We start from the raw sequence: 132,759 nt of genomic DNA, 5'->3' as shown, positions 1-132,759 counted from the left end.
GTCACAAATATTAGTGCTAGGTCCACACTGTTTCGTACTTTAAGTTTATTTTTAATTTAAAGACTAGTGCAGAATTATTTTGCAGACAAATATTTTAATCGGTGTATGCATTTTAAATTAAACTTTTTACACAACAGTTCTTGGCTAGTTCAGCTAGTTATTGATACCAAACTTAATACTATTTTAAATTTATTGTGAACGAAAAAACGAGAAAAAAAACAGTAAATTACGAAATTGTCTGTTGGTGCTTATACTCGTTTATGGAGCAACACATCGCTCCGCGGCGACGAGCGGCTCCCCGGGGAGCCTACATGAAGACAGCGCAAAAGTAAGATGATAAAGTAAATGCATTGAACTCCAGAGTGTGTCGGAGTTCCATTCCGTACATTAAGCCAATCCATTCCATGAAGACTGTCGAAGTGTATGACAGAATGTTTTCTACAAATGGATGCTTTTAATTCTCGTAAAATCATTTTAACGTTTGATATTGTCAAGGCTTTTATACATTTTCGCACTGAGAGAATATAATTATACAATACGTTACTCGTAACTTAAGTAACTAAAGAAGATAAGTTGATGCCAAATTATTAAGATAATTGAAGTTAGTCATCCCTTAGTTGTCCCTAGTCTTAAATCCGTTCGTTGTGTACTTAAGGTTTTTCCTTGTGTCTTGAATATTTTGTAAAAAGCACTATGTGTTTTATCTGCACCTACTCCAGTAGAATTGAAAGAGAAAAAATGTTATATTTCATTCTTTTATAATCCCCAAAATTGTTTGAAATCTCAAGAATTAAGCTATTCTAAAAATAGGCGAAATACTAATTAAGTAAACTCTGTCCTATCTGCTCGTAATTCGATATGAGAGTACTGCATAAAGTACTGTAGGCTTCGATCGTAAACACTGACACTAGCAGACAGTAGCAGACATGTTGGGGACACGGCCATCTGTCAAATGCTGCTGCCGCCACACAACGTCACATAGCACCCGGGCACCTCGTACGTCGGTGCGTCATGACTTACTGCGTCATGACTTATCAGTGTCATCCCTTATCTACGTCATACGCCAGCCTCACCCGCTTCCAGCACGCCGCAACGCCGTTTGTCTCGAACATGCAAATTTTCTCCCTACCTAAATAATTAGCTCCGTGTATTCTCATAGAGGGCGCCACCGCTCTTAAAGTAAACATCGGCTCCGCGTAAAAATTCATTTAAAATTCGAAAAGTTATCAAAAATTTAAAAAAACAAGTGTATTAGTGTCGAACAAGATTTGATACCGCATCACATATAAAAAGTTTATAAATTCCTATCAAAATAACAAAAAAATATTGAAGATACAGTGAGGAAGCAAAGTGCAACTTTTAAATAGAATAACTGTTTTGAACTACTAAAAACCAGTGTAATATACGATTTCTGCCATTGAAGAAGAATACTGTTATATTTCTCAAGAAAAAAAGTGAAGTGATAAAAAGTTCTTTTTAAAGTGCACAACATAACAAATTTGCACAATCATTCTCACCGTTTGAAATTCAAATTTAATATGCAAAAGCGCCATCTATTGAAACCTTCTAAAACTACTTGAACGTCTAACGTATTGATTAAACTGTCTTTTAGAGAGTTCCTAAATCTCATCAACAGAGGGCGCATATAAATTGAAATATAAAATGGAAGAAATTAAAAATATGCTACGCTCACTACAGGAAGAAATTAAACAACAAAAAGAGGAAATGTTAAAAATAAAAGAAGACATTAAATGCACTATAAATAACAATATAAACGAAAAATTTAAAATATTAGAAACAAAAAACGAAAAAATTGAAACAAAATTGGAAGACCAAAAAATAAAGATAGATAATTTCGAAAAGTTTTCTAGAAGAAAAAATATAGTGATATTCGGAGTCGAAGAAGGCGAAAAAAACTACCAAGAACTGGAAGAAAAAGTTTCACAATTTATAAACAACATGTTAAATATTGGTTGCGAAAAAAATACTATAGAATTTGTACGAAGATTAGGAAGAAAAAATGATAGAAATAGACCGATTTTAGTATCGCTATTGACTATGGGGCTTAAAATAAAAATAATGCAATCCAAAAGTATATTAAACGGAACACCGTTTTATATAAAAGAAGATTATCCCAAGGAAGTATTAGACAAACGCAGGGAACTCCAATCAGAATTAAAGAAAGCAAGAGAGCAAGGAATAAAAGCTATTTTAAAGTACGATAAGTTAATTATACTCAATGAAAAAGAAGATCAACAAAACAAAAGCAAAAAAAGGAATTTGTCGGAATCGCCAGAGACTAACACAAAAGAAAAATTGAAACAAAAACAACCCGCAAAAATTAACAAAACAAACAAAATAGACCATTTCATTATGAAAAAACCGGCAACTACTTCTCCGCAAGCTCATTGCTCTAAATTTACTACACAGTAGCAACCAAGGCCCTCCTCTCACGATCTCCCATCACGGTTGGTCACCGCGGGAGATCTAGACCGCAACCCTCCATTACGCCGAAAATTGTACATATGTACATACAATGTAAGATCTTTACGTTCACCTGAAAGAATGATACTTCTCAAACATTCCCTAGAGAAAATTAAACATGATATAATAGGGCTAGCAGAAGTAAGAAGACGTGGCAATAACATTTTAGAAGACGACACCCATATATTCTGTCACACTGGTGAGACAAATGGCCTATACGGTGTTGGTTTTCTGATAAAAAAAGAACACAAAAACAACGTGGAAAGTTATAGGGGAATATCCGAAAGAGTATGTCTGTTAAATATGAAATTCGATGCAACAAAATTTTCCATTATTCAGGCCTACGCACCAACAACAGATGCGTCAGAAGAAGAAATGAATGAATTCTATGAACAACTAGAAAAAGCTCGAAACCTTTCGAGCGAAAAAATTATATTATTAGGAGATCTGAATGCAAAGATAGGTAAGCGAAAAAAAGGAGAAGAAATAATCATGGGCCCAACCTGTTATGGAAAAAGAAACCAAAGGGGCGACAAACTAATCGAATACGCGTCTTTCCATAACCTAACTATAATAAATACAATATTCCATAAAAAAATAAAAAACCTATGGACATGGATCTCTCCAAGTAAACAACATAAAAATCAAATCGACTATATATTAAGCAATAGACCTAAACTCTTTACCAATATAGAAATCTTAAATAACACCGTATTTCCAAGCGATCATAGACTTTTAAGAGGAACAATTACTCTAGAGAAACAAAAGAAAAGCAGAAAAACCTACAGTACAATACCAATAAACCTCTCGTTCGAACCAAACCAAAAAACCTACCTGTCCGCGTTGAAAGCAAAATTAAATACTACAGACTGGAAAAATATAGATAACGTAGAAAACTATTATAAAAAAATTGAAACAGCAATAACTGAAAGTCTTAATTCAATAAATACCAAAAGAGAAAAGAAAAAAATAATATCAGAAAAGACTATGAATCTTATAAATAAACGCATAACTCTACAACACAAACCTTATAAGACCAAGACAGAGAAAAAAGAACTCTCATCTCTCTATAAAACTATAGACAAACAACTCAAAAAAGATTATGAAAACCATAGAATGGAAATTATTGAAAAGCATTTAGTAAATTCTGGAAACCAAAGAAAAGCGTACAAACAACTGCAGACTGAAAAAGCCTGGATACCAACATTAAAAGGACAAAAAAGTTCGGCAAACCAGACAAGGAAAGACTTACTAAACATTGCTACAGATTTCTACAAGACACTATACGAAAAAAAACAAAACACCTACGAACAAAGAAAATATAAAGAAACCAAAGAAAGTAGGGAACAAACTATAGAAACACCCTTTAGTATCGAAGAAATAAACGAAAAAATAAAAAAACTGAAAAACGAAAAAAGCCCAGGTCCAGACAATATACCTAACGAGGCCATAAAGCTAGGGCGACACTTACTCGTTGTTCCTCTTACAAATTTATTTAACAAAGTATTGGAAACGCAAGAAATCCCTAAGAATTGGGCAAGATCACAAATAATTGTATTGTACAAAAAAGGTGATCCATCGGATATAAACAACTACCGACCTATCAGCTTGCTCCCAACAATATACAAATTATTTGCAATGTGTTTGGAAAAAAGGCTGCAACCAATAATAGAGAAGTGCCAACCTGCAGAACAAGCAGGCTTCCGACAAGGATACTCAACCATCGACCATATCCATACATTAGAACAAATTATAGAAAAATATTGCGAATTTAATGAGCCACTATATGTTGCATACGTAGACTACACAAAAGCCTTCGACTCAATTTCACACGAAAGTATTTGGGAATCTCTAGAACAACAAAACGTACCGAACATATACATTAATATTATAAAAGATATCTATAGAAAAAGTACAAGTAGAGTAAAGCTCGATCGCTTAGGTTCAGAATTCAAGATAAGCAAAGGTGTGAAACAAGGAGACCCGCTATCACCAAGACTTTTTATAGCAGTCTTACAAAATATAATGAAAGATTTGAAATGGGATACAAAAGGAATAAACATAGATGGAAACTACTTAAGCAACCTGAGATTCGCGGACGATATAATAATTTTTGCAAGAACATCACAAACAATAGAAGAAATGCTGAAAGAATTGAGTTTCGCTAGTGAAAACATCGGCTTACATCTAAACACCTCTAAAACAAAAATATCTACTAACAGCATAAAGAACCCCATAATAATAAACCAAACACCTATTGAATACGTAGAAGATTACGTTTACCTCGGGAAACAAATTTCACTAAAGAATACTAGGCACAAAGATGAAATCGATCGGCGAATTAATTTGACTTGGAGAAAATTTTGGGCGCATAAAGAAATTTTAAAATCCAAACTACCACTAGGACTAAAGAAAAAAGTAATGGACTCGAATATACTTCCATGCCTATTATATGGCTCCCAAACTTGGCTATTTAATCGATATACGATTTCCAAAATACGATCTTGCCAAAGAGCGATGGAGAGAAGCATCTTAGGCATTAAACTTATAGATAAACAAAACAGTCAATCTATCAGACAAAAAACAAAAATAATTGACGCAGTACACCAAGCGCAGCGCCTTAAGTGGAAATGGGCGGGACACGTGATGCGTGCAAAAGACAATAGATGGACAAAGCAAGCAACCCTATGGTCTGGCCCGGTAAAAGGCGTGAGAACGAGAGGACGACCCAAAGCCCGATGGTCAGACGACATAATAAAAGTAGCAGGAAAATCCTGGTGGAAAACGGCAATAGATAGGGAAAAATGGAGAAAAATGGAGGAGGCCTATACCCAACAGGGGTCATGACTGTTTCTTTAATTTAACTTGTTAATTTTAATTTAAACAAATAATGTATGAAACTATCATGAAATAAAGGCTTATTATTATTATTATTATTATTCTCATAGCCTGAAGCAAATCATTTATATTTTGAATTTGCCATCACTATGATTTATAAAACTTGTACTATGGCAAATGTCTATTTTTAAATTATATAAACTAATTTGCATTTATTTAGTTGAATATTTAATCAATATACATATAACGTACCTTCTTCTAATTTGATGTCACCGTCTTCAATCTCGTCCTTTTCATCGCAAACCGCCTCTTTAGCTTCTGCGCCTTCTGAATTTTCTTCATTGGTAACCATCTCCTCATTCTCGTTTCCCTCCTCGTTCCATTCCTCGTCTTCAGCTGTTAATAAAAAAGAATATTCAATGTAATATAATAATATTTAGGCATAAAAAGCATTCAGTTTTTTTTTCAATACAAATAGAACAACATATTATAGAAGTTTTGTTTTAATATTATTATATTTATTTCGTAGATTACTTTAAAGGTAAATATAAATATAAAAAAGGAATAGAGCATTAAACAATGATAAAATTGCGAATAATCCTACATACTTATTTGTAAAAAGTATCCGATTTCGTCCGTAACCCGAGAGCACGGTTATGGTCCAGCTATAAGAAGGGATTTCTTTAAGTGTTCGTGTCACCACGTTCCACAATAACGGACAATTGAGTGCAAGTTGAAAACAGCCAAATCCCGCCCTGTCCACCGTTATGATAATTTTATTGATACAATATTTTCGAATTTGAAAATGTGCGGATACTACAGGTTTAATATTTCTAACATTTTGAAACGAAACACTTTGTGATACCCTGACTCTACTAAACCATAAGCTAACAAAAAAAAATAAAGTTTCATAGTCTTAGTTGATATTTTCACAACTCTGTTATCTTGTAACAGATTCTGCTTTTCGTCAAAGGTAAAGTGCACCAAAACATTTTTAAGCTAAACACCCTAAGGACATTGAAAGAAATAAATTTATTCCAGATCCAGTGAAACCGAAGTTAAACTATTCTCAGCATACACATAGGCTACTTTTTATCCCTGGGAGAGGCGATGCCCTGGGGATAAAGCAAAAATCTATTTATACTTCTTACATATATATATTATATGTACAATATATAAGTAGTTTAGTGTACAAAGTCACTGACGATCTCATACCCCTAAACCGATACAAATTTATTTAAAATAGATAAACGAATCTGTTATCTCCGTTAGGTTAGTTTCACGAAGAAAATGGGTGGTATTATTTTAATTAATATAGACATAAGGTACCTTTAACTTTGTATACACTGTGTATCCTTGAAGACCGACCGATTTATAAGTTATAGGCACCACAAAATACACGATTTTGGCCACGCATCTACAATTGCGGATAGATATCGGATAGAACACGGATAGACATAGACAGCGGTCTCTTCGCCATTTCGGCGAATTTTGGGGGCCGCTTCCTTTTTTGCCATTTAATAAAATAAAAAAAAATTAATACAAGCATCGTATAATTTTAGTAAAGAACAAAATTATTTAACAGCCATGAATCATGACAAAATGTGATACTATTTTAATTGGAAGAAAAGTACAACAGTGTAATGATTTTTTAATTAAACGGTATATAATTTGGTATAATTTACAAAAAAAACTATTAAACACAAGTAGAAGGTTAATATTAAGCTGACATAGAGCATGTAGTACAAACATATTTAAATAATGTTGAGTAAATTAAAACAAAATGAAAGCTAATTAGGATAATGCAGGGCTGATGGCGCAGACATGGAAGGCGCGAGTTAGGTGCGCGCCCGTTGGGACATGAAATCACTGACTTGATACACGCTGTATACACGCTAGCTTATTGTGGACACGCATACGTACAAAGCTTAACACGTTTAGAGACACACTTGCCATGCGACTTCACTTAAGTATGTTATATCACAGTGGCATTGAATCTGTTAACTGTTTTAAGATTTATGTTGTTCGTATTGTTCGTTTTACTATAAACTAATTAAAAAGCCTTTACACGTGTACCGGTTTTTAAATTTACGAAAAGTGGCATCTTTAAATTGATAATTTTGATTACAAAAAAAGTCTAATAAAATTTACGTTTACTTTACGTCTCTTAAAGTTTATTTTATTTATGAAAAGATACACACGATAGAACAAAGGTAATGTCCTCATTATGAACGTTGGGCGACATAATTAGGTAGGGCGCGGACGCGGGTGGCGTGATTGCGCCCCGGCAACGTGCAAGCCGCGCCCTGCACCCCGCACCCCGCACCCCGTCCATCTTGCAGCACCCTGCAGTGTCACAACGCAATCCAATCGAATTTAAAGAGATTGTTTATTGTCCATCAAGTCATATCTCAGCTTACATTGACATGGGTTACAGTGTTACAATTATTTTAAAAAACTAACTTAAGTAATCAAAATAATAAAAACAATGAAAAATTACAAAATCCTTGACCTTTGGGCTTATTAGCTTTGGTAACTTGAATGCACTTGAATATTTTATTGTTTCGTTTCGTATATTTGACGATATACAGAAAAATGTCTTGATACAAAATTACTTACTTATAGAAACGTGGTTATATAACTTGAAATAGAGTTGCTACAAGTCGTTAAGGCGGTATTATGTTAGGATACGACTTATCCCGCTGGCAGCAGTTTACATATAAGTATAACTTTGATTAAGGGATATGTGGATACGAGCACAAAGGAATAATATCATTCCTCGTCACCTCTACGGTCTCGTTTCGCTTAAATGGACACGCAAGTCTTGGGACAGTAATTTTAATGTATTCCGAGGCGTTAGTGGACGTTCCCGAGGGAGCGGGCTCGCCAGCCGGCATCCCTGCGGTGACCGCTTTCAGGACAGACTCGTGCAAGCCGCATGATCGTTTGTCAATGATATAGGTGTACGAACTTTCGAAAGCAATGAACTTTAAAAATAGTCTTTAATGTCTGGTCTACGTGGGTATTGATTAATGCTAATCAGTATCTTTAGTTTTGACAAAGCTTCAAGTTCAAGACTTCATTTTGTTCTAATCTTAAAGCAAATAGAGAAAAGTATTTTTCGAATCATAACATATCCGACCAAAACCAGTAAGTACTTAATAGTTAACTGAATTGAGTAAATTATTTAAATGCCTATAATTAAACAATTAAATATAGAACGTGTCTGTTATTATCCTGAGAGACAGCGGCGGGGCGCGGAGGGGCCCGGCGGTGTGGTGCGGTGCGGTACGGCAGGGCCGTTCCCTCGGGAGCGGGCGGCTGCTTGGGCCAGGTCCCGCGGGACGCGGCGGCGGGCGAGGACTTCACTTCCACAGGGACCACCCCCCCACTACCCACCACCTGGGCCCGACGGGAGCGGGGAGGCCACCGTGTTATTTTTAAACAATATCTATTAAATGTTACCCGCAGTATTAGCTTTTGTATCGAATACTACTAAAAACATTTAAATAGCCATGAGAAGCTACTGAAGCGGTATATAAATATAAGTTTGTTTACAGCCTGCGTAAGGTCATAAGATCAGAACTAGGTTTCAATTGTTGTGATAAACTAACTTCTACTCCTTAATCTATCCCTTTAAGTTAGAACTAGAGTCGCTTTCATTCGTATCAATAACAATGAGCGGGGACATGAATTAGCCTTCCACGTAACCACTTGATTGAGTAGGTTGTAGTAGAAGTAACTACTAGTACGAGTATGGTATAGAGATAGAATGGAACCTCTAAAGAGTGAGTGAGAGAAACCATGCCTCTATTGGTAAGGTAGAGAAAGAAGAGTATTTTATTACTTTTTGATTTAAATTTTAAAAGCTGAGGATTAAACTTAGTCAGACATTGTGGTGTACGCAGCTCACCTGATGTGTTCAGTGGCGCGGTGCTCTGTTGCCTCTAATGTTTACCGCTTTTTTGCGAAAACACGTGAGTGATTTATGGCAGCCCACAGGGAATGCGAATAAAAAATAATGCTACGCCGGGTAAGCGGATTGCATTAACAATTTTTGTTTACTTCTTACCGCCAATATTGAAAAGATTTTCATTTTACAATAGTGTGAAATATTATGCTGTAATTAGTTTCAAACACAGACAATTATATAAAGGTAACTCATAAGTATGCAAAAAGGGCATATTGTGAAAATGTGAATGAAATTATTTTTCAAAAATTAAAATAAGTACTTCAAGATATAACATGATGAGCTTTAAGGTTATTATAATAATAATAGTTACTTTCTTTAGGTCAAATTTATAGGATTTCTCTCACTGCTTTCTGGATTCGTACTGGAATTTTGTCATGTCACAAATAAATAATACATCAAGTGAAATAAGATCCTATGCATCAATACACATGACAGTGATTAGTACGCAGGCTGCGTCCAGTTCGTAGATGAGAGGTCAACGTCAACATAAAACTGTTATGATATGGCTTTAGCGTATTTCCCAAAGGCGCGGGGCGCGGGGGACGCAGGCGCGGGGCGGGGGTGCGCGCCGCCCTGGGGAAATTTCCCGGCGACTCTCTGCGGGGCCTCTACAAGTTTTATGGACGCGCAGCACCTCGCTCCCCTCCCGCCCTCCCCAGCTGTCTCTCCTCCCCTCGCCCCGCACACCCACCAACTTCTTATCGTCTCACGTAACAACTCAGCCCGTCAGGATCTGCCGAATAATATAATTACCTGCCCGTCCATTGTTCATTGATTTAACCCTTAACGTTCACCCTCGCCTGTCACAAGCCTCTATTCAGTTATTTACAACTGAAACATAACAATATAAGCACATAAGGAATACATCAAAAAGACTAACGCGTCATAATAACAGACGGACACGTTAAGTGAAAAAGTTGATAAATAAAGCCAGCACGAATTGACCCTTTTCAAAGAGCTTACGAATGTCCGTGCGGAGCTTAAATGTTGCGTGAAATATTTGTGAAAAATTAAGATAATATTAGGCGTTTTGTGCTCCGCTGCCTTTAGACTCACTCGCTCGTATAACCTTCACGTGAAATATGGTTTAAACCGCATTAAGTTTAATTATTCTCGGGCGTCAAGTGTAAGGTAAAAACAATTCAAGACACGGCAATTTGTTTTTATAGTCTGCTTGGGACGGCAGGGGATTAACATTTTCATTGTATGTGAAATTTTAATTCGCCAACATGAGGGATGGCGGCTTAAATTGACGTGTTATCGGGCCCCTGTGAGCGGAAGCTCACGGCTCGCACTCGGATCTACCAATTCCTGAAAATTTATTGTGAAATTACCTAAATCAAAGAAGAGAAAAAGCAACTGATAACTTATCTTTTGTTGAAGAGCCCGATCGCGATTGTTAGATCATTCGATTATAGTAAGGCAAAACATTTAAACTTACATATTTAACAAAGGGGAAGGTGCTCAGACGCAATTTTCACACTAATATAAATTGATATAACCTAAAAATAATTGTCTATTCTTTGATTTACCTTTTAATAAAATATAATAGTTTTTATTGAACTTTGCTGTTTTATTTAAGATCTCAAAAAGTTTTTTATTTGATATATTGCAGCACAGGGTTTACTAAACACTACAAACAGGTATCCGGTTTTATCATGTTGTGTACCTTTGCCATAGACTCAACGAACACGAACGAACACTAGGCATATTATATTGAACTTCTAATATTATTAGAAAAGACTCAGTCCACTTATACAGACCGAAAGAAATATCTTTTATTGCTTAACGTAATGTGATACGACTACAAGTAATATCTGGGAATATCCCACTAGCGTCCATGGCCCCGTAGCACATAGATTTGCTAGGTTGGTAGTGCGCGAGGTAGCAAGGCATTAGGTACCCGCGAGTACCCTGAGACTCATAGAGCCTCTCCCCGCGGGACGCATTACGGAAGTACTCGGAAGTGCGGGATCGATACCTTAAGTTAACAACATTACATCGCACCCGTTCAGCCGTAGTCATCTGGCTAACTGTACCCATTGAATAAATATTAAAGCTCTATGATATACTCATTAAACTTAATCGTATTATAGTCAAATATTTCGTTACCAAAAATTAATGAATGAACAAAAAAGGTGTATGTCTATTTATTTAGGTAAGTAATTATTGAATTTGCGCTAGATGACATACTTAAGATGTAGAATTTATTTACCTAGCGAAGACTATGCAAAGTCGTACCACGAATTTGTTAAGCCGTGGTACAACTTTTCTTCATGTAGCATGAATTACGAAGTTACTAATTACCGATTTAATTTAAAGTTTTCGAAATAAATGTCCATTATGTCAGTCAGATTGGAAGGGGTGTTGATTAAACAGAGAGCAGTCTAACAGGGGTCCACTTTATTCTAAACCGTAAAAGCGTTTGCTGTCTAAAACTAGTGGTTTGAAACAAATGAGTTAGGCTAAACATTGGTGGACATTAGGCCGGCTTAGGCGGGCATTGGCACTGACGGAGCGCTGATATTATGCAGCCGCGGCCGCAGCAGGCCGGCAGCCGGGCGGCCGTCGCAGCGCGTCCATCACGCACGACGTGGCTCGCGCGCCCACGTCCCGCCATTAATTACACAGTATGGCTAAAACTGCGACGCTATTGCACACGTGATCCATACGTACACATGGGTACATAGCTTAATCGTTGTCGTACAATCGTTGACCGATTTTACAGTGTGAGGTGTCATTTTGATTAAGTCGAGCTATTTGGATTTGTGAATGATTTTTACAATAATATGATGTAATGATATTATAGATACATACATTCCTGTAATATATTTCAGATGTAACAAAGAGCTACAAATACTCCTTGTTAACGATAAACCCTTCATCAGTTAAAAAAAATTGATATAATGAGTATTTTTCCAAGCGTAAAAAATAACATATACCTAATTATCATTATAGAAAATGTACAAAGATATTTATCATATATAGAATAACGACAAGTGGGTACTTACACAGATTGAAAACAATTGAAAAGTTGCCAATTTTTTTTATGCAAGAGAAGGGTAAAGAAAGAAAAGAAAGGAAATTCTATCTTTCGATACTCTCCGGACAGAACGTAGAAATATTGCAATATAATATTTTTACTTCAAAATTACCTACAACCGTCCCATACGTGCAACTGTGGCCAACCGCTTACTAAACTTATATGAGAAGACTTCTTAAGAAATAATTCTGTACCCTCTCATTTCTGAACGTTTAGTGTCTCAAACACAAGAATTGTGTCTGTATGAGTTACTAATTTAAGTTATTATCTTATATTTACCTACTTTAAATTTAACTTGTATGTGCCTATAAATAAGTAAAAATATAAAGTGCTTAATAGTTATAGTACGCTTGTTGATTTTTCTTAATTATCAAATTAACGCAAATTTAGAAAAAGGAAAGGACATCTATAAAATCCTTTAAATTAGATATTGTTAATTATCTTTACGATGTTAGTAAACAGTAAGTTACGACTCTGCACTCTAAACTACTACACTAACGACTAAAAAACAAAATTAAATGACTTACAAAAAAAAATCATTTAAATTCATTTGTAAAGTTAAGAAATCCTATTTAATAATAATTGCAACAAGACAATCTTTACAGCTTTTGTTTGTACTTAAATATTTATTTAAAACTTCACAAATATCCAACCCATCAAATTTCACCACCATTCCATCACATCACAATCATTCTCGAATCTTATTAGAATCTAATATTACCAATTCGATATTTTATAAAAGTAAATAAATCCTGCTAATCAAAACATTGGCAGTAAACGATAACTCACGTTTCAGAGATCTTGGCTTTGCTTGTTTTCTTCGTGACATGCTTCCGTATAGTACACTTAAGCATCCAAGCACATTATAATTTTCGAATTGTTTACATCACGTTTGTCACAACACAAAACATTTATGAAGTAGCGCGTAAGTTATCGTAAAAGTCGTATGGCGGGAAACTTGTAAGGCGCGGGATAGGAGGGCGGTCGGTGAGCGCACCCCGCGCTTACTGAGCTTCCTGGCGCCCAACAAGTGGCACCAAACAATATTGTAACCGCGCAAACTCCTGCGTAAGATCGTGATGCCGCCAATTCACTTCTTGCAAGCTGCCTGCTAAACTGAGTTACACTGACAATAAAACAATTATTAAAAAATGTATTTTTTTTACTAATAAATGTTGTTTTGTTTTCAGCTTTTAAGTTTGTCACTATCATTTGTTATGTTGTGCGTTTTACAATTTCGGCCGTCATAATATTTGACATCCTCTAAGAACGAAATATTCTTGTGATTCCTTAAGTTACATGTTTTCTTTTTTTGTGTTTTATTTCTGTGGACAAGCAAGATGATTTAATAAACAATAACTATTTTTACCCGACTAACTCCCCTTGAGTCTTTCTTGTATCTATGAGTAAGTCTGTTTTTAATGTAACTATGTGGGTCTGAATGCAAGTTCCATTGTAACCGCTTGTAGCCTAAAGGACTGAACCGCTTTTGACGAGTTTTTCGTTTCGTATTCCACAGTCGTCAGTCGAGGTTTTCGGTTTTTTAGCTAACAAATATTAGTGTTATTTAAATGGGTTGTATGAGGATCACAAACGTTATAAAGGAGTCAAAAGTAAGAAGTATGTGTTTATAAATATATTCATAATATAAATATTTGAATTATATATTATTATATATTTATTATATATTTATGAAATGCGAAGATGCATTGTCAATATAAATGGATTAGTCGCAAACTTAAGTCAAGTTGCGTATAGTTCAGTCGGAAAGCAAGGATGCACCAGCGACTAACGCCAGCGTTTATTTTACTGCGAGCACGCGACTATTCATTGCGTTTTGATCGCGCCGCATTCGCATTTTTTCCACTTAGCGTTTCGCCGTTTTTTCCCAACAAATTATTATAAATTATTTAAAATAACGCAATTCCAACACAAACAATTTTATTATCTTATAATTTATACTTAATTTTAAAAATAATTATTTAGGAACCTTCCCTGAAATTAAACTAATAACGAAACGTAATTTACGTAATCTGTTTACAAACTTCAAAATCATATGACAAATTCAAGGTCACTCACATCTTGTTTGTCAAGTCAGTAAAATGTCATATGTTTAGCCATAAACTTCAAATTTTGCCATTGAACTTTAAATTATATTTTAATGAATCTAGTCTAAATTTTCAATTGAATAATGTAAAGTTGCTCTTTACTTAAATTAAAAAGATTTTACTGTTTGAAATTTAATCATGGAATTACCATTCGAAGTAAGTTGACTGATTTAATCGTAAATTAGTAATCATAAGGTTTCTTTGTCTGCCTTTTATATCATTTTTTCACGTGATTAATATCTTTCTGATAGTAGCTATGCTCTCGAAAATGAAAACATTTGACCTTTATTTCTCTTTCTTAGAATTGTTTGTCTTTTGCTTGTAAACTAAAATGTCTTGAACTTTAGATTAGCAAGTAAATAAATATTACTATTGCAAATAGTGTATCATTTTGCTACAAATTTAATTCTACATACTGCATATACTAATACACTTGAATTCAAGTTGGAAAATAAATTTTCTTAATTTAAAATAATTTTTATTTTATTACTTGAGGCCTACCACATAGTCTTAAGATAGTCATATATATTTACAATTTTATATGTTGCAGGTATTAGTTTACATTTTTAAATATCTACCAAAGTCAGACAGAAAATATGCAAGTGAGACATGTCACTCCTGGTATTTAGCCGCTAATGCTTATTGCTTCTTAAAGAATAAAGTAGTTGTTTTATACAAATCTATAGACAGTGATGAGAACACATCTAATCTGAGCATCTTTGAGAATTCAGCCACTGTTTATACCAACTACTTATTCAATGAAGTGGAAATATCAAGTAAATTAAATGGTTTCTGGGAGAGGACTGGAGAAAACATTAAAAGCTTGACTTTTAAAAATTGTGACATGTGTGAAAAGGTGTTTGTGAACATCCTACACGAATGTCCGAATTTGGAATCATTGAATATTGAAAGTTGCAAAGATCTTTTCATGTCAGGCCGTCTATTAGAAGGAAAAACCGATGGCCTGTTGGTAAATAATCTAGAAAATTTGAAGTCATTAAGCCTCTCAGGCAACCAGTACCTCACGGATGCACTATTTAGCCGTTTTGTGAAAGCTGCTCCAGCTCTTGAACATTTAAACTTATCTGGTTGCTCGCTGCAATTTCATTTGGGACTAGTGAAAAAATTTTATCCCAGTGGAACTAACATTTTTGAGAATCCATCAGAGAGTGTGTTAACATTTTATTTTGTATTGCAATTTATAGTTTCTCATGCTCAAAGTATAAAAACTCTGCAGTTCTCAAGTACTCTTATAGATGGTGCTGCTTTAAAATCATTATCGGAAGCTGTTAACCTTGAATTAAATACGTTGGAAGTCCATTCTTGTGATCAACTAACTAATACGGGTATACTGGCTCTAACTACACATCAGATTATGTTAAAAGAGCTAGACATAGGTTTATGCACTAGAGTAACTGACCAATCTTTAGTTCACATTTGTAACAATTTAATTAATCTAGAAAATTTGAATATTCAAAGATGCAGAGCTGTTACTGACTTAGGTATATCGGAACTACACAAATTAAAAAAATTGAAGATATTAAATATTTCACAGTGTGAATTGATTACAAAAGAAGGACTTAAAAATGGTATTTGTGCTGAAGAGAATTCAGTTTTAGAAGAATTGGATATACACTCATTAAACTTAGATCAAACCGGGGTCATAATGATATCAGAGAAGTTGCCAAATTTACGCTCATTGGACTTAAGTTACTGTTTCAATGCTGTAACGGACACATCTATACAGGTTGTATTTAAAAATCAAGTTTTCTTACACACCTTGAAAATCAGTCATTGCGACAAAGTGTCTGATGCTGGTTTAACTGGGATGGGGAAGTTACAACAAGATGGTGATGATGATTCACCTATAATGTCCAACTGTGATGAAGCTCCCACACATCAGAAAATACATTTAGGCTCAAGAGCTGAAGAAGAGATCGTTCGAGATGCGAATAGAAAAAGAAATGTTATGAGAATGTGTGAAAATATACTAACAATGGACTCATTTACAGGTTATTCTTTGGCACGATTGAAACATCTTAGAGAATTGGATATGAGCGGTTGTAATAGAATGACTGATGTTAGTTTGAGATATGCATTTTCCTTCAAGGAGCTAGTAAATCTTAACTTTAGTAGATGCCAACAAATAACTCATGAAGGTGTAGGACACTTGGTAAGAAACTGCCCGAGCATTGAATATTTCAATTTAACTGATTGCTATAACTTAAAGGATGATGCAGTTACGGAAATCGTAAAAGGATTACGAAGATTACACACTCTTGAATTACGGGTAAGTCAATTTAGTATCTCGACTATACTTAAAAAAACAATTTGTCACTTGTGAGACCTTGAATTAAAAATATGCAAATCATTTACTGAAAATATGTGTATGTAAAGTATTTTTACTTCATTCATCTTAATGATGGCCTTCAAGTGAAACATACCTACTATCTGTGTCTCAATACACTGATAATATACATCATAGGTCAGTTTTATCTGAAATCGGAATCTTTATGAAATAAAACAAGTGTTAATTATGTGTTATCAATTTTCAGGGTTGCAACCAACTGACTGATAGATCATTAGAGGCTATTAGATCACATTGTGAGAAGCTGAAGTTCCTGGATGTGCAAGGCTGCAGATACATGTCTCCGGAGCTGGCCTGTGCTATTGGAGCTCTGCCCACACTGCACACCGTGCTGATGACTAAACCGGGGCCGTATATAACAGAATCCGTTAAGAATAGGTCACCTGCACCAACATTTCTACCATCATTGATGAGGAAGCTGCGCTTACATTGAATCGCTTGTATATCATACAATCCAGTGAATAAGTCTAACTCGGGTGAAGTCACAATGCAGTGTAAATGTGTATGGAAACCATGAGTAATACGAGTATTTTAGCAATATTTTGTTAATGTTTTATCATTTATAAAATACTAGCAGTTACCCGCGACTTCGTCCACGCGAATTTATATAATCTAAAAATTTATATAGCCCAAATCACCTGGAGATGTGTTTTCAGAGCCTATTCAATGTAAAGAAACAATCAAATCTTTCCTCTTCATAATATTAGTACAGGTTATGTAAATAAAAGAAAATTCAATCCTTAATTTTTGATAGGTCTAGTGGCTATCTAACAAGGGCATTACAAAAAAACAAATAGAAATTAGTGTTTTGTTAAATACTAACACATAGTAGGTGAATTTTAGTCATCCTTATATATCCTCATAGATTGAGTATATTTCAGTGTAAAATAGCAATAATGTACTACTACTAACCAGGAATAAGGAATTTTGTTTTGTTGTGTAATGTAAAATATGTTTGTGTTATTAACTGTGCGATTCTTTTCAGACCCTCTAAGGTCAGGCAAGCTATTTATGTATTAAATTGTGATCAAAATATTTTGCTTGGAATATTTATCAGTGAGCAAAAGCGATAACTTTAAGATAAAAAAATTATGTATTTGTTGTGTTACTTTTATTTTTAATGTTAACATTTTTTTTATTTGCGCTATAAAAAGATTATTTACTAATATTTACAATGATTTTGTTGCATTCGCTTTTTAAAATTATAATTTACTTAATGTTGTGGTAAGCAGTACTAATAATGCTCGTAACTTTGTAACGGTCATAATTTCCTTTATGAGTTATGCTGTGTTATGTATAATTGTGATATTTTAATAAACTGTGATAACAGTATATGTGGAGTGATAAATCATAGTACAATTAAAAATATTTTGTACTAACAAGACTTTTTATTGAGATTTACGAATAAAAGCCAAGCGCCTGTTGCGTAAAAATAGCAAACTTAATTACTATACAAAATAGACTCTTAGTTTGCTGTTGCTATTTTTTTTCTTTTTGAAATCGAACTTAAAGTAATAATCGAAATTCAAGATGAATTTATAAAAAGACAAACCGATGACTTGCAAGGTTCAAAACTCAAGCGGACCATTTTCGGTCCGTCATTTCTTTAAATATTTACCCGTCACTTGTTAGCTCTCGACCAATGAGATTGAAGGTCAACTAAATAAGGCAAACAGCCAAATAGAACAAGGTGATTAAAGAAGTTGGATATATTGCAATAATGTCAGGTATAAATATTGGAAAGAAAATAAAAACAAATGTGTATACAATCTTTTATTACATTAAAAATAACTTATAGGTATTTTCTTTACATAGTAAGTTATAAGCTAACTTAAAAACAACAACTTTGTTCGTAATTCATAAAAAATGTTATAATACAATGAAGTCTAAGATTATGTGGTACTTAAAATAAAACGATATAAAAGCACAGATTTTATTAATTTCTACACTTCGCAGGGTAATTGAAAAAACAGTCATTAGAAATGACTAGCGCCAAAAACTTAGCCAGTAATTTGCATTTACCAAATTCTATACAAATTTCCATAGCATTTGTAACGATAATTATCTTTCCAAAGATTTACAATAACATTTAAAAAGAGTAACGTTACTCGTATAACAATAACAACGGAAAAATCGAAACAATTTTTTAACATCGTATAAAATTATATACATGCAATATTTAATTTATTTACATTAAAATTGTACAAGTATTCATCGCATCAATTTCATGTGTTGAATATAAATTGGACATATTTTATACTATACGGTACAAAGTGTAACATTTTTTTTGTCAGACAGTGTACAAAATCGTGTTGGTAAATGATACATTATACGATAATATTACTCATATGTCAGTCTGTATAATAATTATAGCGAACAAAATATTAAATATTTTTCATGTAAAAATTTGTACATATCAACAATTCATACAGTATTACTACTGTGAGATTTTTAACGTGAAAAAAAAACTAGATAAGAGCTTCACTTCCGCGCAAATAAGCTAAAAATTTGAATATGAATTTCTTCGCTTTAGAGCGGTACAAATTTGTAAATCATTTAATCCAACTACATTCAGTCCAACGTATAACGTGGGCGCCTTCAAGAGTAGAGTGAATAGGCACTTACTAAGGTAGCGCATTTAGCAGATATATTGGCGGCTCTCAACTTAGCGCGAATCGCTGAAAATACAATTTCAGATGTAGCCAAGATACTGGAAAAGAATTATACCATCTTTCGACCACACTACTTATCAGGTGTTAGGTCAATTTAAAAAAATCTATGGATTCCTGCACGCTAATGGGGATGGGTAACATTATCATTCTCGGTATTAACGGATAGAACTAGATTTTAATCTAGTCTAGTTGTAAATAATGTTTTCCAAGTTTCGGGCTAATTACCTATTTCCTTATTCACTCTTTCATGATTGAAACAATAATCACAATGAAAAGGCAAAGGCCCACGCCACGCTATTACCTTATACTATCTCAAAACCCTGTCACACTCATAAGCACACCATTTAATGACCTCAGGCATAATGATTGTTAAAAATAAACATGTAAACGGACATAAATGTGCAAATGTGACATCTTAAGTGATATCACCGTAAATTAAAACTGTCATAACACCTGCACAAAATATATTATGTCATCCTTTTGAAAAAACAAGGATAACATGTAAACTTTTAAATAAATCATCATAAATCATACTTTAATTATTGACATGTCAATGTCTTCATTTAGAAAGCCATTTATGTGTAACTATTTAATATAAGATTAATAATAAAAATGCTCTGCGGCGTTACCATCACATAAAACATATGATATTTCAAAATTATTGAATCATAAGATAACGTTTTCACTGATGCACATAAAGATTCTTCTCTTCAGTGGAAAAGCACCTTAATAATTGAGAATAATTGATACCTCCTTATAGTAAATCTTTACACTTATAAATACAAATGTATACAAAAAGAAATAAATAACATATATATGTATGTACATAATAATTCGCGTTTTTAGACTATTGAAGTCTCGGTACAAAAATAATTTTATTCATTATTTTATATTATTAAAACAAAAATATTTATTTTCTTTCAATGTGCAACTAATTAAAGAAATCATTAACGAAAAGATTAAAAGAAATTACTCATATAATAGTACCAGATATTCCTTAATATACTGTTCGTAAGAAACGGGATTCTTACCACGATTAGGCTGTAGACCAGTGTTTCCCAAAGTGGGCGATAACGTCCCCTTGGAGGCGTTTGAAACCTAGGAGAGGGCGATAAGAGGCCCAAAAAATGGGGGGCATTGAAATTAATTAAAGCAATGAAATTGTGGTTAAGTTTTAGGGCTGAATAAAAATTAGGGGCGCTCTGAAATATAATTGATTTCCAAAGGGGGCGGTGAAATAAGTTTGACAATCACTGCTGTACAGTATATTAGTAAAAACCACGAAAGTTTGAAGTTATATACCAGATATTCTTTGTTTTGCTGTTTTGCTGAGAAAGTAAACAACTTATAAAATCCCGCAATTATATTAGCAGTTTTTTTACTCTCATATTGTTCATAAGGCACCAGGAATAGCTAGCTATATATTATATGTGTATATTATATTTAATCTTCTAGCCTGCTATGATATCGTTTATGAGATAAACTATATGCGGATTGTCTGACTAACTGTGGGTTTCTAAGACCAAAATCTCTGTATAAAACATATCATCATACCTGTCATTATCTTTGACAACGCAGAGATAAGTTCTAAACGGAAATTTAGGACGCAAAAACCCAAGGTAAAAATAGTTTATTGAATTGATATGAATATATATTGTCCTGTTATAAGGTGAAAATTTTTACATTACAAATAAAATTCATTTACCGTTTCCACTGCGGTAAAATGCATAAATATTTTTTTTTTACCTTTTCACCAAAGAAGATAGGTTATGAATTATAACCACAATCCATGGTTAGAAAACAAAACAACTTGTTCCGTTTTATCAAGTAATAATAGAATTTAAACTTTAAGCTACTACAATCTTTCTAATCGTATAAACTTAAAAAGGTGTAAACTATTTGCGTTAATCGACAATTTATTTATTAATAAGTTTCAAAATTACTATCCATACTTTTAGTAATCCCCTTCTAATCCTACCTTCGATAGTTTAAATATACGTATTAAAAAAAAATTGTACAATTTTGTACAGTCAGCTTCATAAATATAGTGGCAGTCAAGATATCCAAATATATAGGAACACCTAAAGTGATCAAATATATAAGTACAACCAAAGTCATCAAATTAATTGAAGCATCCACTATGCTCAAAAAGATCGAAGCGTTCACATCGTCATATATATGAGTACATTCAAAGTGCCCATAATTATAGTAACAGACAGAGCGTCAATAGTAACGAAGCACCGAAAGTATGCAAAAATATCGTAACATTAGACAAAATTGAACTCTATCTCTATTCACTTAAGATACACTTTGAAATATACTACTTCTGTTAAATTCATTTGACATTTTATAATCAAAACATTTTTTTGCTATTTACTACAAGTTTACGTCCCGCATGACAGATACTAGATAGATAAGCAATATCAAATTTTAATTTGTCACCATATATGCCAGTTTGGCCTTACGGCTTAACTGTTCGCTGTCATACGCAGTTTTGGCGATTCGAATCCCAAACTTTTTTTTACATTTTTTAAGGTTTTTAATTTTATTATCAAAGCGTTATATAAAATTGAACTTTATCGCAACAATTATTGGTTACAATAGTAGTCGAATACGACATCTTTAAAAATTAAGGAACCACAATATTCCTTGTCCCTTTTTTTAACCGAGTCGTCATTAGCATGTTTTTTTATTGTTCAAGTTTGTTATTGTAAGTTTCGTCATTTAATTCCGCGCGGACTATGTCACTGGCGACATCGAATACGTGTAATAAATCTATGCTTGGAAAATTCTACTGTAACCGGACTGAAGATACCTAACAGTAAGAGAAAAATATTTTGATACAAATTGTCAATTAATTTAACACAATTTGTATACTTTCAAAGTGTATTTCAAGGATATGGATATACGAGTAGAATTCAATTTCAATGACCGCAATGACAAGTGAAAACACTCTCCGCCCACTCGCTTTATTCCGAGATGGCCGAACCTAATCGTTATTAATTTTATATAAATATTTAATACCCCAAAAATAAAAATTTAAAATTGTTTTTGTTAAGTAAAAAACATATTCTAAGAACATTACCAGATTTTTCCTTTTCATTAAAAAAAAACAAGCTCTATATGTGATTGATAATATTGAAAAATAAAAACCTTGTAAGCCTGGGATTCGAACCATTAAACTTACGTACTGCGGCGAAAATAGTAAAACACTGAAACTAGCACATATTGTGACAGAGTTAAATTTGATATTACTTACTAGCTTTTACCCGCGACTTCGTCCGCGCGGAATAAAAAAAATGCTCACAATATAAAAAGTTCCTATGTCCGTCTCCTAGTTCTAAGCTATCTCCCCATCAATTTTCAGCTAAATCAGTTTGACCGATCTTGAGTTATAAACAGTGTAACTAACACGACTTTCTTTTATATATATATAGATTAGGTATCTGTCATGTATCGTCAATTTATAAATTTTAAACTTTATAATAATAAGAAGAAAAATGTTGGGTTGTCCGATAAGTTCGTGCCCATTTTTAAGGGAAGTTTTAAAGGCCCTTAAGTTTTGGAATACGTCTTTTAAATTATATTTGTTCGATTTTATTGCAAAACGTCTTATGTATTTCGGCAAAAATTAAGTGAATCAGTTTTTATAAAACTGATAGAAAAGAACGAATCGTGTCCTACCATTTGTCAAAATATGGCTGAAGTTATCCTCGTTTAGTATGTACTAGCTTTTACCCGCGACTCCGTCCGCGCGGAATAAAAAATAGAAAACGGGGTAAAAATTATCCTATGTCCGTTTCCTCGTTCTAAGCTACCTGCCCACCAATTTTCAGTCAAATCGATTCAGCCGTTCTTGAGTTATAAATAGTGTAACTAACACGACTTTCTTTTATATATATATATATATATATATATATATATATATATATATATATATATATATATATATATATATATATATATATATATATATAGATGTGTTATCTAAACATGTCATATGTTTTCAATAATTTTAATATATTCGGGTCTATTCTAAGCTACCTATTAAAAATCGGAACGAACTTATTAGACAACCTATTATGTTGATACAAAGCGTCAAATGAATTTAACAGAAGTAGTATATTTCAAAGTGTATCTTAAGTGAATAGAGATAGAGTTCAATTTTGTCTAATGTTACGATATTTTTGCATACTTTCGGTGCTTCGTTACTATTGACGCTCTGTCTGTTACTATAATTATGGGCACTTTGAATGTACTCATATATATGACGACGTGAACGCTTCGATCTTTTTGAGCAGAGTGGATGCTTCAATTAATTTGATAACTTTGGTTGTACGTATATAATTGATCACTTTAGGTATTCCTATATATTTGGATATCTTGACTGCAACTATATTTATGAAGCTGACTGTACCAGCAAAACGATATGCGGAATTGCGGTTTAACTGTTGCAAACATGATAAAATGCCTCGTGATAATATTACCATGTTACCTCCTTATATTCTAAAACCAAACACTAAAAAATCAAAGTTTCATAAATATTTCATATAAAAAGTTATAAAGATGCCTTTAGAGCTTTAGCCGACGAAAAAAGTTATATTTTTTAAAATATAACTGTTTTCATTGGATGGGGTTTATAATGCACAATAACAAGATATTCCGTGTAAGAAGAGTTATCCGCCTACACAACTCTACCTTTATACAACAAGCACAGAAGCTTTATAATGTATGTTAGACACCTTTAATTGTTTCAAGTTGTTAATTTTTATATTCACTACGCAAATGCCATCTGACATCACTATATCGTACACAAACTAATAGATTAAATCATAATAACGAGTAAATCAGTTAATATATGTTCATTTTGGTTTATATTAAGTTTGATATTAAATTGCATTTTATATAATATTATATACAAAATTATAAAACAACACGTAACACACATCTTAGATAAAAAAAAACTTCACTTTAAATTCACTTATTGATATTGTTTAAAGTCACTTGGGCTTTTTCCTGCGGTGTTTTTTGGCGATTCCTCAGGGTCTCGGAGTATGTTGTATGTCAACCCGCGGTGTGTTGAGTGTGGAGCTGCTGGGGCTCGGCGCCATCGACAGTGGAGCCTCCTGAGAGCTATCACCCTCCAACTCGGGAAGATTTATATCTTCAAGATACGGAATATTCCCTGTATACGAGATAAGCTGATACCCTTCAGCTGAAAGTTTCCCAAAAATTAGTGCATCATATTAAAAAAAAATATGAGGTCGACTGTCCTGGCGATATATAAAAATATTAGATTTTTTATGTGTAAGCAACTTACAAACAGCCGCACACATTTATCCAAAGCAAAATATATCTAATACCAAAAAAAGGTTACAACATAATTTTGAATACAAATACATAAAAATTATTTCAGTAATAATGTTTACATAAAATATCCAATTAAGCTTGAGATTTGATGCAATTGATATTGTAAATAAAAAATGACAACTAAATCGCTTTTGCAATCATAACATCGACCAGTCTGAAGAAAAGAGTTACATAAATTCAGAGATGCCATAAGATATGTAATTTCATCGGATTGGTCGATATGTTACCCGTTGTCATTGAAAGATAAAGTTGGCCAAAATTCCATCAACCACCACTTGATATTGTAGTTCGCATAGAAAAGCGGGCTAAGTGCTAAGCTTCAAATCATCAGCTTACCCTAATTAAATCCCTTACCTTAGTTAAAAACCATGGGATCTTAATTAGATATTTAAGCCAAATGTAAGTTTAAAGCCAATTCGAACCTTTAAATTTATATAGTTACTATTATTAACGAATAATTTTCTTTAATAATAATAAAAACGTGCATCATGCATTTTCATTTATAAAATAATTATAAACTTAAATATCTTTCAATAATAAAACAAATTACAATAAGTACCCATTACATACAAATTTAATTACTAAGCATTATTGCTTCTACTTTAATGTTATTTATGTAGCTTTCTAATTAGTGACAATTATTACTAGATGTTACCAACATTATTAATTGTAATTACTAGAATTTAAGGCAAGAAATAGGTCAAAACTTACCATTTGTTTTGTCGTACAATAAAAAAGTGCAAAATTCATCCATAGACAATGTCTATAGGCAAAAGCATTTCATAGTCTCGATTATTTTCCATAGACAAATATATACTGTAACTATACGAATATTGTTGATAAGAACTCAAAATATGTTAAGAGATTAGGAACTGATATTTATCAAGTATATAAAAGAAAGCCACATAAAAAAAACATATAATACAAAAATAGGCAAATATATCAATTACATGCAAAATAACAAATTTAAAAATAAACTAAAAAACTACGCTAATATAATCAAACTAAATACGTCTATATAGAAACAACCGGATTAAAATAAGATGAGTACCATCGTCCTCAGAACACTGGCTCTGGGAGTGATTCTCTTCCCCGCTCACATTTGATATATCACCTTTCTTCTTTGCTTCATTTCATAAAAAATATATTTTACAGGATTAGTAATGTTAAAACACCGTATTACAGTACTATTGTATATAATACAAATATGGTTAATTGACTCTTCTAATAAAAAGTTATATCTATTACAAGATCTCATAAAAGATAACTCTTTCCATCGGAGGAATCAAAATAATATATATATTTTTTACAAAATCCGCTTAATTTTTAAATTAATGTATAATTTATATAGAATAGTAGATATATCTAATGCAGAAATATATGAATATAGTATATATACTTAAATAATGAGTCTACTCCAGTTTTGTTGCCCAACGAAAATTCATATAATAATCTTAACTTTCAAATAATATATTACTGAGGTTGTATTGAAAATATAACGACTTAAAATTACTACCTCTGGTCTAACCGCGATCGATTACAAGGTAGAACCTAACATACTATGCGTGCACAATAACATAGTGAGTAACATAGAACATTCTTAAATTATTTTGTATATTTATATTATCATGAACAAGCTGTGGTCATAGAACTAAGGTTACATGTTATCATGCACTTATAGTATCAAATTTATATTGTTATCAACAAAACTAACTTATTTAATTATTAATTTTTATATTAAAAATAATGTTAAAAATATCCCAGCATTGTTAAATATGGATAGTATGTGGAGAAATGACTAAGTCATTCAACCCATAAATTAAACAATCCATAATGAAACAATAGTCGATGTGTGCTTGCAATGAGGTTGCAGGTCTATGCAGGCGTCTTATCACCGCCACTGATCAGCCAATCATAATCAATCATCGGATACTGTTTTGTTGTATCTACAATTAATATAAACGTATAATATCACTTTCATAACACTATAAGATGTCTATAATTCTCTTATTAATTACCCATAACTAACCTGTACCCAAAAATCCATGATATACCTTTGACCAAATTTAAAAACTAATATATTTATAAAATAATGTTATACTAAGAGTGCATAAAACCTTTTTACATGGAACCTTTTAATTAGAGAAATATTTTTCTAACTCACCATTATTGTTGCTCTTTGTCCTGTCCTCGCTCGGATTAAACGACAGCCCATAGAAAGGATCTTCGGAACCGAACAACTGGAAATATTATTAAAACTATAGTTTATACTCAATTGTGAATAAATTTTAAATCTTCTACAAGCAAATGAACATAAATGTATTGTATGTACGCACCCCATCTATTTGATAATTTGCTTATTTAATACGATTGGTGCAGAAATCCTTATTTCGTAAAAAATCTAATAATAAATGGCCGATAAAATATTCTATCATATAAATATTTAAAGGTTTTTTTTACACAGTAAATATTTTTTTTACTTCAAGTGCATGTTTTTAATACATTATGTGTGATATGCACAAATAGTTCACGTTAAAATATTTCTATTATTATATTAATATATTTATTATACTATTGAATTTATTTCAAGAAATTACATAGTCATTCATGGTGTGCTGATGGAATGGAATGACGAGAGACTTCGCAGGTTCTACGCCCGCATCAGCATTCTATGGACAATACAAGTTATAATGTAACATACTTTTTAATAATTATAATAAACTTCTAACAGAAAACAGTATCAATATTATGTCTAAATCATATCAAAGGCATACGAATCGAAAACGAGATTAGAGAAATTGAATGAATTCGTTATCAACGTTAATTATTATAATATAAACGAAACGCCGGCATTACGTGGCCGAGTCGCCGCGGCGGCGGCGGCATAAAATGTGACAGTAAAAGCACAAGGCCTCACACGAGCGCCCAGCACGTTGAATGCAACGTGACCTGGCGCAGTGCTGCCAACCTCACGGCGCCGAACGCCCGTGTCGCTACGCGGCAGCCGCGCTAGTGTGCGTCAACAAAGGCTTACACACACTGACGCGTACATCGATTCGAATTTAGGGCGCGAAATACTTACCATATGTTTTATTCAAGTTACACAACAATATTGATTAAATTAAAAAAGATATATATGTTGCTAAAATAATTGATAAAGTTTTACATATTTAAATAAAGATTAGCATTTTACTTACCCCTAATAGAGTGTTTGTATCCAAGGAATAGCTGTCACTTCGTAGTAGTTCTCTTAAAGAATCCAAGTCAGTTTGCATTGTATCCAGATGGTCATCTATGTCGTTCCTGGAATTAATGTGATTATTATTATGTAATCTGTGTGATTGTAATATATAAAAAATAGAGTATGTTATATTATGTAAATGTAATTACAGTTTTTGCCTTTGTTTTAGGAATCGTTGTATTTTTTAAATAAGTTAAAATGTATATATATATTTTGTATTATGTAAAATGAAAAGTTCAGAATAATAACCAGTAATATCATATACCTACATACATAAACAATATATACGTATACATATATAAATGAAATTAAAGCATTAATGTAATATTGGTAACATCATATTGAGAATTTTCCCAAATAAATATTAATAATGAAAGTAATTAAGGGGTTTAGTGTGGGAGAAACTTTGTCTGCTAGACTATAATAGTGAAAAGAGCAATTATAAGCCCATAAATAAGGTTATTCATATTTGCTTTTGTAGCAACAATTTGCATTATTTGACATTTATATCACATACTTGTTTGAATTGGATCCAAAGTGGGAAGAAAATTCATCTTGATTTTTGGCGATGTTATCTCTTCTATACCTGAATATTGAAATTACACATAAATATTGAAATAAATAGGAATAAATGCTTGGATTGGATTTTTTTAATTGGTAAAATAAATCTGCACATTTTTGATATGTGTAATATGGGTTAGCAATAATTTTTTGTTCATAAATAAAATTGTGTAAAAATGTCTAGTTAACAATAAATACTTACACGGACTGGAACCTATTCACATTTGTATTATTGTTCACCGTAGCAAGAGTCATGTTGTTCCAATCAAAGTAATCCTGTAATTCAGTCTTTATGTCAGCCAAGTTCAATTCAGTAGCTTCATTATTCTTTGATTTCTTCGCTTTCTTTGATGGCTTTGAATTTTCCAACGTTTTTTCAACTTTAATATTTACTCCACCGAGCATTTCATCTTTGGACATTGTAACCGCTGGTTCGGTTTGCACCGTATCTTGGACTATGTTCCTTATAGTAAAATCATCAGTATTTGTCACTCCCGCATCACTTACTGAGTCATCGCTTGCAAAAATTTCAGCAGGCAGTTTGAAGTCTGCTGAATTACTTATTGTGTTGTAATTACTAGAGGAGAGAAGATGTTTACCACTTGACATTATATCTTTATTTTTGGATCCTTTTTCCTTTTGCTTAGAGGTACCAGGTGTTGTCATGGTAACAATGTTAATTGGTTGTTCAAGAGTATTCTGTGGGATTGGAGACGTGGGCGAAGGTGTCATAGGCGATGGTGATGGTATCATAGGTGATGGTGATGTAACAACGGGTCCAGGATTTGTCACTACTTTTGTTGGTCTCACACTCTTTTTGCGATTAGCAGGATATGTCAGCTTCCAATCTAAAAGCAAAAATAATGGTTGATAATCAGCTATGGTTACAACCAAAGAAATTTAAAATTTTCTTTAGATGCTAAATGTAACATGACTTTATTTTATAAGATCACAAATAATGTAGTAAACACTACATTTATAACTAGATTTTATAAATTCCATGGATAAAAGCTATCACTAATCAGTTTAATTCTTAAATTAATTAAATTAATATACAATAGTATTACCTGTTTCCCCTTCATCGCCGTCTGCCATAGTAACATGATACTGTATAGCAGTTGAGGGGTCAGCAGAGTTATGACCCACAAACATTTCAGGATTTGAAGTTATATCAACCGTCACAAAGTTGGTCGGGTCTAAAGAATCCTGTGAGGCATCATTATGTAATACATCATCATGCGCTAATTCATGTATTGTCGGTCCATCTTCCTATAATTTAAATTAGAATATAGAGATTAATTGTTAGAATACAATCTATTTACAATTAAAGCAAAGTGTAATAACACACCAAGTTATCTTCATTGATATCTTCTAAAGGAACATCTTTGTCTAGTTTAATATTTTTAGCTCTACTGGAGTAAGGGCCATCACTTGTAGAGACATGTGCTGCATTATTGATCATCAATTGGAAAGGCCTCTTCACACCAACATTGTTTCCATTAGCATTTGGTGCCCTAGTTGGTTGGACTAATGACATTAGGAATTGTATAAGCTAAAATGATTTTAAAACATTAATATCATAATATTTCATTAGTAAAATATTATTTATTATTAATTGACTAACATTATTAACAATTTGTTGTTGCTTGATATGCTTTTGCCTAAGAATTGCGACCTCTCTCCAAAGTGCTTCATTCTCTTGCTTCATTGCACTGAATTTAGCATCAAGACTTTCTTGTTTCCCTTTCATTTGTTTCACATCTGCCAATACCTTATTCATAAGCTCCGGCTTGAGCAGAATTTTTTCACCACTTTCATTACTAGCAACAATGGATTTTGGATTTGCAATTTTCCTTTTTATATGTTCCAACAAATATGCATGACCTCTCATGAAACATGGATGAGAAAATTCTATGTCATCTTTTTCATATCTTAATCCACCATTTTCAACAGATGTTATCTTATGAAAGCCATACATATTTAACTGCCTTATAAAGCTGGCCATATTGTTGTGCTTGTAATATAATGGCAGTAGTTCTCTAGCAAAATCAGCTTGATTTTTGATAACAAAAGTTTTTCCACCCTTAAAAAAATTATATTTTACAATGTTGATTAATTTTACAGTGTTATGATGATACATGTAACTTTGTGTTTACATTACAACTATTCACTACCTCTGTATCAATAGTTAACCCTTCACTTTGAAGCAAGACATAAGATAGTCTTTGCATTAACTACTACTTTGCTTAAAAAGAAAGTTAAATGTTATTGTAATTTTATGTATAGAATGTAGAAATGTATATTCTCTTAATCCAGATTACTTTAATTTAATAGCAAAATAGATGATTTTTTTAAAGTGTCTGAATTGCTTCGCCTTAACTAATGTTCGCCCGACGAACTGCGTGGTAGAAAACGTGACATGTAACTATTTATTTATCAAGTTTCGCAGCAGACAATCAGCTGCGTCTTAAATATGCATATAATTTTTAGGTTGTGTTATGGTTATTTTCCATTGAAAATGTTCATTGCATCACCTTTCATCATATGTGTTATTTGATAGTAATATTAAATAACACTGTAAAAGTAAACTTAAACACTTACAGGGCTCCATGAAATCAAATTATTCGTTTCTGAATCATTAACCAATTTCCATAATTTCCCCAAGAATGCAGGGACACTAGCCCCTATTTCTACCACAGAACGCATTTTTTTATATTTTATAAGTATAAACACTATTTATGCAAAGAAATTTGTGCAGAGCGATATTTTTTTATGAAATACCAATGTAACCACGAATCGCCATTTAATCACTACACATATACAACTGTATAGGTATAGTTATAGAGATATGACAGTACACACAGATCGAATAACAACTGTAGACTTAGACCACGTTTCCACAAACCGACAAGCCGCAGCCTTTGCATTTTATATGTCGCGGCAGTTGTAAAACTGTGAGTATCATCTGTTGAAGTACTCATACAAAAGCATATTGCCATCTATCTTATTTCTTATAAAACAATAACAATCTTTGTTTTGTTAAAACAATTAAATCTTTGTTTTGTACGCCTCTCAGCAATAGAAATTAAATTACAGAAGTTGGAGCGACAAGAGCCGCGCTAATTAAATTAAGCAGGCACTCACGCATAATAAGAAAAACTCGAGCAAAAACTACAAAAGCATTCTAAGAAACAAGCTCTAATGAACCCCGTAAGTCTTTACCACACGGGCAAATAGCCACGCGAGCTCTACGTTTCTTTTGAGCAGTCTTAGTAGTGGGTCTGCTCTACACTGGAAATAGTGGTCGCGCGCGGTTAGGCGGCTGGTGGTTTGTGGAAAATGCCCTTACAACTTGACAAACGTAGAGTACCAACCAAAAATTATTTGCATTTCGAAATTACTGCGTTCCTTTCATATTGAAACATTCAATAATTTTAAATTGGGTTTCAAAAACATTAACAATGAAAATTAAAAATATTAAAAATAACAAAAAACAATCAAATTAGTAAGTTAAAATTCTTAAAATTTAATGTAACTTTTTTTTCTAATTCCTTAAAAATCAAACCAAATAAAATGCGTGTAAAGAAAATCGACCAGTTGTCAAAAAAGATGAAGGGTGTTGTGTTGTTCAAAGTCTAAAGCCGCATTCACATTTGCCTGACGTGTCGTGTCGTGATGCTTTCTGTCGTGATGGCTACTGTTCACATCTATGTGACGCGTTATGACGCATTTTTAATCAGTTCCGTTATAGCTCTCGGAGAGTTTACACATTCGCAATGTTTTTTCATGAATCATACGATTCGGATTCAGATTATGAAGAAGATATGCAGTTATTGGCACTGGCAACACTTCTAATAAAACAAAAAAAGAGAAGAAGATATTGGATACATCCAGTAAATACAAAAAGATAGTTTAGTTTTAATAGATTGATCCTTATATTGTTTACATTTTGTATCATAAATCGCTTTATATTGTCGTACGTACTCGATCAGCTCGTCGTCCATACCTTCTGACGCATCACAACACGACACGTGCGCGTGCACACTAGTCCGACCCGCTGTGTCGTGTCGCTGCGCCGTCCCCCGCACCTCACCCAACTGACGCGGACCGGGATCGCTACTGACGCGACACGACACAAGCCATCACGACACACTGCGTCAGAGAAGTGTGCACGCAACCATATTAATTGTATGAGACCGATACCTTTCTGACGCATCACGACACAACACGTCAGGCAAATGTGAACGCGGCTTAAGTTGTTAAGCCGCAATTTCACTTTCAATTTATTCATTTAATCACAATCCTAGCAGTCTTCGATCGTTTGGGTCGTGTTTATTATAGAAACGACCGAGAAAAAAATATTGAAGCCCTATTATTTGAACAGTAAACGCCAATATAAATCGAAGATGGAGGTAAGACTTATATTTCATGTCAAACTATAAAAAATGCAGTTAAAAAACTAACTAAGGACTTTTTACAGATTGAAATATTGACCACTGTGGGGTCAAAGTCTCTCGGTAAAATAACATTAAATGACGACGCCACTATACAAAATGTAAAAGAAAAAATTTATCAAAACCTTAAAAAATCCCTTTACCCTGAAAGGCAAGCAATCAAACCGGAAGCGAAAGGAAAGTCACTGAAGGATGAAACTACTCTAAAATCTCTGAATATCCAAGATGGTTCTAAGCTATATGTCGCAGACCTTGGGCCACAAATATCTTATAAAAATGTATTTTTAGCTGAATATGCTGGTCCATTGTTTGTATATCTTTGGGTTTATCAAAGGCCATGGATCTTGTATGGGGAACAAACATCATCACCAGGAACTGTTGCTAAGTATGTATTCTTTAATACAATTATCTCTTAATTGATAAATATAGTGGTTTCCTAGTTAAGGTTAAACTTTACCATAATGGTGATCTACATAATTATACTTTTTTTTAATTATTCATCAGGTTTTAAAATATTTGTTATTTCAGTATAGCAGCTGTATGCTGGACTTTCCACTATGCTAAAAGACTGTTGGAGACAGTTTTTGTCCACCGTTTCTCACATGGCACTATGCCCATTCGTAACTTATTCAAGAACTGCACATATTACTGGCTGTTTGCTCTATACATCGCCTACCATGTGAATCATCCACTCTTCACTGCACCATGCAATGTTTGTGTGTATGTGGGTCTTGCAGGATTTGTTGTAAGTACCATTTTTATATTTAACACAGTATTAAATATGTGCTATAAAAATTAATAAATATAAATAATTATAGTACATAACTTGAATAGAAGATGAACACCAGTATTGTATATAAAGCAGTAATATCAAATAAATACATATTTTATTAATTTTCATGATGCTTTTTTTATTCAGCTATATTTCTATTCCGTAACTAGCATAATTTTATGCCATGTTTAATTTAATGTCAATAAAGTTTAAAAAAATTGTGTAATATAATAAAATTATATTGTGTCTTGAATAAACAATTTAAAAGTTGTTTCAAGTATCAATCTGGTTAACATAGTAATTAGCATTGAATTGCATATGAATAATTCCAGTTTATTTACTTATAACCTTACACCTTTCACCGCTTGTAATTTTTATTCTTGTTGTTTTCAAAACTCGTTTAATTTTTTAGCAGTTTTATACTAAAACATGTTTTTTACTAAAATGTTTTGTAGTTTTAATTTAATTCTTATGATGAAGAAAAACTACAATCATCAATCAATTCATCTACATTGAGCTAGCATAGTTGTCTAAAACCTAGGCATCCCTAACTTAAGCTTGAGCCTCTTTTTAAGGATTTGTAAAATCTGACAAGTATTTTTTCTTTTTGCAGTTATGTGAACTGGGCAATCTGAGCATTCATTTGCTGCTAAAGAATCTCCGTCCTCCTGGTACCAAAGTGAGACGTATCCCTATGCCTGATGGAAATCCGTTCTCACTGCTTTTGAATTACGTCTCCTGTCCTAATTATACATATGAGTTTGGCTCTTGGGTATTTTTCACCGTTTTGACCAAATGTGCACCAGGTAAATATTGTATTTATTTTTATTTATCTTGTTTGTTACAAAACTACGTAAGTATATATAAATGTATAATTTGAATATTTTCAAAAATGAACTGAAATTTAAATTAAATGAATGTGTAACTTAGTTTTAATAAAATTCAAAGGCTATTAAATTCAACCTTGGTGACTTTTATAAGTTTTTAAATAATATTCAAGTCACGTTTGTAAATATGTACACATTATATTTAAAGGTTATTATTGAAATGAAAGGAAACATTGCACTATTTATAATAAGTTGGCAGGTGTTGTTTTACTGCTGTTATTTTCATTTTTATTATGACTACAATATTTAAAACGTAATATTCTGTTTTAATACTGAAGTTAACTCAGAAATTGAAACTAGAAAAAAATTAAGGTAGTTAGGTCTCTAAATGGCTGTCTTAATTTGGTAATCATTATATAATTATTATGTGAAGCGATATCATTGTATTTCTATTTAAGGCAATTACACAAATGGAAAAACGAATTTCATATTTGACATGGTTTAAATTTAATCTTACTAATATTATAAATGCGAATGTTTAGATGGATGGATGTTTGTTTGAAGGATCTCCGAAATGGCTCAACAGATCTCTATGTAATTTAGCACATATGTAAAACATAGTCTGGAAGAACACATAGGCTACTTATTGATTTGTTTTTAATTCCGCGCTGACGGAGTCGCTGGCGACAGCTAGTTCAATAATAAAATCTTTTTCGATTATAAATTATGCTAGTATTTCGACCAATGAAGAACCACTAGTAACAAATAAATAATTTGCAGCAGCCCTAGCTATTTATGTTCACTGATAAATGTGTTGTTGTTGATAATAATTAATGTTTTTTCCAGTGGGTATATTTGCTGCAGTTGGAATGTACCAGATGTCAGTTTGGGCTATCAATAAACACCGCAACTACAAGAAAGAGTTCCCTGACTATCCCAAGAGCCGTAAAGCTATCCTCCCTTTCATTCTCTAAACATATTCTTTAAATTAAATTGACGTAGTATATTGTAACGCGATAACTTAATGCAAATAAAATGAGAAAAATTGAAATTTTCAATTAGCTTTTTAATGAATGAGCAGCTTTATGTTAAAAGATATTGTATGTTCCCATTTTTAAGTAATTAATGCTTTAAATTCTTATTGATATGAACTGTTTAGGTGACGGCTACTAATCAAAAGTGGGTCTCCGGGTCTGTCTCTCTTTTGTCATGCAAAGGACAAATAAGTTGGGATAATAATATATTTTAATTTCCTTTGTAATTTTAATAATCATTCTATTGAAGCATTTATTAAAATTATTATTTTCTATTATTTCGTTCTTTCATTTTATACATTTGATATTAATATTTATCTAGTGTATATACATTTTTATATATTTTAATTTAATTCAAATTACAAGACAGAAATTTATTTATTGGATAGATTTTTAGACAAGCAAATTGTTTTGAAAAAAAAATTAGTCATGAAAATTCATTTTTTTATTTAAGACAGATAATTATAATTTATTTATGATGAAGATAAAAATAGTTTACAAAATAGAAATAAGTGATGAATGCAATCACTGGTTGAACTCTGATGTATTGCCACTGTACTCTTCAGGGCACTGGAACTTTGCAAGCAAGCGATCGTTTTCTTCTTTTAATGCTACAATGATTTCTTCTCTTTCCTGAAAACCGAGAAGTGGAAAACATTTGTTGCAAAGAACCTGAAGGCATACAGACTATGTTTGCAAACTTAATACGTAATAACAATGGTGGCTCGTGGGTTATAGAACTGGTGGTACTCTCCTTACTTGTTGACCAAATATACTTGGTATTAAAAATTCAGTTAGTCATAATTTCATACACATTATTAATATTTTGTGTTGATTTTTAATATTGATGATTCAGCGCACGAGAGCACTTAAGGCGAGCCGTCACTGTGTAGCAAGATACTTATATGTTATACCACAGACTTACATCTATCTTCTGTTTAAATTTCTCGTCCAGTTTCTCCCGATCCTCTGTAACCTGCTTTAGCTTAGCGCGCGCGGCGGCGGGCGGGATGTATCGCGCCGAGAGGCCCAGGATCGATTCCATTTGGAAACAACGGGTACGCGTTGACTTCAGCTCCGTACGTAAATTGTTGATCTCGGTCAACAGAGTGCAGTTTTCCTACACAATAAACAATCAGAATGCTAATTGATATCGTGTAATACTTTCAATACTATTTTTTTTTTAAGTAAAGTAAGCAATGAGCTATAAACCAGCGAAAAAGTTGTCACAAGGCATGTTAAAATGGGTACAAAATGTACTTTGTTTCACACTATAGCAATAACCCCCTTTTAAGTCCCTTTGCGACATATAACATTTAACAGCTAATTGACAGTCAAATTCGTGTTTTTAATGAAAAGAAAGAACAGAAGAGTTACAAAAGATTTACATCCATAATTTTGGTGATGTCACTCTTCGATCCCCCGAGTGACTTGGCGAGGTTGGCTTTGAGCGAGGCGATCTGCTTCTCGAGGTGGTCACGCTGCCGGTTGAACTCTCTGACAGCTTCGTCCTCAGCCGCGCGACCTCGGATAAAGTCCTCATCCTCTACGTACTTATGGAATAGTGCCTAGAATTGAATCCGATAAAATATTGATCAAAGAACCGAACAAAACCGTTTGTTTGAATTTAATTTTCATAGCTTTACATACTCGTACACATCTCTCAACATAATAATACTTCCACTGTAAACAATTTCAGTATCTAGGTACTTATCATTGTAATGTAGTTGGTAGAATGTCGATGATTATAGAGCTGTAGGTAAAATAACGATATTCCTCTTAATTACCATATTATTAATCATATCTCTACATCGTAATTACCTTAACGCTCGACTTTAGTTTTGTCGGATCTTGCAGGTTCGCCGACATGTTGTGAAGGTCGATTTTAATTTTCTTCAACGTATTCTTAAACGTCATATTTCTGTTTGCTTCAGCTAAATAATCCTTTTTTGCGGACGCCAATTTTTCGTTTAATTGATTGATATTAAGCTCTATAATTTTAAAAGTAGGAAAAATAAATAAATAATACCTACATATTAGTTAAATACGGCAAATATTTTAGGTGTTTTTAACATGCCTTAATCTCAATAGATTTTTTATTAGTGTATCTTGTCTATTTGTGTGTTTACTAAGAAAAAATCTAAGGGTAATTTGTAAAATGTTATCATGGTGTTCAATAATAATAAGTAGTTCAAAGGTTTGGAGCTGCTCAAATTCTAAACGTTCTGGATTCCATACAGGATCAATTCTAGAATAATCATTTTTATATGCAAACTGGGCCGATCAAAACCGCACTTCGGGCGTCAATAATAATAAGTAGTTCAAAGGTTTGGAGCTGCTCAAATTCTAAACGATCTGGATTCCATACAGGATCAAGTCTAGAATAATCATTTTTATATGCAAACTGGGCCGATCAAAACCGCACTTCGGGCGTCAGGGCGATTAGATAAAAAAAAACTGTGATTGTAGAAGTGACAATAATGGTTAACCAATCTTATAACGACACAATAAACATCAATACATATACCAAAAGAATATATTCGGGTTAAATATTTTCTACAACGAAACAAACAAAATTATTACAAACTTTAACAAAGTACTTCAACTATGACAGTGTACTAATAAGTGTGTAGATTGATGCTTATCTAATGGAAAATAATTAGCACTACATGTGAGGTGCTCATGACCAGTACGCAAGTTAACAACACCTTGTGAATGTTAACACTACTCTATATCATATACATCTACAATCGTAAAGACAATCGTGAAAAAAATTACAACTGTGTAACAAATTTTTCCAATGATTACCGCGGCGAGCTTTTTGCTTTAGCAAATTTTCGAGCGACACTTCCAACTCGAGTATGCGCATTTTTCTCTCTTTAATTTCGCGATCTAATGGCTCAATCTGTATTAGACAACAATAATAAAGATTAATTTTCGTTTAGAGTTTTTTTTTAATGATTACCGTCGGCTGCTTTTTCCGCGAGTAGAAAACTAGAAGAACTGTAACCAGCTGTAACTTTTTTATTTCACTAATAAAAGTCTAAGTACCGTCTAAAAATAACAAGCTTAATACATATATCGCTGTGCCACCGTACCGAGGTCATGCTTAATGTTTAACAATTTCAATTCTTCATTCTCCATATCGTCTATTTGCAGTTTCAACTCTTGTATAGTCTTCTGTTTAGGCTCAATCTATTTATATAATTATAAACTTTAAATATTGTTGGGGACTGTCATAATATAACTAACGATTGTTTGTCTGTCTGACAAGAAGTTAATGTTTATTTTCAGATTGCAGTAACATTCAGCAGTCCTATCGAACTACGAGGAAACACTTTGAGAACCTTGACTAAGAAGAAATTTGAGAAGCGTTTTCTTTGTTGAATTTAAAATGCTGTTGCTAGTAACTCACATAGTATGAATGATAGAAATGCACGATATAAAGTTTATATTAAATGTAAATAAAAGTAAATGTCAATTACCTGGTTCTTAAGTTCAGTTATTTTGAAGTTTAAAACAAATTTATACTTCTCCAATTCTTGTTTCTTTCTCTTCAATTCATATATTCTTTTCTCCTTGTCCTGAATTGTGCCATCTCTTTCACAAATTTCTTTCTTTAAATCAGCCACTTCGCGCTCCAATGTCGAAATAACTTTTTGGAACTGTTTATGTTCAGCTTTAATACAAAATACATTTGTAAATACACAGGGAACCGATTTGCCATAGATATATCAGATAAACTATACCTTTAAGTTGTGAGACTTGATGTTTAAATTCTTCAATTTCTTTATTGGCCGCAATCAACTTTTTCTTCATCAAACCAGTTTCCCCTTTAAGCCTCACATTAGCATCTTTCTCCTCCTTCAATTGAACTTCGTAAGCTGTTCTTATTTCAATGATCTCACGGTCTGCGTCTTCTTCTATTGAAGTTTTTATTGTCTCGTGTTCTTTAGTTGCCATATCAGCTTGTTCTTGAAGCTAAAATGCATTTTATTTGTGTCACTTTGTACTTTTAAAATACAAAAATCACACAAGACGCTCAAAATATACATATTCTAATGCTTCCAATACACATGTATCGTAAATTGAAGAAGCGTTTAATTCGCCGTGGTGTGGGCTCCGCCGCACCCCGAAATCTGAAATTTATACTTGTATCAAAGGATAAACCGTTTTTTACCTCCTGGAAAACAAGTTCTTTTTCTTCAAGTTTCGCCTCATACATTTCATTGAGTTCTCGTAGCGCTTCTCGTTTACTTTCCGCTAGTTTCTCTATACGGGATTCATACTCTTTTCTCATTCGAGCAGTCTTATCTTCCAGACTCTGAAATATACGCATTGTTTATTTAGATACAAAATTCTACATTACATGGTTGTATTAGCTACGAGTATTGTTTTCACCTGATATCTGTCGTATTCACTGATCAATCTGACATTAAAGTCTGCTTCTAATGTCTGCAGAGTCCTCTCGTGACCTGAACGTAGTTTTGCTATATCTTGTTGTATCATTCCTATTTCGTGTGTATGCTCATTCTCCATTGTCTATAAAAACATGAATATATTGTTATTTAACTAAAGTAGTTTATTTTACTAAACATTTCATTATTAAGAACTGAAAAGGTAGAATTTCTTACTTCATTCTTTTCTTTCAGTTCTTCGATAGCGGCGCAGTAACCTTCGTGAACCTCTTTCAGTTTTTCAGCTTGCGTTGCTTCAGCCTGCCGGAGCTGGTATGTGTGTTCAGTTTCAAGTTCACTCATTCTAGTGCTCAGTAACTGAAAATAAAAATCAGTATTTTAATTGGATGTTTAAATTTAATCATTTCATTGTTTCGAAAAAGCTTCTGCTTACATTAATGCTGTTAATTTTTTCTTGCAAATCTTTTTTACTTATCAATATCTCTTTGGAATACGCAAAGTCTTTATCTAAAGCGATGGCTCTACCATCCGCGTTGGTAAGACGCCACAAACAGATGGATGCGTCTTCTGCGACAGATATGAGCGTTTGATCATCGTAGGCCAGAGCGATGCTGGTAACCTTCTTGTTGTGCATGTGAAACTCATTATAGATGGCTTTATCGAGGAGGGGCAGCTGCACCGCCGTCACGCCGCCTTCTCCTCCAGTGATGAAGAGCATCATGTCGGAACGTGAGAGAATTATCGTGTCCAAAGGGCAACCGATCAATCCTAAACTTCTTCTTATTGTATTCGACCCTATTTCTTTGATTTCGCCGTCAGTACCTATCCCGTACGTAGTTTTTCCATTGCTGAAACAAGTAAAGTTACTCAGCATCTTTCTTCTTTTAACCCATTGGATTAGTAAAAATTAAAATAACCTTCTTTCATTGTTGAATTTCATGTAAATAATTTGTCTATTTCAAAATTATAAATATACGGGGTGACTTTAAATATAAGCAAAACCAAACCTGTTAACCGCGCAAGCGCTAAATTGATTCGTTTTAAGGATAACTTCTCCGATTCGTTGTCCAGTAGACATACTCCATTCGTAGACCGCGCCTTCAGTACCACACGATACTAGAGTGAGATCATTTGCAGACCAGGCGAGACAAGTTATCTACAAATAGTTACGATATCAAAACACTTCACACGATGACATTGATTTCGTGACTCAATTGTTACTGATTGCCTATCAAGTCATCTACAAAAACAATTCAATTCGTTTACTTACAAGACCGTTGTGTCCCTTAAGATTGAAAACATTCTGAAACGACACAGAGGAGAAGACCTGTATAACTTGTCCATTCACCGCACCAAAAAGATGTCCGTTTGTGCTAAATTTCGCTTGCTTGCAATTCCGTATTGGAAACTCGCGCATCACTTCGAAGTCGTCGATCAGTACAACCATATAGCGTAATTTATCCGAAAACCCAACTATGGCAAATAAACCTTGAATACAATAAATAGACAATTAAAAGATAATTCAGAATGTGACAAAGATTAAAAATATTCAAATTATTTCTTACCGGTGGGATGAAGCGAGACACAATGAATCTCTTCCTGGTACAATTTAATCAGCTCAACATCATCCGTCATGTAGTTCCAGATACGGATACTCTTGTCCTCTTCACCTGATGTCATAAAGATCGGCTTCCATGCGCACATCGACAGAGAATTGATACGGCCGTAATGCATCGCTGGACCGAGTTCCGTAAACGGTATTTCTGGATTCTAAAATTTTAGGTACACGGTATAATTTGTTAAAAGGGTTAGAGTATAACTTTAGGGAATGAAAATGTTCGTATGGTATTCGATTTCATAGCATTTTTGTAACCTGCAGCATGTGTTGTCCAAACAGCTTGACGCTGTACAGTTGTTTCCGTAGCGTGGTAATAAGAAGAGTCTCTTGGTTAGGATCAATCGTAACGTGCTGAATGGCGTCCAACGGTGACCACATGGGGTACTCTCTCGTATGTCTGAAAAGTTATAATAGTCATAGGCATCTTGACCAGAAAAAAATTATTACTTTGATAACATTTCTACTTTAACATACTTGTATGATTTCTTAGAAATCCTGAAGACATTTCGTTTTCTATAGTGATGTATCGTTTCCTTCTCAAACATATGGACGTAACCGGGACCACAAGAGAATGCAAACCCTGTGCAATAAACAGGATTTTATTTAACTTTATTTAATAGCCTTTTAAGTAGATATTAAGTTGTAAAAGCATATTTTATTGACTTCAAAATAACTCTTACACCGTATTTGTATTTTGTATTTGTGTTAGAAAAAGAAAGCAACTCTTCGAAAGAAAGCATAATGAAGGCGTAATTATAGTCCATGGAAGTGGATTTGACGGAGGAGAGGACGCATAGGAAGAGGATATATACTCTTTCTGTGTGCTCCTGTGTTGATTAAAAGTAGGCAACGCATCTGCATTTGCGAATGTCTATGGGCAGCGCTCGCTTCGCCGTTTAAGCGGACTCAGATGACCGCTTGCTGGTTTGCCATCTTATGATATAAAAAAATCTCCATTGTCCATTTCTATGAAGATGCCTTTACCTTTTGGAAAATTAATAAAACAGGTAACTGGGTAAGTTTCTGTGTCTGCGAATACTTGGTCACTGGTGGTATCTGGCTTACTAGCTGTACTAGTCTTATCACTTTCTTCAGTTCTGTAATTACAAAAAAAGTAGTAGTTACTGAGGACTTGTTTAGTCGATTACTATTTTCTTGAATGCAGACGTCCGATTATAAAATGAGTATATTCAGCTCATTTCTTTTAATACAATTCTGTGAGTCTAAATACTTTATTCTACTTAATGTAAATTGTACTCACTCTTGTTCCACCTTCTTGATGGACATCTCCATGACCTCGAGAGCACGGAAGACGCAGTTCTGTCGCAGCTCGCCGTTCTCCACCAGCATGATCATGCCGCTGTCCGTGCCGAACATGATGCGGTCCGGATTCAGCCACATGCAACTCGTTATGTTGATCTACCGATATACGTAAACGGTTTAGAGTTGAAGTGAAATTAATCTCCAGTCATTATCGTCTACTCTGTAAAAGGGTTTATGTACGACAATTAATTAAGGTAATACTTATGCTTTAAGGTAGGTGACGCTATTATACGAATAAGTGTGGCCGTTAGAACAATATTTAGATAAGTATAATTTTAAATTAGGAAGGTAAATATTAAAATTCGATTTTACTAACATTTTCAGCTTTACACCATCCCCATTGCCGCCACACCGTTTCAGCCACGTTCATGATACGAAATGTGTACGGCCCGGTTATTACGACAAGTGTTGCATCAGAAGGATTACATTGTACCTAAGCAAAAATTATCCTTAAATTAAAAAGCATTAGAGCTATTGCTTAGACGCAGATACAATAGAAATTAGATCAACAAAACGATGAAATTTAAATTCGATCTTTCAAGGCTAATGCTACTGTTGCATTTGCATAGCTCATTAACTGATAAACAATTATTACTGACAAGCAGTATATAACTGATAAGCAGTGTAATCAAATATGTAAATAAATTTATTTCAATTAAAAGTATGCGCTTTCTCTGCGAAAAACGAGTATAAATTATTAAACTTAATACAGTAATTTTGTTTGCTTATTTTCGAATGAAATCGCAAACTTATATCATACAATGAAGCTGTTATCAGATAAAAACAAGGAAGTATAAGATAAACGCAAATGAAATGGAATAAAATGATTACACTTTCGACAATTCCTTGTCCGCTTGGGTTTTGCGCTTTAGCGTGACTTTCGACTTTTCCTTTATCCCAGTTATAATAGTACAAGTACCAGTCCGGCTCGCCAGTTATCGCGACCAGATATTTAGAATCATACGTGAACTGAACGCACGCAAACTCTCTAGCAGTCGAGTTCTCGAACGGTACAGTTAATATCTTGCGCCTTTTGTAGGTGGTCAAGTCGTAAATTGTTATAATAGGCTTTTGACCTTCCTCGGCTATTTCATTTAGTGCGAGCCATCGTCTGAAATTTATAAGCTAATTTGATAAATTTTCATTAAAAAGCTTGTGTAGCCATATCTTATTTCTTACTAATATTATAAATGCAAATGTTTAGATAGATGAATGGATGGATGTTTGTTTGAAGGAATCTCCGTAACAGCTCAACGGATCTTGATGAATTTTGGCACATCTGTGCCAAAATTATAAAAATTAATTAAAAATATATCTATAGAACATAATCTGGAAGAACAAATAAGCTACTTGTTAAGTTTTTTAATGCCTTGCGGACAGATTCGTGGGCACCAGCTAGTAGTTAATATTCGCAATATGTTAAGGCGTCAAAATTCACCCAGGTACTAGTTTTGCTCATGTTCTTATGAGTCAGTTCAAATCTTATTACCTTACGAATTATAAAATTGTTCATGTTCACCTGTTTGGAGCAAGGACCATTGATTTTATAGGTTTATGTTTATCTTGGAGTCTAATGAACTTCTGTTTCTTCTGTAGATGATTATGAATTACTATAACTCCTCCTGCCGGATAAATGATCTCCGAATCACTTAGGTAATGAACATTGTACCTGAAAATAAAATAAATATTTTACACATCATTTACTCTGCTCATGTGACATACGGAAAAAAGGTTTTTTTTAGAAATTTTTTCTGGTACCACTGTTATTGAACTTTAATTTGTGAACCGTTCCGTCTTATGACAAAGGCTTATAACTAGAAGTTTCTGTGTTCCTTCTCGTTAAGTTTTTGTGGCAAAGATTTTGATCAATAAGGTAGAGATTTCTAAAATATTTAAATTACAAAAACTTACTGAATATCAGTCCGGAGTCCGTAAAAAATACGAGCCGCAATAATTGGCGGTGTATTGATCGCCATCTCTCCTCCTTATCAATTCTAGATTTGTAAAATATTAATAAAAACTTAATATAAACTACTATCTAAGGTTCTATTACGTTCATTTTAATGAAATATCTAAAACCTTTTATTAATCTTTAAGATCGATGTGTACGTTTTAGAAAACATCAAAATAGTTGCTATGGAAACTCGATGTGTCAAGTTATGAAGAAATCTTAAGAAAAAAGGTTAAACGGCAATTTTTGTAACTTATTTTTTTGTATTTCTTTTAAAAATAACGACACAAAACTAACAAGTGGAGAAATTATAGTGTAACAATGGTATAGCTATTCTATTTCACTGTAAGAGACTAACCTCTAAAGGTACAGCGAGGTTAGAAGCTTCTCTCAAATTGAAAAAGAAAATAATTTGTAACTAGATAAAGAAGAGAACTAGAAAAAATTGTAAGTATCCAACAAAATGCGCATTGTTAGAGTTAAATTCAGCATTTAGTGTGTCTGGTTGCGATTGGCGCTCAATGTCATTCGTCGCTGCGCATCCTCTTTGTAATGTCCGAGGTAAGTCGTCGCTTCCTTCATAATCCAGCGCATGCGCATGACAGCTAACAATACCGTACATGCATACGTACACGATATCGTGATATTGCGACTTAAAACAATGAAAATATTTACACAGTTTACAAGTTTTATCTTTTAAAATAATTGTTGACCATTATATGTGAACGTAAGCGTAATTTAATGTTTTTTGCACTTTGATCCTAGGTTCAGGTGTAATCGCTGAACAAGCAACTTATTACGATCGGTACTAGTTATTTACACTCTGAGAATAAGCAAAATATACGCAAAAGCTTACGTCACCGATGTGATAAAAATAATGTAAAACAAAAGAGAAAGTAGGTTCGGAATAAGAAACAGTAAACAAAATGAAGAGAAACTAGACCGATTTAATTCTTACGCAAAATCTAGACTTTACTAATTAAACGAATCTAATTGATTCATAAATGCGAAAAATTTCTTAGAACATTAGTCTCGCCTTAAAAGCAAAAATATTATCTTTTATTCGTGTAGTAGCTTTATTTAAATATGGCTATTCTGGAAATTATAGTTTTTGTTTTCTGACATTTTACTGCTTTATTTTTTTCTGACGGTAAAACCTACAAACACACAGATCGTCCATCATTAACAACATTTAAAATTCTTATCGAACTCTTTTTGAGTGTTCTGAAACGTGCAGGAGGCGCCTCGGGTTGATATACGGACGGTCACCTTGGCAGATAGTTTTTTTTTCATCGTCATTCTTTATTTTGGTTTTTTTACGTACGTTTCTGACTACTTGGTCAATGCTTATTATAGTGATATGTTATTTTTGTAACAGAATTTTATAAGATTAAAAGAAAACAAAAACCGTGTGACACATCAATACATTTTTAACAGTTACAATTAAGGTAAAAGTTGCTGCTATTTTGAAACCCCGACAACATAAATATTATTGCTTCTGGCTATGATTATAAATAGAGGTAACAATACTAAGAAGATACTATTGAACATTCATTAGTTCATGTCCTAACAATTGTCCCAGTCAGCGAGCCGCACACAGCCGAGCAATTGGTGCTTCACAAGCCTCTTCCCAGGCGGTTATACACCTCTGACCGAGACTTCAAGAAAGCGAAATAATCTTGAGAAGTTTTGCCTCGTTAAGAATTCAAATAAAGAGGTGAATGACCATACGGTTTAGTTATTCCTTTGTTTATTACGTCTTGTAATAATGTATCTCCGTAGTCTTAACCCAATAGGCTACAGGCACTTGATATGTCTAGATGTGTTTTTGGTTTCCAATAATCTTCCTGGCACTAAATGTTTTGATTTTTTTATAACTTTTTTGATATTTTCCGTCACAATGTACTACAATCCATAATTGCTTCGGCTAAAAGACAATAAACATTAAGCATATTGCGCACCAAATGAGGTAAGAGACGTAATTTATTACAATTATAATCCACTTTAAAACAAGTCTTTGTGATATTTTTAAATATTGCCTTTTCAGACATTACAAGAAAAATAAAATGTAAAAGTACAATGACTAAGTGTTTGGTGTAACACTCTGCAGTGGGCAGTCAGCCAATCACGTTCATCTAACTCGAAGGAAAAAAATCGACCCAAATTAATGTGTTACGGTACAGGCGCAGGTCACCGGATCGATATCAAACACTACACGTCGATAACACAAACTAAATTAGACTCTATTTCTTATTAAATGCTTACACTAACAATAGCAATGTATCTACTTTATTATATAGTGAAATAGCTGTGCCCGTGACTTCGTCCGCCTGAAATACTATCTTCTGTTAGCATTTTTAATTACTTGGGCTAATTGTTTTACTTAAACTTATAAAATATTAGAGCGAAATATATTATACAACTAACAAAACATTCACAAAAACATTACATATTCCCATACAAACTGCACACTTGAGAGGAAACATTTTACAAACTTTGAATGTCATATTAATTTATTTCAAATTAACCTGTTACAAAATAAATTTCAAGCTTCTAACTGTAAAAATGACTATACTTCAATACAAATTTCCACCCCCACTTTGCAACTCTGTTTTCGCGTTAAAAAGTATGTCCTTTCTCAGGCTCTAGACTATCTGCGTACCAAATTTCATTTAAATCGATTCAGTAGTTTTGGTGTGAAAGCGAAACAGACAAACAAACAGTTTTACTTTCGCATTTTTAATATTAGTAGGACCGACAGTTCGTATTGTGATTGTAGTTACGTTTTAAAATAGAGCGCGTCAACAATGCAACGGTAACGAGCTTTTTATTGTGCGATCATGGATCAATAAAAGACTTTTATAATCCCAGACGACATAATCTACGAGAGTAGCATACGTCACTAAATACTTCCTTCGTTACGGGAAACGTATTTTATAACAAGGTCGAATAAATGTTTAATAAAATCTCATTCGTCTTCTCAGTCCCCACGATTCATCTTATAACTCGGAAAATCAATAACAAAGTAAACAATTACGTAATACGAGCTGAAAAATATCATAGTCTCCTATTAACTAAGCATTTCAAGTCGCACCTTGAAATGTTTTATTAAGTTTACATGGCCTTCGCCTTTCGGTGGGTGACACGTAATGTGTACTTTGTCGCCTGACGTTATGTACATATTAAACAACTGACGTACGATATTGCATTAACATTTTCTTTTTGGTCATTTTCTTTAATCAAAACAAAATGAATAGAAAGGTTAGCAATGTTAAGGCAATTAGTTTTACCGATAATAAGGTCATTCGGTACATTATGATTGCAGCAGTCATTATAAACTCGTCGACGCGCAACGGAATGATTATGGCAATAAAACTTCTGCCGGTGCAGTGCACATTTGCTCAAGATGCACCAGTGCAAGCGATCGCTTGCGCTCACGCTGACGCGGTAGCGGGTAGAGGCAGTGCCGCGGGGCGATTGAAGCCGCCTCCAGTTCGCCAGCCCGCCACCACGGCACGCCACGCTAGTATGCCGCGCGTCGCCACGCCGAGCGCTCAGACGCTAAATCGACTTCTAATAAAACAAACAGACCTATTATCTCGCCGCGATAACGACACTATATCAGTTCTGATAATTTACCAGAGTGATAACAGATAAAAAACGAAGTGGACGACGCCTGTTTCGCTGTGCCCCTGTTATGTAAAATTTTTACAATCGGAAAATCTTCGGAGTCGCAGCTATGACGACGATGGCGGGACCTCGGAAGACAGTCTCAATTTATGACTATCCTGAGCACCTGAACCCCTTTCGGGAGGAGGATAACCATAACAAGATACGTTTCTGGACGATTGGACGTAAACTCAGTCGATCGAACAGCATCACATTTAAGGACATAAGAAATTCTTGGTAAGTTTACCTCTTGTGCGTTATACTTTAGTTCTTTTGTTACACCAGTATGATTGGCTGTATTGTTTTGATACGATGTATAATGTTATCATTTTCGCAAGTCGAACGGCGATCCGGGAACAAACCCTGCACATTCTGCGGTCTCGCGCCGACCGCACGTCATAAAGATCAGTGAAGGCGTTCATTGATGTAGTATTCTTTGTTTATTGTACAATGTTAATACAGGGACCTCAAATAAATAGAAAAGATCGTAATGTCCGGCTATTAATAGTCAATGTTCAGTAGCCCATGCGTCATTCGACTATCTCAAATGCTGTTTAATTGCATACTGCGAGCTAGTGATTGGTTGTGCATGATAGAAATATTTCCTCCATTAAAGCATAGATAATTAGCCTAACTGTAATATGTAACATAAGCATCATTCTCCATACAATACCTATTAAAGAGTACACTCTGTATTCGATATTTTCTCGCGACATAAACCAATTGTTTTTATTATTTTCACGGAATGAATACTAAAAAATAATATTACGAAATAAAAAAGGGACTGCATTAAAACAATAATGTACGAATCAGGTATTTTTTTAAAAACAATGAGATTAATAAATGTATGTAAATAAATAAACACTCACGCGGATGACTCGGCTTGAGGGAAGCGTTTTGTTCCATTTGGCACCTGTCAGGCAAAGGCAGGGCGCCTTCATATAAAAGTACGTACAACATATAAAAAGCAGGTACTTAGATAAGTTAAGGATAACACCTATTCGCAGTTCTGTATTTTTTTTCTTTTTTTCCTTGTATGCCTTCTGACAAAATTACACATTAAAGCGTCCAAGTCAAAGCAAGGTCTAATGAATGAGAGTGTTTTGATATTTTACTTAATGTTTTGAAATTTTAAAAAGTTAACAGTTTTATTTAGCACTTAATACTTTCTTCTTTATACTATAATTTTGCTGTTAATTTAGCGGTGACGCCATGTTTACCGTCTTCCGCTGCAAGTGAGATAATTGTATAAATATTTATTTAATCCATCCAATTTACTTTATACAATATCATTTAACTTGTGAAGATTAATCGTGAGCTACCTTGTGTCAATTAGTTCCCCCTATTCCGGTATTTATGAATCAAAAATGGTCAAATTGGTCTTAGACACTTTTGGGACATAACAATGTCTGAGAGTGGTAAAAGGTGCTTCTAATGTCATATTTATACAAGGAAGTAAGACCTTGACTTTTTTCCACGTACATACTTTATTTTAAGTACTCATTTTCCAAACATTTTTCACAAATAAACGTGTTAACGTATATTTGGATAATTTTGAATTCAGGTTTTGAATACTAATGATTGTTTCGTCACATTCGATAAATAGGTTAATGACCTCAAGTAGTTTACAAAGTTATCAAGTACATACAATTACAATGCATCCTTATATTTTATTTCACTGGTTCCTTAAATTTTAGCATTAATGTAAAATAATCCTATAAAATTAATATATAATATTAACATATAATTTATATAACATATAATTATATTAACATATAATATAATAATCCCTATAAAATATCAAAAGAGCAAACTTTATGTACTCCAGCAAAACCTTATTACTTCATTTCTATCTTGAAGTACTAAAGAATTTTTTCTTTAGTTATTTTCTTGATAAAAATACTTAAGTATATTACTGGTATATTATTAGTACTTTATTACTAACTCCCTCTTTATTTTAAAAGGTAAATAGAACCAAGGAGTATATTCTAGTAAACTAGAATAGAACTCGATAGTTCGATATCGATTTTTTGATAAAAAGGTGGCATAATATCTAAAAGATTCATTTCATCCAAAAGATTTTTACGAAAAATTCCTATAACAATACGTTATTTTATAAAGGCATTGTTAACACGATGACTTCGCATGTGATTAAAGTACATAAGACGTGATACAATTCATTGTGACAATGTTATTGCGTATGAAGGTACCCGCCGTACAACATGTGTGGAGTCAAACATTTAATTGCTGAGATGCAAAGATCACAGTGAATCATAAAATCGCATGCAAAACTTGATTATATCTATACTTAGTGTTTATCTTTATACCTACATTTTTTATGGCACAGTTTCAAGCGAATTGTATGTAGCATTGCATGTGGCTTTATTGACCAAGACCTTTTTTGACTCAAGTTTTCAAACTAAGGCAATTTAAACTCGATTATACAAATATCCTTGGATAAAATCAGATAAATAATTTTATCACCTCATTAAGTTTTCACTTAATTAATATGACACTTTTATTCAATTTTTAATTTAATTTCAGCAATTAACTGTATCACACATACCTAATTTTCATTTTGTTTTGGCAAATAATTGTGAAATAATAATGAAACCTTGCCTAAAGGGACACCTTTTAATGATATATTTTAGTTTTTATGTATTATATTTGTTATGTTTTAACATAATGAAACATTGCTTTGTGATATTTATAGCAATACATTATAGTGAATAGAAAATGTTGCATTTCGACGAGTTAACACAATTTTGTAGCGATTTCTAAGTCCGCGTTGTTCATGTAAATTGTCCAGTAACACGATACAACTACCACGTCGGTTGACTATACGACACAGACTTTACACTCCATTTTGCCCAATCGGTAGATTTATAGTCGAACTTCGTCGTAGACATATACGATCGACCGCAGTATTCGAACCTACCCTAAGTCAGGGGTGAATAGACCATAGCTAACCATGCTGGCCCTTTGTGTGCTAGTTGACTTTACATATCTTTTAATTTCTTCACAAATATGTGATTTTCTCGTAGATCGTCTGTTTAGATGTATAACCATACAGTGACTTTTTACCTCTGGAGTAACAATACAGTTATTGTGGTACGGATTGATTTAATCAGAAATTTTAATCACGGTTTTCAATGTGCAAATGCAATGTTTAAAATATTACGTATTTGACACAACTGTTCTTCCACTAGTCTATGTAGTCTTATCAAAATTCTGTGCGGAATTCTTTCGTCTTGTCGCATGGAATGAGTGAGCGTCAATTTATTTATAGAGTTGAAGTCAGTTCCACTGGCCGTAAACAAAGTAATGACGTACGCGTATGCATAGTAGGTAATTGCTGGAATTCTGGTTTACTATTTAAATTAAAAACATATAAAATAGTCTGAATATGTCATGATCGAACTAAAACAGGATAATCGTGAACTGTTGCGCTACATGCTGCGTACTAATAATGATTTGTTTCCTCTATAGATTGCTTTTGTTTAATGTACATCACTTTCTTTCTGTGGGTTTCCACTATCGAAACACTAACATACACTCATGTGTTAAAAACATGTTGTCAACTTTAATTAATAACAAGTATCACAGCTGAGATTAATAAAATATTAATATAAACTATTGTGACTATTATTTTTTTAAATATAATATGTAAAAGTCATCACTCTTGTTTCGGGGTTTACACAACAATTTTATAATTCAAAATTAATAAAAGTATACTTAAAAAACTTCTACATAACGTGGTAATAGAGTTAAATAGTAGTTAATAATTAAATATTACGCTATTAAGGTAACGAGACCAAACTACGTGGACCTACTTTTCTTGTGCAAACAACGGATTCACTCGTAACATGATATCGAACATAATGTTCACACCACATTTATAAATACGTCAGATCACATTAAAAATTTGTACATATCTTTTACAAAGTAATTCTGATACGATGAACTTATAACTATAATCAACTCACTCAGAGTCTCTACCTAGTGCTATGTTTGTGTGTAGCAGACTAGGACATGATTAACACTTCTGCAATCCGCCTAACCAGCTGTAGCCAATCTAGGCTGTCACATGTCCCTGCTAACCAATATTGCGTCAATTGACAACCGAATGTCACAATCGAGTATTGCGTCATTACAATAGATTGTATATTTCGTTCGCTTATGATAATGTAACACAATGTTCTAGTTGTCGCCCACGACTCCGTCCGCACGGAATTAAAAAAACTTAATTAGTAGCCTATGTGTTCTTCCAGACTATGCTCTACATCTATACAAAATTGATCGAGATCCGTTGAGCCGTTCTGCAGATACCTTCTAACAAACACCTATCCATCCATCCAAACATTCGCATTAATTACTTTTAATATTTTCTTTGATTAAGACTCGTCCTGTATATTAAGTCCAGTGCATCATGTTCTTCATAGACCAAACATTTCATTGTCACTATGTCCTTTAAACTTGATCTTATTATTTTTTATTAAACGGGTTTTTTTTAAACTTACTTCTCACCCTTACTAATAATATAAATGCGAATGTTTGAATGGATGGATGTTTGTTAGAATGTATCTTCAAAATGGATGCATGGATCTGAATTAAATTTGGTATTTAGAACTCTGTCTCAAAGAACACATATTAAGCTACTTTCCATTTTTTTTAATTCCGCGCGGACAAAATCGCAGGCAAAAGCTAGTTAAGAATAAAACGTAGCTATAATTAAAACTAAAACGCCTTATTGTATTTCGCTAACTGTAATAATATTTATCTAAACTACTCTAATTATTTTCCTTTTTATTATAAATCCTAAATGTCTCTACTACGCACAGTTCAGAAACATAACTCTAATCCTTTTTCCTCTCGCTCGCTCAGGCAAATAATAAAATAGCTTGGCTCTAGTGAAAAAATTCACATGACTTTTATCTTGGAACCTTATCGTTTTTATCACGTTAATTGAGTCATTACGCTGATATATTAGTTTACTGAAACTTTACTGTAGGAATTGTTTATTTTTCTGACCAATGAAAAGTATTAGTAGCGTATTCGAAAATGCTGTATTTACTAGATAAATGCAGATATTGCAAAAAAGATGTTGTAGTCAAATACCTATGATACAGTCATACATTGACCTACTTGAACACACTACTCGAGAATTTAGCACAGCATGCGATTAGATATTGTATTACTACATGTTTTGTATAAGGTTATTTTTTTGCTATGAAAAAATATGAAATTAAATGTTAGTAACGTCTCACTTCTCTCAAATATTTTGTTTAAATTCTTGAAACAAATATATACTTGAAATTATTAAAGTAGTAAAACAAAAGAAAGAACTGGATGCATACTGATGTATCCTAGTTCCAGTTCACCAGGTCAGTGGAACAGGTGAACTGGAAATAGAAAATCATGTCTAATTCACTGGATTCAGTGGAATCAATAGATCAGATTCACGACATTGGTAGAGTTCTAATCTATCTAATAAAATCTCTAATCTCAAAATCAACATGTAATTTTTTTTCATTAAACATATTGTGGGTTTTGTCCGTACAACGTATAATAACCTTTTTCCTTTAAATATAAAAAAATGTTTCTTTTTTTTAATCCGGACAGCAGTATTTGCAGCCAGTCTGAGTAACACGCCACCAGTACGATATTATCGGCGAATCGTCAGGTGAATGTCCTGTTCGCCTCGCCGCTTAATGTTATTAAAGAATCGACTTCAGTGCAGGCACCTAAGCTTATTTTGATTAACCGATGGCCTTCTTATTCAAAGCTCTATAAGTTTAAAAAACAGCTGCTTATTTCCTACGTTTACTTCGTACCAGGTTTAAAATTACTGTAAATTCACAAATACGGTTTACAAAAGTTACTTACTGCCAACTCAAAGTTAAGCGGTGTTTTAGAGAAACCTCCCTTACTATTAGTCAGCGATAGAATAAACGTTTTAGACTTCAAATTTAAAAATATCCCTATGACACTTGTTATATTATACTTTATGAATTCATTGAACAATTTTTTCCTTCAATTAATCTTGATTGAATTACAGTTTACATATAAAATGCGCAATAACCTTCACACTGGTACATGGTATACTTTTACAATTTATTGCAGTCAATTAGGCGGAGTGCAAATGTAACGAGATACTACCGCCAACTCAGCTCCAGCATCCTACATGCAAAGTCATCATTGATCGTGCTGTACTACTTCCTACAATACCCATTTGTTTTGTTAACCGTACGTTTTCACTATACTGTACAAAACATACTATGATATATTTTCTGAAAGGAACAGACAAAACAATGTTTCTGTACAAACCAAACACTAATCTGAGACTTGGAAATAAATAATTGACGTTCAAGCGCCACGGCGACCGTCACGTCAGTCGATAACGATAGCTATCAACGTTACTTTTGCTACATAGGATGGCTAGGTTCATGAATGTTATACATAGGTATAGTGGTAGGAATTTGCTTATGTACATTATAAAAAAATATATAAAATGTAAACGCAGTTTTATTTTAGTGATTATATTAATTTAAACTTTTGAAACATGATTAATGCTTTATGCGTCAAAAATCTATGAAACGTGACGTAATATTCGCTTCTGCATATTTTCGACTTAAATAGCCGATGATGAAAACAATGGGCGAGTGGAGACCGTTCTATCATAAAACGCCTCGGGTCTGTCAGGTGTATAAATTAAATACATTACTACTGATACTAATTTACAAACGCTGCACAATAGACGATATTTCAAAACATTTGAGAATACTAAATGCAATGTTCATAACCTAGAAACTCGATACCTTGATTGAAGCCCTTTGTTTTTAAAGTTTACCTATTTAAATAACACGGATTACACACGTGATCAATTTAGATTACATTAAATTTTATTTATTTTGTAGTCATATTACTTTTGAAAATGAACAAATATTAAAAACAACTAAAGATAAAATAGTATCACGGTTACCTACAAACATTCTCAAATATAGGTATAGGGTAGATTTGCAGATAAATGGGTAACAAAAAAGCGGTTTGTCGAATTTTAGGATGAAGTTAAAGTCAAAATTTCAGATATGTGGAATGAAATCATCTCTAATTAGAATTTAACAAATTGAAACAGAACTACAGTACTAGTATAACTATATAAATAGCATATCCTTAATGAAATCTGTTCAGCACATCTGTTCTAATCTCGCCCACATATTAAACAGTAAATATTTTATATCTTTTCGTACGACCTAATATAAATATTATGCTCACCTGATAATAACGACTTGGACAAGGTCAATATCGCCGTAAGTTTGTACAAGCTATCGGTACGCTGATAAACCCGTTTAAAAAGCCTTTTCATCCTAACATAATGTCTACAGATATGAAAAAATAATTTCAGTCTCATAAATATAAGTAAATATATGCACAAATATAATGATATTATATTTAGAAATACATGTACATATATAACTATACTCTAAATTTTAATATACTAGGATTATTGTTTACTTATGTTCTATAGTATCAGTTTAGGTTGAAAAAAAATAATAAATAAAATTTGTGTAATAAAAAGCAGACATAGTTCAAGACCAAATTTTACTAATTTTACACTTCTACTCGGTGACGGAAAATCTCGAATCGTTTTTATCTTGTTTTTTTTTTTAAATCTATACTTATATTATGCCAAATCTTTGTTTAAATCTATGACATCATAAAAGATAAGCTATATAAAATGAATGAGCTCACAGAAAGAATGTGAACTAAATGTGGGTCATGTACATAGACGCCATGATTGTTTAGTTAGACCTGCATTAGTGTGTTCATTATCACCACCTGAGCACACAACGAAGGTCGCGACCTCTTTTGAGAAGATCCTTAAACTACTCCACTTGAAACTATAACTGTAAAAATAATGGAAAATACAAAACAAATATTAACATAACAGTCTCTGAAACTAATTATTATCGTCCATTTTGCAAATGAAAATGCTTTTCGGTTTTTATATAGTGTAAGGTGGCAAACTAGCAAGCGGTTACCTGATAATGCTAACTGTAAAAAATTTTAAGAAAAAAAAAATAGCCGACTTCAAAAAAAAACAATCTCGAACAAAATGCACTCAAAAGTATCCTAAAAAAACCAATTTCAAACAAAATGCACTCAAAAGTAACCTAAAAAAACCAATTTCAAACAAAATGCACTCAAAAGTAACATAAAAAAAAATTCAAACAAAATGCACTAAAAAGAAACAAAATAATGTCATGAAAACTCTCTAAACTCTAGTAGTTAGTAGTAGGGGCTCAGTTTTCCGCAACTCCACGACAAGCGCGTATTTTGCGTGTCTCTAAACTCTTAAGAAAGTTCTCTTCTTCCTTGTAACATGTCTATCATCATCATCATCATCAGCTCACTATACGTCCCCACCGAGGGGCTCGGAGCCTACCCCAAGTTAGAGGTGACTAGGCCATAGTCAACCACGCTGGCCAAGTGCGGGTTGGTTGATTTCACACATATCATTGAATTTCTTCTCAGATATGTGCAGGTTGCATCACGATGTTTTCCTTCACCGTAAGAACGTCGGAAGTAAATAGGTGACATTTTATATTTGAGATGTATTAAACATACTTACGTTTATGTCCCTACTTAGGCCGAAACCGACTCCAAAATAACAATAATTATACAATATAGACATGTTACAAGAAAGAAGAGAACTTAGTTTAGAGACACGCAAAATACGCGCTTGTCGTGGAGTTGCGGAAAACTGAGCCCCTACTACTAACTACTAGAGTTTAGAGAGTTTTCATGACATTATTTTGTTTCTTTTTAGTGCATTTTGTTTGAAATTGGTTTTTTAGCCGACTTCAAAAAGAAGGAGGTTATCAATTCGACTGTATTTTTTTTTTTTTTTTTTTTTATGTGTGTTACCGCGAAACTCGGCCCCTGGTGGTCCGATTTTGATAAAAATTATTTTAATCGAAAGGAAGTGCTTGCAGGTGGGTCCCATTTTTTTTTTTTTTTAAATAACTAGAAGACTAGTAGATTTTGAATATAGCTTCAAAATTTGTTGCGGAAATTAGGGACATTTTTGCTTTCAGCGCTTACGTAGGCTACACTATAGGACCTACATAGAAATGATGTATGGCGAATCGTAGCTCTTTAAATGTGCTAAATAAAAGTCCGCGATAGCATATATCTATCTTTTATAGTTTTCTCACAATAACCATTTTTTTCTTTAGAAACATTAATTAAATTCATGCCCTATTTCCGACGCTATTATTCAAGTTCAGTATTAACCCTTATGTAAATAAATATGTTCATTATCAAGATAATTTAATGTAGATTATATTTGCAATTGAAACTATATCATTCTGTCTAATAGTTTAGGAGATATCGTAAGAATAAATTTACGCGGAAACGAAAAAGGCTACATCGCGTTACAATGAATAGCACAAATTTGCTTTCTGGGCTTACGTAGGTCAAACTATATGACCTACATTAAAATGATGTATCGAGTAATTATAGATCCTTAAATTTGCTAAATAAAAGTCTCAGGTGGCATATATCTATCATCTATGGATGTCTCACAAAAACCATGTTATTTTGAACAAACTTCGATTAAATTGCACACGAAAAACAGCGTCGTAAGCTTACGGCGCTATTATATTATATTCGATATGAATCCTTATCCAAATAAATATGTTTGATGGCTAGAGTATTAAATGCAGATTACATTAGCCTTTAAACTATGTAATTCTGATCAATAGTTTGGAAGATATTAAATTATTACAAACTACGCGCATCCGAAAAATGCTACTGCGGCGCGCGGCTGGACAAAATTAAAGGCACGCTACGATGTATTAGTTCGTTAATTTTCAATTTGTATACCGATTTTGATAATTATTTCATTGTTTAAAGGATAAGTGGTTATCTGGTGTATTCTAAATTAGTTTTTGAATTGAAGTACACACATATTAAATAGGAAAGTCCTTTTCTTTATTTGTCTTATTTATGTTCTTATACGTATTAAGGAAATTTGTAATTAAACTTCAAATTCACTAAAAATTGAGAAATAAAACAAACATTTTAAGAAAAAAAAATAGCCGACTTCAAAACAAAAAAAACTATCTCAAACAAAATGCGCTCAAAAGTAACTTAAAAAAAACAATTTCAAACAAAATGCACTCAAAAGTAACGTAAAAAAACAATCTCAAACAAAATACACTAAAAAGAAACAAAATAATGTCATGAAAACTTCTTTCTTTCTTTCTTCTCTCTTTCAAAAACCCTCTAAACTCTAAAGAAAGTTCTCTTCTTTCTTGTAACATGTCTATATTGTATAATTATTGTTATTTTGGAGTCGGTTTCGGCCTAAGTAGGGACATAAACGTAAGTATGTCTAATACATCTCAAATATAAAATGTCACCTATTTACTTCGGCCGACACCGACTGCGAAATAACAATAATTATACAATATAGACATGTTACAAGAAAGAAGAGAACTTTCTTTAGAGTTTAGAGGGTTTTTGAAAGAGAGAAGAAAGAAAGAAAGAAGTTTTCATGACATTATTTTGTTTCTTTTTAGTGTATTTTGTTTGAGATTGTTTTTTTATTTAGGTTACTTTTGAGTGCATTTTGTTTGAAATTGGTTTTTTTAGGTTACTTTTGAGTGCATTTTGTTTGAGATTGTTTTTTTTTGAAGTCGGCTATTTTTTTTTTCTTAAAATTTTTGTTTTATTTCACAATTTTTAGTGAATTTTAAGTTCAATTCCAAATTTACTTAATACATATAAAGACATAAATAAGACAAATAAAGAAAAGGACGTTCCTATTTGATATGTGTGTACTTCAATTCAAAAACTAATTTAGAATGCAGCAGATAACCACTTATCCTTTAAACAATGAAATAATTATCAAAATCGGTATACAAATTGAAAATTACCGAACTAATACATCGTAGCGTGCCTTTAATTTTGTCCAGCCGCGCGCCGCACTAGCATTTTTCGAATGCGCGTAGTTTTTAACTATTTAATATCTCCCAAACTATTGATCAGAATTACATAGTTTAAAGGTTAATGTAATCTGCATTTAATACTCTAGCCATCAAACATATTTATTTGGATAAGGATTCATATCGAATATAATATAATAGCGCCGTAAGCTTACGACGCTGTTTTTCGTGTGCATTTTAATCGAGGTTTGTTCACAATAACATGGTTTTTGTGAGACATCCATAGATGATAGATATATGCCACCGAAGACTTTTATTTAGCAAATTTAAGGATCTATAATTACTCCATACATCATTTTTATGTAAGTCATATAGTTTGACCTACGTAAGCCCAGAAAGCAAAATTGTGCTTTTCGTGTAGCATTTTTCGTTTCCGCGTAATTTTATTCTTACGATATCTCCTAAACTATTAGACAGAATGATATAGTTTCAATTGCAAATATAATCTACATTAAATTCTCTTGGTAATGAACATGTTTATTTACATAAGGGTTAATACTGAACTCGAATAATAGCGTCGGAAATAGGGCATGAATTTACTTAATTGATGTTTCTGAAGAAAAAAATGGTTATTGTGAGAAAACTATAAAAGATAGATATGCTATCGCGGACTTTTATTTAGCACATTTAAATAGCTACTACAATTCGCCATACATCATTTTTATGTAGGTCTTATAGTTTAGCCTACGTAAGCGCTGAAAGCAAAAATGTCCCTAATTTTCGCAACAAATTTTGAAGCTATATTCAAAATCTACTAGTCTTCTAGTTATTTAAAAAAAAAACAAAAAAATGGGACCCACCTGCAAGCACTTCCTTTCGATTAAAATATTTTTCATCGAAATCGGACCACCAGGGGCGGAGTTTCGCGGTAACACACATAAAAAAAAAAAAATACAGTCGAATTGATAACCTCCTTCTTTTTGAAGTCGGCTAAAAATAACGCATTTACAATATGATAAAATCTTTTTGGACAGAAGAGAGGATGTAATGTCGTCCGTCACAGCCTTTCCAACTTTCCTTTATTAGAATATGGTTAAAAAATATCCCAAAATAACAACTAATCAAAAATCGTAACTTTCAATTGCTAATATTGAACAAGATATGATTGAACGTTCACCCTTTATGTAATGTAATTGTACCAAAATTAGAGGCATTGTATTCAAGCAAGTAAGTCACCCGAATGAACCGGTTCCCATGACGTACGGGAAGGATAAGATGAAGGATTTCCTTCTATAAATCCGCTGCAACATTTTTGATAATTCGGTCTTATTGGTCACAAAATGTACGAATATACTGATATATTTTAAGATTTAATAAAATTTTAAATTTGTGCTACCTGTTTTGCAAGGTAATAAAACCTTTACTCCAGAAAAACTCTTACAGAACACTTTTGATAGAATACAATGGAAGTTTTTTGTATAAAGCACGTAATAATTAAATAACGTAGTAATTAAATATTTGCATTGCTGTTGCACTTTTTATTTACCTTTATTTATTTAGGGTCTAGTTTCCTACGAAACGCTTGGAATCGTTCCAAACGTTGGATTAAATAATCAGTCATCAATGAAAACTTGCACGTATTGCTGTAATGTTGCTATTAATATCTAAATACATTTGATCCTGTATTAAAAGCAGATTTAGTAAAACTCTAAACAGGTATATATTGTCAACCGTAGTGAAGGACTCACGTATAATAGGGTTTGAGTGTTAACTTGTTGTCCTTTATTTGCCAAACATAATAAGTTTATTGAATTAACAATGTTCTATGAAACTAATATGCATCAAAGTTATTAAGCTTTATTATTTTGCTTAGCGCGTTTCTCGCTATAAAATTAACACAATTTAGAATGTATGTCAAGCGCAATAGCATCACACGGTTCAAGATCAGGTCAAATGTTGACTTATCCTAAGACCTAGACAATAAAATTATATCTGAGCGCTCAGATTGTAGCAACGCACACTAACGCAACTCGCATTCAAGACTTTTGACCCCTATCATTACTGCAGCTATCGGAATGTTTGTTTAATGTAACTATTATTTTTTATACAATTAAGACAACATGAGGGTAAATAGAACGTTCTCTTTATGTCATTGATTACGTACAAAGTACAAATAATAATTTTGAAACCGACATGATTATTTTTGGTGGTCAGTTCTTAGTCGTCTTTTTATTATTAAAATTAAAATAGGTCTATAAAATTTTATCTCTTTTTAGATGTTTGAACAAGTTTGACTTTACTGAACAGTATTTTACACTGATTACTATGTACAAATTCCTTGCATTTACATTTTCTTCACTTCGGAGAATTGTCAGTTTCCAACTTTATTAGGTTGTAAAAAACCTAGCGTTAACTAAAATAAACATATCAAATAAATAAAGTGACTAAATAAATAAATACACTTGAACACAATCACGAGTGTGTTCCGCCAAAACAAATGGTAGACATATCAAAATGTTTTTGTGCTTTCAACAATTTATACCTTACTGTAACAAAAACAACTACGCATAACATCGTAAAGTCGTCACTTCACTTGTATCGTTTGCGCTCTCTCAGATGGAATAAGACATGTGAACATCAACTCTGAAGCGATTCAAAAGTTCAGGTCGCACAGATTTAACCGTTGAGTTGCGGGTCAAAAATTAAACTTGCAGCTCACGGTTCATCGCAATGAACCATAACTCTATGAGCCGACGAACCACAAGCTGCCTACTGACTCGCAGTTCCCAACTCTAAACGCAAATCATAACTCTGTGTAGGTGAGAATATGAGCTCCGAGCCATTGATCTACTTCACACATGTGAACCGTGAGCTGATCTGCAGGTCATCAATTTTAGTTGAGTTACCCATAACTAAATGGAATCAAGTGCACTTTCATTAATTCAGTAGCGCCCACTAACATCCTCTACCGACCGAAACATTTAAACGATTTTTATATACGGAAACGATGATGCAAGGAATTTATTTTAAACATAATAATGACGTAGTGTATTTTAATAATAAAATTATACCAACAGTTTATGGAAAACAACCGGAAAACATTAATCTTTATTAAATAATATTCTAACTTTATGGACTGTTTAGAAACAATTTAACAAGCCAAGTGTGCTTTTCTCTGTCGCTTATATTTATAAATAATTCAATATATTTTGTTACTTCATTATTAATTTATCAAATTGATTAAAAATTTAATTTCTATTTCCAGGTCATTAAGATCGTTTATGAAGAAAGGAAAAAAAGAAAAAGCAGAAACCAAGTCGAGTCAGCAGAATGGAGAGAGCAGTCCTATTGTCTTCAGGCGGGCTTTGCAATGTAAATAAAAACAATTTTCGTCTTTTATAAAAATCCCATCATAAGTTTCTGCTATGTCTTAGAATATAAGGAATTTATTTTAGAATTTACTCAAGTCTGAAATCCACACACACAGTTTATACCTAATTAATCCTTATAATAATGCCTGGTTTAGGTGATGCCAGTACAGTAGGATAGTAGCGCTGGCTTGGACCGTATGGGCTCACTGGCGTAGCGTCAGTTAGTGTTTGCATTATGATAGTTGTATGGTAGCGCTGATTTTGAGCGCTACTGTACACACTAGCATAATGGTCACCAGGCATACATAAGTGTAGTTTCAAATCGTTTTAATTTTTTCCTTTGTATATTTAAAGAAAAAAATAGGGCGTTGTTAGAGACTTACACTTGTTACTTTTTAATATAGAAAAAGGGCGATTTTCAGATTTAAAATAGGTATCAACTTTTACTTCAGTTATGTAGAAAAAATATACCACCTACAGCTAAGTATTGTCATTGTTTTACATTCATAATGAATAATGTATTGAATTTAAGATAAACCGATGATGCGAGATGAGACAAAAAAAGTAAAGTATCTCAGTAAGTATTATTCCACATTTTTGGGTTATCACTTGATATATTATATAAATTTAATATATTTTATGGTCAAGAATCGAACTTTCCAGTCTGCAGTTTATGTCGATACTGTGAATAAATAAATCGATTGGGCGGCACAGTTTCTGAAGGAAGGTCATATGAAGAACGACTATTAGAAATTATTGAGAGTCATGGTAGAAACAAACACGAAAATCAATACCGAATACTTGGATTTGACTTAAATAATATAATAATAATCTAGAGATTCTATACCATTAGAAGACTCTAGCCTTAAACTAGAATCTTCCAATGAAAACGTACCTATTGTCTACCTGAATTATGAATCACATTTTTGATCTACCAAAAAACAAACTAATTTTGTTAGTGAATTTAATGTTATCAAGGATTTAAATATTAATATTTATTAATGTATGGCTATGACAACCATAATCCGGTAATACTTCTTTTTAACCCTAAGTCAGTAATCAACAATATGGTTTCGTTGTAATTAGATTCGTCAGCGTCAACGGGCAGTGGCACGGGCGTTCGCAGCACGGTGGGCTCTCCGGAGCGCGCGGACCGGTACGTCTATGGAGGCTCGGTGACGCCACTACCGCGATCCCGCTTCCAGGAGCGCCTACGCAGCCCTAGCCAGCACGAGGTCAACTCCATCAGGTACACATTTCTCTTTAATGATTGGAAATGCGACTACTACCGTACGCTGTGTGTAGTTGCTTTTATTGCATTTTATTTCATCTATTGGGTAAGGTATTTAATGATTCATCGGAATCTGCATATTAAGATTAAAAACTTTTTTTCCTTCAAATAACCGAAAGATTGTATACGTTCAATAATGTTGAGGCTTTAAAAAAATGCAAGAATAGTTTTCGTCTTACCCTGAGACTTGTGAGATCTGATTTAATTTTTGTTTGAATTATTAGTACAACGCCGCGCATGGCCCGCAGCGACATAACGGGTTCGCGGCTGAGCGTGGAGAGCACCAACCCCTTCGACGAGTGCCCCGTACCGCCGGTACGCGCCTCACGACGCAAGAAAAAGCGCGCGCCCCTGCCCCCGCCAACTGCTGCCATTTCTCCTGACGTTACGGTAGTTATAAAAATCTTGTTATTATTCTTTGAGCCTTTTGTTTTCTATCTACAGTTTGATTGGTGTTATATTTTAATTCATGAATTTAACAAGCTATCAATTATTGGAACTGGAATTTTAACTGAGATTGTTTCATGTTACAGGTGGAACAAACAGAGTTGAGAATAACTGAAACAGACGACCAAAAAGAACAAAATAAAAGTGTCGATGACGAGATAGAAAATGTCAATTTGAATATTGAACTCAAAATAGTCGAAGATGAAGATGTTCAGAACACAAGTATGGAGACGAGTCCTACCACAGTCGAAGATATATCAACAACGACGGTTTCAGAAAAACTTGATGATACAGAAAACAAAATCGAAGATACAAACGAACAAGTGAACGGCAAAGATGATGAAATAATCAAAGTAAAAAGTGCCGATTCTGAAGATGATATATTGAACAAGGTGTCATTTCCCAAAATTGATATAAATAAGTATAGAAGAAACTCAAGTGTTAACGAAGATGATATCAGATTGCGACGAGGTAACCTAGAAGACTTCCATTCGTTATCCAATAAACGGAGCAAAAGTTTAACGAATGCTCTCGATGGATCGTACGTGTCTTATGATATAAATTTAAATGAAGACAAAAGTAACATCGATTTGAACAGCAATGAGGAACCTCAGAAAGTTGTGTGCAAACTTTACGAAGATCCTAGAAAGCATAGCATCGATAAATCTATTTCTAGTACAGAAAATGAGTTTATGGAAATCGATAAAGCCACAAGAGAACTTGAAAGAGAAATCAGTAAACTAAATTCGGCTTTACACGAGGACGATATAACTTTGCACGGAGCGCGTCTGTCAGTCTCGGATATAAGAAGGAAATTTGATAAACCTGATGTTTCGTCACCAAATCCAATACCAAAGCCACGAAGGAGTCACAATGGCGACACACAATCAACTGCTAATGGAAATATTCAAACGTAAGAACTGAGCTGAATTACTTTTAAATTTAAAATTACATTAAGTAATTATAAAATTTTTATAAATGATTTTACATTTATAATTTTATATGATTGGATCTCAGGCATATTTATGAATGCAATATTGTACATTTTATATCTGCTCTTACAAATAATAATTTTTGTCCAAATTCAATATTAATTAAACAATACTTTTCAATTAATCTATGGCAACACTATATCATTAAATTAGTTACCATATTATTTAATTGTTGTATTACAACTGAAACATTAAGAAACCTAGAAATAATAAAGTTTTTATTTGTCATAATACAAATTTTAATAATACTTGTCAGAGTTTTTATTTAATATTTTGTTTTTGTACATGAGGATTTATTTACATAGCATATATTTAAGAATATAATTTTTTTTTTTATTAAAATCATGTGATATTGCCCAAAATTATTTATTTAAAAGAACATTTTTTAGTTACATATTAATTAAGTCAATGTTTGGCATTATTTATTAGTGATAAATACTTTATATAATGTACAAGATTCCTAATAATTTATAAGAGTTATATTTATATCGGGATTGCTATTTTTTGTTATTGATATGCCTGTTGTTTAATAAATATTTATTCTTCACCATTTTTTTATTTAATGTTCCTAATTTCATAATGTTACGCAAATAAATAAAACTAGAAATATATTCCAATTTTTTAATAATAGATATTATGGTACACTTACCATAAACAAAATAGAAATTCTTATACTAAAAAATACAAATATATATGATTTATTACACATTTAATATTAAAGTTAAAAAACAATTACTTGTAGTTCACTTGTTGCATCTTGAATATCTTCTATAAATTAGCAACTCGTCCCTTCTTGTACTTAATAAATCTCGGTAAATTAGAAGTAGCAGTGGATACGAGAACTTTATATTCTTTAGGAAGTTTTCTTTGTTGTCTTGCCTAGAAAGATAAATAAAAACAATATAACATATTTTATATACATAGCCAATATTGAAAATAACAAAGTCAAGATAAAAATGTTACATATCTATCATCTAGGCCGGGGATCCCCAAACTATTTTGGACCAGTGACCCCTTTTCAAAAATGAACTGTTACCTCAGACCCCCATGGTCAAATTACCTACTTTTAAGATCAATTAATATAATTTTTCATTCTGACATAGGTCAATAGAAGAAGACAGAGTGAAACTTAGCAATGCTTTAAGTTAGATATCGACCACTTTGGGAATCCCTGATCTAGGCATAAAAATAAAAACATATAAAATTAAAAATCAATGTAAACTCACCTTATTCTTTAGTATAGGAGCTAGTATAGACAACTTTTCAACCAATTTAACTTTAGCTGCTAATTCATCGGTCTCATCTTCAGAATAAAGGTCTACTAATGTGTCAATAGCTTCAGCCAACACCCACACTTCATTTTCTTTATGAGCCTGCTCAAGTATGAAGTCGGTAATGGCACATATCACATTTGAACTTGTTTCATTCAACTTGTTCACAAGTAACAATGCCAAGATTCCAATCATACGTATAAGATTTGATCTAATCTCTGGAACTTGACAATCCCTGATACCTGTTATCATCATCTAAAAGGAAATCAAAAAATTACTACCAATGTTTATCAAACCTAAAAAAAAGATAGTCCAAGATATTGATGGGTCCTACGTATAAGGGCCAAAGTAACAAATTCATGATTTTTACTTTTTTATGTTAAAAGCTACATCTTAGTCTAGTTAACAACATGCACTAAACACCAATACACGTTTACAGCTGTAAACGTGTTTTTTGCTAAAGTAAAAGGAACTATGCGACCTATTTTCATATACGGTTGAAACTTTGAGAGCCACTCCTGTAAAGTTGTCAATTTGCACATTAGCCCTTATTCGTAGGAGCCATCAATATATGTCTCTAATACCTCATAATTCATACACTTGATGGATTTGAAAAATCATAAATAAGCATAAGTTCTAATTTAAGGGACACAAATTAAAAAAAAACCTTTCAAGTGGTACTAATTAAAAAGTGAGTGTAAATAGTGTAAGGCATTGGGAATAGCCTATGACTAGCGAATTGACAACCTAACAATCATAAAATGAGTAAATGACATTTTATTTATGCAAAACAAAATAAATAGAGCAAGTTAAATGAAACTTTTTATAAATAACAAACATTTTACCTCAATGTCTGATAAAGACAAGTCTCTAAACAGATCACATTCTCCGGATTTGCCATTTTCCCTGAACTTTATTTTATCCAAGGCAGCTCTCATTACAGCGGTTGCAGATTCCAGTATGTACAGGTTCTCTGAGCTCTCCTTGAACACCAGCTTACCAACATCTATCCATATCTTGTAAATACCGTTAACACCACCCAAGTTGTCAACAGGCAGGCTGGACAACATGTTGTTAACACACAACAGTGCTCGTGTTTGTAATGTATGCAGTCTGAAAACGAATTATTTAGTAAAAAAAAACATACTTTGGGGTAAAACTTTAGCATTGTAATCTATATATATAAAAGAAAGTTGTGTTAGTTACACTATTTATAACTCAAGAACGGCTGAATCGATTTGACTGAAAATTGGTGGGCAGGTAGCTTAGAACCAGGAAACGGACATAGGATAATTTTTACTCCGTTTTCTTTTTTTTTTTTTATTCCGCGCGGACGGAGTCGCGGGTTAAAGCTAGTACCTTATAAATACTTTTACATATTTATAAGTGGTCAGTCAGGTAAAGTACCGTTTAAAATCTATGAACAGTTCACAACAGAAATCTTACATACCCAAAAGACATAATTACAAGAGTAAAAGAAAAAAAATCAGTAAATAGGATTCGTTGACATTTCAATAGGGAACTTACTTTTTATGAAGTAATTTTGATCCTTCATATTCCTTTAGTATTAACATAACGTTTTCCGCAGGTAGCTGTGTTCTTGCCCAAACTTTCTCAAATATATTCAATGAGATTAATGCTTCTAGAATCTCTGGTGGCAGCTTATCTTCTGCAAGAACTACTCCTTCCCCGTTACTATCCTCATCATCCCCCACTTCATCACTATCTGATGATTCAGGTCCTTCCACTTGATCACTTGCATCTGTTAGATAAAAAGGAAAAAAAATAATATATTAGAATAGAAAGTATTTTATTATTAAGGTACAAGTTTCCGAACAGTATATTGGTGTTAAAATGGTGATTAAATTGAAATATGTTACTTACCATCACAGGAACATATATTTGCTATAATCTCAATCGACCTTTGCTGTGCATCCAAAATCTGTGACGCTGATTTCAACTGACAGTCTAACATTTGTGCATCTTTTCCTTTCGGTGGCTCAAACTTTCCACTACCATCATTCAAAGGCACAATACTAGAGAGTTGGTTGCAAACTAACCTATGATCAATTGATAATGTCATCGCTAATATTGAAACTATTTGATTTATAACATTCACTGGTAAAACGGCCATATTACCACCACAAGTGTTAATTATTACTCCAGCAGATAACGTTCTTATCAACAATATTGACGGATCAGTATCTTCTATACTCATAAGCTCTTGTAATTGTTTTTCACATGTCAACTTTATTTTTTCCATAACGTCCGGATTGTCTTCAACCACAACGAACAAACATTGCAGCACAGATGCAACTATGTCACAACCAAATGTACCTATGTCCAGATACTTTGGTAGCAATATACTTAAAACTCTTGATTGTCCTAAATATTTTACAGCCAATTCTGGAATTGTAAAAAAAAATAATTGTTTAATTTTATAACCTGCATCGGGCCAAAGTGGATGACTATGGTCTAGTCACCCCTAACTTAGGGCAGGCACAGAGCCCCACAATGGGGATGTATAACAAGCTGATGATGATGATGATGAAATTTTGTAACACATTGTGCCTTAAGTATTTTATAGAAATTACCTGAACTCTCACACAGATTTAGTAAAAGATTTATGCACTGTATAAAAGTATCAACATCCTCCATTTTTGTCTTAGAATTATTATCTGGGGTCCAATTTTCAGCATGCTGTAAATAATAATTGTATAAAATAAAATTATTTACATGATTAAAAAAACAAAAAGACAATACTTGATATAAACATTATATTCAAATTACCTTATCAAACCAACATATTAAAGGCGTCATAATATCTTGTTCCATCAAGGAATCACACACTTCTAGCTGCACTGCAGAAAGATTCCGCAATGAACCTGCTGCAGCATTTCTGACTGATCCAGCAGGATCCAATAACAAAGGCGCTACAGCTTTAACTACTCCTCGTTCTATCGCCTGCTCTATATTTTCCGGACTTTCAATAATAAACGCAAAGGTTTGCAAACCGCAGTATTTCTCTTCCACATTTGCCGCCTGTAAGAAATTGTAATCTATACTTCTTGGTAAATTCTTATAGCAAATAAACGAAAGATAACTCATGTGCATCTGTCGTATAATAATTTATATTAGGAAAATAGAACTTACTTGTAGTTGATCCAATATTGTTTGAATCACATTTTCCTTTGAATCCACCGGCAGTTCTTCATCGGAAACATCTGCGACTATGTTATTTTGAGTTTTATTTGGCTTACGTTTCCTAACTTTTCCCATTTTTACCGGATAATTCTTCTTTTTAAATAACACAAAAAAGAAATAACCTTAAACCAACGTGACTTTATATCTTTGACGTTTGCTTTCAAAATGACCATTTTGACAGTGATGGCGTGACTTTTTTCGTGTCAGTTATGCTTAAAGATTTGGGAGTTTACAGCCAGACAATTGATAAATTACTCGTCTAAAGTTGAATTATTTTACATTACATCTGAACCGACCCTTACAGATCGGCTAAAAATATACTGATCGAGTTATGAGTTGTGGGGACCATTGTATGTAATCCTAAATTTACACTAATACAGGCATAGTTTTTTTATTATATTAAGCATGTATAAATAAATACATTTACTACTTCTTATTAAAAGATCTCCTTATGTTAATGCAAATAATATTTTTAATGTATATTTGTTTATTAACAATTTAAGTTTTTTGGTGACAACTTTGCTTGTACCCATGGTTTTGCAGTTTTCAATGGACTTTCTGGCTAAAGATTTTACAGATTTACGGAATAAACGATGGCAGATGGCGTTGTTAGTTTAGTTTTAATTTTAAGTACTCACATATTGAATTTCGTTTCAAAGATTATAAAAAGATTTTTACTTTTATCCTGGGTTATTTTAAAAATGGGCTCTCACCAATAACCGTAAACTGAGTTCGGAAAACCTCTGGGTGTTTCTATTCAAGGACTGGCAACTAGCACTAGCTCCTTGTTATTTTGAATTTAATGTAAAATAATTAATGAGAACATTTCCCGGACCCCTGTATGACATGATTATTGAAATTGTCCTTTTAAAATTTTGAAAGTTTACTATGTTTGTCGTTTGTTATTTACTACGGGGGTTATAGTAGAAAATACGATATGTAGGTATTTATAATAGAGAAATGCTTTTTTATTCCTATCTTTTATGTGTAGCATAAAGTATTGCATTCCAACGATCGTCTTAATTTTTATCTTTAAAAAATAAAAATATAAATCTATCCGAAATATTAACGAGCAAGTCGGCCACGGCAAATAAGGCTTGGGTGCTATATGTTGGGGCGGCATCTTTGAGCGCACTCAGCCGGTCGCCTCATTTACATAATCGTATGTTTCAAAATCTTGCCGCGGAACGACGGACTTGTCGACTCCCCATACCCTGTAGTGTTGTGCAAGATAAAAGATTTATTTAGTCTTTATCGACGCCTATTTATGATATAATATTATCCTATTTTTTTATTATTATATTATTCAGATATGACATATTGTTCATTTTTATTACTTTTTACTAGGCTGTAACTAAAATTGGTACCGAAAAAGTTTACCTATGTATGCCAAATTATTTTATTTATGCTATAACTAATTTACATAGAAAATACTTAAAATCGTAATTTAATGATAATTGCTAACCGATGTTGTTTAAATCGTGGTTTATTTAAACATTCTTCTTCTCAGTCACCTGATAAAAAAATGACATAAAATTAACAAAGTCGGGTAGAACATCACTAGAGTGCACAAGACGGCTGTGCGGCGCCCGGTAGCCGCTTCTACGGCTTTCTTCATAAATCAAAATGTTGTTTTTGTGTGTTATCGGCGGATAATCGGCGGCCGCTACTTCGATGCCATCCGCATCGCTTCACCGCCTCGTCGCACCGGCCTTCATTATCTTCTCGTTCGATTTTTATCTGAATTAAAACTAAAAATCGACCCACAAGTATCGGCGCCAAGTCTACTTCAAAATGGACGCTATTAAAAAGTTAAAATGGATAGATAAAAGTCGGATAATAACCAAAGCATTATGATTATGGAGCCCGTAACAGAAGTGACTACTCTAGATTGGAATGCATACAAGATTTAGTTAAGGGTTTTAAAATGTAGTTACAAATAGGTACTACTGATTCTGAAGCTATCTACGATCTTGTACTTTGATAATATAATATAAAGTATTTATGGGAACGTTTTAGTAATTTTGCCATTAATAATGAAGCGGATAGATAGTTTCAATTTATTTACCTACGCTTAAATATTGGTTTAAAAATGTTTTAATTGTTATTTTTCAAACTTGATAAGCTTAATTAATAATCGCATTAAATATGCATTGGCATTAGCATTTCCATTACTTGTGCCGTCAGTCAGTTACAAGATGGACGCGGCTGGCGGATGGCGGGCGGCAAGCGGCGGCGTCGTGTCGTGTCAGCACATCTACATCTACTTCGTCTAATTGCGCCCCCGCCGCGTGATGGATGGGATCGCTAGTCACTTGCCGACACCCCCGCCCCCCGGCTCCGCGTGCTCACGAACACCCCCTGGCGGCGAACCCCACAACAAGGGTTGTTCCCAGAAATTCCATTATCATTCGCCTCGTTTCACATTTGACAATACGCCGTACTTTTCGGAATCTAATAACAAAAAAAATATATTAGAAACAATTTTATGGCTAAGTTAAAGATCTTTTTCTTGTTTGAAACCAAACTTTGACAAGAAGAACATACCCGTTCGGCAAGAAGATAGCATAAAGTTCTCTTAATGTTAACATTATTCAAGATCTGATATCAGAGATGATAACCAAAAAGTCAACATAAAATTAACATAAAGTTAACATAAAGCTCTCTTATGAGCCATCTAGCGCCATCTTTTAGAGATCATTAAAAAGATATCAGAAAGATAACGTTTTTATGTTAAAATTAAGAGGCTAGTGTAAAATTAAAATCGACATGGTAAATAGGTTTAATTATTGTTTATTTGATAACACAATGAATAATAACGATATGACATACCAATATAAATAATCTTATTATTAAAATTATAAATACTTTTACGGCTCAAGTAATGATATAGGAGTTTTAAATGTTGGTGGTGGTTGCTGATCCTTTTGGCTCACGTACGTGGCAGGTGGCATTGGTATATTATTTATTCCGCTATCTGAAAATAAAGTGTTTTATTAATAAGGAACAAAATAATTATATATAATTGAACAACTTTATTTGTTACATACCCTCATTATCAGAAGAACTTGACGATATTATCCTCTTTCTACTTTTAGTTTCTTACTTTTACATCTTGTGTTGAATCCTAAAAAAACATCAAATTAGAAATTGAAAATATTCATTAAATTTTAGCGCATTCTAAATTTTATCAGACACTTTTACAAAGACGATGCTGATAAGTTTTTTTTTTATTATGTATGAATGTATGAATTAAATGAACAAAATTGTATACAAATGTTTAAAGTTAGAAATATTTTAAAAAGTAAAATATTTAAACTGCATTTAATTAAAATAGCGACGAGCATCGTCTTACAACAATTTTAAATAATTTAATTAGTTATAAAATATGAAAAAATGTGTTTATAACCTATATTCATACTTACAAGTTTATTTGTTCGGCAATTAAATTCTTGATAACTAACTGAATAATAAGAATCACAAATACTATTAATTATATTTTCAACCAGTATGTTAAGTCAAAAATATTACGTTTATGTTGTAATAATTGAATAAAAACACTTAGCAATGCCGAACGAATTACGATGCAATTCACGCTTGTCAACAATCACTCTTTAATGGATGAGTGAGAGGTCCGTATAGAACAAAATGGCCGCTGTTGGTTTTTAAAAGTTTTATTAACAATAAGCCCAGAAAGCAAATTTGTGCTATTCATTGTAACGCGATGTAGCATTTTTCGTTTCCGCGTAATTTTATTCTTACGATATCTCCTAAACTATTAGACAGAATGATATAGTTTCAAGGGCAAATATAATCTACATTAAATTCTCTTGGTAATGAACATATTTATTTACATAAGGGTTAATACTGAACTTGAATAATAGCGTCGGAAATAGGGCAAGAATTTAATTAATGTTTCGTAAAGAAAAAAATGGTTATTGTGAGAAAACTATAAAAGATAGATATATGCTATCGCGGACTTTTATTTAGCACATTTAAAGAGCTACAATTCGCCATACGTCATTTTGATGTAGGTCTTATAGTTTAGCCTACGTAAACGCTGAAAGCAAAAATGTCCCTAATTTTCGCAACAAATTTTGAAGCTTATTCAAAATCTACTAGTCTTCTAGTTATTTAAAAAAAAAAAACAAACAAACCACCAGGGGCGGAGATTCGCGGTAACACACATAAAAAAAAAAAATTCAGTCGAATTGATAACCTCCTTCTTTTTGAAGTCGGCTAAAAAAATATGTCCTCGAAAAGTCATCATTTAGTTATCATTGAGATTGCTTTAAAATTACATCGACAAAAAGTTATCGAAAAGACAACATTTTGCTGAGCTCTAAAAGTCAACATGTTTCAGACAACATTATGTCATCTTTCTGACTTTTATGCCGAACGGGTAGGTATACCAAAAGTACGTTGATTAAAGGCAGTATTCAGGTGGCCGCTTGCTATTTGCTACCTTATTAAAAAAAGCGTATTAAAGAAACATTGCAATTAGTTGAATTTGTAACATTCCGAAGTAACTGTTAACATTTCGTGTTTTATGTCGTCTAAACTTCTATAAACATATAAGAAAAATACGTCCTGATGAGCATCACAAGAAGAGTTTTCACATGCATTCCAGGACAACGAATATTTATAGCCGTCATAAAGTTGACTCGCATAAACACTACGGAGAAATAAACTTCTCGTGTTTTTATTATCTAATAATATCTTATTTCATTTATGTTATTAATGTTTAGTAACCTATAACTTACATATTTTCATTCTAATATTATAAAATGTTAATACTCACGTTTGCTTGTTTTGGGTAAACTCTGTAACAACTGAACGGATTTAAATTCTATTTCCAAAGTAAGGAAGTTGGTTGGATTATCTACTTAAAATTAACATAAGCCTATGGTATTAGCGTGTATTTATCTGTAGTAATACATACAAGGTGGATGAACTGTACCAAGTGACACTAAATTGGTTGGATTATAGCTACATTTAGGTTCGTTAATTGTTCACCGATTTGATGACTACGGTTTTTATTTAATTACAAGTAATCCTGATAAGTTCTAAAACTTCAAATATGATCAAATAAATTCTCAAGAAATATAGTATAAATTCATATTATGATTCGATTAAATAAAAAAAATATTAACCTTTGGTAAGGAAGGCATGCTAGCTTCATTGACGATGAATTGTATTTCGTCGTATGCACATGTACGGCTTCACTAATAACGTAATAAAAAGGGGTGTGCGTAGAGTATTGATTACGTGCATGTCGACAGAAATCCGTCTTTTCCGTTTCGTTGAATAGAAAGGAAGTGGAAAAAACGATCAATATTTGGACAGAATTGATTACAACGCGCACGACCGGACGCGAATATGCGTTCCCGCCGGCGCTAATAAACTGAGCGAACCCTTGAATTACCCACAGGATGGGATTTTTGTCAGATTCATGCCAACTCGACCGTTTTCAAATTACTGCTGTCACAACTGAGCAACACAAAACGTTGTTTTTTTCCTAAGTTCCAAATCCATTCATTTGTGATAGATTAAAACGGATATCGAACCGGGCCCGGGGGAGCTCTGATTTCGCATTGAGTCCATCAGACGCACTTCCGCGACACAATTGAACCCTGCTCCTATTTAAATCGACTTCGGGTTTTTGCGCCGCTTTCATTCGCATTCCATTATAGCTTCTACGTAATTGGAAATCACGTTTTCAATTTATACCAAAATCGAATCTATTAAATCGAAGATAACTGAATGGAGGCTATTCTGAGTAGCATCGTTATATTATATTTAATATAATTTATTCATTGTTTAACTAACACATTTCTTTAGTTCTTTTTTAACTACTGCGTATTTTTCACGCATCAATTTGAATATCAAAAACATAGTAGGTGAATTTTGTATTCAATGAACAAATATCCAACTTAAAGATGTTTCTGAGAGCTAATGGAAACGTTAGGTTAAGTAAATTCAATCACCCTTAGGGTGAATGTTTCCACTCGCCACCGCCGCCGAGGCGCCTACATAAGGAAGGTGATGGCAAACATTTCCCCCAAACAAAACCTTTTAATCTAAGTGGTTCATTGTTACGCTTTCCGTTACTTTATCTTAGAAACTAAACATGTAAAGTTAAACACATCTACGCACACATGACGTAAATTTTCTTGGCTTTTATTGTGTTCCTATCGAAATGGGTTGGGAGGGGGAAAAAGAACAAACTCATTTATTATTTTAGCTGTGCCTAAAGTCATGAAATTCTGAAATGGTTTTTCCTTTTAAGTGTTTCTGCAACAATGATGTATACCTACCTACTTTATAATACGTACATCGTACGTTATGATTTAGTACATTTAGAAAAATAACTTTAAATAAACCATGTAGTCTATAAGGATATTGTAATTCTAATAAAGCCTAGTATTCTACAAATAAAGCATTCATTTCTAATTAAAGAAATTAAACTTTACGGCCAAGTTTATCGCGAGCGTAAACATAGAGTAATACATTTGAAACAGAGCCTATAATTCTTTTCAGTATTTACATTATACCTATGATAATTCCCGGTTAGTGTACTCTGCGCTGATAATATTTCTTCCTTTATTTACACAACTCTAATGATTCCAGGTCTATTTAAACAAGTTGATAGATAAAGAGCGATAGGAAAGCGGCGCTCTTGTCAAAAGAAAGAAAACAAAACAAATAGAGATTGGAGTCTTAAGTCGAGTGTCGGCGTCGGCTGCGAGCCGTGTAACACCGGGGGTTGCTCCGACTAAACAAACAAGATACGACACACTAAAATAACCTATTTTTAGTCATATTTGAAATACAAACTGTATACGGTGTGATGTTTTTATGTCACATCGATATTATGCGGATGTGACATGAAAACATCACACCGATCTGTCCATTAAGAATCAACCTGTATATTGATTGGTCCTTTAGAGTTATGCAATTATAAAAGCTTATAAATATATTTACTAAGCATAAATCAAAATAGAACACTGTGAAGTTCATAAATAAATTTAAAGCCAGTAATGGGAATTCAATTTTTCGCTGTCGTTTGCAGACTGAAAGCCTCCACGTAACCATCAATTTGCTCTCGGATATTGCCATTAAATTGGTCCCGACCATTCAATTTACCGTGCGTTATAACTAAATAACCTAACAATATAGTAACAAAGTTGACAACTAGCAAAAAAAATTAAATATCTAATACACTTATTTTAGTTACGTTTATTTATAAGTCAAAATGTAGGTATAGAATGTTATGTGGAACAAGATGCGTTTATAGTAGGATAATGTAACTATCTTTTAAACTACTTTCTAGAACTCTATTTTTTTATTACCAACTTAAGAGGAAAACAACTATTAATTGAACTAATCAATGACAGAAAAAAAAAACAATCTAAGTACTTAATGCGCTTTCATTTTAAAAGTTGAATAACAAATTACAATTTAAAAAGCACAATTCCTTTTAGTTGTAAACTGGGACAAAACAAATCACGCTTGCACAAATGCATATACTATGGTAATTGTAAAAATATGACTTGCAATAAAATTACGCACACGATTGCGCTATGTTGGAATTTAGAAATTTCCTAGAAAGCGGCCTCATCGTCGGTCATCGGAGCGCAGAGGCGAAGCTGCTTGCTACTCTCCCGCAGCGATACTTTTAGGTTACAATTCAAACCTGTAATTTGAATATGGAAGGCGGTATCTCGCTGGAACTTCGCCGTTAACTGCCCAGTTAATGTGAAACCGAGCCGTATTTGGCGGCTGCCTTCCACTTTAAATCGTATTACCTATGCAAGAAATATTGCAAGATTAGCAGCGCATAGGGACTCTTTAATGAAGAAATAATTGTTAGCTAAACACTACTGGTAGTGTCGACCCCCGAATAAAATAATCTGGAGTCCAAAAATAAGACGAATTCATATCCAATATTTATACAAGTAATCAAGCATTGATGCAACGAATATTGATAGATAGGCTGGTCTAATTGCTATACCGCATAAGGGTTAACGATCTCAAAAGCAGGCCTTCCGCATCGGGAAAGCCGTAACAAGCTCGGTCGAGTGAATACTATGGTAATACCGCTATCAGCTGCAACCACCGACCCGACACAGCGGCGGGGCGACGGACCACTCGCAGAGTTTGTTTTACATTTCCACCACATTTAAATATCAATTCTGACGTTTTTACATTTGTTAGGATAAAATATGTTAATGTCTGCCGACAGATTTTTACATCATTTCACGATATTTAAATATACGAAGTGGTTAAAAATTGTATCTATTGCAATATCAGTTATAGCCTTAAGTGTAATTTATGATCTCAATTGAGGCGTGGCGCCACAAAGAGATTGATAAAACTAATACCAACTATTTAATCAACTTTTGTACGTATTAAGTAAAAACGAAAGGTATTTCGTTTTAAAAGGATTTTATATCGCCTGTTTAAATTAAGAACACAAACAAGTGAATAAAATCCACATCCGTTGTTAAACTGAATAAAACAATAACAGAAACATTATCTGTCAACAGCGGTTTCGAGTGCGTTCGTAGAATGTCGGAAATAGCGGTTCCAAGTAACTGTTTGGTGTAAGTGTAGGGTAGCCAGACAGAAAAGACATCTAATAACCTATCAAAATAATTCTGCATTTATTTTAACTACACGTCAAGGAGATGATGATGATTTATTTTAACTACAAGAAGATCGTAATCAATTATAGGTATAAAGAATAGAATAGGAAACCTAGATAAACTTTTCTTTAATACTGAAGGCGGAGAGAGACTTAATGTTGTTAATCCATTAATTTTGTGAGTGAAAATCGCACCAAAATGTTTATTGAGCTAATAACGAATGGTTTAAAATGGAACAAACTAACTTGCGCTAAATAACGTGGTGAATTTCATTACATGTTTATTTGCTGACACATACATTCAAATCACGATGACGAAGGGGATTAGTTTTATTTTGAGGGTATCGCCTCTAACTCGACAACCCTCCTCAGTTACTCCCTTTATCCATAAGATTTATGATTCACGAATCTTACAATCATTGTAATCAACCCTAGTTTCGTTAGCAGTTTTGGTAATACAACGATGTCAGTTTAGAGGGAAAACTGTAATTGGCACTTAGCTTCTTTGAATGCCTTTAGTTTTTAAAGTTTCATTAAGATTTAGTGTAGCCCACACGAACCTCTTAAAGCAGTCGAAATCGACAAGTTTGAGTGGTTGCCGTTAGATCAGTAATTGATGAACGACATACACGGACCGATTTCAAACTCCGATCGGTACTTGAAGCTGTCATTACTCACTAAGTACTTCAAGCAGCCCTAAGTATCCGTATGCTTATTTTTTTAACAGACATATTTCGTCAGCTTGACCAAACTTATGATTATTTGAGAACTTCTTGAAATGACTAACGACTAACAATGCGAGAGATAATGTATATAATGATTAGAATGAAGTCAATTGATTCAACGCCTTATAAACAATTGACATTTCTTTAGCCATTAAATAAAATAAATAAATAAATAAAATAACATTTAATCCTTCCCACCATTACAACGCAATAAAAAACTAACATATTACAAAATAATTATAAATACATAAAACAGAATAAAATTAAAATTACACTAGCATAAAGAAACATTTATAATTAACGTTGCAATGCTGACCGGATAGGGTCCTCCCTCAGCTTTGTATGCTGGGTGCTCCTCTCTGGAACACTCAGCGCTGATCTTCCGCGAAAACCCTCACGACTATCCGCACGCCAGTTGCAGCGGTGGATAACCAAACATAAATATTTATATATATAAAGATAAATAAAAATTTCAATATTACAAAAGATAAAATAAGATAAGAACTAATGAATAATATAAGAACTATGGTATAAAAAGAAGTTAAAGTTATGTATAATTAATGGGTCCTAAGTTCAATATGCAAGGTATTTAAAACAATATTAAAGAAAAGAAAAAAAAAACTTATTCACTATCATTACTTCAATGTAACTTAAAACAAATAGAAATTCTGGAACAATATTAGTCTCCCTTTTACATATGTACATTTCGATAAGCAGCCAAAGAGTGCAGGAAAAAAAAAAAAAAAAAATAAATAAAATTAGAAAAAAGATTTATTATAAATTTTCTGCTTTTGGACTTCTAGTAAAAATACTTTTAGCTTTCTTTTAAAAGTTAATTTAGTTAGCGCATTCTTAATAGGTGGCCATTCAAGGTGTTATAAATTTTAGTCTTCGGAATCAGAATCAAGCCCATCTATAAAGTGCTACTCGTGTTGACTATCAACTTTTGACAGATAGAAAGATAAGCCGCAGTTGTGTTTTCAATTCAATGGGACGCCGCTGGCATCGTCGTTTATTTATATTTCGTCCCTTCAGCGGGTCTTACGACACCCGCGGGATGCGACGTATTCCGCCTCCACTCTCTAAGCCATAAAATACTTTATAAATAACAAATACATTTTATAGTTCCCTTTTGTTTTTCTTTTGTTGGCTACCTACTTACTGTGACAGTTATCTTATCTCGTATTTAATTAACCTTTCAAAAAAAGCATTTTTTGAATAAAAATATAGAAGAAAAATCGTGGGAGTGTTCAATAACGATGACCAAAAATGCACTGTAGTTACATATCGACGAGCAAATTACTGGATTATCTCGAAGCCCTTTATAATCATGCATTTTTTTTCTTGACTGTTGAAGCGGCGACCGATACAGTGATAACTATCGTTTACTTTCTTTGGCCGAGAGCGACTAGTGGCTGGCGGTTATGGGCAGGTGTGCGGTGGCCGAGATCGGGGCGAGGTTGGGGGGAGGGTACCGGGGCGAGATCTCCGGGCCTTTGCGCGCTCGCCGACGCGGCGCGGGCGGTGAGATCAAAGCACGCCGCGCCGCGGGTCGACGCACGCGGCTATCGGCTCGGCCATCCCCTCCTCCGTGCTGCGCCGCATCCCGCACCCCGCGCCTCTCTCTTGTGCTTAGTGCTGTACCAAATAACTTGTTATTATCCATTATAAATCGACTATATCATTTAATTATAGTATAAGCATGGAGAAACCATTATATTGAATGGAATCATTATACGAATGAGCGATAAGAATTTGTATACCTGTAGAAAAGAAATATAATACATCCTCCTTCGACAGAATATGCGATTTGAAGAAGCGTGAAATGGCTAGATGCAAAAAACATAGGACTTCTTCTTGACTTCTCATTGAAGAAGATCTCCATGTCGTTGCAGGACAACAAAAATTAAATAAGAACATATTACCAATTATATTCTGTGTCCGTTACCTCGACAAATTAACTTTAAACGATTATCATTATAGCTTCTCCACTCAATGTACAAAAAGCGTGTTGCGATTGTCATCACTATTGCGGTGCGATTCGCCCGAGCGGGGGCCGAAGTACAGATACTGAATGCGCGCGAAATACATTCAAAGGGACCCAACATCTTCGAACCGGTTATTGTTTACAAACGACCGCCGTATAATGGCCATAAATTGCTCGAACAAAATATCTCCGCCCGGTTATTCTACGAAGTGTTTGCTCCTTCCGCATTAAACGACAGCGCCGAAATGGAGACACAAAGAGACCACTATTAGGCACTCGACTGGGATGATTGTTTTTTTTTAATCCTGGCAACTAATAATAAGTGATAACTGCTTTAAAACCAAATTTTTTTTTATCTGAATCTCCTTATGACCAGCGGTTGAAATGTTGATCTAGTTAAAACGGAGAAAAAACAATTAATAATGCGGTATTCAAATAATAATCCGGTTTGCTAAGTATTCACTTATTTCACATTTTGCTTGATCTGAAAATAAGTTTGCCATATACACACTTACACAAACGCTTAGATTATTTGGTATAACAAGGAACTTTGAGGTTATGTCAGCCAGTTACAAAGGTTTTGCCTTCAAAGAGAATTAAAAAAAACAAATGGTCGTTAAAGAGGGCGAGTGTGCAGTCAATGCCTACCTGCTGTAATACAGGGCTGCGAAATCTCTTAAAAACAATACAAAGACCGATTATAGAAATAAAGAAGGTTCTAGTCTAAGGTGAAATTATTATTATTATTAAATATATTATCATTTTTTATTTTTTATTTTGTTTATCAAATGCCAAATGTATGAATTACTAACTGTTAGCGTGAGTGTTTTTGTAACACCTGTTCAAGTCATATTCACCTAATTTTTCAAATCAAAGGTTAGGTAAACATTCTATATTCATCAAAATGTGTCTAAAACGATTTCACTTTTAATTATTTCATGTGATATTTTAACTTATTTTGGTGTTAGTCTATGGACTAGAACAGATACGGGGGTGGATAAAAGTAACAACTGTCAACCCTGGCTTCAGCACCGGCTTGGGCACCAAGTGGCGCGGGCACATCGTGGTGGATTGAATTAATTAACAGCCCAGCTCGGCAACGGCGGGCTCGGGCGGCGGGCGCGCCACTCGCTGTCTTTATAACATAATTTGCACTTCATGCGGCGAGATCAAAGCCGCGGCGGCCGGCGGCGGCACCTTTGATCACCGCGGGCCTTTGACTGCCGCCGCCTCCGCGCGCCGCACCTCAAAATACTCAATTTGGAGGCTAGTTTTTTTTCAATACACCGTTGATATTGCGTTCAAATATATACGAGAGTAAACCAGATTTTGACGTTAAATTTTGTCTGCCAAAATTTTATTTATGTCAATTGTAAATTCGTATGTTTGAGTACCTACTTACCTATACCTACGTTGGTCTTGTTTTCTAAAGACGGAACACATTTAGATTCAAATTATTCCCGATTTTTAAATACCTCGTCCCATTCGAGAATTTATCAATAATATAATCTGATCTGCAGATAGGTCCTATAAAAATAGAAAAAGAATGCTTTTAAGTTAATCGTTTTTAAAACAAAACAAGTTTCGACTGGCAATATTTCTCCCGAGCCAGTGTGTCATGAGAATAAATAAAATAGGCCAGCAGTTGCGGTGCGTGTGTTGTAATTTGTCACAGACTGTCGGCGATTGCAATTAGCGTGTCTGTAAAAGATATAACTTCGTAAATACTTGTCAAATGTACGGCCAATAAGCGGCTTCACAGCTAACGTTCGTTCCGGCAATACACAAGGGAATCTGTGGACTGTGGACTGTAGAATGTATCGAGAATATTTACTTGGCTTATGCTCTTATCCAAATTTTACTAAATGATTAAAAATTACAAAAATATATCTATGCAGATCTAAAATACGACACTTAAATGTTATTAGTTCATAGCTAACACATGAAAAGTAAATTAGAAGCCACTTTAGATCCTGCACTTCCTCTGTTTACTACAAGACACTAGAATATTAACTAAAACTCAAGTGTGTTACATCTATAATTTATCAGTTCGTATTTGTTTTTGTTGCAGCGATACCTACCTACTGATCTTTTAGCATTTGTAACAACTGTACCAAAGTAATAAGTATCGTTTTCGTGCATTTATAGCGCTACTTCCGTGTAAAAATAAAACAAAATAGGAGTTGAACACGGGAACCTGGTAGCGGGGGCCAAGACGGCTACCGTGTAGCAGTCGCGGTCCGTCGACCCCGCGCGCTGGCGACGGAAGTCGCCGGTACCCGATTGATTCATTTTATCGCCCTCCTTACACAATACACACTGAATAATTAATGTGAACTTTAGTGGCCGTAAGTAGGTACACGCTTAAATGGTAGTATTTAAATATGTAGTAAAAAAAATTACATCAAAACCAACGTTAAAAAACGTTGTATACTTCGCAAGTTTCTTTTATGGCAGGATAATACGATAAGCTTTAAGCTAATAAAGTAATTAATAGCTCGTAACGCCAATTCAGGTCAACCCCAACCCCACTTCCCTGAAACAGATTCCTGAATCCACCATAATCGAGGTAATTTCAGAGAGAAAATTCCATGAGTCTATTGAGATTGAACTCAATGCTCCTACAAACCGGTGGTAAACGTAAACGGCATTCAGATACAAAGTGATTCGCTTAAGCGAACCTCGGCGAGAGGCGTGTGTCGGCGTCCCATGCGAGCGGTAGCCGACAAAGGGATAAAATATAAGGGTAATTAATTTGATGGCGCGCCGCAGCGGCCGCGCTCGCTTGCCCTAACCGTCGCCGACTGCACGCGCGATGCTATCGCAACTTGCTGCCGGGGGCTATGCACAGGGCACAGGCACTATAGCGAACACGTATGCTATGCTTTTAACACACTATAAGTCGAAAAAACGAAACTTAATGGAATAAGGTGTTCGACTAGGGAGCTATTTTATTATGTACATTATGTACATATATACTTACTTTAAGACTCTCCAAAATATTATATCTAGTTGTTTCTTATCGTTAGATATTTTATTAATGAAACACTTACTATTAAACTTTACACGTTACTATGAAGGCAGATGTAGTATCTAATAATAAACAAGATAATGTTATTCATTATCCCGTGCTTAAAAGACGAGACAATGCGGTGGAGTGCAGGCGGGGCGCGGGCGGGGGTGCGGGCGGAGGCGCGGCGACGCGTGGCGGCGAGATCAAAGCGCGAGATAAGCATCACCGGTCCGCCGACGCAGCGCACGCCCCCTATTTTTGGATACGTTTTAACAGTTTTTGTCTCTTATCTAAATTCGTGCAGTGACTTTTTTGCCTTTATGGGCAATACGATAAAAATAAATACACTACATTAAATATTTACATATTATCGTATGTTATGTCCGAGTACATCATAGTACATATGTATGTTATCAGTTTAATTCATTAATATGAAACATTCACGCTGTAAAATAACTATAAGTATTACTATATACAAACATACTCATACCTATGTAGTTGCATAAAATTAACGTTTGTCATGACCAATTTTTTTTGTAAGTAGTTGAAAAGAACGATTAAAAGTTGTATGGAAGTATCGTAATTTTTAGCTACTTTTAACATATGACGATCAAAGTTAGTAAAAGTTTTACTCTCAAGGGTGAAAAACAACAATTGGATATAAGAAACAAAAATTTTGTATGGGAATGTGTAAGGTTTATGTGAATATTTATAAGTTTAATGTTTTGTTTAATTAATTCAAGTCAAATAATTAGCCTACATAATTAAAAATGTAACCAATAACATTAATTCATGCCAAGTCAGGGACACAGCTCGTAAGAAATATTTTTGTACGTATTCTCGCAAATCCTGATATTTCAGAGTTGTTAAAAAAACGACAATAAAATGTGATTAATCATAGTACTAATAACAGCAATAAAACGTGTATGTTTTAATAACAGCTAGCAAGAATAGAAGTCGGTCTCTACCTACAAAAAATGTATTGCGAAACAGCGGCGGCACGCGACACAAGCTTTGTCGGCGCCTTTGATGTGCGCCGTGTATCGGCAATAGATCGTCACGGCCGGTGGCGCAATTGCCGCTAGAGCCGACAAAGGGCCCCGCAGTAGCACAAAGCCATTGATATCATTTAAATCCCTTTGATAGTCGCCGACACGTAGCATCCCTGTGGGAACCGTAAAGCGGCGCAACCCCGCGCCGCTGTCGCCCCGTTACCGCCCGGCCACGGCTTCCTCCTGCCTGTTAAAACTCATTCGACCGAAACTTGCGATTTGTAATCGCTCTGTGCTGAAACTAATTTGTTAAATAGCACATTTGCAATACCAAATTTACAAAAGCCAATAGCTTTTGTGAATTACTTTATGTACCGTTTATTTTAACCGTCATCAGTAGTAGCATTCTGTGAAAAGTTATTTATTGTACGTTATTTGAATGCAAAATTGGATTTAAACTGCCGCAAACTTCCTCAATTGAACAAAAGTATCAAAATCAGACTATACTACATAGTTATAAACGGGATAGTCAAAAAACTAATTACATAGTATAAAGTTCAATATTGTAATAAGTACAACTTGCACGATATTCGTTGCCTGAATCGTTTTTCGTTCTATTTTAAGGATTTACAAGAATTTTATTCTAATTTAATAAAGTACTTTTTAAAATCAAAAACATGATGAAACTATATACATTAAATTTTAATATAAATTTACAAATAATCTTAAAGATAAGTATGATGATATATCATCAACCATGGTAGAATATAGTTTGTTATGTAATAGAAATAATGATTATCACACTCCGTAGCTATTAAGGCGGAATCACTGAGAATATCCGACTGAGGGAACTGGTTCTTTGGCTGAAAAAAAAATGTGTTCGCGCGGCGTCGAGATACGCGCGGGACGCGGAGAGGACGGGCGGAGGTTAGTTGTATGCTTTGAGGTACCGCCACGCTAAGATATACGCCTGTTGTTATACATTAAAATTACATAAGTTATCTGTAAGAGATTTTATAACATGTGGCGCGCTGTATAAGCTTTTTTTCTTTACCTATAAAAGTTTTTCTTTAAATAAAAATTTAGATAGGTACAATAAGATCACAGCTAATTCTTATACTTATATATTTCCAATGAAACGTCATCATCATTCATCATCGCCTACTGGAACATTGTCCTAGGTTAGAGACAGACACGGCAACGCTCCACTTCTCAACGCGCGATTTTTTTTAGATATAGTTCAACTAGCGCTTTCCTAAAATGAGTCAATCTACTATAGAATGCAGGGCTCAAGCTTTTCATAACAAGGTAAGATATAACATGTTTAATGTCAGGCGCAGATATGACAAAATACAATATTCGTAGATACATACAAATAAAAAATGTGTGTAGTCAAAACGAAAAAGATAATCGCACGAAATGACCTGGAATGTTGATAGAAACGTTTTATTTCTGCCGCGTTCAGATATTTGGCAGTCGGCCAGCCGTGGCCGGCCCACTTCGGCCGCGTGGGCATTGCCCACTCCTACATATTTTATCGTTTTTTTTAATAATAAACGATCTTCATAAAGTCAATACATGTCTTATTCTATTAGGAAAAATAAATTTACAGTAGTAGTCACAACACAGATTGAGTAAATAAACACGTAAGAATGACGTTGCACAACTCCGACTGGGAATATCGAAACATATGTGTTTTTATTTATGTTAATATGTTTTAAAAAAAAAAAAACAAATACTGTCTTAGCTATCAACACAAGAAATAGGCATTGATTATAATATAAATTTACTCTTTTCCCACTTTTTGCACGGTTTTTGTCGTTGTCTATTGCTTTCAAATACCAACATCTCACTCTCTTCTTAAACATTAATCTTGATTATAGGAAAATTTTCATAAAATGTTTGAATTTCGTATCAAGTTTTAAATATTATTCAAAACTTTGTCCAGAATTTACTGTACGGAATCTCAGACATTTAAACTCTTGGTCATTTTTTATTTCTTTAGTAGGTCACTGGGTGGTCTGTATTAAATGATATTGTAAAATAGTTCAGAAACTGACTATCAGTTCCAATTACAATGGCGGTTTTTATTTTTGTAACTGGAGTGACGAAGTTTATAGATTTCTTGTATAATAGAGTCCCGTGGGCCACCTCCGGTATACTAGGAAAATACCACCCAAGTCGTACCCGGGCCCGGCTACGTCTCGCATTCTTTTTGTTGTTTAATCGTGATAACTTGATTTTAACGGACACTTTAACGCCATGTTTCCTCGACTATCACGGATTTGTCGATCATTATTTTTAATGAACGACGAGGGATGGGAGTTATTCATCGTGTATTTTAATGTTTTCTTTTTAATTGCATGTTTTTATGTAGATTTTTGTGTGACAATATTGCGACATTTTTACTATTATATTAACATTAGGTATACAGGTTGTAAGGACATTACAAACATTAAACATATTAGGTTAAAAAACTTCAAGGTTTATTTTTTAAAATTAAACTTATTCTTCATTATAAATCGTTATCAATGTTTTTGTTTATATTTAATTCAACGTTGTCAAAATGTTTATTACACGTCGTTACAGCTTTTTAGTCAGTAGTCAGTTATATCATTAAATAAAAATTGTTTTTATATCTCATAAAATACGTGAACAGACTTAGCTTAATAATAGACAAACTTACATCTTTCGGTTAACCATAAACAACAGAAGAAAAGTTCAAGGCGTGTAGCTCCGCGATAATTTTCTTTATAACGAACATAAAACAATGTTTGTTGTAAGTCATTTTTGGAATACGACCTCATCTCGGTCGCAGATAAATCGTCGACAATAAACCTAACACGAAGAGGTAGTAAAATTCTAATTTGAAGTAGAGAGTTGTAGAGTTCTTGATAGAGTGACCGTAAAATTCTCTAATCAGGGACAAATCAATTTACAGTACACTATGGTAAAAAAAACTGTTCGAATTTACTTTGATGAATGATGTATCAACATAGAAACCATTTTCTTCACTATAGTGCTGGCTAGAAATATCAGGTACATCAATGTCAATTTGTAAACCTACTAAAATGGTGTTTTAATAAGAAAAGTGCAGTTTGTATATAGGGTGAAACATTTCTGGGTTGGAGTGGAACGTAATACATAATATAATACTCTGTCCGTTGTATAAAGGATGGGTTGGCAACAACGTTCCGGAGTCGAGCTACTCTCGCCAGCTGTTCCCCCGTATCAGCCTGCGTCGAACACGATATTATCGCTCAAGTCACGTTTTTCGAGATATCGAAACAATTATATTAATTGTTCTATTCCTAGAACCGTTCATTGTAACATTCGGACTGAGTATATACATCCGTAAATTGATTCTTTTGTAACCTAACAACTGTAATACCCTTTTACTTTCACTTCAATATAATAATAGTCATTGTTTAATGAAACAATACAATAATAAATTTTTATAAAACAAATTATACATAGGAGCTGTTAACACGTAGTATATAGTGTTTATTTATTTATTTCCTCGAATAAAACACTAGTTTTTATATTGAAGACTATAATTTGATTTATATTCAGTGAGACGCCAAAATCCATAATACATGGAGGTTAGCCATACTTAAGAAGCAGCAAAACTGGCTTACTAATTGAATTCATATACATTTTTGTTCTTGTCTATATTGCATCTGTTTACCGTAACGATTAGACGAATGAGTTCTGAGATTTGTTAAGTTTATTTAGTAAATGTGTTTTCTCACTCGAACGCAAATATGGTAGTTGCTACCTGAATCCCTTTCTGTTAACTATTTCAAATTTGAGCAATCACGCACACCAAAAAATATTTTTATGAAAGTGGAAGGTGATAAAGAATAAGAGCGTTTGGCAATACAAGATATAATGCAGATGGACCTTGTTGTGGTTCAATCATTAAAAATAATATTGAGGTGTAGATTACCTACTTCACGACTGTTTCCTATATGGTACTAAGCAATCGGAGTTTCAAGGCTTATGCTTTTGACCAACACAAAGTGTCTATCTTAAAATCCAGATTTCATAATTGTGCGTGTAGTTACGATAAGATAGTAAGCGGCAAAGCTTTAAGTTACTATAACCAGTAGGTACGTGCCATGTAATCTTTTTTTGTAATCGGCGCGCGGGGTTCATCAACCTCGGGAACGGAGGCTGGCTAGCGGACCTATGCGCGTGCGCCTTTCTTTATTACTGCCCTTTACATATTTACTACTTTCGTTAACCCACTGTGAATCTAGTTACGTTTACAAACAACAGAGCACATGTGATGTTGATACTCTTCTTTGGTGGCAATGCCTTATTGTAACGTGTGATTGACTAATAGGTATACTTAGATTACGGCATTTAATAAAAACATTCTTGTTTTTTATCATCAGCATTATGTAGACTTATGAAAATTGTCATTAAAATAATGAAAAATATCCTCCCGATGTTGAAATAGACCACTTAGTTATATTACATTCATAACGTAATGGAAAAAGTAAAGTGAAATACGACAGCTTTCGTTGCAAGTTTGGCGAAAGTTTTCTAAAAATAATAAAACTCAATATGAGATAGCCTTCGTATAAGTTGGCTCTTACATCCGTTTCCTACTCTGTTAATGTTACAAATTAGGATTGCATGAAATGACGAATTTTGAGAATAAAACAAAAATAAGTATTTTTTTATATTTTAAATGTGGAAAACATACCAGAGGCGACCTGAAATCGTCGAAATAGCTAAGCGATCGCTGCCCATAAACATCCGCAATTATAGATGTGTTGCCTATGTTTAATCGACGGAGGATGGGATGCACTTAGAGAATGTTCCCCTTCCTTAGTCAAATTCCACTTCCCCTACCCACCCTTTTCTTATCTTCCAAATACGCTTTTCGGTTACGGTTAGCGACGGATAAAAAGCAATCACTCCGCCTCGTTTGTGGGCTAAGCGGGAACTTGGAAAAATAAAATTGAAGTGAAGATGCAGTCTGTTGAACTCGTAACATCCTTGTGCGGTCGCCACCCCGACCGGCGCGGCGGCAGCGCGGACCGAGGAGCGCGCCAACTGGGGCAATTACAATCCATCTACGGCACACGCCTTTGATCACTGATTGACTACTGACGGGATGTTGCCATCATGATAAATGAGTTCGCTGAAGTACCTTCTTATAAAGCATATGAGGTAACACTTGAATATCGACTGTCGATGGTGAATACTTTTAATTAAACACAAACAGAACTTCAAAAAGATTAGTTCTTGGCACAAAGAAACAAATGAGAAAGAAGACCGACAAATACTCGTATACAACCGTATAGTAACCTATATTCCAGTTGATAAATAAAGCTGGCGATAGTGGTAACCATCACTGAAAAAGGACATCATATGGTTTGTAGCTTAAGACAAAATCTTGTATAACAAAATTTAAAAGTAATAATTTGTTTGTTAGTAACAAATCTGTTAAAAAAATTCGCCGGTTTAAACAGCTTATGTTAAGGACTTTATGTTCTTTTATAAAGTTAAGCTTTGTTTTGAAACTACAAATGGGATAAGTAACGGTGTAGCGGGCATATATATATATATAAAGGAAAATATCGTGAGAGATAAAAAAAATACTGCTATTCTTAGTCACGACAAACTTACCATGAGATTCGACTGTTAAAATACACGTATAAAAACCTATCCTCTCATAACTATTTAAAAAAAGATAACAATATCTTTTTGGACTAGTATATTTCAATAATAGAAACTAACAGTAACAAAGAATAATATGTAAAACCTATTTTATACTGTTAAACGCAGATAATGTTCACAGATCAGTTAAGTTAATCTTATTAGAACCCAGACGTGACCCGACATGGAGGGGCATTTCGTCACACAACGAATATCAATTTTAAGATCATTTAAGCCGGATGGGAAACGGACGCATGACCGCATTCGACAGACCGTGAGTTAAAAAATCGACACCCTTCAAATACGGCGAATAAAACAAAATATAATCTGAGAAAAAATTAGTAATTCTTAGACAACTCACATCGCTATCAGCGATCTGAAACAGCAGCAGTTTGATACATATTTATTATAATTATAATGAATTTTCTACTTTGTTTATACCGATTCGAGAAATAACTTGTTTTTTATTGATAAATAATATGTGTTTTCTTTATTACATTAGGATCATAAGGAGAAGGATGAAGATTACGGAAAAAATCGCCTTATTTTCTCCAAATAATCTATGAAATCTATTATGACCGAAACTATTTATTTGGGCAGAAAATAATAATTTTACTTTTAAATTGGAATTTAATTCAAAGAAATGCACTGTCTATTTATAGGTAAAGTTATTATTATTAGTCTATGTCACGAGGCCAGCCAGCCTCCGAGAGCTCCGCGCCGGCCGCTAGTCCGCGGCGGCAGCGCCGTCCCGCCCGCGCTCTCCCGCGCGCGCTCCCTCCCTTCTCCCATCCATCAGTCAGTCAGTCACTTCATAATACGCGTGGGGGACGGTTGTACGCTCCGGCTCTTCGTCCGACATTCACGCGGGCAACTGGGTCACGGGGTACGTTTTCAAATAGACGGATAACTAAAGGTGTTGTGTTGTGATCGCTTATTGTGGAAGTGTTTAGTTATTAATAACAGTGAAATAACAAGCTAGCGGCTCTTTTGAAGTAACAGTGATGCGTGCGTGAGCGCAGCGCATGACGTGCTACGAAACGTTGAGAGCTTCGGCACCCGCCGCGGACGCCCCCATGGCGCACCACTTCGTCAAGTGGTGGCGCAACAAGTTTAGAAATGGATACAAGAAGTTCAGCAGTAAGTTGTATTATTATCTACCAATACTTTGTATGTAAACACAACTTTAGGTCACTCAGCTGTGGCTCGTAGTTATCTCTTAAGCGGCTACTGAATTAGATGAATGAAAATATAAGTTTCATTCAGTTACCAATGTTGTTTTTATTATAAAATAAAGAAAAAAACCAGTTGAAATATGCAGGGATCCACGAAAATTATTATTTATATCACGTTTAGCCTTGAACTTGGCATTGTTTACAATTTTACGCGTTGTTATTTCTCGTTGTTTTTGAATGAATGGACGCTCTTTTCACGTAAATTCATATTTTTCATTGTTAGTCTTGGTTGTCCTGTAGTTAATAGTAAAAGTTTTGTAGATTTAAAGTATTTTAGGTGAAATAACGTGTGGCACTATGTTTTATCGCATTTTCTAGCAATGGCAGCTGGACAGACTTGATACGCAGCCAACTGAATTATGAATATGTATTACGTACTTTTTGTTTGATTGTTTGGGTTTCTTATAATTATTCTGTATTCCTTATACGTTTCAAATTCCCTCGTTTGTTTAATTTTATGGCGTTGATCTACAAATGATATGACTGCCTACGTACTAAAATATAGAACAGTAAAATAAAAAATAAATGAGATCTCGCGATAAAGACAAGGCGATATTAATCATCTCCTTTTCAGTAATTAAATGTTAAACTATTCATAAAGTAGGTATTTGAACAAATGTCGTTTAAACTTATCAGCTGACATGCTATCTAGTTTGGTAAAGTAAATTTTTTCTTTCGTTACTGCATTTCGTGTGAATTCTACTTCTTTTCTTCTTCTTCTTGAGGTACCTCTCCGACTAGAAGGTTGGCGGTCAGTCCTCCATATTCCTGTTTATCCCTTGCGAAGCGAATTCCAGTCCACTCTCTGATGTTGCGCAACCACGATTTCTTCCGACGGCCAACACTCCTTTTGCCGGCAACTTTTCCCATCAGGATGAGTTGGAGATCATATCTGTCGTGCCTGAGCGCTCCTTTTAATAACTTAAATTATTTACAACTAACACGAATGACACTTTAGTCATAATAAATATGTTTATCCAACGATAACTTATGTTAAAATAAGAATTTATACCCTACATGACATATCGATAAATCCGTTACCAAATAAAACATATTTTTAACCAATAATTTTAGAAAATAGTCGCACGTTTGACAGACCATTAAACAAAACGTGATCGATGTATTGATAGAGTTTCTAGTTATTTCTTCATTATAATCAATACATAGTATGGAATATAAAAACTTCTAAATAAATAAATTATCTGGTTCTTTGATTTGTTATTAACTGTCGCCCGCTACTCAGTCCTCGTCTGAATTAAAAAAAAAACTTAATAAGTAGCCTTTGTGTTCTTCCAGACTATGTTCTACATCTGTGCATTTTCATCAAAATCTGTTGAGCCTAAAATAAGTTCTATTATAATCACTTCCTACTTAGTTTTCTATTCTTAAGCTTCTTATCTTTTAATCTCCACAGAGTAACGAAGGCAGTGAGTCTTATCTTGACTGGTCCTACGCATAAGTTTGGAACTTGTTTTTTTAAGCAAAACTACTTTTTATGCTTTTCGTACTCGATCTTTATATTCTTGCAATCAAAATAAATACGTATAAATAACTTGTTGAAATCATGAGATTCTGAATATCTAAGATCAAGCTTATGTCAGTGGATATTAGATGAGATGAGATTAAACTACATAAGTAGCTCTCCAGAAAAATCGTATTTTTGGAGTTATGACTATACACATTGGAACCGGTATACGGCTTGCCTGCTAATCGTAAGCCTGTTGAATTGCAATCCGTAAGAATTATACTTTCACAAACAAAGTCATCTGCATATAGCAGAGGATGATAATACCGAAATGTATTTTACCTGCTACTTACGTACTCGGTTTAAATTTAAATTCTGTGAATAGGTTTTAATCTTTTAACACGATTTTCTTCGAAAATTACCTAAAATATTCATATTTTTCCACTTTTTTTAAATGTATTTATTAAATTTTTTTTTATTTACAAAGTTTTAAAGTACCTAATTAATTTAATTCTTGTTTAAAAGATAAAATGTTTTAAAAGTTATTCTTTTACTAAAGTAATTTTAGCATATTGTAGGCATACCTAGGTATGAAAGATATCAATTGAAACGCCGTGTCGAGCAGTAAATGATATAATTTGCATAAAAAATAATAACTTCCGGCGCCTAGACTGCTGACTACCCGTCGAATACTTCAAAGTAGACTCGGATCGCTTTGATCTGCTTGTATTTAGTTACAGCACACATACACTCGCCGTACACTTCAATTAGAAGACGATACGTTTTTCATGTTACACACACAAACAGAGCATGCTCGACGTCACACTGGCGCGGAGTTTGTTAATATAGTTTTGGATACAAACCGAGCCGAGACGCTCATTTGATTAACTTCAAAGAGAAAAGTTGAAAGCGCGTCGACGAAGCGGAGACAATGATACCTTTTATTTAACATCAAAGACGTCCCCGCGCCGGCTTTAAACTCTCCACTCTATAGCTAAAGTGTGTGTGTACCCGACTGCCTACAATTTATAGTAAGCGGGCGGACACAAAGAACATTTTCGGAGATACTTCGTTTTTGTTGCATAATTTAGGGTGCGCACCGTATAATGCTTTTTTTCCGGCCAGTTTGAAAGAAGCCCGAAGCGATGAGTTCTTTTTTTCTCGATTTCTAATTTTGTTCCGCTGTTCAATGAACGGATACACGTCTAATTGAACAATAATTGCATACGTATCGGAAAGTTTGAGCTAAGAAAATATATATTTTTTGTGAAATTAAACATAGTCTGGGAGTTTTCAGTAAGTAATGAAATTAATTACATATTAAAACTATATAACTAACTATAATTTATTTATTTATTTAAATAAATAAATAAATAAATTAAAACTATATGTAACTTACATGTTTGTAATCGAAATAGAATTATCAAATACTATCACAACATAGTGTGATGGTTACCACACATTTTATTGCCCTATAAAACTACTTAGAGTTAGATCTTAACATTAGCAGATAGCTTTAAATACTACAATATATTATAAAAAATCAAAGAGATGTCACTCTGTTCGTCGTATGGGTCTAACAATCGAGTTAAAAATAGATATAATAAGGTGAACTTACCGGGAGATATTGCAAGTGTTTGCTATAACCGGAAAGCGCACTATCGACAAACGGGATATAATTGTGCAGGCTTCTGGATCGATATAATGCTCGGGAGCAATATCAAGGACACGTAATAAATACTAACTCACGTAATACTCGTATGAAAGTTGTTTGTGAAACATCGCTTTCAATCGGGGTAACGTTTTACTTCAATAATTAGCCAACATGTATAACCACTAAGTCATACATACAAATCTAAATAGTAGGTATTCACATAAAACGCACTCACCTAGCCAAGCGTTTGTGCAAGGCGGTATCAAATGTCGGCGTACCCTCATTATTGCTCGCTCAAGTTACTCAACTTGTGTGTCACTGAGCATTTGTTTTTTACTCATACCAACCGAGATATGCAATACAAGTATAAGCAAGTAATTCCACCTATATCACAACCGTGAGACTTTATAATAAATACTGCTACTTTATCTTTAATGCACGTCAATGAAATTATATCTTAACTTACTACAAAAACCATTGCAGATGTGAAAAAAGACAGTCGTCATTAATTTATGACACTGGTTTTGTTTTTCTATCGGTATTCAGTTGTTTAGTTTCGTGTATGTCAGTGTCAGGGGTGGCCAAACGGTCGATCGTATCTATTAGTTCAGTCGATCATAGCAAGGGAAAAACAGAATGCGTAAAAATAACGTAGCGTAAGATGCTCAGACGCAATGCTCACAGTAATTTAATAAAATACTAGCTTTTACCCGCGACTCCGTCCGCGCGGAATAAAAAATAATAGAAAACGGGGTAAAAATTCTCCTATGTCAGTTTCCTGGTTCTAAGCTACCTGCCCACCAATTTTCAGTCAAATCGATTCAGCCGTTCTTGAGTTATAAATAGTGTAACTAACACGACTTTCTTTTATATATATAGATGATAATTTTGTATTGAATTATGTTGTTTCATTTAAGATTTCGAGAAGTCTGTAATTGGTAACTACCAGAAGTTGGCAGTAAACAGTATATTTCTTGTCTAGTGAAGTTGGGAACTACTGGAGTATTTTATGTTTATTATTTATGAACTAGATGTAGCCCGCGACATCGTCAGCATAAAATTAAAAAAAAGTAGCCAATAATATGCCGTTCCGGAGATTACGTACGTACAAACGTGTCATAACATACAGACAGACGGACAAACATTTTTAAAATTGGTTTCTCGTTATCAGCTACTCGAACCCATCATGTAAGAATTATGTTTTTTCTACAGTACATACAGACACTCCAATTTTATTAATATGTATAGATTAAGTATACAAGGTTAAACACTAACGTCTTTCCAATTATTTGTAAAACGTTTACGTTAATCGTCTCGTGATTTAGACTCTTCTATTATCATATTGAGTCTTAATAAGGTCCGTCCATTAGGTCGAAAATATGTGTAACCTCTCCCCACGTGTTAGTCCAAATTCCTAATTTGTATTAAACATATATCGCTTTCCAAAACATTATGCAAATGTATTATTCTTATTTAGGAATCTTATTAATTTAATTAAATAATCAAAATTTAAATTTTATTGTAATAATCAATTTACATTCTGTATTCTCATTTGAAATCAAAGCTATCAACGCTGATTTAAAATTATAATTATAAACGATGAGAAACATCAAGAGGAGAAATGTAAAAACTGAAAAATTAAAACTTTTCTTGGTCTTACGGACGAATTAATAAAGTGATCTTTTGGATTATTTTTTTCACACTTGCTAAATTAATGTCTACATAATAATTACTTTTGCGGTTTTATAAACGAAGCATTTCTCTAGATACTATTATCTTTTATTCTGAGAAAACGTTTAAGCTTCTGTTAGAGGTCCGTCGTATACCTACTTTTTGGGAGTTGAATAAAAAAAAATGTTAGCGGCAGATGTCGGAGACGCAGGCGCAGGGTCGAGGCATTTGAGCATTGAGGCGATCCGAAGTCGGGCCCTTCTTGGAATCATCTGAACAAGCGCTCGCCGACTTTACTACGCCCGCTCGATCGCTAGTATTACAAAACCCCTTTGTGCTTCGCCGACCCTTCTTTTAACTTGTACAGCCCACGGATCGATTTCTTTTATGAGATTCGTTTTCTTAACCGACAATTACGATCCGAACTGTATTTAGTTTTACGAATATCTGTAAGGAGATTAACAATTACATTACAGGAAATTGGCATTAATTCTTTGACTACAACAGCTATAACATTAATAAATAAAATAATATCATAAAAGAAAAATAAAAAATACCTACTTACTAAATTTATTTTATTAAATACTATTTTGTGAGTTTAAATTGTGTAAGCCGATTGCATTGCGTTTTATAATTTTGTTTTATAAAACGTAATGGAATCAACTAACACAATTTAGACTCACAAAATAGATTTTAATAAAATATATCTATTAAATAGGTATAATAATGAAACATTACCTGTAGTAGCAAAAAAGAAACTTACAAGAAAAACCTTAAGTAGATAATTACTAAATATTTTACTTTAACATAGAAATAAGCAATATAGCTTTGATCTTGCACAGTGGGGTTTCTTATCCTCAAAACATAAATTGATAAACAGATCTTCCAGATTTAAGTGATCGTTAAATACGTAGTAAATCAACAATTAAATCGCATTTGCAATTAAAAAAAACATAAGTCGCCGATACCAGGAAGCGATCCGATGAACTTTACCGTATTTCTTTTTGTGCCTTTGAATATTACTAAGTTTGTTTTTAATTAATTTCGTCGTAAGTAGGAATATTTTAGTCTATAAACATCGCAATCTAGAAGGGAAATCCAAACTCTATTATTGCGCTTTGAGTTTTGTCATTTAAGACAATCTGCAAATGCAAATAGTGGGAAAAGCCACGTTCAAACAAGACTCCATGTGGTATTTAAATATATGTAAATGTAAGGTGTTTGCATGGAATTAATTTTAAGAAACATAGTACCTAAATGCACGTAATTAACATTAAAACATTAACAGTGGTAGTCGCCAGCAATAACAACCTCTGTTGCACGAATGGCTCGGTTCGCCCTGTGCAATACCACGACCACATAAATTCTGCGTATCGATTCGTCTATGTACCGGAAGAATAATTTTATTCCTCTTTTCCTTCCCACCAATTTTTAATAAGGAAAGGATAGGAAGGGGAAATTATTTCATGGATGTGCAGACGCATAGGAAGGGGAAATATTTTCTTTCTGCGCCTATCCTTCGTTAATTAAACGTAAACAAGGTATCAGCAATTGCGGTTGTTTATTGGCAACTTGCTCGTTTACCACCAAATAATATTTAAAAAAAACTTTCAAACATAGATTTATTACAGTGGGTAATAATAATAGTTACTATTACTACATATAAATGTACCATTCGGCAATGTTAAAAGTGACAGCATAACTTATGCAGGACGTATTCTTAAATGCAAAATAATATAATTAGCTTTCGTGTTGCGTAATTTTGCGAGCTATGTTTATTATCAATTGTCACCGTACTGTCGGCTAACAGCCATTGTATTCAAATTAACTAGATCGTAGTTTATTACGCGGAAAATATATTTATGTGCAATATTCACAAATATATAACTTTTGAAATATAATATGCAGTGCCAGATTGAGTCCGTTTTCATGAAAACGCTTTAAATTTCAAAGTAGATATAAAAATTTACAAAACACCATGCTACTTTTTGAATAGACAAAATTGGTATTTTTACGAGAAACTTTGACGATTGTCTCTAACGTGTGGAGAGCAAAGAGACGTATCAGATTTTAGATTTTAAAGCAAAGTATGTTGGCGAATAGTTCAAACTATTTGTATTTTAGTGCAGCGCATAGTAAATGCATACGGCAACATTCTATTTATACGTCAGTCTTTCCTCGTTAATGTTGCATTCAAAATATTTGCTCTCGTTTAATATTCCTTAAAGTCTACACATTTCGCTAATAGACATTAAACGGTACCTGAATTTCGAACTGTATTGCTCGAATTCACTAATGAAAGTCTAAATCTATCGATAACCAGTTGCAATCATTTATTACCATAAAATACAACTGTTGACTTTAGAACATCTTCAAGTTCGATAAAACTGTTATGTTTTTTACAGTTGGTACGGAGAGCGAGCGGACGGACACCGAAGAGCTGGTGGGCCGTGCGGCTTCTCAATGCTCGGCGCCGCCCGACCTGCTGCCCAGCGAGGCGCGCGCGCTTCTTAATCCTAGCACGCCGCCGCCGCTGCAAGCTCGGGCGCACGAGCGCGCCAGGCTGCCGCCGTCTCCTCGCACTGCAGATGCGCACGACGATAAACCTAGACTGCGATTCGAGGTAGGCACACAAGGCTCTCCTTTTATACCTAACCTATTAAGTTTACAATATATTTGAAATTTATACCCCATTTGCCTTAAAAAAATCGAAACTCGAAATCTTACTGTTACACTGTTCTTAATACTACCAAGATCCAAGAATTACGAATCTTTGTGAGCATACATCTGTATGGTGAAATAAACAAAAAAGGTGCATAAGGAACCAGGTCTTTTTAGGTCACGGCCGTATTGTTTTGTTCTTGTTACAATGAATATCCGTACGGTTCATTAATTTCAGTTGCTGTTTCGACCAATCGGAATGCCCGTCATAGATGGTTGGCGCGAAATGATTGAAAACTCATTGTCACATTGTGTACTTTCCAACTTCGATTCAAGTGACAAATCCACTATCAATGGCGGTTATTTTTTTCTAGACTCCCAGTTAAATAAGATTAAAAACATCCATTAAATACAATGTCTCGCCGATATAGTGCGCTTTATGTTTTATCGGACATAATGTAACACTGTCTGGTATTAATCCGGGTTAATCGACGTCTATGAGAACACTTTATTTACCATTACTGCTAATTAAAAACATTTATGCGTAGCGCTCGGCGTGCATATTCATAGCCCAACACCGGCACCTTTGTATGAGGCATAAAAGAATTACCACACGGAACCGAGCGATCCGATCGTTCATCGCTTTTAGATAAAGAATCATTACTCAATGTTGGTCAATAAAAAGCAACCTTGTTGTCTAACGATTGCATTATCTAGCTATTGAGACATGGCTTCCAGGTTCGAAATGGTGTAAAAGTAATGTTCGAGTTAAAAAAAAATATTATTTAACATAATCATACAAAACTAAATAAAAATATAACGCTTTATCCTTTTCTTTGATTTTTTTTTTAAATGATCAAGATAATAAAATGTGTGACTGTTTGTATCGCAGGAGTTGACATGTGACGTGGAGCTGCAACACCCGGCGCCGTCCAAGCAACAGCCACTGCAGTTCTCCTTCACACTGTACGACCTCGACGGTCACGGCCGCATGACTAAGGATGTTAGTACTCAACACTACCATAATTTATGTTAAACGCGTCGTCGTTTTCAAGTCAACGAGCGATTTTTTACTATATTATGTTCATGTTTACAAACTTCCGAAGTATTTGAACTAATCTACCACTTTTAATCCTTATTTCATCCATAATTACGAGTAATACCATTTTCATAATTCACGATTTTCAAGTTAGCTTAATTTTGATAATGTTCTATTTAATTCATTCCAATCCATCGTCAACAGGATATAGCCGGAATAGTGTCGACTATATACGAGTCGATCGGGAAGTCGGTGACCGTTCCGCACTACGGATCTAAAACTATTCAAGTGCGACTAACGGTGGTGCCCGAGGACGGGCGGCGCGCGAGACACGAGCGCGACAGGCGGGAGGGCAGGCGGCGCCGGAGGAGGGAACAGCCGCAGACCGCACCTGCAGACTGCGACAATAGTGACGAAGAACACGAAAGACTATCGTTTGACGATGACGCTTCCTCAAAGTCTTCGTGCTCCGGAGACCGAAGACCGCAGAGGCCGCCGCCTACAAGACCGAAGTCCCACCGACATCCGCGCAGGGAGCACCGCGAACATAAACACACCAAAAAACGGTCCGGCAGTCTGCAGCGGCGGGAACTCCTCGAAATCATACAAGCCAACATGGAAAAAAATCATCTGAGCTTTCAGACTTCCAGGTCAGTTGTTATTTTATGAAATTATTAATCCAAATATATCCAAAAACAGAATTATTAATATGTAATTAAAGTCTAATTAGACAAAATATAACATTCATTATAGAATTCCTAAATATTAGTGTACAATTAAGAGATACATATTTCAAATCTGCAATCAATAGAGCAGTGAATGAGGAAATTGGCCTTTAGTCTTGGCCCATTCAATATCACGTCATTTGCTCCTACATTTAAATTAAATATACCTACACATTGCTTAGAAACAAGACATCAATATATAAACATAAGTTAAATCTAGTTAGTTAACATACATATTTCTTGTTTACAGAAAACCCAGTGAACCAGTTGGCATTGAGGAGGAGATCACGCCCAAATACCATAAACACCGGAACAGATCTCACACGATCAGCGAGAAGCCGGTACATGCATTCCAAAAGATAAAATGTGAAAATACAGGTGACGGGTACTTGGACTTAGCAGGTGCCGGTGACTCCAATCTGTGCAGGTACGACCGTTACTTGCACGCAGTCATATGTTCATCAGCCAAACATGCACACACAGGTTATCATCACAAACAAGTACAACCGAAGACTAAAGTCCATATGAACAAGCGTTCCCGGTCACATGACCTCCCCGGACATCTACACCAACCCCGAGTACTCCAAATAATATTCTTATAGAACTCGAGACCGGACTCAGTCAGTCACGACTTTGTCCTCTTCGCTTTAAGTGTGTGTGTAAACTGTGGTTACCAAAACATGTACAGAAGATAACGGAAAGTAAGTGCCCGTTTGAATGATGTGTAATTATAATTGTATGAATGTATGGAGGAATCTAAATGTTAAGCTATCAATGAGTTACATCACACATGCAGCTGTTATCAGTATTTACTATATGTATTTGATAATGCAAAGGAATTAATACACAACTAAAATGTACTATCATGAAAATCATTTTATACAGATGTAGAAAATCTGTATAAAAATAATTCCTACAATTTTCTGATATATTATATTAAAACACTAACGTTAAAAAAAAAGTTGTAATTTGTACTTATTTTTTAAAATGTGCCTTATACAGCATTTTAAATGAAACAGTGGACGTATTACGAATATTAGTGACATTCGCTATCGACAATATTTGTGGACTACCAAATCCGGAGTAAAGTAATCTCATACTAATTTTGAAATAATTAACGATGACGATATGAAGACGAATGTTGCAAATATTCGTGCTAGGCCCACAGTCAAGAGGAACCTCCTTCTGTCATAATTGTTATTTAAAACTATTGACATTCTTGACTGGCTTTTTTACTCAGAATATTCACATTATTATAGATTCAGATGTGCTCATTAAAAATGTATGTAGGAAGATGTCTCATCTGAGAGTATATAGACTGACTTTTAGTTTATAAGAGTTTAGGTGCTTTGCTATAAACAGCCTGCTGATATGTTTTTTAATAGTTTGACATGTACTTAACTGTTGAATCTCGTTTTTTTTTCATAACATCCCAACGATAGTGACTTGGTGGTAATATTTTGTACTTTATTTTCACTGTTGTACCAACACCAGTATTTTTGTATTAGAAATGTACGAATCTCTAAAAACTTTTTTTATCTACCTCTAATTTACTTTATTAGTTCATTAATAATTTATTTGGAAATCTTTAATTTTTAAGTAATTTTTTTTTAATATAAGTAAAGTACTGTTTGTGATAATTTCTTAAGTGATTTAACTATTATTGTTCCACTTAAGGAAGTGAATGGAATCTGTAAGCTGACATATTATTATGAAATGGCATGTTTAATTTTAAATTATTGCTTCAGATTGTGGTTTGATTTAAAATAAAAGAAAACATTATGTCTGGTGTGAGCTATTGTTTCCAATAATATGTACAGTGTACAAAATGCTCAGATCTTGTCAAAAGTATTTATTATGGAATATAATCATGAGATTGGAGTCTTGCTTTTCATTGAAATCATCTCCCGATAGTCCTCTTTGTACTTAAAAAAATTATTAAAGCAAAAATCATGATTATTGCAGTGAGTATTATTGTTCTCTCCTTTGGTAAGCCACATTTGTTTACTGCATATGTCTGTGGGGTTATTGATACCTAAAACATATAGTAAATATAAAACTGAATGATTAATATCTTGACACTGATTTTCTGGTATAAAAAGAACCAGGCTTTAAGACATTTTAACCTTATAAAAAAGTTGAAAAATAAATTTATAAATTTTAATTGAACATACCAACATAAACTTTGGATCAAGTCTGTTTCTCCATGAAAAAGATGGCACTGAATATTCCAAAAACTCAATATTTAAATTCTTATAAGAATGTTGAAGTTTACAGCCGTGGTGTGTATGCCCTCCAAATACTGCTCGAGGCTTTAACTTTTTAACTAAATATGTTGTAGATTCTTTGGATAGTGCATCTATTTTTAATCTGAATTTTTTATTCCTCTCTGGCAAAGGTGGTGCGTCTGGCTCGGTACAAGCAGAATCTGATGTACGGTACAGTGGAAAATGCTAGAAAAATTTAAATAAAATTAATTAGAATTCAATTTTACTGTAAAAAAAATTGGAAATGTAGTGGTAATAATGAGTAATATGCTAAAAAGAAATGTTTTAAACATACCTGCATAATAATTGGATGAGAATAATTGAAATTAACTTGTTCAGTGTTACACTTTACAATGTTTTCTGCACAGTTCATTGCATCTGTAACAAATAATGGTGGCAAATATAAATTGCATAGATAATGTATGAGGTGAACTAACTTTTTATTGCAACCACAAACTTTAAAAAGAAAAAACCATATCAAACAAAAAAGGTTACACACCAACAATACTAGTAATTATTTATTCTTACCAGAAATCTTATCAATAGAACTTCTAGCATCTAGACATAGTTCACATGAGTCACCGTGTAAAGCCATTGAGTTAATGAGTATAAAGTGACTGCCTTTCAATATCAAATGTTGTACTGAGGGTGCTTGAAACATATCAACAAATCTCTTGGCTGAGTATCTTCTAATGCTAAAACAAATATATCGTAAAGCTAACATAAACCACAAAATGTAAGTTAACTGCACAAAATAAAGTCAGGCTAAGAATTTCAAATCAAACACAAAGTAACTTAAATAGAAAAAAGTGTTAATCAAATTATTATCCTAAATAAAAATAGGAAGCATTTAATTTAGAATGAGCCTTTTTACCATCATAAAGTCCATACTTATTATGGAATCCAATATCATGATTACCGGCCACCACATGCATCTTTATATCATCAGGTAACTTGAATAATTTATGGAAACGGTCCACATAGTCTTGAAATTGTTTCTCATTGGTCCATTCACCTTCATCAAAAAGATCCCCTAAATATGAAAATACATTGAATGCATAACTATCATGAGTTAAGCAAAGATAAATTATTTTTCTTTAAGTAATTAGGCTACAGAACAATATTTTAAATTTCACAACGATATTTTAAATATGTATATAATATAATCTGTCTGCTCAGATGAAGAATTATATAGATATGGCATGCGCGTTCACCCGTAAGGGACAGATAGAGAGTACTATAGACTACACCTATATATAAGTAAAAGGATTGGGGTTACCAGTTATTTGTTTTGTCCCGAAAATGAATAATTACGATATAATTTAATATAGACCAGTTTATATATTCCCAATTAAATTGTAATTAATAAACGTAATAAATATAAAAACAATGCGTAATTTTTGTTTATGTGACTAAGATTACGTAAACAGATTTTTTTAGTAATACTTAGTCAGGTCATAAATTCTGTCACATGTTTAATATAAAATAATTGAAACAAGTTTATTCATTATGTGACCATTTATATACCAAAATGAACTTAACAAAACATAGATTCTTATGACACTAAAGTTTATTCAAAATGACATCCGTGATTTTGAATACAGGCCTTCAATCTGCTCGGCCAGTCGTCTATCACAGCACGAACGAGGTCCATGTCAATATCGGCGGCTGCCTTAATCAAGGATGTCTTGAGTGACTCCAAAAAAAGAATTTCCCGATATTTTTTTCCCGCGTACCGCTTCAACAAAGCGCGGCATCTCTTCAGTCTTAGGTCCATTAGACGAGCATTCAAACAATGTCCTATTTTTCTTCGATATGCACGAAGCCCTAAGTCTTCATAAAAAGCTACAAAAAACATACCAATATTATAGTCATATAATTTTAAATTACTCTGTATATCATTACAGTGAACACTACATGTAAAACTACTTAATATTAAACTATTTTGATTGTAATTTCTAAGAAACAAAATTTACATGGGACAAATTAAAAAGCATACTCTTTAAAATCAACGGGATAAGAAAGTATCAAATATTTAAAAACACAGCATATACCAGAATTAAAAACTCCTTTTGAAATCTGTTGAAAATAGTATAAAAAATGTGAATTGTTTCATTTATATACATTATACATACTATAATTTATTTCCCCTAAATTCAGGGTAATTTTTACAACAAGATGGTGGTATTATTTTTACGGGTAATAACCAACCAATTTGAAAAGAAGTTTAATATGGCCGCTTGTTTCCCAGATCTACAGTATATTATTTGACACAAATGACATCTGCGTTTGGGCGCATAATGTTCGAAAAATACTATTTTATTTTAGCTGATTTTACCCGTATTTTAACATATTAGTTATTACAAAGACTGTAAAGAACAACTAGTTTGTATTTTCTTCCTTATTTTGTATGAATACATGTGAATAGGTGCGTAGTTTCAGTACTTACGAGTGAAAGGTTATGTTTTTCTCTTTTCGCTCACTACGGCTTTTACAACCGACAATACAGCAGTATACCATGTTTTATAAACTTTACCTTACTAAAACTGTAATATCAAAATATTTTTGCACAATTACAGCCACTAAGTACTCACAATTTTCGAAAAATAGCACGAATGTCAAACTTTGTTAGGGACAACCTAGGTTGTTTGTAGGGGACAACCTTTGTTCCAAACAAACCCCAAAGCCTGGTACGCAGAAAGGGACAGAAGATAGTTATCCCTGTCTTTGTCACGTCACAGGAATTGGGTATAACTGTATCTCTCTCACTCACGGTATTATTATTACCGTGTCATAGACTTGTCTGTCTGTATATAATATAATCTAAGTAAAATACTAACCTAAAACAAACACCACATCAGGTTTATGTATAGTTACAATTGCTTGGAAGGCTTGATGCATTTGAAATTCGCGTCTCCATTTATCCAGCCAATGACCTCTGTAAGGGCCCAGCAAATGTGTGTCGGCAAGAATAAATGCTTTTAGGTATTGACCCTCAATCAACTTTTCTGTTGTTGGCCAAGAACACTAAAATTTTATTTGTTTTTGATTAATTGAAATTGCAAACGATATTGTAACTATTTATAGCAACAATAAATACAACTTACCTGTGCTACTACGACATAATAAATAAGATATTCACAATAAAAATATGTAAACAATAAACCCAATATGAGTGTTAAAAATGTCTGTGTCACTCTACGCATAATTATTGGTATAAATTCACAGTAATACTATTTACGGCAACGCGTTTAATTGTCGCTATCATATCTAGTTATCGTTTTTATTTTTATCTAAAGAATATCAGTTATCAAAAATCTAACCTATATTCTATGATGTAAACATGTCATTGTCAAACACTTCTTTTATAAAAAAATCACGGCAGTGATTTCTTGCCTACTTAAGCAAAAATAGTTGCGAAAGATTGCCAGAATAAATAAAACAATTTTGTATCAGCCTCATTTATTTTTAAAATTATGTTACACATAATTATCAAATACTTATTGAATATCTTACAAGTACATTAATAATTAAATTAACACAACGGCGAATATTAAAAACATTACAGAGTACTGTCACAAGACGTGAGAATAAAGTAACAAATAAAATGCTTATTACTACAATTTCATTACGTGAATAATTTTCAAAATACATTACAAGATAATCACAATCAATCACAATTTAAAATAAGATAGAGAGGCGAAAAAGTTATACTTAACAATTTAAATAAAAAATGGTATATGTAACAAATAATTGGTGTAAATATAAATAAATATTTGGTTAGCAATACTTCATGAGACGAAAATGTAATTTTGGTATATGAATTTGTACATATGAAAGGCTTGCCGAATACATGTCGATATGAAATTACTAAACTACGACTTAGATTTACCATAAAACTTACTGTTTAGTAAAAATATCAGTAAATTAACATTAATTTTAGCTTTACCAAACAAGTCCATTACGGCGCAGCCTTCATATTGTCTTTGTAATAGATCTTGTATGTCAATCTCTATAGATTCCATTTCCACGCCCATAAACTTTCCCTTAACAGTGAAAACACCGAAATGGTCAGTCGGCGTGATGTCAAATTGAACATTTTTGAACTGAGATTTCGCCAAGCCGTCAATTTCGAGCAAAACACCTCTTTCTAACAATTTAGCACCAGTATATTTTACAGTCAACTTAGACTTCAACTTCTGAATATCTTTACCGGATCTTCTTAGACACGCGTGCACACTCCTGTTTAATATAAAAATATCATAAGTAATGTTACAAAAGAACGGGACATTATTATAAAAATTATCAGCGAATGTAATTTTAAGGGAAATAATACAAAAAATATTAATTCATTTTGCAGAAAGCTAATAATCACGCATTTAAAAAATATAATAAACTAACTTTTTGCCCGTATGTAGATTCGCCAAACAAGACTTGATGTACTGGTCATAAGATTTACATTTCTCTTCATAGTATTTAGTTTTTTCAATGAGACTTTGTTTGGTTCGTGTGAGCGTGGCCAGGGCTCTCCTCTGCGCCTGCCGGTACTTGCCCTTGTTGCAGAGGTCCAGAGCTATAGAGGTCACTAAAGCCTGGTACCCATCCTCTCGGGTCACGTAACCCTCGTCCTCTAGCATTTGCAGATTGCGTCGTAACTTAGCTATGTGCTCGCGGAGAGACATAGCTTCGTCGGGTCGAGCTTGACCTGAATAGATACGTTTTTGTACCTTTTCGTTATATAATTCCTGTTGTTCTCTTGTCGTTCCAATACAAAGAGCTTCTAAGAGATGTTCACCTAAAAAAAGACAAATATATTAGAAACATTAAATATTTATATTTTTATAATAAGGTAGTTTAACTCGTACCATTGAGAAATGGAATTATAGCAACGCATAACTCTTTAGTCTTGATGAACAATTTATTAACATCCGTCATGTCGTCGGCAGGAGCTTGAAATTTATTGACGAGCGCCAAACACACTTCTAATCTGGCATTCTCCTCGACGTCCGCACCTTGCTAATTAAATACATAATTAGATCATAGCGTTATTTTATAAACTAAATCTAGACAATATAAGTGATGCAGTTATCGTACTTACAGAGTCAACGTCTCGAGATGCAAGTTGTGCCACTGTGGGTACTTCCCCTAGGTCTTCGAGCAAATCATTAAGACGATCATTCGGATCGGGTGCTAATATGTCTTGATATTCCACGAGAAGAGCGTGCGTATCTACTATTTCCTACAACAAAAATAAAACATGCAAAGACTCAATAAATCTTTAAATTTAAATCTTTAGGACAACGAATAAATTTAAATAAGTAGTACAAATAGGTCAGTGTAGGTATATAGGGTGGGGACCCTGAACACTATTAACGCAGCCTTGAGAAGGACCATAAAGGTAGCGAAAATTCGCGCGAATTTGTAAGGAGTTGGGCTAGTCGTGTAGCAAAGCGAGGAGGGGCTGCGGTTGCGTTCCGTATGGAGATCCCGTGTCCCCCCGCTATCGCTGTTGGCGGCCACCGTGGAAAAAAAAGGTCAGTGATCTAAAAGGTATTGGCAGTTTCAAATATCTTGGAGGCTTAACGCGCTGCGTAGTACCATTCCTTTGCATATTTTTACGTATTTTGCGATATTTCGGACCGCCAAAGTATTTGAAAACCTTTATACCTACTTCTGCTAAATATAATATTAACCTGAACAGTGATGTAAATGTGGGGATGATGAAGTAGAGTGGCTTCCGTGTACTCGTCGACTGCGAAGTATTCCTCGAGAGTGGGTCCGCGGCAGCAGCGACGGAACAGCTCCTTCATCTTCTCGTGACACTCCACTATGAACGGGTTGAGACAGCGCAGGTGGCTGGACTCTTCGCCGAACTACAAGTTAATATTTATATTTAAAATGTTAATGTAACTTTAATTCTTTCATTGGATCGTCTTTCGAAGCCCAAAAAATTATTTCTTCGTCCTTAAAACATATTTTTATTGTGGAAAATAAATAGACCTCTTTAGTGCTTTGGATTATTTTGATTCCGTGTCCTAGAACGATTGCTACTCTCCTATATCCTGCTTAAACTAGGTACGAATTAGGTTTTTAATTGATTAGTGCATTTTATTGCAACTTACGCCTTTTTTCGCAGCAGAGAAGTGTAGTATTTTTGCCACAGAGGCGAGGTTTTTCCTTTGGTCAGTGGTGAGTCCAGCGCCATTGGGCATGTTAATTATATGAAAGGCATCGGGCGCTACTATCGCCGCGTTCAAGAACTGGTAATACACAAGATTACCGATCACCTAAAACCATATAAAAAAAAAACAAATAATAAATCTATCTAGGGAAATTAGACACAAGATAAAAAAAATCACTTCAATTTTGTATAAATACCTTAAGAATATCTTTTTCTGGTGTATGTGGAAACTTGGAGGTCAAAGAGCGGTGTAAAACTCGCGACATGTAAGTTATGCAGAATGGTAAAAGTTCCGTTGAACTTATAATTTTATCCAAAAACATGGTTACGACAGTTCTCAGTTGAGTCAACGCGACTTGAAGTCTAGATTTAACCTCTGGATAATTTAACGCCTCCTCTTGACTTACTGTATATGGTAGTTTCCTAAAAATATAAATTTATAACATGCAACCAACAAACGCGAATTTGCATCACAAGATTTAATTTTGGTAAGAAATTAAATTTAAATTAAAAAAAACTCAAAAGAATAATAAATAACAAGTACAAGACAGAAAAGTAGTGACTCCTCTTCATTAACATTTACATTTTTAGGAGTAATATTTGAAGAAAAAGTGACAGGAATACTGAAAACAATTATAGTCTAGCTTATGAAAAATACTTACGAAATTTGTCCCGTCTTCATTTCAGTTTCATTTCTCCAGGCCTTGTAAATTTCAACTGGACCAGTTTCAATGTTCATATCTTTATCTTTCAACATCATCTCGACCAGAGGTCCGATTATACTCTGCAAGCTGTTCAAGCCGGACAACTGACGAGAAAGACTCACCGCCATTTTAAGAACCAGCGGAGTCGAAGCTATTATATCAAACGGCTTACAAACTTTACAGCTTATCTCTTCCTCAAGAGTAAATCGGAACAGTTTCAGTAGCAAATATTCATCTCTTGCATACGCACCGAAGTTATAAAGACTCAAAACTACATTCTGAAGAAAGAAATTAGTTTTGTTCTGCGGTATACAGAATAATAGTTTAGATAAATAAGTAGGATTTGTTTGGAGCTCATAAAATAGATGTTGATATCCATCTAGCAATCTCTTACTCTCTTTAGTGAGAGATTTTAACCCTTTCACAGCAGTCGATATCGTCATTAAGGAACCTTTTCCTTCGCGATTTTGAAATACAAGTTTCGTTGTTGAATTATTTTTAACCAAATTGTTCAACTTCAAGCCATGCGCCGCGACCTCTTGTAAAGCGATACGATTTTGTACTAGCAATCCAATTTTAAGATCCATATCGTCTATTTGTTTGGAAAGCTCCTGGTTTTTCCTTATAGATTGCACAACTTCAGATTTTAACGTTTGCAGTTCTATTTCTCTGTCGTAATCCTCTGTAGCAAAATCTAATATCGGGATGAACTTCTTTACAACTTTTAGCGGTGGGTTTGGCGAATGGAAGAGTGAAACGAAGGCTCGACGAGCTCTACGACCTCGCCACAGAGCTTGTATTTTTATTATTTTATGCTCCTGAACTTTATACCACGCCCAAGGATTGCGTTTCTTTTCTTGTCTCAATTTAGCTTCTATCGTTTTCATTTTGATTAAAGTACCGTATTTCTTCTCGGCTAGTATTTTCCGCCACCATGCCTGAATTTTAATTATCAAGTCCTCATTTTCTCTGTACAACTTCTCCCTTATCGTCGCCTGCCTCACTAAGTATCCCCTACAATGAGCTTGAAACTTTGTCAATTTCTTCTCCGACAACCCTTCTGTTTGCGAATTGAATTCCTGTTTGTTTGTCTTCTCAACAATCACAGTGACATCTTTCTTTGTTAAATATCGATGATGAGGAACAAAATCTTTAGGAGTTATCCAACTGTAGTTATAAGATTCGATGTCAATGTACACAGTATTTCCTGCTTCAGTATGACAAACGATCCAAGGACATATGTAATGTCGTCGTTTCCACAAAGCTTTAGTGAACTTATGAAAGTATACTTCTATACATTCCTCTTCAATAATTTCAGATACAGAAAGTATGGGCGATGTTAAAATATTCCAAAATTCATTGACATTGTTCTTTATAACGGCCATATTTAATTGTACCAATGCTTCAGTTAGTTCCTTGGCTTTTATTGATTCAGCGTGAACTTCATTAACTGCATTTAGAATATCATCGTACCAAAGATTTTGTGATTCTTTTTGATGGAAAATCTTCTTCAATGTCCGCATACAAAGATGATATTCTTCTTTATGTAGAGTCACAGGTAATTTTAATACGGGATTCTTTAACAATGTTATTAGCGTCGTTGTGTCTTCAGTTGATACAGTTTTATTGATACTATCTATTAATACTACCACTGCAATGGAATTAGATAACTTATATGAAAAAAAAAAAATGTTCCAAAAATGAATTTCAAAAAATTGCAACTGCATTAAGAATAATTGTAGATTTTTTTTTATAAAATGAGGGGGCAAATAGTCCGCCGAAAATTAATTGATCCGGCGCTCATGGATATCCCCAACACTAGAAGAACCGCAGATACGTTGACGGCATTTAAGGTAAATACTCTTTTCTTGACGAACCTTAAGTCGTAACTGTTTGGAAATACCGCCGAGGAAAAAGTATTCCTATTATATAATACTAATAATTCTAAACTACCGTCGCCCGCACTTCGTTAGCACAGACATTAAAAAGTAGCCTATGACATGGCCGCGTGCATTAGCTACCTTCCCGATCAAGGTCCGTCAAATTCGGTCTAGCCGGATTAACTATTCGGATTAACCGGAACAAATATATAGACAGACATACAAAAATGTTAAAAATTGGCATTTCATTATCAGCAACACACTTAATTTGTACGAAATATGTTTTTTTTTTCGATATCAAATACAGACACTACAATTTTTTTATATGTATAGAGTATAGATGTCATACTTACATTCTTCATTATCATCATCCTTAATATTAACCATTTCGATTGCATCACGAATGTCTTCAAGTGTTAGTAACGGACATTGAAACTGTTCTTTAAATTTGACTTGTAATGCTGTCACCAAAGCTGCGAAATACCGACGTCGACAATGCGGTCTTAAATTTTCTAAATTTATCTGATTTGAATTGAGAGAATTCCAAACTGCTGTTTCATCTCCCATTTCAACGGCACGAGAAATATACGCGATAGACGATAAATACGCAACTGAAGCTGCGATCTCGTTCTCATTTAGATTTCTTTCCAATTCACACTTCTCTAATCTCATCTCTTCAAATAACAGGGGAATTGCAAACTTGTCGATATTCATATTTAATCCTAAATTTGGATTTTTTAATGCAGCATAAAGATCATTCGGATTACCTTCATCTAATGATTTATTAACAATGCAAATTGCCGATTTATGATCTTTGTGTTCAAACGTTTTTCTGTTCCCTTCATTAATAATGTTTTGAAATATCTTGTGCCAATTTGTTACACTTTCCACATCTATATCTTTATTACTATCTATAATCTCTTTTACCACATCACAATAAAAATCTAAATTGCTATATTCGTAATTATTAATTTTAACCCATTCCTCGTTAAATGTTTTGTGCAAACTATTTATATCATTATGCTGACACGCTGAGCATAATTTTTTCCATAAGTATCTAAAATTCGTTGCAGTTATATGACCTTGAATTTCAACAACAGTTAACATTTCATCAAAATCATCTGGTACATAACTTTCGTTTAGTGAATGATTGAGAGCAACCTGGATTTTGTCATGTTTAGCATTTTTCAATACTTCTTTATATACTTCTATAAGTTGATTTTGTACATACTTTAGCTTTAGACATGGATTTAGTATGGCTGTGGTGATAGGTTTTTCAGTGTCTAATAAATTATTTAATTCAACAATAGCTTCATTTAATATTGTATTGTTATCCACATTGTTTCTTGACAGGATGCCACCAATTTTTTGGAACATAGGAAGAGGATGTTTACAATTTTGTAAATCTTTTGATACTGAATCCAGTTGTTCATCTGAAATGAAATTTTATAAATCAAAACTCAATTTCATACAGCAGTGGCAATTTATCTTCATTTAGCATCATCATCATCATCAGCTCATTATACGTCCCCACCGAGGGGCTCGGAGCCTACCCCAAGTTAGGGGTGACTAGGCTATAGTCAACCACGCTGGCCAAGTGCGGGTTGGTTGACTTCACACATATCTTTTGAATTTCTTCTCAGATATGTGCAACCTAGCATCCTGAAGGAGAAATCTGGAGGGGAAGGAGTTAACAGGGTTACGTCAGAATGTGTTATTGGCGAACCTGTGGCTTCCTTCCTGTCTTCCCGTCAATATGATCCATATAAAACTAAAAATGAGGTCTTGGGTTCGATTCTGGCCATTACACTTTTCACAAACTATATCATAGTCTATCATATACTAGGTCAAGCAGTGTTTACTTGGAAATTTTTAACCCAAATATCAAAATAATCTTCTAATATTGTAAATAAATACAAACCTGTGAAAACTGCTTTTCCAAAAACATCATGAATAAGTGGAGCCTTTCCAAGTTTGAATAAATGTGAACTTAAAGCATGTATACAATATATAACTCGTGGCATGTTCTTTTTGTCATAAATATCTGTGGTCTCTGGCTGAAAAGTCTGAAAAGAAATCCAATAAATGTAAATATGTATATTTAATTCCGTAATAATAGACAATGACTTAATAAAAATTACTTACAACAGGCAACTCTGTCCTCTTCAGCACTTGTAAAAATTTATTTATGTTATCCGTGTGTTTAAATTGTAATCCCATTATCTGAACAAAAGAAAAAAATAATAATTGAATTTTTAGTCAGGACCAATTTTTATGAATTATCATAAAATTCAGGAAGAATATAATTAGGTCATATAATTATTATCATATCCTTCTTATTTCTGTTAAAAGTAAAAAAAATCATTAGAATATTAGTTTTTAAAAAACAAATAGAGTAAAACATGGATAAGCGAGAATCTCATATTAAAGATAAACCTCTATAAACAAGTAAAATATCACAATCTCATGGACTCTCTCTTATTCAGGTTTGACTGTACACTAGTAAAATTTAGTTTTAATCGATAAGTATTATTAATAAAAACATGTTTATGCAAAATTATAATAACTACACAATATGTAAGTCCAGTGTATCACTTAAGATCATTGTTGTGAATTGAAGTTGATACATAACAAGATTAGTGAATTGGAATCATAAATATGCTGGCACATCTCAGGGTAGTATATCCTTCTAGAACAGGGATCCCCAAACTATTTTAGACAAGTGACCCCCTTTTCCAAAATGAACCATTCCCACAGACCCCCATGGCCAAATTACCTACTTTTAAGATCAATTATTGTTATTATTATTTTTCATTCTGACTTAGGTCAATAGAAGAAGACAGAGTGAGAATTAGCAATGCTTTAAAGTTCTTTGGGAATGCCTGTTCTAGAACATCATTTATAAATAGAACACAAAATATTTATTAGTACATAAGTTTTGAACCATGTAATGACATGTTTGTTGATTTTTCCCACAATTTTCATTACTTAATGATCAATCCTAATCATCTCAATTGAGTTGATAACTTAATTTGTTTTTATACTTCACAGAAATAAACAATGACAGGGATATCTTACTTACCTGACATGATACTTTATAATCATGAGATCACAGCATTTGACTTACTCATTGTCTTTCATTCAAATAAACATATTTTACAAGAAAATTTTATAACAGCAAATTCACTTTAGAAGAACAAAAGACCATTACTATAATGTACCTAACATATCAATCTACATATTGATGACTACAGCTGACACTGTAGTATTTGTATAAATGTAAAAGTTTCTATTTTCAGATCTAATTAATTTCATAACAAATTTTACCTTATATCGCCTCTGATCAATATCATAGATTTTATTTAGCGGTAATAATTCAGGAGATATGAAATTTCCTAATTTAGCCAAATATACCCCATTACGAAGGCATTCCTCAAACTCCACAGGATGGGGAAGTTTTTCTTTCAAACATGCCTCCATCCAAGTTTTAGCTTCTTCAAGTCGACAAAGATATTCGTACGCTACGGTCCTTTCTCTTATTATATCCATTTCCTGTCCAGTTTTGCGAACATCTCTGTCGCCTAAAACCAAAATATCGAACATTAATTTTTTAATATATTATGCATCAAACAAATATTTTCATCAGAGTTTAACGTTAACGTATTCGTAATATTAATTAAACAAAGTCTATAACTTTTTACTTACAGTCGTCAATTTTTCCAATAAATGTTTCTCCAATGTCGTTTCCCATGGTTATTCTTATTGTGTAAATTGATCATCAATCAATTCTCATGATATGTCACTCATTATAGTATAAAAGATAATAAAGTAATACTTAAAAACTTAAAATGCGGTGAAACTTATTTAAATCAAAAGCAAAACATTCGAAACGATGTTAACCGTTACCGTTAATGTCAAAGAATAATGTTGTTTTGTTGGTAGATCGACAATAGACAAGTAAATGCTGGTTTACCTTGTAACTACTACTACTTGCTTGCTTCCGTTATTCCACAGACCTCTATTCATGGATAGGCTAAAAGTAGTTGTATTTTGTGGCTTTTCGATTTATTTTTGCTTTTATGATTCTGACAGCAATGGATGTTAGCGGTGGTAATTATTCAAACTAATATTATGCATTGGGCCTAGCATTCGTATCATTCGTCATATCATCGTTGTCTTATGTCAAAATTAGTCTGAAATTTTTGGTGTACATGTACTTTACGCTCGATAGGGCCGCTGTACATATTTTAATACAAATTTTGTCGACGATGTTACCATAGCGATTGGCTGAAATATTCGTGCTAGGCCCACAGGTTGTCTGGGAATAACGTGTACAATGGACTACTACAGATGCGAAAATATGAAGATTTAAGACAACGTATATCTATCTAAGTAATATCTAAAGTCTTAATAAGATTTTATTCAAATTGAAACGATGTTTTTGGTTGTTGAACTACACTATTATGTAGGACAACCTTTGTTATAAACACAACAGGTAATGCACAATTTTTTGTTTTAATTGCAATTTGACTCGGAATATGGCCATGGAAATGGCATTTCCATCTCAAGTATTAGACAAAAAAGTATTAGTACGGTCAGGCAATGCAGGTTTTTTATCTGGATTCTTACCTCGGTGTAGATTATGTGTAACTTGTTACTTTAATTATCATGGATCGCAATCAAATTTTGATAAAAATGTTAACGTTATCTTATAGTCCCACAGTAAAACTCTCAGTTAATTTAGAAAATACAGTTTTGTGACAACATTGTGTATATGTGATAACAAAACTGTATTTTCTAATAACCAAAATTCATGGTTTTTTATGTATGTATGACCAAGGAATGTTTGGTACACGTCATTACCGGACGTTCGTATTTAATTCGTAAAGAAGCAAAAGCTGTAATTTCCAATCAACGATCTATCTATCTGCAGATATCAGTGCCTGCTTTCCATAAAGGAAATCTTATCTCGGCTTATAGGTCAAAGAGAAATTCAAATGTAATATGTAAAACCTTAAAGCTTTCAGTTTTTCTCCCCACTGTAGTAAACTACAGATAAAACGCACATTTTTTGCTAAAAGTAGTGAAATTCTAAAAATTACATTGCATAGCTCTTGTAAGCGATTCTTTTACATATTTTGTGCAGGTGATATAAAAAGTGACACAGTTAAAAAAATCATCGCACACATTTTCGATTTAATGTTAAACCTCTTTTAACGTATATAAAGCGCATTACTTACAACAAGAAAAAAAAAGGGTGACAAGGTTTTCATTGAATTATACTTCAATTTGCATAAATTATTTAGATCACGAAGTACTTTATGCTTTGTATTCTCAAAAAAGTATATTTGATGTAGAATCTTGATCTATAAAATAAAGAATAAAACGTAATGGAAGAAGAATATGAACCAGGAGTGATTTATGTTTGCAAATGTGTTTGTCCAGAGTCTTCTTCGGAAAGGGTAGCGATCTCCGCTCATAAGAAACGTATTTTAGGCATTGTTTCTGAAACTGAAAATTATTTGCGAGAACGCAGAATCCCACAACTTATAAGATTTTTAATATCGAAAATATTAGCACAAGAATCTGATAAGCCACTCTTGTATTTAGAAAAGCTTCTTGATGATTGTATGCTGTTTCGTGCGGGTGTTGGAACCGCCCCTGTATTGTACGAAAATAGGTAAATAGGTAGTAAATTTCCGGTTTATACATGTAATTTCATTTCAAGGCATAGTCTCACATATAATGTAAAATAGCAATTTAAAAATGATCAACTTTAATATATAAGTTCACCAGTGACCATGAAAGTCAATGGATAAAAACGGTATTTCAATAACACCAGTGACAAAGAAGAAAATTTAAGGAGTGAAATGTGAATTATACTATCACTATACAGCACGTACAAAGCGATACACCTATACAATTTTTTTTATATCTTAAGGTGGCACCTAAATAGCAAAGCAACCTACGTTGCGTTTCTTATAAGGAAAGGATGGACTAAACTTGGAACGTGGACTAAATTTAATCCTCCGGCACCACGCGTAATTGCTTCCACTTCACGCCTATCTTCTCTGTAGTCGTGGTATTGCACCGGTCGACCAGGCCCATTCATGCACCCAACAAATATTGCGTTACGGAATCTACCACTGTAGATTTTTTGATTGTTTGCAGGCATCTTGAAGCGGTAATTAAAAGTTTTGATCCAGGACAGCGAGGGTGGTTAACAGCTGGACAAATTCGTCGCCTTTATGCTACTTTGGGACTTGCAATTAAAGATGAATTTAATGAAAGTATGCCGTGTGAAACAGTACTTAAAAATGTTACTGAGGCACAAGAAAATGAATTATTTGATTTGATATCGGCTGGAGTGGATGATTAATTAATTTTATGTATCATCCTTCATGTGCCTAATATTTTGTTTTAACTTTTATTATGTTTTGAGTCAGTAGCAGTTTTGTTTAAATGAATACATATTTTCTTTGCTATTTTAACGTGGTTTTATAACGTAGAATAGAGTTTAGAATGCTTGGGTGGGATTGAAACACTATAGACAAGGCTATCTGAACCGGTGGGCATAAATCAAACGAAATAATGACAGCACCGTAGCACCCTGTCCCTGTCAACTACAAAAAATGTCGAGAACCTCTGTACTGTAGTTCAAGTAGGTTCTAAATCTTTTCTAACCAAACCAACTCCGATAACAGCACCTTACTGGTTCAGTTATCCTATTTTATTATAGCCTCATAAATGTTTATCACCTGCAATTAGTGTAAAGTTTTAAAGCCAACGTTAGTTTACGGCATTAAATACACGAGATATATGTTAAAAGTACAAGTTTAATTAAATTTTAAGTTCTCGTGTCTACATTTTACTGTTTTATACAAGTCAATAATATAAATTGTTATTTTAAAAATATAGCCAAAAACTTTGGCCATACAGATAATAGACAAACAAAAACAGATTATAATGGTCTAAACTAGAAAGTAAACAGAGGAACGTCATTTTTACGTCAATACATACGGCCATTATGGTTTCATTATTTCAGTAATTGTGTAGCAATTGTGAGATAAAGTGAAACGATACTTTGTAAAATGAAAAGCTAAATGTTACATTGTTAATCGAGAAAATTGTTTTAGCGGAAAATATTTCGTAGTTTGAAATTTTAGTGTAAAACGTGCAATTTATCTATGTTCAAAATTGGTGAAATATAAGCGCTTTGGATGTGGACTTCAACTGGAAATAGACACATACATAAAAACATCATAAATCAATAACTTAAATATCAATACTAGCCAGTTAAGTTACTGCGCTGCTGCGCTTCTGCGCGCTGACACCTGTGGGTATAGGGCACATTGTACACTTAATCAATAAACATTGGTAGTCTTACCTGGAATTTGGATATCATAGTAGACTAATAAAATAAAAACAGTGAATCAAAGAGTTATTCTTTATTGCTTAGTTTCGTAAAAGTTGCTTACAAATAACTTCTTGACCAATTTGAGTAACATGTTGGAATTGTTTAAAGCATTCATTTCTAAATTGAATTGAATTAACAAATATGTATACACCAAATTTATCGTTGATTGATTACGGTATCTTTGTACATATCATATTTTTAATTTCCATTTTTGATATATACTTTAAATCTCCGGTGGTTAAAGATGTTGTACCCTATGAACCAATCCATGAGCCAACATCTAATCGACTTATTCTCTTTGTGGTGGACGGGCTACGAGCTGAGTCCTTTGTAAATCACACAACTATGCCATACCTTAGGTAAGTAAAACAAATGTTTATAACTAAATAAGTGAAAACATTTTATTAACCTTTGCAAGTTTCATTTAAATTACAAATTAAACTCATAGGTACATTGCCAACTCAGAGGGAAGATGGGGAATATCACACACTCGAGTTCCAACAGAATCCCGGCCTGGACATGTTGCTATCATTGCTGGTTTCTATGAAGACCCCTCAGCTGTTACCCAAGGGTGGAAAGATAATCCTGTTGATTTTGATTCAGTGTTCAACAGAACAAAATATACATGGTCTTGGGGAGCATATGATATAGTTGACATCTTTACTAAAGGAACTGTTGATGGACACATTTATGTCACCAAATTTGATCCATATGACAAGGCATTTTGTGCAGATAAAAGTAATATGTTGCTAGATGAATGGGTATTCCAACATGTCCAAAAATTTTTCAATACTGCTGAGACTGATGCATTCTTAAACAAGAAACTACATACTAATAAAATAGTACTGTTTTTGCATTTATTAGGCACAGACACCTCCGGACATACTGATAAACCAGGAACACAGTAAGAAATTAAAATTATTAAGTATTTTTCAAAACACCTTGGTTTTGATTTACAATTTACATTTAGGGTACCTGCTTTTGGTTGCTTTCATTATAATGTATAACAAAGATGTCTTGTGATTTCCTTTTTATTAATTCCCAAGTAGTGAGCTTCTCGCAGAAGATAGGAATTATCTTAAAACCGTTATCTACATAATTTTTTTTACAAAATATTTGCCTTAGCAGAAAAATCACTATGAAATAAATGATGGAACTTTAAAAAATCAATGTTATATTAATTAGATCGTTTTTATTCCATACAGAAATTTTCTTCGTACAGTAGAACATGTGGACGAGAATATTAAAGACATAGAAGAAATGATCAGGAATTTTTACAAAAATGATGGTAAAACTACCTTTCTTATGACTTCTGACCATGGAATGACAAATTGGGGTAAGTATTTCAAGGGCTTGGGGGATAATAGGTTACTTTTAGAGATTATGTTTGATCAAATAGAAATGTGCATGTTTTTATGTTGTAAAATTATCACATAATAAAATAAAAGAATATCATTTAATTACTGGTATTGTGAATTTCTATGAATGAGAGTGTTGGTGGCTCATGGGTTAAGCTCTGCAGTTACTTGTAATCTGCAGGTCTTGATTTCGAATCTCTCCACGTACCAATGTGTTTTTCGACTATCGATTTACATATGTACATTTATCACGCAGATATGTGAAGGTTATCATGATATAACCTTCACATATCTGCGAAGAAATAAAAAAAAATATGTGTGAAGCCACCGTGGTTGCCTAGTCACTCCTAACTTTGTCTAGGCACCGAGCCCTCAGTGGGAACGTATAGAGAGCTGATGATGATTGTGAATTCGCTACTATTTTGGTTATTATTTATTACTTTGTTTTATATTGTTTAACAGGTTCCCATGGTACTGGAGACGACCATGAGACTCAAACGCCATATGTGTTGTGGGGAGCAGGTGTGCAACAAGTTAAGCATTTGACTAATGATAAGGAAACTAAAAACATGTCCTCGGAACATAGATATGACATAGAACAAGCAGATTTGGCTCCATTGATGTCTACTTTTCTATCAATTCCAGTACCAGTTAATTCAATTGTATGTATGATTAAAAGTTAAATAACTTTTTAGATAGGCAAAGCTAGAAATAGTGAAAAGTTAAACTTTTGTTCATTATTTTTTTTTTATATAATGTGCAAACGGCCACCTGAATATGTTTAAATAGCGAAGAGATTGCTGCCCACAGACATCCGCAAATGCAGATGCGTTTGTTGCTTACCTTTAATCAATAGAGGAGGGAAACCACAGAAAAAGGTTATATCCTCTTGCTATGCGTTTCTTCCTCCATCAAATTCACTTCCCTTTCCCATCCTTGTAAGAAAGGGGGAGGGAAAGGAAATGTTGGCTAAAATTAGGCCTCTCACCAGACTAAACGCGTAATTGCTTCCACAAAATAAATATTTAGCTATGCTTTATTATTACACTATTAACTATATTTTAGGGTAAACTTCCAGTTGATCTCTTAAACATGACATTGCCGAATAGGGCCAAAGCAATGTATAGCAACAGCAAGCAGCTTTTGTCTCAGTACAATAAAAAGAAACAAGATGTCGAAGATCATGTTATTAACATATTATACAAACCATATAATCCATTGAACTCTGAGAAAATTGAAGAAATCACTACATTCTCAGAAAAATTACTCAACGAAAATCAATATGAGGAGTTAATTTTATTCAGCGAGGAAGTCATGAATTTGAGCTTAGCTGGTCTAAATTATTACCATAACTATTACCAGAAACCTCTATTGATTGCAACAACATTGTCCTTCCTCGGCTGGATAGTTTGCTTGTTTAATATATTACTGGACGACAATGTTTGTGCTCTGATAGAAATTTACAAGCTGAAGTGTGCCAAGCCTAAGGAAAATTATACATTAAAATGTTTCACTAAATTTGTAACAGGATCATTGTACATCGTGACTATAGGTCTCATATATGGTAAGTAATTATTTCTATTTAATGAAAATATTGTTATATTGTTATTCCTAACATAAAATTATTATTTCAGTGCAAAACTTACCATATCTATATTATTTATTTTTTCTAACTCCGATCATTCTATGGACAAATGCTTTGAAGTATTTCGACATTTGGATCTATACACTTACACTTATTCGAATGTACAGAAGAGTTTTTGATACAATTATTGAAATTTGTTGTTATACACTTGGATGTCTGGCGATGGTAAATAACATAATTAATTATTTATAACAGTTTTATTTATAGCTAATGTTTATTTATATTTATTTAATTTTTAGGGCTTGTCACTTACCCACAGATGGATGTTAAGCATTCCACTAATCGGTATGGGCTTTTGGCCATGTTTTTCTTCATCTCGTAATCTAATACCTAAGCCATTACATGCGTGTTGGATGATCGGATGCATGTTGCTAAGCATTTTTTCATTCATGCCAGTTGTAGGACGTGCGGTTTACATTGAATTGGTGTAAGTACATACAAATAACTATAATACTAGCTGTTGATCGTGTCTCTGCTCGCGCGGAATTAAAAAAAAACATAAAAAGTAACTTATGTGTTCTTCCAGACTATGATCTACATCTGTGCCAAATTTCATCGAGATCCGTTGAATCATTTTGGAGATACCTTCAAACAAACATCCATCCATCTAAACATTCTTGTTTATAATATTAGGTCCTTACCTATGAAATTGGCGTTTTTCGTACAGGCCACTTTAATCACGAATTTCTCCTCTTTGGTAAGGAATTCCAAATTCAAATTTGTACAGCTATAGACTCATGTATTTGTGGTTCGATGACCGTCATTCATTTGTTTTTTTCTTCTGTTTTTTTCTGTTTGCGTCACTCATTTTACAAAATGGAAAACTTAAAATATCGCATTATTTACGAGTACGAGTTCCGACGTGGCACTAGTGCTGCGGAAACGACTCGAAGGGTGAATGATGTGTATGGCGGTCGTGTTGCAAAAGAAAACACAGTTCGTTTTTGGTTCCAACGTTTTCGTTCTGGAAATTTCGATCTGCAGAACAAGCCCCGTGGACGGCCTGAGACTCAAGTTGATAATGAAGAGTTGAAGGCTATTGTGGAAGCGGATCCATCGCAAACCACGTCCGAGTTAGCTGCAGGCTGCGATGTTAGTGATAAAACTGTTTTAATTCACTTGAAGCAAATTGGGAAGATTAAAAAGCTTGAAACGTGGGTACCTCACGAATTGACTGAAGCAAACCGGCAAACGCGCGTCGACTGTTGCGTTACATTACTAAACCGGCACAATAATGAAGGTATTTCAAACCGAATCATTACCTGTGATGAAAAATGGGTTCTTTACGATAATCGGAAGCGCTCAGCGCAATGGTTGGATCCTGGCCAGCCAGCCAAATCCTGCCCCAAGCGAAAATTAACCCCAAAAAAGTTACTTGTAAGCGTTTGGTGGACTAGTGCCGGTATTGTTCATTACAGTTTTCTCAAATCTGGCCAGACTATTACGACTGATGTCTATTGTCAGCAATTGCAAACCATGATGGAAAAGCTAGCGGCTAAACAACCTAGGCTGGTCAATCACTCCACGCCACTGCTGCTTCACGACAACGCTAGACCACACACTGCGCAACAGACGGCTACTAAATTAGAAGAGCTTCAATTGGAAAGTCTAAGACATCCTCCGTACTCCCCGGACCTTGCTCCAACAGATTACCATTTTTTTCGAAATTTGGATAACTTCTTGCAAGGGAAAAAATTCAACTCCGATGGGGCAGTCCAAATCGCCTTCAAAGATTTTATTGATTCCCGTCCGACTGGTTTTTTTAGTAAAGGGATCAATGAACTACCTATGAGATGGCAAAAGTGCATAGAAAATAATGGTTCATACTTTGATTAAATAAATATATTATATTAAAAAATATTCGACTTTTTGTTCCTCCCATACAAAACTCCAATTTCATATGTAAGGACCTAATATTAGTAAGATGTACCTTATAAAGTGTATACAAATTATAAATTTTATTCAATACTTTGTTATTTTTTGCAGTTTGTTAGCTGGATCAATCTGGATGTTGGCAATGATGATGTTTACATTTCTTTGGAAGGACAGTCGGACAAATAGAAGGGATATTATAATAACTTTGACACAATCGATTATAATGGGACTATCTCTTTATATCATTTTCATACAAGCTAGACGATATGAGCAAAGATTTGCACTTTTGGGTTTTCTTCAAACCCTATGCTGGATTATATTAGGTAAATATATAAATTATTATTCAATTTAAATTTAAAAAATATATATCTTACAATAAATATAAAAAAAAACTTCATCAGTAGCCCACATTTTCTTCCCGACTATGTTTTACATTCTGCAGATATGTTGTAACAAACATCCATCTTAACATTCACATTTATAATATTAATAAGATATTATTTCCAGTGGTAATGTTGCTCTTGCCGTTTGGACACACTCGCAGAATGAGCAGTCGCCTGTTGGGTGTCAACACGTCCATTGTCAACATTTACCTGCTCTTATCCGTTAGCCATGAAGCTCTCTTCATTGTTGTTTTAATATTTAACATCACTTGCTGGATGATCATCGAATTCAAATTCCTCAATTTGAATAATGTTAAGGTATTTAAAAGACTAGCTGTCTCCTGCGATTCCGTCCGCGTGGTTTAAAAAAGTAGCCTATGTGTTCTTCCAGATGATCTACATGTATGCCAAATTTCATCGAGATCCATTGAACTGTTCTGGAGATACCTTCAAGCAAACATCCATCCATCCATCCAAACATTCGCTTTTATAATATTAGTAAGATTTATTTTTACCAGACTTGATCGACTGGAAGAATGCTTTCAGTCTCCTATTTGTTTCTTTAAACAATTTCTTAGAATGAAGTGTAATTTATAAAGATTTTTGTTTCCAGCTAACTGATTATACATTTTCGAAAGACAGCGAAGAATTGGATACCATTATATTACCAGTTTATCGTACCCTCACCAGCAATGACTTCCGAAGGGCATTCTTCTTTGTATCCTTTACAAAAACTTTACTTTTTTTTTAACAAATTAAATTCTAGCATACATCAGCTACCTTCTAGTGAAAATCTCGTCATAGTTGGCCCAGTCAGTTAGAAACTTGGCTTACAGACGGACGGACAATAATTTTCTCGTTATAGACAAAGCAAATACATCACTTACACGATTTTTTATTTTAATATTACATACAGACAAACCAATTTTATTACATGTAGATAAGATAGATACGTACCATATTTAATTTTTTATGTATGTTTATAATATATTTTCTGAACCCTAAATCAGACACTGTACATTATCCTTGCGTTCTTCGGTACTGGCAACATCGCTTCTTTGAATTCATTTGAAATACGCTGGGTGATATGTTTCACGACTTCATACCAGCCATTTATCATCACTGGTCTCGTGTTTTTGAAGACATTGATGCCATTCTTGTGCGTTGGTTGCACGTTCAAAGCGGTACAGCATATTACAAAGGTACGTGCATATTCCACTTGTAGTAAAGAAAAATTTTATTTAATATAACTCACTAGCTGTTGCCCGTGACTCCGTCCGCGCGGAATTAAAAAAAAAACTTAATAAGTAGCCTATGTGTTCTTCCAGATTATGTTCTACATCTGTACCGAGTTTCATGAAGATCCGTTCAGCCGTTTTGGAGATACTTTCAAACAAACATCCATCCAAACATTCGCTTTATAATATTAGTGTGATTGCAATTAGATGCCTAATTCTATGCAATACGAACTTTGCGCTATTTGATAGAATTTGCAGTTTGTCTTTGATGAAAATTTTTATGCTTTGGTTTGGAATAAGATATAAAACATGATGATGGCCACATTACTCTATGAACGGAAAGTTTGTTTCCAGTTACTTACAACTTGATTGTCCTCCCGCAAAATAGACCGTTGATTTAGTCCAGGTTTCTTTTAGTTGTTTGTTTTAGAAGTGTTATGAGGGGTGAAGTTTTCCTGTTTGTGAATAATCTTTTTGTTATTCAGGCCACCTCGGAGTATTTGATAACAATTGTGTTGATTTACTCCAACATCATGGGTACCCAACTACTTTACTACGTCAAGAATACAGGCAGCTGGTTAGAAATAGGCACCTCTATATCTCAATTTGTTATTGTACAAATTATAACTCTTTTTATTGTTGGTATTAACATATTTTCTAAGATATGGACCGAGGAGGATATCTATAGTTTTGCTTTTAAAATATTCGGAAGGAGAAAGAAGAATGCTTAAGCGTTTTTTTTTCTGTAAGTTTTGTAATGATTAATTTATTTTTTACTTATTGATATTACGAGAATCATTATGATCATAATGAGTCACGACTGGCGCCATTTTATGACTGATTTATTTGTTCTGTTATCGTATCTACAAATATGCGTTTTAAAAGTTTGTTGATACTAAGAATTACAGGTATTCTTCCATTTTTTTATGGCCAAAGGCCTTTATTAACATTTGAAAAAATATAAAAATCATTAATATTTGTATAGAATTTGGTCTCTGTAATGCAGTTTAAATTATTTATCATTCACAAAAATAACAAATTTAATTATGAATGTTGTACAATTAAGTTTATTTAAAGTTAAAACATCAGTATTATAAAAATACTTGGGGAAAATACACGATGAAATATGTCTGACATTTAATATTATCAAAAGATCAAGATAATGAACACATTCCTTCTAGTCATTAAGTACATAAAATAAATAATGCTTAAGTCACTGTTGCATATTACAGATTTTAAAGTCGATGTTGTAGTCAAAGAATTTATCTTTAAAAAAATGATTCAAAGTCCAAATAATTTGTGTAGTAGATAAACCAATTCTTGTATTACTGTCTGTTTCATTATCTATACTTGTCAAAAGTAGGTAGATAAAGAAAAAAAAAAATAATTTTCACTATCACTAGTTCAGTAGAAGTGTAGAATAATTGCCAACAATCGGAGCAGAGGCGGATTATCGCAAAGGCGTACAGATATGTAAAAATATGAGTGGAAAGACAAGATACCATGTGCCACCAAAGAGTATGTAATGCGTGGTTCGGAAATTGGCGCCAAAATATTGTCTCTGGTTTTATCGAACTTTATACCTGACAGCGAGAGCGAGATAAGAAAAATCTTTTGCCGTCCGAATGGACTGTGTTCAGGTAATGTTTTTTCTCGTCTTCAGACGCCGAGATCGTACGTTGTACCTAATCCGCCTCTAAATAAGGTAAACAGAGTATATCAGAGTTGTTCATTCTTAGTGATTAATCCAGAAGATAATATATATGTGTGTATATATTATGAATTCAAATTAATACTATATAACAAAAATTAATGATTATTTATAAATGTATTTTCTTATTGAATGTTCAACTGTCGCTCTCGCTACTTCAAATAAAGACTGCCTAAATGCATTATTTCTTCTCCTTTTAGACATAAGATGTTCAATTACAATTTAAAATTGGTAATATGTATGTACTATTATTTTTATACCTTTTTTAATTAAAATCTTTTCAAGGATTGTTTGAAGTAGAATTTTGAATGTGCACAGGATGTTGTAATATATTTTGTTACTATTGACTTTAGACACTGTATGTGCCAAATTATAATTGAGAATTTGGTGTACAATGTTTAATTTGATTTCATCTGTGATGAATTTGTTGTTCTTCCAGTACTTTTTATATTAAAATATTATTTTTAATAAATTGAAAACTAAAATATATTATGAATGTTGATATTTTAAATAAATAAATGTCGTCCGAAACATTGGCGTATTAATCTTTTCTAGATTTTATTTGTGAGTGAGACTTACATAAGTTATTACAAAAAAAAGAGAAGATACATAGTTTTTGTACTCAAAAAATTCAATCAATATTAAACCATTTAAATTCATACATAATATGTATATTTTACTTAAAATTAATATTTTATGACAACAATTAAGATCACATATAAAGCTCGAAATCCATTCTATTGGAACTATAAAACTGACTATCTTTTCCATGTCTCCGAACCCATACACCAGTTTTGAAATAACCTTCTGAGGACCACTTTTGCATCTGTTCTGTGGAATGGGGTCCTGATATCTCTGCATCATCATCTTGTTTCCATTTAAACTCCCATTTAACTTCTTCTGGTCCATCACTGTCTTCATTATTTTCAAGTGGTGCACTTTTGCTGTTCATACTCTCTTTTTCTTTCTGATCAAAGTCATCAGCATACATGTCTAATTCTGAATCATCCTTTTTCTTACTATCTTTGTTAATTATAGAGCTGATTTTCTCAAAAGATTCCTGATAAATGTCCATATTCCCAGTTTTGGTTAATATTTGATTGGCAAGTTCAGTTATTCTTGTCACAGTTTGGCTACCTTCATCAACAATACCTGCTTTTTTTCGTTTCCAGCGCTCAGCACTTGATATTTTTGAACTTGCACCTGAAATATGTTGAAAAAGAGAATTATTATTTTCAAATATATTGGTTGGCCAAGGTAATGAGTGCACTGTGTAGTGCCCTCCTCTAAAATTGCGAAGAAGTTAAGAGCCGACAAGATATCTGAAAAGGTACTAAAAACAACCACAATGAGTATCATTTCTTCACATTCAGTTCAAAATAACACATTCTATGCATATTATACAATGTGTAATACTATTGACTATTGACAGTCATCAGAAATGCTACAAAGACTTAATACATTCCATGCTCCTACAATTTTCTTGTATTAAGTGAACTTTTTTAATATTATAAGTTGGTAAACAAGCAAGCGGTCACCTAAATTCACCAAAACAGCAGAGAAACCACTGGGCATAGACATACAAAAATGCAGATTGCTTAGCTTGTAATGCAGGAGAGGATGCAAAGAAAGAGATTATTTCCCTACCTATGTGCCCATCCCTCTGTCAAATCGTCTTCCTCTTGTCAACCTTACAAGTGGGAAGGTAGAGGACTAAAAATTAAGCCACCGGCATGCACACTCAACAGATGAAACACATACTTCACACCTGTCTTTTATGTGTGTGTTGTGGTATTGCACCCGGTGAGAAAGCCCATTTGTCCAAGTTGGTGGTACTGAACAAATTAAATCATAAGAGAAAATACTGACCAAGACGCTGTATTGATTTTGCAATTGTTTCTTTTGGCTTCATGTGCTGTAGGATTTCTTTATAATTATTGATTATATCAAATTTTTCTTCAGGTTCACCATCATCACTGTCTGAATCATCATAAAGATCGTCACCATCTTTGTGAACTTTGTATTTGTCTTCAGGCCGACCTTTAATCTTGATCCAATCAATATTATCAAGCCATCCATCCCGAACTTCTTTCTCTTTCTTCCAATGATAGTGCCCTGCTGTATCAAAGTGTCCTTCTTCAAGTTCTTCTTTCATGTTGAAAGGGGTTATTGTGATCTGGAATTTAAGAGATATAAACATTTGTGTGTTACATACAATAAACCCAAAACAGAATCTAGTAACTACTTATTGCCTCACCTAAAGTTGTTCAATGGGAAACCCCTAGTTCCGGTATCTCATATTAATTCAATACTAAGTAACGCCCTTACGGGTAATTTAAAGACTTTTTATAAAAAGATGGAATGTTGATTTCAATGTACTCACTTCACCTTCCAATCCTGCAACTCCTTCCTCTTCTCCTTCGATATCATCAGCATTAAGCACATTTTTCCTTTCTTCTTCTGCTCCGCTGTCTTCTTCATCAGAATCTAATGAGTGTTTTTTTCCATCCCTTACTGTGTGAGTCGGTTCTTCGGTGTCGAAAGCAACCGAAGCGGACCTTTTAGCCGCCATTTTTCTTCTTTTAGGTAATGCTGTGTTTTATTAAGTTTTTTTCCAATGATGATATTTATTAATGTAATGCAATAAATATAATCAATTCAAAGCAGGCCTATTTCATTCCACATATTTCAAAGATTATTTTTTTGTCATTTTGTCACTATGTTTGGAGTCCGTATATTGTACGACCCGATAATGCACGGCCCAATAATTCATGTACAAACAAACCTTTGTTTGTACATGAATTATTGGGCCGTACATTATCAGGTCGTGCATTATCGTGGCTGTGCAATAACCAGACCGTACCGATATTGTACAGCCACGATAATGTACGACCTGATAATTGGCGACCACTGGTCACGGAATATTAGGCCGTGCTTTACTTATACACGAATTATTTGGCTGTACATTAACGGTACGGGGGTGATATTGCACGGCCCGATAATTCATGACCACTTCCCTGATTGGTCAGCTCACCTGGTCTCTTATTGGTCAACAGATTATTCTGTCATTTATGGTTTGTGCCTCGTTTAGATTGAGATGAAGAAAAGAAATTTTGTTGCCACTATAACAAAAAATGTAACACAAATTATAACAAATACTTAAAAAATAATAAATTTGATTTGACGCAGTTTGATAGAATTTGGTTAGGAATTACACACTGTAAATTACTTAAATAATGTTTATTATGAAACTAATAAATTGATTGAACAACAACGTAAAATAATAAAATTAAAATTCTATCTCGTGCACATATTTTCTCTACTGTTTTAAATATATCTTCCTTATAGAATCAACCTAATAGTGCAACAACCTCTTTCGATCCTCAAGAAGATCCCATTCACAACACTCCACCTCAATTTAAGACTGCACTAAATTTCTGAAGCAAGAATACCAATCTTTTAACAGACATATCGATGTAATAAATAAACGGCACACCAAATATATTGATTTTATTTCATTAAAAATTACAGTGACAATGTCAACGTAACAATTTCTAAATATAAAAATTATGAAAAATGCAAAGGTTGAAATAACACCACATCACCACCTTTAGGATCGCCGAAGAGAAGTAGCTTCATCGTTTCACACAACTTCATTACCTCCTGCAGGTTCTAAATTTTCCCGAGAAGAGTGCTCCGTCTACTGTTCTACGAGGATGTTTAAAGAATCTTTCATGCGGAAGCATTAATGATGGTGCATAATAATGATCTGATGGAACTGCTGGTAAAACATCCTCCCAATGACCTACGTCACGATTCCACAGACGAACCAAACACACAAGGATTCGACACTTCTTTAGACGACAGTTTCTAATATATGGTGAGGTTAATGTAGAGAAGTAACCACTGAACTCCAGTTGAAAGACATCTGAGAGTTTGAGAAAATTGTACGACCTTATCGGTCTTCACGTCGAGGGAGGACGTTGATGTTACTGGCGAGAGACGTGAGACAATGAATGACAATGACAAAAGAAAGGAAGAAAATCATATTGAAATAATTAAATAAAATTACTATGACGACTTGGTTGTTTATTTTGATTATTGTTAAAAGGAACATGTTGTAAAAGTTTAAAATAAAGTTTTCGTTTGCATTATCGAAGATTATAGTGTGCCCAAGCAGTCCGTCTTTGAGTGAAGACGATGCTTTATCGCGGCAACAGCAACTCGAATTTTTCGCCGTATTTAGCATTAGAATTTTAGTACACATCTTATGTGAATACCGTCAGGGGAAATGCAGCAAAGGAATTAATCGACGAGTAAACTAAACAATCGGCAGTGTATATGCGCCAATTGCAGCTATG

At 33.6% G+C, this 132,759-nt stretch overlaps 11 protein-coding genes, 1 long non-coding RNA gene and 1 other non-coding gene across 19 annotated transcripts; 6 read left to right on the top strand and 7 right to left on the bottom strand.

Annotated features, from left to right (window-relative positions):
• The first annotated feature begins 14,485 nt into the window (after positions 1 to 14,485).
• On the top strand, positions 14,486 to 17,247 carry LOC106718696 (F-box/LRR-repeat protein fbxl-1). Its single transcript, XM_014512854.2, has 3 exons — positions 14,486 to 14,602; positions 14,997 to 16,736; positions 17,002 to 17,247. Exons 1-3 carry the CDS (start codon positions 14,585 to 14,587, stop codon positions 17,245 to 17,247), a joined length of 2,004 nt encoding a protein of 667 aa, XP_014368340.2. The 5' UTR covers positions 14,486 to 14,584.
• A 7,193-nt stretch (positions 17,248 to 24,440) lies between these two features.
• LOC106718784 (heat shock factor protein) lies at positions 24,441 to 31,494 on the bottom strand. 7 transcript variants are annotated; one of them, XM_014512961.2, is made up of 11 exons: positions 31,260 to 31,494; positions 30,283 to 30,741; positions 30,007 to 30,210; positions 29,726 to 29,927; positions 28,861 to 29,506; positions 28,615 to 28,683; positions 28,054 to 28,159; positions 27,454 to 27,525; positions 27,021 to 27,096; positions 25,908 to 25,982; positions 24,441 to 24,701 (listed from the first exon to the last, which is right to left on the bottom strand). In XM_014512961.2, the coding sequence occupies exons 1-11, from the start codon at positions 31,362 to 31,364 to the stop codon at positions 24,526 to 24,528; spliced, it is 2,190 nt and encodes a 729-aa protein (XP_014368447.2). In that variant the 5' UTR covers positions 31,365 to 31,494; the 3' UTR covers positions 24,441 to 24,525. The 7 variants fall into 7 exon arrangements, with proteins under 7 accessions (XP_014368447.2, XP_014368450.2, XP_014368448.2 ...); XM_014512964.2 differs by lacking the exon at positions 27,454 to 27,525; XM_014512962.2 differs by lacking the exon at positions 28,615 to 28,683.
• Positions 31,495 to 32,916: 1,422 nt separating this feature from the next.
• Positions 32,917 to 35,990, top strand: LOC106718707 (probable very-long-chain enoyl-CoA reductase art-1). The gene is made up of 5 exons (XM_014512865.2): positions 32,917 to 33,070; positions 33,139 to 33,497; positions 33,641 to 33,857; positions 34,498 to 34,690; positions 35,558 to 35,990. The coding sequence occupies exons 1-5, from the start codon at positions 33,065 to 33,067 to the stop codon at positions 35,683 to 35,685; spliced, it is 903 nt and encodes a 300-aa protein (XP_014368351.2). The 5' UTR covers positions 32,917 to 33,064; the 3' UTR covers positions 35,686 to 35,990.
• A 280-nt stretch (positions 35,991 to 36,270) lies between these two features.
• On the bottom strand, positions 36,271 to 45,134 carry LOC106718619 (cilia- and flagella-associated protein 57). The gene is made up of 22 exons (XM_045681303.1): positions 45,016 to 45,134; positions 44,624 to 44,773; positions 43,936 to 44,215; positions 43,421 to 43,537; positions 43,043 to 43,200; positions 42,766 to 42,878; positions 42,256 to 42,361; positions 42,037 to 42,178; positions 41,729 to 41,933; positions 41,434 to 41,651; positions 41,171 to 41,319; positions 40,597 to 41,011; positions 40,380 to 40,520; positions 40,147 to 40,287; positions 39,926 to 40,069; positions 39,495 to 39,726; positions 39,231 to 39,424; positions 38,554 to 38,650; positions 37,567 to 37,736; positions 37,134 to 37,313; positions 36,671 to 36,865; positions 36,271 to 36,378 (listed from the first exon to the last, which is right to left on the bottom strand). Exons 1-22 carry the CDS (start codon positions 45,078 to 45,080, stop codon positions 36,271 to 36,273), a joined length of 3,720 nt encoding a protein of 1,239 aa, XP_045537259.1. The 5' UTR covers positions 45,081 to 45,134.
• A 3,299-nt stretch (positions 45,135 to 48,433) lies between these two features.
• LOC106718787 lies at positions 48,434 to 65,709 on the top strand. Its single transcript, XM_014512973.2, has 5 exons — positions 48,434 to 48,961; positions 62,942 to 63,048; positions 64,134 to 64,296; positions 64,563 to 64,728; positions 64,872 to 65,709. Exons 1-5 carry the CDS (start codon positions 48,795 to 48,797, stop codon positions 65,700 to 65,702), a joined length of 1,434 nt encoding a protein of 477 aa, XP_014368459.2. The 5' UTR covers positions 48,434 to 48,794; the 3' UTR covers positions 65,703 to 65,709.
• An 810-nt stretch (positions 65,710 to 66,519) lies between these two features.
• On the bottom strand, positions 66,520 to 70,398 carry LOC106718705 (HEAT repeat-containing protein 3). Its single transcript, XM_014512863.2, has 8 exons — positions 70,202 to 70,398; positions 69,839 to 70,090; positions 69,643 to 69,748; positions 68,933 to 69,454; positions 68,576 to 68,810; positions 67,894 to 68,161; positions 67,004 to 67,303; positions 66,520 to 66,656 (listed from the first exon to the last, which is right to left on the bottom strand). The coding sequence occupies exons 1-8, from the start codon at positions 70,325 to 70,327 to the stop codon at positions 66,546 to 66,548; spliced, it is 1,920 nt and encodes a 639-aa protein (XP_014368349.2). The 5' UTR covers positions 70,328 to 70,398; the 3' UTR covers positions 66,520 to 66,545.
• A 2,703-nt stretch (positions 70,399 to 73,101) lies between these two features.
• Positions 73,102 to 73,713, bottom strand: LOC123722549. Its single transcript, XR_006756515.1, has 3 exons — positions 73,678 to 73,713; positions 73,303 to 73,379; positions 73,102 to 73,229 (listed from the first exon to the last, which is right to left on the bottom strand). It is a non-coding gene; the product is annotated as an uncharacterized LOC123722549 (long non-coding RNA).
• An 18,407-nt stretch (positions 73,714 to 92,120) lies between these two features.
• On the top strand, positions 92,121 to 102,584 carry LOC106718717 (protein naked cuticle homolog). The gene is made up of 5 exons (XM_014512877.2): positions 92,121 to 92,429; positions 99,720 to 99,937; positions 100,868 to 100,978; positions 101,219 to 101,664; positions 101,990 to 102,584. Exons 1-5 carry the CDS (start codon positions 92,315 to 92,317, stop codon positions 102,339 to 102,341), a joined length of 1,242 nt encoding a protein of 413 aa, XP_014368363.2. The 5' UTR covers positions 92,121 to 92,314; the 3' UTR covers positions 102,342 to 102,584.
• Positions 102,585 to 103,463: 879 nt separating this feature from the next.
• LOC106718620 (metallophosphoesterase 1) lies at positions 103,464 to 107,319 on the bottom strand. The gene is made up of 7 exons (XM_045683715.1): positions 107,114 to 107,319; positions 106,847 to 107,033; positions 104,898 to 105,039; positions 104,535 to 104,701; positions 104,302 to 104,384; positions 103,914 to 104,192; positions 103,464 to 103,774 (listed from the first exon to the last, which is right to left on the bottom strand). Exons 1-7 carry the CDS (start codon positions 107,210 to 107,212, stop codon positions 103,640 to 103,642), a joined length of 1,092 nt encoding a protein of 363 aa, XP_045539671.1. The 5' UTR covers positions 107,213 to 107,319; the 3' UTR covers positions 103,464 to 103,639.
• Positions 107,320 to 107,770: 451 nt separating this feature from the next.
• On the bottom strand, positions 107,771 to 116,670 carry LOC106718621 (ras GTPase-activating-like protein IQGAP1). Its single transcript, XM_045681259.1, has 13 exons — positions 116,477 to 116,670; positions 116,099 to 116,352; positions 114,917 to 114,994; positions 114,693 to 114,837; positions 113,125 to 114,204; positions 110,850 to 112,542; positions 110,385 to 110,610; positions 110,129 to 110,293; positions 109,700 to 109,879; positions 109,105 to 109,245; positions 108,872 to 109,022; positions 108,408 to 108,801; positions 107,771 to 108,248 (listed from the first exon to the last, which is right to left on the bottom strand). The coding sequence occupies exons 1-13, from the start codon at positions 116,520 to 116,522 to the stop codon at positions 107,882 to 107,884; spliced, it is 4,920 nt and encodes a 1,639-aa protein (XP_045537215.1). The 5' UTR covers positions 116,523 to 116,670; the 3' UTR covers positions 107,771 to 107,881.
• A 1,473-nt stretch (positions 116,671 to 118,143) lies between these two features.
• On the top strand, positions 118,144 to 119,150 carry LOC106718622 (the record flags this gene model as incomplete). The annotated part of the gene is made up of 2 exons (XR_006756296.1): positions 118,144 to 118,451; positions 118,943 to 119,150. It is a non-coding gene; the product is annotated as an uncharacterized LOC106718622 (transcript).
• Positions 119,151 to 119,811: 661 nt separating this feature from the next.
• On the top strand, positions 119,812 to 127,554 carry LOC106718789 (GPI ethanolamine phosphate transferase 1). Its single transcript, XM_045680938.1, has 13 exons — positions 119,812 to 120,547; positions 120,637 to 121,092; positions 121,394 to 121,524; positions 122,009 to 122,208; positions 122,612 to 123,110; positions 123,181 to 123,356; positions 123,431 to 123,618; positions 125,178 to 125,389; positions 125,574 to 125,767; positions 126,063 to 126,167; positions 126,460 to 126,651; positions 127,173 to 127,463; positions 127,497 to 127,554. The coding sequence occupies exons 1-12, from the start codon at positions 120,330 to 120,332 to the stop codon at positions 127,416 to 127,418; spliced, it is 2,817 nt and encodes a 938-aa protein (XP_045536894.1). The 5' UTR covers positions 119,812 to 120,329; the 3' UTR covers positions 127,419 to 127,463; positions 127,497 to 127,554.
• Positions 127,555 to 129,095: 1,541 nt separating this feature from the next.
• Positions 129,096 to 131,118, bottom strand: LOC106718715 (CD2 antigen cytoplasmic tail-binding protein 2 homolog). Its single transcript, XM_014512874.2, has 3 exons — positions 130,782 to 131,118; positions 130,268 to 130,574; positions 129,096 to 129,601 (listed from the first exon to the last, which is right to left on the bottom strand). The coding sequence occupies exons 1-3, from the start codon at positions 130,968 to 130,970 to the stop codon at positions 129,111 to 129,113; spliced, it is 987 nt and encodes a 328-aa protein (XP_014368360.2). The 5' UTR covers positions 130,971 to 131,118; the 3' UTR covers positions 129,096 to 129,110.
• Positions 131,119 to 132,759: the final 1,641 nt, after the last annotated feature.

Source organism: Papilio machaon, chromosome 2 (genome assembly GCF_912999745.1).
Source record: "Papilio machaon chromosome 2, ilPapMach1.1, whole genome shotgun sequence".
In the NCBI taxonomy this organism is placed as follows: Eukaryota; Metazoa; Arthropoda; class Insecta; order Lepidoptera; family Papilionidae; genus Papilio; species Papilio machaon.
Note: the sequence above shows the minus strand (reverse complement) of the source record. Positions and strands in the feature narration are given on the sequence as shown.

Bases quoted from the DNA above. Each gene is read 5' to 3' on its own strand.
- LOC106718696 (XM_014512854.2), top strand. The intron at 16,737-17,001 runs GTAAGTCAATTT...ATCAATTTTCAG, and splicing joins TACACACTCTTGAATTACGG to GGTTGCAACCAACTGACTGA.
- LOC106718784 (XM_014512961.2), bottom strand. From the start codon at position 31,364: ATGCGTTCTGTGGTAGAAATAGGGGCTAGTGTCCCTGCATTCTTGGGG. The intron at 29,928-30,006 runs GTGTGTTATTAC...TTTAAATTATAG, and splicing joins ATATCAATGAAGATAACTTG to GAAGATGGACCGACAATACA. The intron at 27,097-27,453 runs GTAATTTCTTGA...TAATATTTCCAG, and splicing joins AGCACACCATGAATGACTAT to TTGTTCGGTTCCGAAGATCC.
- LOC106718707 (XM_014512865.2), top strand. The intron at 33,498-33,640 runs GTATGTATTCTT...TTGTTATTTCAG, and splicing joins TCACCAGGAACTGTTGCTAA to TATAGCAGCTGTATGCTGGA. The intron at 33,858-34,497 runs GTAAGTACCATT...TTCTTTTTGCAG, and splicing joins TGGGTCTTGCAGGATTTGTT to TTATGTGAACTGGGCAATCT.
- LOC106718619 (XM_045681303.1), bottom strand. From the start codon at position 45,080: ATGGCGATCAATACACCGCCAATTATTGCGGCTCGTATTTTTTACGGA. The intron at 40,521-40,596 runs GTAAGCAGAAGC...TTTTATTTTCAG, and splicing joins AAAAAATTAACAGCATTAAT to TTACTGAGCACTAGAATGAG. The intron at 40,288-40,379 runs GTAAGAAATTCT...ATGTTTTTATAG, and splicing joins AACTGAAAGAAAAGAATGAA to ACAATGGAGAATGAGCATAC.
- LOC106718787 (XM_014512973.2), top strand. From the start codon at position 48,795: ATGACGACGATGGCGGGACCTCGGAAGACAGTCTCAATTTATGACTAT. The intron at 64,297-64,562 runs GTACACATTTCT...TTGAATTATTAG, and splicing joins CACGAGGTCAACTCCATCAG to TACAACGCCGCGCATGGCCC. The intron at 64,729-64,871 runs GTAGTTATAAAA...TTCATGTTACAG, and splicing joins CCATTTCTCCTGACGTTACG to GTGGAACAAACAGAGTTGAG.
- LOC106718705 (XM_014512863.2), bottom strand. From the start codon at position 70,327: ATGGGAAAAGTTAGGAAACGTAAGCCAAATAAAACTCAAAATAACATA. The intron at 67,304-67,893 runs GTAAAATGTTTG...ATTTCCTTTTAG, and splicing joins TGTCTTTATCAGACATTGAG to ATGATGATAACAGGTATCAG. The intron at 66,657-67,003 runs GTGAGTTTACAT...TTATCTTTCTAG, and splicing joins CTCCTATACTAAAGAATAAG to GCAAGACAACAAAGAAAACT.
- LOC106718717 (XM_014512877.2), top strand. From the start codon at position 92,315: ATGACGTGCTACGAAACGTTGAGAGCTTCGGCACCCGCCGCGGACGCC. The intron at 99,938-100,867 runs GTAGGCACACAA...TTTGTATCGCAG, and splicing joins AACCTAGACTGCGATTCGAG to GAGTTGACATGTGACGTGGA. The intron at 100,979-101,218 runs GTTAGTACTCAA...CATCGTCAACAG, and splicing joins ACGGCCGCATGACTAAGGAT to GATATAGCCGGAATAGTGTC.
- LOC106718620 (XM_045683715.1), bottom strand. From the start codon at position 107,212: ATGCGTAGAGTGACACAGACATTTTTAACACTCATATTGGGTTTATTG. The intron at 104,702-104,897 runs GTATGGACTTTA...TATTTGTTTTAG, and splicing joins GATATTGGATTCCATAATAA to CATTAGAAGATACTCAGCCA. The intron at 103,775-103,913 runs GTATGTTCAATT...TATATGTTTTAG, and splicing joins TTGATCCAAAGTTTATGTTG to GTATCAATAACCCCACAGAC.
- LOC106718621 (XM_045681259.1), bottom strand. From the start codon at position 116,522: ATGGGAAACGACATTGGAGAAACATTTATTGGAAAAATTGACGACT. The intron at 114,205-114,692 runs GTTTGTATTTAT...ATTTCATTTCAG, and splicing joins TGGAAAAGCAGTTTTCACAG to ATGAACAACTGGATTCAGTA. The intron at 109,880-110,128 runs GTAAGTTGCAAT...ATTAACTTGTAG, and splicing joins TCTCTGCTGCGAAAAAAGGC to TTCGGCGAAGAGTCCAGCCA.
- LOC106718789 (XM_045680938.1), top strand. From the start codon at position 120,330: ATGTATACACCAAATTTATCGTTGATTGATTACGGTATCTTTGTACAT. The intron at 121,093-121,393 runs GTAAGAAATTAA...TATTCCATACAG, and splicing joins ACTGATAAACCAGGAACACA to AAATTTTCTTCGTACAGTAG. The intron at 122,209-122,611 runs GTATGTATGATT...ACTATATTTTAG, and splicing joins CAGTACCAGTTAATTCAATT to GGTAAACTTCCAGTTGATCT.
- LOC106718715 (XM_014512874.2), bottom strand. From the start codon at position 130,970: ATGGCGGCTAAAAGGTCCGCTTCGGTTGCTTTCGACACCGAAGAACCG. The intron at 130,575-130,781 runs GTGAGTACATTG...CTTAAATTCCAG, and splicing joins TTGCAGGATTGGAAGGTGAA to ATCACAATAACCCCTTTCAA. The intron at 129,602-130,267 runs GTCAGTATTTTC...AACATATTTCAG, and splicing joins AAAATCAATACAGCGTCTTG to GTGCAAGTTCAAAAATATCA.